At 41.9% G+C, this 133,979-nt stretch overlaps 9 protein-coding genes across 15 annotated transcripts; 2 read left to right on the forward strand and 7 right to left on the reverse strand.

Moving 5' to 3' along the window:
- The first annotated feature begins 1,919 nt into the window (after positions 1–1,919).
- On the forward strand, positions 1,920–4,395 carry LOC143330921 (thiol S-methyltransferase TMT1A-like). The gene is made up of 2 exons (XM_076747696.1): positions 1,920–2,476; positions 3,745–4,395. Exons 1-2 carry the CDS (start codon positions 1,982–1,984, stop codon positions 3,976–3,978), a joined length of 729 nt encoding a protein of 242 aa, XP_076603811.1. The 5' UTR covers positions 1,920–1,981; the 3' UTR covers positions 3,979–4,395.
- A 187-nt stretch (positions 4,396–4,582) lies between these two features.
- LOC143336723 (thiol S-methyltransferase TMT1A-like) lies at positions 4,583–6,063 on the forward strand. Its single transcript, XM_076757016.1, has 2 exons — positions 4,583–5,130; positions 5,712–6,063. The coding sequence occupies exons 1-2, from the start codon at positions 4,633–4,635 to the stop codon at positions 5,946–5,948; spliced, it is 735 nt and encodes a 244-aa protein (XP_076613131.1). The 5' UTR covers positions 4,583–4,632; the 3' UTR covers positions 5,949–6,063.
- Positions 6,038–13,161, reverse strand: atf1 (activating transcription factor 1). 2 transcript variants are annotated; one of them, XM_076756998.1, is made up of 8 exons: positions 12,977–13,161; positions 11,554–11,657; positions 10,809–10,931; positions 9,932–10,029; positions 9,708–9,841; positions 9,285–9,467; positions 8,408–8,561; positions 6,038–6,889 (listed from the first exon to the last, which is right to left on the reverse strand). In XM_076756998.1, the coding sequence occupies exons 2-8, from the start codon at positions 11,650–11,652 to the stop codon at positions 6,745–6,747; spliced, it is 936 nt and encodes a 311-aa protein (XP_076613113.1). In that variant the 5' UTR covers positions 11,653–11,657; positions 12,977–13,161; the 3' UTR covers positions 6,038–6,744. The 2 variants fall into 2 exon arrangements, with proteins under 2 accessions (XP_076613113.1, XP_076613121.1); XM_076757006.1 differs by lacking the exon at positions 11,554–11,657.
- Positions 13,162–14,167: 1,006 nt separating this feature from the next.
- dip2bb (disco-interacting protein 2 homolog Bb) lies at positions 14,168–53,301 on the reverse strand. Of its 4 annotated transcripts, XM_076757062.1 has the most exons (40): positions 53,025–53,290; positions 38,094–38,165; positions 37,014–37,166; positions 33,266–33,391; positions 32,858–33,181; positions 32,300–32,446; positions 32,090–32,107; positions 31,559–31,678; positions 30,395–30,592; positions 30,087–30,178; positions 29,311–29,421; positions 29,088–29,211; positions 28,724–28,833; positions 28,452–28,554; positions 28,296–28,360; positions 27,446–27,539; positions 27,243–27,362; positions 27,037–27,151; positions 26,043–26,182; positions 25,673–25,809; positions 25,477–25,557; positions 25,210–25,337; positions 24,832–24,946; positions 24,454–24,655; positions 23,716–23,828; positions 23,415–23,438; positions 22,846–22,926; positions 22,627–22,750; positions 22,380–22,501; positions 22,177–22,288; positions 21,235–21,344; positions 20,185–20,315; positions 19,902–20,070; positions 19,547–19,717; positions 19,387–19,448; positions 18,913–18,970; positions 18,733–18,807; positions 18,442–18,616; positions 18,083–18,206; positions 14,168–17,409 (listed from the first exon to the last, which is right to left on the reverse strand). In XM_076757062.1, the coding sequence occupies exons 1-40, from the start codon at positions 53,107–53,109 to the stop codon at positions 17,157–17,159; spliced, it is 4,884 nt and encodes a 1,627-aa protein (XP_076613177.1). In that variant the 5' UTR covers positions 53,110–53,290; the 3' UTR covers positions 14,168–17,156. The 4 variants fall into 4 exon arrangements, with proteins under 4 accessions (XP_076613177.1, XP_076613186.1, XP_076613197.1 ...); XM_076757071.1 differs by lacking the exon at positions 32,090–32,107 and having other exon boundaries at positions 53,025–53,301; XM_076757082.1 differs by lacking the exon at positions 23,415–23,438.
- Positions 53,302–55,112: 1,811 nt separating this feature from the next.
- atf7b (activating transcription factor 7b) lies at positions 55,113–62,217 on the reverse strand. 3 transcript variants are annotated; one of them, XM_076757112.1, is made up of 12 exons: positions 62,103–62,217; positions 60,889–60,950; positions 60,345–60,441; positions 60,119–60,246; positions 59,845–59,982; positions 59,523–59,680; positions 58,739–58,835; positions 58,477–58,596; positions 58,135–58,284; positions 57,357–57,545; positions 57,151–57,256; positions 55,113–57,002 (listed from the first exon to the last, which is right to left on the reverse strand). In XM_076757112.1, the coding sequence occupies exons 2-12, from the start codon at positions 60,934–60,936 to the stop codon at positions 56,767–56,769; spliced, it is 1,467 nt and encodes a 488-aa protein (XP_076613227.1). In that variant the 5' UTR covers positions 60,937–60,950; positions 62,103–62,217; the 3' UTR covers positions 55,113–56,766. The 3 variants fall into 3 exon arrangements, with proteins under 3 accessions (XP_076613227.1, XP_076613236.1, XP_076613218.1); XM_076757121.1 differs by having other exon boundaries at positions 55,113–57,029; positions 62,103–62,206; XM_076757103.1 differs by lacking the exon at positions 62,103–62,217 and having other exon boundaries at positions 59,857–59,982.
- A 491-nt stretch (positions 62,218–62,708) lies between these two features.
- On the reverse strand, positions 62,709–75,387 carry larp4ab (La ribonucleoprotein 4Ab). Its single transcript, XM_076757134.1, has 15 exons — positions 74,981–75,387; positions 73,069–73,207; positions 72,483–72,729; positions 71,301–71,437; positions 70,743–70,846; positions 69,790–69,900; positions 69,287–69,340; positions 68,227–68,439; positions 67,904–67,998; positions 66,765–66,983; positions 66,576–66,627; positions 66,244–66,408; positions 66,005–66,138; positions 65,740–65,914; positions 62,709–65,228 (listed from the first exon to the last, which is right to left on the reverse strand). The coding sequence occupies exons 1-15, from the start codon at positions 74,981–74,983 to the stop codon at positions 64,857–64,859; spliced, it is 2,220 nt and encodes a 739-aa protein (XP_076613249.1). The 5' UTR covers positions 74,984–75,387; the 3' UTR covers positions 62,709–64,856.
- Positions 75,388–76,397: 1,010 nt separating this feature from the next.
- On the reverse strand, positions 76,398–79,342 carry pfdn5 (prefoldin 5). Its single transcript, XM_076747641.1, has 6 exons — positions 79,227–79,342; positions 78,749–78,851; positions 78,450–78,481; positions 78,256–78,330; positions 78,028–78,133; positions 76,398–76,960 (listed from the first exon to the last, which is right to left on the reverse strand). Exons 1-6 carry the CDS (start codon positions 79,290–79,292, stop codon positions 76,875–76,877), a joined length of 468 nt encoding a protein of 155 aa, XP_076603756.1. The 5' UTR covers positions 79,293–79,342; the 3' UTR covers positions 76,398–76,874.
- Positions 79,343–80,326: 984 nt separating this feature from the next.
- espl1 (extra spindle pole bodies like 1, separase) lies at positions 80,327–93,308 on the reverse strand. The gene is made up of 32 exons (XM_076748164.1): positions 93,256–93,308; positions 93,034–93,122; positions 92,567–92,878; positions 91,678–92,430; positions 91,389–91,490; positions 91,153–91,264; positions 90,890–91,017; positions 90,567–90,760; positions 89,600–89,842; positions 89,299–89,443; positions 88,880–89,039; positions 88,544–88,683; positions 88,020–88,154; positions 87,816–87,932; positions 87,533–87,704; positions 87,305–87,433; positions 87,030–87,186; positions 86,652–86,761; positions 85,339–86,483; positions 84,824–85,241; positions 84,476–84,607; positions 84,035–84,248; positions 83,675–83,880; positions 83,373–83,500; positions 83,132–83,254; positions 82,877–83,026; positions 82,612–82,779; positions 81,991–82,095; positions 81,757–81,872; positions 81,555–81,638; positions 80,908–81,072; positions 80,327–80,628 (listed from the first exon to the last, which is right to left on the reverse strand). The coding sequence occupies exons 2-32, from the start codon at positions 93,112–93,114 to the stop codon at positions 80,427–80,429; spliced, it is 6,546 nt and encodes a 2,181-aa protein (XP_076604279.1). The 5' UTR covers positions 93,115–93,122; positions 93,256–93,308; the 3' UTR covers positions 80,327–80,426.
- A 4,372-nt stretch (positions 93,309–97,680) lies between these two features.
- pfkmb (phosphofructokinase, muscle b) lies at positions 97,681–106,924 on the reverse strand. The gene is made up of 23 exons (XM_076757158.1): positions 106,863–106,924; positions 105,803–105,907; positions 104,156–104,229; positions 103,710–103,787; positions 103,229–103,418; positions 102,061–102,226; positions 101,937–101,981; positions 101,259–101,367; positions 101,070–101,165; positions 100,886–100,978; positions 100,640–100,765; positions 100,379–100,443; positions 100,221–100,284; positions 99,967–100,113; positions 99,760–99,830; positions 99,510–99,597; positions 99,238–99,390; positions 98,983–99,147; positions 98,809–98,870; positions 98,615–98,726; positions 98,419–98,518; positions 98,205–98,310; positions 97,681–97,936 (listed from the first exon to the last, which is right to left on the reverse strand). The coding sequence occupies exons 1-23, from the start codon at positions 106,873–106,875 to the stop codon at positions 97,795–97,797; spliced, it is 2,370 nt and encodes a 789-aa protein (XP_076613273.1). The 5' UTR covers positions 106,876–106,924; the 3' UTR covers positions 97,681–97,794.
- Positions 106,925–133,979: the final 27,055 nt, after the last annotated feature.

Below are 133,979 nucleotides of genomic sequence, written 5' to 3' on the forward strand. Positions count from 1 at the left end.
GGCTACATTTATGCAGTAACATGGCTGAAATCGTTCTCAAGTCAAAGGCAAGGGGAACTCTACTAGTACTGTTTAGTGCTGATGAAGTATAAACAGTATCTGACATTGGATCAAGACATGCCTTAGGTTTCAAACCTTACTTTAATTGACACAGCTCACTCAGACAGACAGTACAGAGTTATATATGGGTCATTCAACAGACTGGGTGTCTAACTATACGCACATTTTTAGAGTGTTTCTGTTGTACCACAAAGGTCCTATAATGTGGGACAGGAGAAAGATTTGTACAGCAGAAAACACACACAGAGAGCTCCCATTCAGTAACTGAAAGAAATCTTTTTTTTTTTTTTTTTTTTTTTTTTTTGAAACAATGTGACCCTTTGTCTGAGGCATTCACCCTTCAAAACACAGAGCTGGAGGATTTTATAGTGGAAGTGTTTTGCATGTGACCCAACAATGTCTCTATCTGGTGGAAATTTGAAGTACTGCAGGTACAGGGAGCTGCAGGACATCAAATGGTTGGCATGCGTTTTCATTCATTCAGCCAGTTTCACTTCTTCTTTGTTTCAGGGAATTGTTGCCCTCAGTCGGGTCTCAAGCAAGTCAAACAGAACCTCAGGTGACTGACTCCAACAGGAAAGAACATTTGGCCCATCACTGTTTGGCCCATAAACACCTTTGCCTTTATGTCTAAGTTCAGGTGCATTAAATTGGATGAACTATATCTCAAAAGAGCCACAAGTCTCCCATGGTTAACCAAAAAAGGATGTGAAAGCACTCAAATACTGTATTATATGAAATAAATAACTATGGCTAATCTGTAATGTTTGCTTGCAATGACGAACACACCAGGAAGAAACAGCAAATTCTTGAACTTCGACCTTACCTCAATGTTTTGGTTTGGTTGGTTCAGTCTCACAGTCTTCATTTACCAAAGCAACAGAAATCAACTGTTTTCAGCTGTTTAAACAGAAAGTACAGTAGTTAGCAACTAACATTAACATTAGCTGGTGAAGGGGGTCAAATATTTAGCAAGCTTAAGACTTTCAGTGTTTTTACTTTACATAATGTATGTAGGCTACAACGGCAACACCACAAATTTAAAGAAAGAAAAACCCAAGAAAGAGAACTTGGACCTGCAACAGAAAGGAAGGGAGGAGGGGGGGACATGCTCCAGCATCCAGACCCCCAACAAAGACACAGACTTCACTGGCAGAGTCTTTTCAGTGGAATATGTGGAATATCTACATGTATTATATAGAGAAATGAATATACTTCAGCACTGGTTAACATCACGTTTTCAAACTGTAATTGCTCATCATTGATTATATAAAGCAAACTAAATTCAGACATTAAAATAATATATTCAGCCCATTAAAACTTGTCATCTATATGAATTATTTTAATGGAACTGAAAAAAATAAAAATAAAAATGTCAAACCTGGATTATGAAAATGGCTGAATATAATAACCTGTTATGTAACTGTGAAAGATACAGGATTCCTGTATTTCGATGCATTCACCTCATAAATGAGAACACACCGTTAAACTTATAGCAATCATCTTAAAACACAAAAATAATGTGTGTGTGTGTCCAGTAAGTTACTCATCGCCTGTATTGTTAGGATTGAACGCTGACCATTGCGGTTTTGCGGGTTTCTTAACGACTGATAAGCTGACATGAGTCACTTAGAGTTCGGTCAATTAGCTTAACATAAGTAGAATGGATATCTACGGTGACACCACTTGAACGTGTAAAAAGAGAACAGATTAGGATTGCACGGGGCATTTTTCGATTAATCATCTATTAGAGTCATGTCCAGGGCATGAGACATCACGATACCCTTTACACCTGTCGACCTTTACTTTGAATTTTTTGACGGACTTCCTGTTTGAGCTCGTTATATATTGGCTAGCTTAGTAGATTTAGCGGTTTATTTTAACGCTCAGCTGGGAGCCGCTCCGTACTGCGTCCGCAAAAATGACTCTCCTGATGCGATTTTGCGCTGTAGTCGTCCATGTGTTAGTTCTGCCTCTCCATTTCATTAAAGCGGTCGGTCTGTACCCAATGTACAAACGAATTTTCCCGTTTTGTTTAAATCGGATGTCTGCAAGGTACAACGCGAAAATGTGCGACAAGAAGAAGGAGCTGTTTCACAGCCTGCCAGAGTTCAACAAGCCCGGGGAGCAGCTCACACTTCTGGAGATCGGCTGCGGTACGGGCGCAAATTTCGAGTTTTATCCGCCCGGTTGCAGGGTGATCTGCACAGACCCGAACCCCCATTTTCAGAAATATCTGACGAAAAGCGTGGGCGACAATGGCCATCTCGTGTTTGAGAGATTTATGGTGGCATCGGGAGAGGACATGGGGTTAGTCCAGGACGAATCAGTAGACGTTGTTGTCTGTACCCTGGTGCTCTGCTCTGTCAACAACGTCCCGCAAACTCTGCGTGAGGTTCACCGCATCCTGAGACCAGTAAGTCGATAACTCCGAAACAGCTGTCCGTGATTGAGTCTCCTCTACAGATGAAAGCTGCACCTCTGAGAAACTTCACGATTAATCATTGACTTTTGGCAAAACAAACAAACAAAAAAAAGTCACTGATACACAGAAATACGTGTAGTTTTGATCTGAACAGCACACAAATTTGGAATATAAGTCCAAGAACATTGAACAGAAGTCTGACATAATATTATGTGGCAAAATATTATACAACAGGTAGATCAGCATCAACCGAAATAGAGTTGAAAGAATATATTGATTCGTTAGATGATTAATCAGTAACTACTTATAATTGAGCCTTTTTAAAAAAAAAAAAAAAAAAAAAAAAAAAAAAAATCAAAATTACGTGATTCCAGCCTCTTACATGGAAATACTTCTGCTTCTTTACTCCTCTGTGACAGAAAACTGAATATCTTTGGCTTATAGACAAAAGAGGACACTTGTGGAGGTCATCTTTGGGAAACACTCTTGATAGTTTTTATTTTTTTTTAGTTTGTTGACCAAACCACCAATTGATTTATCTAGAGTAGATCAACTGATAGTGAAAATATTAATCACTGACGTAAGCGTGTACATGTCAGTGATAAGACTCAAGAAAATTCCCTAATATATTAATGTCAGAGTGCAAGTCCAAAGTCCAAAGGGAACCATAAAATGTACCGCTCATGATCACGAGTTGTTCATTTATATTATGAACCCATATTTAAAAAAAAACAAAAAAACATCATTGGTATTAACCTCAAAAAATCCATTCTGCGCTCCAGTCTGACAATAAAAAATAAAATGGAACATCCTGAAAAGACAAATTGTATGTGTTTGTGTATGTTCCTTAGATGTCAGCTGTCTGTTAGCCTTTAATCCAGAAACATGAAATAAGTAACAGATGGTTTTCCTACTTTAATAGGAAGGTAATGACTAGAATTCATTTGCTTTAATGTGCAGAGCAGAGAAATAATCCCACTCGTGGACCAAAACAACATTCAAATTATTCCATCTTTAGACTTTTATTAATCACACGCTGCTGGACCTTTGACCTGTGAGCTAACATTAGATATCTGAAACAAGATGCCAGTCTTGTATGGTTTTGATGAAAATGAGTACCAGTTTCTAACATTGGCCTAAAGACAACTGTAAAATGTATTCATTACAAAACAAATGTGTGGAAAAAATAACCAACATGCACGAGGTGGAATGGGGTCATGCTGAAATTTACATGGTGCACATGTGTGTTTGCTTTGCAGGGTGGCGCCTTCTTCTTCCTGGAGCATGTTGTGGCGAACCCTTCAACTTGGGCATACTTCTTCCAGCACGTTCTCGAGCCTTTGTGGTACTACTTTGGCGATGGATGCAAGGCCACCCAGGAAACATGGAAGCATCTGGAGTCAGCTGGATTCTCCCAACTCAAATTGAGACACATCGAAGCACCGCTCTTCTTTGTGGTCAAACCGCACATCATAGGTTATGCTGTAAAATAGATTCTGTCTGCTTAAGCCTTGTAGTCACCCTGCCTCATAACCAGTGTGCGAATATACTGAACGAATCTTCTCAGTGATGATGATCAGTAATGATAGAGATAAAAACCACTCACTTTGATACTAATTTTATTTTTGTATTTGGGGAAAAAAAATGACCTGTCTTTGTGTTGGTGAAGACAAATTATTTTAATGCGCTGAAAAAAAAATCTTACAGGACACTAATTTTGCATGCAGTTTAAATATATCTCCGTGTTCATGTCACTTGCTGATAAATATAAATCAGAAGGATAGTACCACAGGGAGTCTGTCTAACAGTGTTTATTTTTACCTGTTATGACTGTTGTCACTGTTGTCAAACATACAGATTTTTGCCGTCGATGAACTGGTTGTGTGAGTGATTAAAGACTTTTAACCTGTTGCATGACTTTTCTTTCCTACTGAACGCGCACTGATAGGCTACAGACAGGGAAATGTAGAATTTGTGGGACTTAGAGCGCCACGTTGCCCACTCATGCGCGCTACAGTGCGCTTGCGCCATCGTGTGGTGGAGCACAGACACTCGCTCAGGTATTAAGAGCGTAATCCTTTGATCTTCTAAAATCTGTTTAAAGATGTGAAGAGGAAGAAGGGAAGAACACTTTGTCTCTCAGGAAAATGACGTCTTGTTTCATGAAACTATGCAGATTACTTTGTTTTGTGGTGACTTTACCCCTACAGCTGATGGAGGTCGTGGGTCTGTGCGGTCTGTACAAACGCTTGTTTCCCCTGCTTGCCTACAATATCACATTTTCATATAACGACAAAATGCACAAAACCAAGAGGGAGCTTTTCCGGAACGTGGTCAAATTTGCAAACGCTGACGGCACTCTCCGCCTGCTGGAGATCGGCTGCGGCAGCGGCGCAAACTTCAAGTTTTACCCGTACGGCTGCACGGTGATCTGCACTGACCCCAACCCGCACTTCCAGAAGTACCTGCGGAGGAGCATGGCCGCAAACACGCATTTGACTTACGGCGAGTTTATAGTCGTCTCTGGAGAGGACATGAAGGACGTGGAGGACGAGTCTGTGGACGTGGTTGTCTGCACCCTGGTTCTCTGCTCTGTCCGCAACGTGCTGCGGGTGCTGCAGGAGGTCCGCCGCATCCTCAAACCAGTGAGTCTCAGCGTGCTGCCTTCATGGGCTGCGGGACATTTTTTATTTGCGACTTCACGCACGTGAATGACCTACATGAGCGTGGCTGGGCTCACCTGTTAGGTGCTCTACACAAACCGGCGGAGGGGTGATGTACATAATTTGCATTACACCTGTAATTAACACATTTGCTCTCTGTCTTAGTTTTCATAAATGAAACCGTATTTGGCTGAGAATGGTCACTTGAAAACAAACCTAAAAAACACTGCTTTCCCCACACTGACATCAAGAAAGTCACATGTTTTCAGTTACTCACTTCATCTTGAAAACCAGTAATAGAATTTGATTAAACTGGAGAAAAAGCCATGCCCTTCCTCTCTGGTACTTTTCTACATCACACAAATGGGCCTGTTCAATGTTTGTGTTTACCTACAGGCCAAAATTTAACATCCTTTATTTGGGATGACAGCCAATTATTTTTTGTACACATTATACACCTTCAGAAGGTGATATTCCACATGAATTGCAAGCACGTACAATCATCAGTGAGTTCAGAGAGGTGAAGTCACATTTTGTGTGTTTCCGTTGGCTCCGTCTTCTAGGGTGGAGCCTTCTACTTTTTGGAACACGTTGTCTCAGATCCCTCCACCTGGACATACTTCCTCCAGCATGCACTTGAGCCACTGTGGTACTACCTTGGGGACGGATGCACAATTACCAGAGCGACATGGAAAGATCTGGAGGCCGCTGGTTTCTCTGAGCTTCACCTGAAACACATTGAGGCTCCAGAGCTGACTCTCATGATAAGACCACATATCATGGGCTATTCCATTAAATGACTGCAGAGGAGAACGGGCAGGTACACAGTGCTTTCACTCCCAGCCCAGACATGAGACCTGCTTAACAAAGATACACTAGCCACACTGCATTTATTGAATGAAAATATATTTATTTACTTACAGAATCAGCAACATTTCAATGTTTGTTCTTCTTCCCCACCCCTCCCAAGATGTACATAATAAATATTACCTGGACACTGTGCTTTTTTCCCTGATTGTCTAAGTAACTGCTGAGAAACAACCAAACAAACCACACTCAATGTCATGGTTTATGTTACCCTTTATATTCCATTGCACAAAAATAAGGAATGACAATTGTAACATCCCCTGATGGGAAATGAGGGGAATTGCTGGTTCACAAAATAAAAAGGAATTATGTCTGTGTAGTAATTATACAGTCAAAATTCTGCAGATGCTGTCAAAAGATTAAAAAAAAAATATCCAACAGTAACATTTTTAAAAACACAAGAAAAAAGGGGCACAATTAGAAACTGAGACTCAAAGTTAAAGCTCACAATTTCAACCCCCCCAGTATTAAAAATGTACACAACTATAAATGTTATAGCATTAGCAAATTTTTAAAAAACAGCAGGTGGAAAAATGGCCAATTTCATTTTTTATCTGTCCAGTACGTCTTACTGCCATCACAAGTCACTTTTATATCAAACAGTAAAAAACTGGAGGATCTCAGCGTGAAATGTTGCCTGAAGTGTTCCCAGAAACCCAGTTCATGTCCAAATGGCTGAGCTGTGCCACTCCCACATTATGTCTCAATCCTCAACCCTATTCAAACAGGTTATCCTGTTTTAACACAATAAAGGTCCTTTAATGTTTTCAGTTCTTCAATCAGCGTCTTGTTTTGGTTTTCAAGAACAGCTACGCGGTTTTCCAGGCATTTGACATATTCCTTCTTCTTCCGTCGACATTCACGGGCTGCCTCTCTGAAAGAGGGGAAAAACATGCTTTTAGTTCAGATGGGAGATTATGCAATGAGTGTTCCTACAGTACGTCAATGTACCTATTGCAAAACTGAATTACATATGCCCTGAGAAGGGACTTTCTCCATATCTCCGATCCCTTATCTGCCCAAGGCTACAGTTACACAGTGTTTCCTCTACATTCATTTAGGAGTGGCGGGTCGCCATTCCTAAATCCTAGCTGCCGCTCCTTCAAATTTCTTTCTTTTTTTTTTATTGTTGCAAATACACCACTGCCGCATGTCTCCAGCTTCACAGCAGAGTCAGACGTTAATTACTCGCGAGAGCACGACCTTGAAAGTGACATCACGCCAAGCACCCAGGCACCAGGTCAGAGAGTCAGAGGAGTGTCGTCTTGGAAAGTAGGGCAGCAACTTATCAGAGAAAAGGTAGACTTTAGCTTAAGATAACTCATAATAGATTTTACAAGTTAAATAGACATTCGCAAAATACTGAAGGCCAGCTAACGTTACGTAACATAATGGTAGCTTAAGTTAATTGGGCCGGTGCCAACTCAGTGTCGCTAACGTGAGTAAACTAATTGATGGCGTTAAGCTAATATCTACACGCCGTGATGTAACTGCTGACTGCATTTTCAGTTGAGCTTGTTGAAATATTTCTCTGAGAAAGACAGTTGATGAAGATGACGCTAGTCAGGTATCATTTACTGACTCATAAATGATGATGGTTAGGTAAAAAATTGTGTCCACACTTGTAATCAGATGTGACGTGAGTGTAAATTATCTAACGTTAATTTTTTATGTAATCGTATAAGACAAGTAACATTAGACAGGGAGGAGCAGTGGAACAAAGTGAAGGAGAGCAGAGTACAGCAGGGGGAGCAGAGTACAGCAGCCGAGTGAAGAAGCAGGAGAGCAGAGTGATGGTGCAGCCTCTGAGCCCGAGAGCTCTTCTATAAAAAAACAGAAAAATGAGTTGTTCTGAGCCTGGGTGCAAACTTTGCCACTGATTCTACAGCCCCATCAAGAAATTATTATTTATTGTTTTTATTTTTATTAAAAAAAATTATATATATATATATATAATTTATTTATTTATTTTTTACATTCAGTAAAATCTGCAGTCAAGTGTCATTTGTTTACGCCGCCACGGCTCCCCGGGGAACCTGCCCCCGCTGCTGAAAAACATCCTAGAGGAAACACTGATTATAAATGTAAAACATGTGCAAGCAACAAATGTGCTTTCCATCAATGATACTTCACTTTTTCATTTGGAAAAATTTGCCTGTTTCAGCACTCCAAAAAATCCCAGTAATAGAGGCACTATGTCGTCACAAAAGACTTTTTGACCATGCCCAGTCCGTTTCTCCTGCTGTCTTTCACTGACAATTTATGCTTACTTTATATATTTCCCATTGATAGTGTAACTGTGAGCAAATACTGTTTCCTTATCTTCATCCAGACTGTCTGTGAGATTTGACATTTTTTCACTATCCAAAACCCAGAAATAAACTTCATCTACCTGTTTTTGGCGAGCCTGATTTCCCTCTTCACTGTCGGATCGTCAGTCTTGGTCTGAGATAGTCCCACGGGAGAGGTCATAACTACAGTCTGAGGCAAAGAGCTGGACGTGGGAGCAGTGCGGATCTGGTATGTTTGCAGCTCTCCTCCTGCACCTGAGGGCAACACAACAGTCAAAACGTGACAAGAGGGTGCATCATGGCTGTGCCGCAAAGCATGTATCGCTTGAGAAATCTCACTTGTGAAACTTGGACAAAGGTTTGTCATTTGTTGATCATAAACACACATAACATTGAAGCCTATCAGGAGACATTTCACTTGGAAAACACCAGTGATTTTTAGATGAACATGCGTGACTCTGTCAGCAGCTCTGTGATGTTTTGTGAGAGTTTTTGAATCTTATTTCTACATTTCTCTACACTGAGAGGTTTTTAATAGCTGTGTGAATGTCCCATGAGTGGCAGTTACTACTCAGGACTTATAAAAACGCTGAAGCTTGGTTTTAATTACACTATTATCAAATCATCCTCTTAGAAGTGAGTGCTTTGAAGTGAACTGCAGTATCACTGTGTCCAAAACACTCTAGGAGCTGTGCTGAAGTGGGCAAGTTACTACAGGTTAGGAACTCATGACGAAATGAATTATGAGGTCCCGCTTGAAGGCTGATCGAGCACAGAGACACAACACAGCCGCTTACACCATGGCTCTGGATGGTTGACATGACAGCAGTGTTGTTCATCTGTCTCCATGCTTGCAAAGTAAACAGTAGAACTGACTCAATGCTATTCAGTACTCAGTGGAAAGTATTCTACCTGTGCACTTTGACAAAAATCTTAGAAATTCAGACACGTTTTTCTTAGGTGCCATGTTTTGCTCACCTTGTACAACAACCTGGTTGCTAGGCACCAGTATCTGCTGGCCGTCAGGCGTCTGAGCATACTGAAGGATGGCGGTGCTTTGCTGGGCTCCACCAGAGTTGCCCATGGTGACAGTCTGTAGACCCTGAATGCCTTCGGACCCTGGAGTCGCCAGCTGGATTGTGCCATTAGCGGATATAGTGACTAGAAAAATCAAATGTGGCATCAGAATTGGGTAAAGCACCAGTAAAAGTTTCAACTTGGCCCATTAGCAAGTATGGTTTCTGGGATGCAGCTGTCTGGTGAGCGTATCAACACAAAAGCATTTAGAAGGTAATCGTACACAACATCTGACAACAAATGTTCCATCTCAAAGGCCAGTGAAGCCCACTTAGGGGCCCACTCTTTTTTCATGCAACTACTATAGAAGGGAGAAGTTCATACTGTACTGGCCGCTGCTGGTCTGGTAGATTGGGGTTGTGGGTACTGTAACACCTGTCACTCCTGTGGATGCTGGGCTGTTGTCCTTTCCCTCAATGTGTGTCACTTCCTCAGATGAAAGTTCGTTTAGGATTTTTCTACAAGGTGAGAGAAGAAGGGTCACTTAAGTTAGTATTAATCTCACAAGACTGTTTTTGTGTCGTGTCTGTGCTTGCAGTTTTCTTTACCTGTATGAAGGCCGTCTTGCCAGTATTTCCCTGGTCTTTTGAGCTGTTACTTCACTGTCTGATGAGTCCTGTGAATCTTCGCTATCTGTACCCGGGGCCTTGACAGAGGGAGGTGGATTAATAACGTGCATGCGAGTCATGGTATGAAACAGCAATTTGTGAACAAAGGGTATAGCTTGGAATAAATGATTAGAGGTATGCAAACAGGCTGGGGGTAAAACAGATGAAAACACAAGATGATATGGCCCTGGAAGGAAATTTTGTCAATTCAAAAATTAAGTGCATCAAACTGGCTTACTCGGAGGAGAAATTTGAAAGGCTTTTTTAACTCCAAAATTAATTTTCTAAATTACCCGCACATTGCATCAGCAGCATATGTTCAACGGGCGTATAGAAAGACCACCTCCTCCCTAAAGCCTGTACAAGATGACAAAAAGTGTGCTGGAAAATCACCTAACAGTAGTTAATTCATTATCTATCCTTATTCCAGTCTTCCATTACATTCTGGGAGATGGTAATCAAAAAAAAAAGCAGCACATCACTTTGATCATCATCATCATCATCATCATCATCACCACCTAATTCTTTCATTCTGAAAATAGCACAAGAAGCAACACAAAAAATTACACTGTAAGATCTGGCACTATCTATACAGCTGTAGCCTACACTGAGATAGAGTTCAGATTTTAGATTCAAAGATTTGCTGAAAACAGAAGACTGAGGCTTGACCCAGAAATGACAAAAACTGATGTCAACCTCACGTACAGCTCTGACTGGTTACACAGTATATCCATCTACCACTTTTTTGAACTCAAAGTGGCAAATCTCACTGAATTAAGAGGAGTTTGCATGCTTGAAGAAAATCAGGTTGTCTCACCTGTGCAGTCTGCGCCTGAGGGGACTGGATGACTGAAGACTGTGCAGACTGGATCACTCCTTGAACCTGAAACTGACCTCCTGGCAGCTGCACAACAGCCACAGAAGAACCACCCAGTGACATCTAGACAAACACAAACACATGAATACAGTACATCTATCATGGCAACTGCTTTCAATTTGTGTGCATAAAAAAGTGAGCTGATAAGCACATTGAGATTTTGTTCAAATAAAAAAATAGGCTGCATAAAAGGGTCATCATTTCATCTGAATTACATAACATAAAACACCAATCTCTCTCTTAACTCCAGAGATGTCAAGCCATGGAGTTTTGGTTTTATGCACCTAGTATTAAGGTCTACCGCTGACGCTTCTGCAACCACTCTCATACAAAGAGACTGAGTGGAATATCACTTGCAGCACCTGGTTACTCTGGATAATCCACATTCCTCGCTGTGAACGGTTTTCATTATCTATAAACACTGTCTGTGATGGCTGTCAAGTTCTTCTTAAATATTAACATACGTCACAGCAGCAGTTTCAAACAATCCTGCTAAATATATAAATCCGATAATAGCTTCATTAATAAGCCAATCAAGACCTTAAAGTGTGCTTTCATCATGACGGTCAGAAACAAAACGGGCTTGTGGTATGAGCGGTGCAAGAGCTACTGTGGCAATATAGTATGGCAGTATTTATGAGATACTTCTACTGCTTATTTGGTGGCAGAGGGATCTATGAGTTACCTGTTGGGCTATCTGTGAGAACTGAGAGGTTGTGATGGTGGTGGGAATGACGGCGGCCTGTGACTCTGTGCCATTGCTGCCCTGCTGTATTTCTTCCATAGTAACTGGGAACACATAAACCAATATTAGTTTTGTAGTGGCTCTAAGGTAACACAACGCACCATCTGATATCTCTGTGTTAGTATTGTTTCTCCATCTAATTACATTGCTCCAGGACCATCACTGCAACCATCGAAACACACTGTTTGGATGTCAAATCAAACTCGGGGAAAAGACGCACATTAGAGAAGTTGGCCTTTCTAACACGTGATCAACGTTGTGAAAATGTCTATTTTGAGCCAAACCATGATCTTTTATTTCAAGTATCTAACATAACCAAGTAGTTTTATTGCCTAAACCTCACCAAACTGGGGCAGAAAATTGTAGATTCAAAAAAGTAATAGGTGAAAACTAAAAAGTCAACAATATCGCATTAAGTTACACACGAACACCAGCCTCCCTGCTGAAAGCCCTATGCTTGACCCATTCATCCATCATCCACCCTGTCCTGCTCCCTGTGCGGATTTTGTGGCTCTTTGGTCAGTTGCAGAAATGGTCCTGCAGCAACATTAATTATGATGTTGTCAGAAAAACAATAACACGCCGATATCACATTAGATTAAGTGTCTGTGGCGGGGCACCGCGCCCGCAACACGCTGCAGTTACCGCTGTCGCCAAGTTATTTGTTGAACTGATTAACAAAGCTTTCCGACATGTGTGCAACAGATCATATCAGAGCAGAGCAAATCAGTTTCTTCTAGTAGCTAACAGTTTCTGCTAAAGTTAAAAAGGTGAGTTTGAGCTAACTAAAGATCTACTTCCTCTTTGGTTCAGTCGTGTTAGCCAATGCAACTAACGTGAACATGGAGTTGCAGACCGTAGCTAGGCCCCACAGTCAATGCTGATAACTTTTTCCCCTCGTGATTTAAATAAATGCTAAATTTCACAAAGTGAGCGACTTCCTCTCAATGAAACGTCTGCCGCAGAAACGTGAAGTTATCTTTAAGTCATTAATGTTCCTGCTCGGATGTTCGACCTCACCAACATGACCACTGCTAGTTTACGGGAGCTAACATTGACTTTAACGGATGTTAACCAGTTTAAACCGTTAAAAACATCAGTTTCAGAGCTTCGCGCGGGCCAAGTCTCGTTGCTGTGGATCACACGATGGATGAGCTTTTGTCTCAATGAGCAAATATGTGTAACTCTGTCACTGGCACGCAAGTTACCGCGTCAATAGACGTCAGCGATACGAGGAGCCATTAAGCTAACTACACCTTCCCTTTTCGTAAAACGCCGAGGAGTTGACGAAGCAACAGCCGCCATTACCGTCACAGCGGAGCAGACGAGCACAAAAATTACCGCTCAGCCAGCCATAATTTACCTTTCCAAAGGCCGCGTAACTGCTCTTGTTCCCAACGTGGACTTCGTGAAATTCGTGTATATACTTTGTCGCGAGAAACACCTTGAAAAGTTACTTAGCAGCAATGGCTAACAGCTAAAAATACAAAGATGTCAGCTAAAAAAAAAAAATAGCTGACCACTTTTTTCCCAAAGGAAATGGGCGGTGCTGGTTGGCAAAGACGCATTACGTAATCGTTCCTGTCGGCTTTGTGATTGGTGAAAAGAGTTTGAGCAACTGGTAGATGCAGACACTGTGCAGAGAAAGCACTCTTATGTTTAATACACACAGCTCAATACTTTTGCTTTTACTACTTAAGGCTTGACTCAAGTATTCATTTAATGCTACTCTATACTTCAACACATTTTATTTTGAAATATTGTATTTTTTTACTCCACTGCAATAATTACTTTGACAATGAAGACAATTGACAATTTACCTTTAAATCATACAGTTACCTTATAAAACATGAGAGGTAATGTATCAAATTATTCAAGAGGTGAATGAAGCGCTTAAAATTGGCTAACTACACCATTGAAATGCTGCTTACATGGCAATGCATCAGTGATAATAATACAATAATATAACACTGACACATAATGTAATTACTTTCAACACTTTAATTTTTTCTGATAATACTTTAGTACTCTTTTGATAAGATGGCGCCTTCTTGTGTGTGCTTGTGATTAAATCCATTTTCTACAAGTTATGTGTTTGTTCAGCCAATCTTTGAACAAGGCATGATATTAGAACTGACGTTTCCCATTTTCCAGGTAGTGGTTGGTTCCCACTGATTTGTGTTTATCAACTAAAATGAATTTGCAGACATTTGAAACATCTGAAGCCCTGAAGTTGGGCCTCCCTCTTTTACTCCAACAGGAGAAGTGAACATCACATGAACCACCCAGTGTGCAGAGTCTGATCTTTTGGAGAAGCCCTCTCTATGCAGTCTGCCTGCAATGGGGTCAAAATTATTAGTCTGCCTATACTTTCAGATTTCTTCATTTGCCTAAATTAGTTGGATGACATTATTTCACAAAATATTGGCCCTTTCAGCAAGCCATCCAGTGTGTGTATGTGGGGATGCAAGTTGTGTAATAAGCCAAAGAGTATGCTATAGGGTCAGTTTTAATCACTGTTATATGGTTAACACATGAATATCAGGACACCAGGAATGATTAAATGCTTTTGTTTATTCTGTATTACTTTTACATAAAGTATAAAACAAAGTACAACAAACAAAAATAGAAAATAAATGAGAAAAATGGGAAGGGGTGTACCACCTTGATTTCCTAACTATATGAGTTGAAACATTAAAGAGTCATCAGTGGATCACACCCTCATGGAGCAGTTTAGAATTCACCAAATAATTAATATACAACATAGCAAGAGTGCATACACAAAATATCAATAGAACAACTCAAGAGAGATTAATGCAGTCTTAAGTACACTACTGGTTAAATTTCATCAGTCCTCTGTTCTTAGTTATTACAAAAATGTATTAGCATCATGTATATTTCACCAGACTGTGCAAGCTTTGAAATTAAATTGCACTGTCATTGGGATTGCATAGTGTGTAAGAGCAGAAACCAAAGGAAGCCCTCATAAACTTCCCAGCGAAGCAGGTAGATGGTTTATGGACACTGGTCGCCAGTAACCCCTCTTTTTGCTGATCAGGTTTGAAAGGTCTGCCTTAATTACAAGATTTGTTTTGACGAACATCTACATTTTATGGGTACTATTCACAGATTGCACCAAGGGACCACTTGGTCCATCCCTGTGTTATGAGTTTTGTTCCCTGAATATATAATTCCATACATGTATCTCCCCCGCTTGTGCCTCCAGATGAGATGTGCCTCGAGCTGATTCCTTCTTGTGCTTGGCTGAGTCATGCAAACATTCTGCTGCAAACGTAGGATGCAATGTTAAAGCTAAAATGAAGTGCTGTTAGTCTTTTTTTTTTAGGTGGACTTAAAACTGGGCAAAACCAAATGTCAAGCATTATATTTTTTTAAATTATTAACACATTTAATGTAACATGAAGTGGAGATAGTTAAGTCAGTCAGTCCACACAGCAGAGACCCACTGCAAGAACCTCCAGTGCAAAGTGCAGTAATTCAAAGCATCATATTCCTGTTTACCTTGAAAACATTAAACATCTTTCCAATATTGTGTATTTGGCATGGTGGAGTGTTATAATGGGACAATTGCAAAAGTCAAAAAATTAAAAAAAAAACAAACCTATTTACATTTGACATTAAGGGTTCATCACTGAAATACAGTATAATCCAGCACAAAGAACCTATAAATTATGGCAAGAAGCACAAGGAACGCACAAGATAGCAGGAAACCAAATACATTTTGCAGATACACCTTGATGCAAATATCTTTTTTTTTTTTTTTTTTTACCCTTTTCATTTTTATACATTGACTTTACCTGCCAATCAAGGATGTTTCAGATGTGGCTCAGCTTTGCAACTGCATTCACAAGTGCTTATAAATCCAGTGACTGAACACAGAAAATAATCCAGATACATGATGATTCGCCTCTATTGACTACAGTACCAACAACAATCCTGTTGGAGTTCAAAGTCATTCATTACGATGCTGCACAAAGACAAAACACAGTTCGAATGAACTTTAAGTGTGGAGAGGAAAAGGAATGGGAACACTTGCTCTATTATGCAATACAAAACTGAGAGGGGGCATGACTGTTAAGCAATACAAAGTACAATGGCAATGGATAGTAGATGAACAGTTGTGGACCTATCGTTTATGTTTTTACAAAATAACCTGGTAGCCTGAAAACAGTCATGATATTGGTTTAAGCCATGTCCTTACACCTGTTTTTTTTTTTTTTTTTTTCAGTGGCCGACAGGAAAAGCCCCTGGCATTAACAGTGATAGTCCTCCCAGCAAACTCTCCTCAAGCTCCTCAAGCAAGAATCCTCAGAATAATATATGCTCCTGAACTATTAGTTATAATGCCTCATTGTTATAATAAAATAGACAATTTTTGAGAAAGTGCAATGTTATGTAACAATAACATTGTTAACTAACAATGCTTTAAAGTTATTCATTATTACCCTCAATTATACAGCTAATATTCCACTTCAAAAGTACTGTCAAAACTGTTAAATCTTATTTACAATCTTCTTTCTGCTACTGTTATCATCTCCCAGCTGGGTTAACGATCCAGAAACCATTAACTGAGAGAGAGTCAAGCATTTATACATTTATACAATTAAAAATATCTATACAGTAACGTACAGTATCTAAAATACAACAGGCCTTTATAGGTACAGTACAGAATATGGCCTCTTTCAACTTTTATTTTGATCCCTTTGGACATCTGTCAGGGTCTGCACTAATAATCAAAAACAAAGGAGAAAAAACAGCCATTACTAACAGATTGATTGAAAATTAAGTAAGGAATGTATGGCTGAAGTTTTATAAGGCAGGAAATATATTGGGGGGAGGAAAGTTGTGAAAATCTATTTGGCTTCATTATTATGGGACAAAAAAGCTTTCTAAGTAATGTACAGAGACTGAGACTGGCTATTATTTTAATCGCTTGCTCTCTTCTGCCTTTTTTCTGCCTTCTTTTATTCATCCTTGTTAGAGATGCGCATGCACTTGTGTGCGTTTGTTTGAAAGCTGCATGTAAAAAGATTTCAAGTTGTTGATCTAAGTTGAGTGGCTCTTGGAATCTGTGTAAACACACAAGGGAAAGTGTTTTAAGAGGCTTGTGGTAGATAGGAAGGTAGGTAGAAGATGTGGTAGGTAGAAGATGGATTTTCACACAAGACATTAATAGAATTAACCTCAAAAGTGGTCATGTTGTATGTGTTGTTTCGCCCTTTTCCCAAAAAAGTGCAACAGGGGCCTTTTCCCCCTCTTTGCCATATGCAGAACATGTTGCTTCTGTCTCATTTGCAAAATTCTATCTAGAAAAAACAGTGAACAACTCCGAACATGGCAGGTCCAATCACAGACATGCAGTGGCCAAGATATGCTGGTGTCACACAGGGCTGGGTAGCAGTACATGTGATTCATGCTTTTCCTTTTCACCATCTGCCAGGGCCACAGTCGAATGCTGGGATGATGGCGCAGGAGCATCCAGACTGGATGATGGCTAAACAAGCCGAGACCACCACGACCCCTCACATGTTGTAAGCGACATAGATGGGATCCAGCTGGTCAGCGAGGAACGAGTCACGAAGGTGCATGCGTTGCTTCTCTCCTCTGGAGTTGATGGGTATAACCCCGGGGTCCACAATGACCACCACACCCACGATGAGGTGGTGCTCCTCCAAGACCACGTTGGTTATCAGAGGCACCAGGTCCAGCGCATCCTGCTCTGAACCACACAGCTCCGACACCACAACCAGCAGGTTGGTCCATGTAAATACAGCACTGTGAGGGAAAGGAACAGGGTGACTGAGAATACAGTACAAACCAATATGGAATACTCTGACATTTTGGTAAAAATTCCTCTTTGCTTTCTTGCTCAGAGTTAGATGATTGATAACACTCTCATGTTGGTATGCTAAATATGATGCTACCCCCAGCAGACAGTTAGCATAGCTCGCTTTAATCAAAACCAAAGTGACCAAGTGTCAAGTTGTGGTTAAAAAAACAAGATATAAGATGGAAATTAGTGCACTTTCCAGGTCCCAATACGTCTATTGTTTTGCCATCATACAGAGCCACACTAGCTGTTTCCCTACTTCCGGTCTTTGTACTAATTTAAGCTAACTGGCTGCTGGCTACAGCTTCATGGTAACAAACAGGTATGAGAGTGGTATCAATCTTCTCATATAACTCCAAGCAAGAAAGCAAATAAGGATAAATAGGTCAATTAAGAGAGGCCTGGTTCATGGTCATTGGATAAAAACAAGGCAGGGTATATGTTGTGATGTCAAAAATCTTGAATGACAGCTAACAAGAAAACTACAAACTAAACCTGGCACTCGGATAAAAACAAAACAGAATCTCTGTGCTTATGTCAGCAGAACAGATAAAACACTTCAATACAGTGTAACTAACAATATGTATGTAGGTACTTGTACATGAACATCATCCTCACCTCTCAGCAATACTGCGGTGAGCCCGGGACACTGAAGTCTCAATGTCGATTGGATGGTAGCGCAGCCCTCTTAGCTCCAAGGTCTCATCCAGTGAGCCCACCACAAAGAGGGCATCATGCCGATCTGAGCACAGAAATACAGGCAACATAATCCACCCGGAAAAGTATGCAGGCAAAGTAGAAGAAAAAGTGTGAGCACCTCCTTATGTGTGTGCTCAGCTCAGCTTACGTTTGAAGGTTTCATTTATTGTGTAATCATTTCTGTTTTAATATTTTTACAATCTACAATCTCTCTCATAATAAACTCATCAGGGCTGGCTAACTAAATCTAGACGTTAGCTCTGTCAGGATCTATTTACCTCCACTGGCATCCAGCAGCTCGGTCCTCTTCACAAAACCCAAGTATCCCGTCCTGGCCCATAAGGTCTGCGGGTCTCCAAAGCTGAGCTTGGTGTTGAAGTGGTTGGCCTGAAGACTCTCCTCTCCGTAGATGGTGTAGTAGCCACTGGCACTGTGAGGGCTGTTCACCCAGATCTAAGAGAGAGAAGCACTCACACCTCAAAGCTGGTTTTTACAGAGAAGAGCATTTTACCCCTAAGTTTGTCATGATACCAGCATGATGTCATCACAAAAGAAGAGCATCTGTTCACCTCTCCAAGATGAGAATCACCGAGGGGACCTCTGGTCTCTGGGTTTACGATTATCACCCGAACACCTGGCAGTATCTGTAGATTGAAAAAAAAGCATCACACACCGTCAACATGCACCACCTTACCTTCCTAATTTGTTAACTTAAGTGAAACCATGGGTGTACATATGTAGCATCTCACCTTGCCAGACTCCATTAGAGGAAGACTCTGAGGTGCTCCTCTCTCCACCAGCCTCACTCTGCAAAAGCCGCGCACATAAGCACACATAAACAATCATTCGTTAATTTTTTTTTCACATGAGGATTATCCATCTGAATGGATGAATGTGCTGTACTGCACATATCTACTTACACTGTTCAGGGTTTCTGGGTTCATGAGGTATAATGACTGAATGATGGAATATTATCAAATATCTTTCAAGTCTTTTGAATGCTGAATAGAAAAAAATCCCCACAAATTAAACCAATGAAATGAAACGTGAAAAAAGCACAATCTACAATCCACACAGGAGGTGCATCATTCCTCGCATCACATCAGTTAAGACCTAAACTCCAGATATAGTGTATACTGTGTACACCAGCAATTTTAATTTCCTCAAATTTTCAAAGCCCAGTTTATGACACACCCTGGTTCAACTGATCCACGTGTTCTTACCTGTCATGGCGGAGGGACTTCATGTCCACATAAACTGTACAGGGATCAGGACCAGTGGTGCCCTGTAACACACAAAGAACAGGTACATACAGGTGCAAATGGTTCTTATCTTGGGGTAAGTCAATATGTACCTACATGTGAAGCCAAATTAAACATGTACCTGCAGGCAGATGGCTAGGTTAACCCTTGAACCAAAAGCAGTGCTAACAGCTCTGGATGACAGCCCCACGTCCTTAAACAGCTTGGAGAATGAGTGTGTGAGGGCGAGGCGAGGGCGTTCTTCCGCTATCACCACGCAGCTCCGCACGCACGACAGGTTCACACCACGGGCCTAAAACACACCCACACAAAATGATAAAATCCTCAACAAATATTCTGCGTCTGTCATTCAGTGGTGGAATGAACATTTACTCAAACATATTTGAGGTATTTGTGCTATAGTACTTGTGTAAAGGATCTGAATACTTCCTCCACCACCTCTGACATTCATGATCCTCTCTATATGCAGCCCTCACCTTGAGCAGCTCAGTCTGAGTACCCAGTCCTTTGGTGCAGAGCTCCATAACAGAGTAAGAACAAAAGGTGTCTCTGATACGGTACTGACTGAGTGTGCTCAGCCAGAGGGACAAGCAGCTCTCCAACTCGAAGGGAGGAATCAGGATGGACTGGTGACCTGAGTAAACACTAAAAGACAAAACATGAAGGAAAAAACGCTGATGAATGGACGAGGAACAGCACAATAGAGACCAAAATGGTGGTGCATGGCATGTGCGTCTTGTAGGTGATGGTTTACGGTACCTTGCGAGGCACCACAAGACAAAGCCCAGACCACAGTAAGGATCAAGGCAGATGGCTATTTGGCGAGAGGAGTACAGCTCACACTGCAGCTTTATAGAGCGACAAAGTGCACTGACCGCCGCATGAGAGATCTGCAATTAAAAGGACGAATCATACAGTCAAAGGAAAGTATCATCAGACTTTCTGTCAACCAATCTTTGCCAAATTCTACTTTGTGATGTCTTTTACATCCTACAGTAGAATGCCTTTTACATTGCAACTATGGCTCATGCCAGCATTGCATTATATTTGCCTCAGTAAATATAATTAAGAAGAGACTATGATGGATGTCTCACTGTTTTGAAGATCAGAGCAGAATAGCAGGTTTATAAAGATGCCATTGACCTGATTCTGTTGCTCTGTGTGTCAGTTCACAAATTTCCCTTCACTCATTGTGGCATGGCAAAGGTCAATAGGCATGAGGTTGAGACAGGGGTAATTCCAGGCTGTAAAATAGATAATAAACTGGTCTCTCTATCACTCTTCGATGAGAACATTTCCTACTCCTGACACAATGATCACACCATGTGCTGATGTGATCATCACAATAACAAGGAGGTGGCTGAAGACATCTGCAATTCAAGTTCTGTTCATCACTTAAACCACCTCTCACAGGCCATGCAGCTGTGACATTTACATTCTTTAAACCTCCAATGATTGATTGACTGAAAATGACAGAATGAGAGCGTTGAGAGTGAACCACAACAGTAAAGTTGCAGCTGAACATTTAGACAACGAGCTGAAACTCATTATAAACTGCAAGGAGCTGCAGATTCAGGTGATAAATATCTGTAGCTTCATTACTACGAGTGATGTATCCTACATTGTCACATTGTTTTCATGTTGTTATTTGATACATTGTTACTATAAAAATATTGATTACAGCTGCTTTGAGGTGTCAAGGCCCAAAAATGAGAGGGATGGCATGTGCATACTTTATAGCATGTGGATACTGGATTGGGATTAAGAGCAAACAGAGTAATAATTGACAGTGAACCTCATCTGTCTCACCTTCACCCCAGTAAGCATGCCTGTAGTGGACACACTGAAGTCCAGATAAGCAATCATCTCTGCTGTGGGCGGCTTATAGATCTGTGGAGGTCGGCGGCGAGGAAGATCATCTGCACACAAGAACAGTGCATGTTTTTACAAAGAACAACCTAAACATTAAATTATACTGTCACATAATTACACAGCAAATATTAATTATAACCAGATTCATCTAATACTGTCAATTATTGCTGTCATATACTGGAACTAGAATCAGATATTATTTACTGGTCATGCAACTCATTCTCAACTCAGTCAGTAGGAAGAGCTTTACAGACCATAATACCCACAGAGATATAAAAAATAATATATATAGTAAAAGGAAAACAAAATACATTTACAGTATAGCTGCAAGCAACAACAAAAAGTGCACCAACCACTTATCTATCCACAAGTTCGTCTACCCACTGAGCAATTTTGGTAATAACTGGAGCGTTGCAGAGAAATGTCCCACTTCCTGTTTGTCTTAATGCTACAAACTTTGTCACAGCAAACAGTCCACAATAACTGACACAAGTGTTTCTGACAGAACTGTACACTTAATACACGACCACGACTTTACACTCACTACGATGACAACTACCCACAACTCATGAGCCTATTTCACTGTCTTGAATTTGACTCAAGAGAAAGTTAGCTACTGAAAACAATGCATGTGTTCTTCATTGAAGAGCAGTCATTTAAAATAAGTAAATAATGTCATGTGTAAATAATAAAATGAATGATGGCTGAATTCCATTTAGCTGCCTCAGGGTCATGGTGTTGGGCATGCTAGCACACTGTCACACGGCGATGGCTTACTGGGACACTTGAATATAACAGAGCCATCGTAAATTTTATTAGTAACACCTGTGATTTTACTACTATGACATGTTAAAGCATCCAAGTCTTTTATTATCTTACCTGTGTCAATGATTGTTGGCCAAGTTTTAATGTTCACTGAGGCAGCAGCCTCTTTGGAGCGCAGAGTCCTCATGAGATGTTGAGTGGTTAGGATACATGCAGCTTTACTGACCTGGTAACAAAACACAAGCATGACTCACCTGAATAGGAGAAGCTGCATCAAATTGTCAAAGATGAAATAAGTGGCAAAAACATATTCTTACATCAATAATCATGCGGACAGTAGGCAGCGTGGCTGCCAGGTTCTGAGGGTGTGGAGGTCTGACATTTACGGGAACACATCCAGCGTAGAGACAGCCATAAAAGGCAGCTATCAAATCAATGCCTGAGAGAAAGATGGAGGACAAAGGTGGAGCTAAACAAAACAGAGAAAACTATCCACATCTCACAATAATTAATCTCAATGGGGGTAATGCTAAATACAGACAGGAAGACAGCGGCAGAACCCACCGGGAGGGTAGAGCAGCACTACGTTCTCCCCAGTGTTGATGCTGCCTTTCTCCATGAGCGCTGCAGCTATCTTCTCTGCCCGCTTGTGAAGCTGCACGCAGGTCGCTGTGCTCACTGCTACACCCTGAAGGCCAGGAATAATGGAACAATTCACAGGTAACATTAATCTTGTGCATTCCAGTTAAACTGGCATTGGTGATGTATTTCTCAGTTTGGTACCTTGGCATTCAGAAGAACAAAGAGGACATGGTCTGGGTCTGTCTGCGCCCTCCAGTGTAGAGCCTCTGTCAAATATTGATGCTGAAATAAAAAGAAAAAATAATTAGAGGTAGGTACTGTACATATGATGCCGTGCTTCAATAATGTGTGCACATCATTACAAACACAACCATGGAGGACATATACAGGGAGGAGTTTTGTGCTGATGGAAGAACTTAATTTAATACACCTAAATAAAACGAGATAAAGTGGTGCTCAGAGACTGCATACCTCAGTACACAAGTATTTCTTGCCAACATGCAAACAATTTATACCGCACACTCTGAGCCAATCCAGCTCTTAAAGTAATGAACTACTACTTAGGAGGTGAAAGTCTGCAGTAAAAAACCGGGACAGCTAGCTAGGTGCTTATCTTGTAACACAGATAAAAAATGAAAACATGCACATTTTGCTCATGTCACATTTTAATACAAGCGCACAAACTAAAACCACAATACAATATAGATTAGAGCATGACAATAATAAACAGTGGTGTTGGGATGATGCAAGAGGGGGGCCATAATTCTTACCATCACAGTGGGCCACATACAGAGCTACATCCACAGAGAGACAAGAGCAGAAAGAGAGAAGATTCTTTTTTACATCTATAAAACTGAGCTGTGGCTGAGCCTGGGGCCATTGTTACACTGACAGTGGAGAGCCTTCAAACCTAACTATTTACCATTCTAGCACACTGTGGGCATTGGCTTCCTGTTGACTCTGAAGGACACGCATGTGGCTCTTTTGAAAACAGGAGTGTAGTTATACAGAGTTACATGCAGAGTTAGTGGCTGGTTAAAGTAAGTGAGTTACAGTTCACGGTCATAGTACCTTCCGGACAAGATCCTGGTCTTCGATCATGCCAAGGTCCCTGCCTGCAGCCTGGGCAATCCGCTTCCCTGCCACCAGGTTACCCACCATCACAGATGCAGGACCGACACCGACTGCAAGAGAAAAAAGTGTGTGAGAGGTGTGTGAGAGAGAGGTGACTGGAAGAAAGGTAATGCTTGCAATACATCATATTTTAGAAAACAACCCTCACAGGTTAAGTTTTATCCAAGGAGACCTGAATACCTGCCAGAAAACACAATTGGCTGTAATTCTAACCTGACAGAACAGTACAAATTCTGTGAATGCTGTGAAAAACACTGAGAGATCGACACACCCAGTAGTTCCGGTTAGAAGGATTTTAATGCATTAAAATCCTACAGTGCATCTCATTGGGCACTGGGATATGCATGTCTTGTTTGTGTTATGTGTCTGTTTATAGGTTGTTTTGTTTCTTTTGGTGAATATTTAGACAAGTGTATGATGTGCAAGTTGTTTTATGTCTGCTGAACTTTGCCACAGCCAAAGCCAACATGGCAGAAATATCACTTTCCCAAATTGTTATGTGTGCATTATGTAACACTCATAACTACGCTCCTGATTCACAAAACACTTCATACCCTGACAGACTCTTGCATGCCGGACAGCAGTTTCTCTCATTATTGTGGATATGGTCTGTCATTACTCGTCCCATTAGAAGAGAGTTCAATATACACTGGTTTACACATATGCGTCACCTACCGGGCTGCTTCTGGCGGGGCTTGGGCAGGTTGGTGACACACGTATGGGGACACATGAGGATGTTGCAGGGGTGTAGGTTACCATCTAAGAAGAACTGCTTGGTGTCAGAGATGTGGATGCCACCCAGCGGTGTTTTAGGTAAAGTGTTGGCCGGGACCAGAGCCAGACAGTAGAGGCCCACCTGATGGATGCTGTCAATAGCCTGCAGAGGAAAGCAAACATCAAGACACAGTTGGCTGGCTAGTAGTCGTGTGTTGTTGAAAAAACACTGACACCTGATTTAAAAAAAAAAAAACAAATACAGAGTACACATTGCAGCGTAGTAGTATTGACACAAAATGATTTCCACTTGAACCTTGTACATCGTTCCACTTTTACCTGAAGTACCCGGCTCATCCACTGGAAGCTGTCCTCCTCACTGGCATCTGGCCTCTGCTCCGCCACAATTACAACCCTCTCATCATAAAACACTGTGACTGAAAACACAGCGATCCTGAACCACGCAGAAACAGACACAAACATGTAAATTATTCTGAGTGTGTGGAAGGTATTTAAAATTTTAATGCCCACTGAAACAAGTTGCTTAAATACATCAACATTACATCCCGATCGTGCCTCATTGTGGACCTGATGTGCTTCCTTTGTACCACCAGATGTCAGCAGTGATGAATTAGTAGTCATACTTGACCTCAACAGAGGAGCGCATCATCTTTCTAAACATACTTTGTATTAGGAGGAATTTGGTGGTCTCCTCACCTCCCACGATACACGGTCTTGACTGGCTCCACGGCCAGAGCGGTGGCCACCAGGTCGTCAGCATTGTGTCTCCGCCCGCTTACCATCAGCAAACCCTCGATCTTCCCCACCACAAAGATCAGACTGCCCTGTACACAGCGGGGGATACACAGTGGGGTCATTATACTGTCAGTATACAGATCCATTCAAGACAGAGAGAGGAAGATGGTTTCCAGGAGGGCTCAAATTACCACAGATGGTGTACTGTAATGAAATAGTGCTACTTACTGGGCCAACAAACCCCAAGAGTCCTGACCGCACAAATGGAATCTCTCCAATGGGAACTCCATTAGCATTAACTGGTATCACCTGTACACAACGACAACCAGACAGAATATTTACCACGAAAAGAAATGAATTAGCTTTTTATTTCATGAGATTGGGCCAGCAAAGGCGGGCTGTGGGTGTAACTCTGCTTTCAAACCTCAAAGGTGTTTTTGGTGACTCCAGGCAGGCCATAGTACATGTTGCCCCCAGCACGGGAGTTCACTATTATCTCTCCTATCTCATCTGTTTTACACAACTGAGGAGGACCATCTGGCTTAACAATGCACATCAGAGCTGGAGACACAGGAAGGTAAGAGTTAGAAAAAATGAACTTCCTAACTTGAAAAGTATTTTACATTTATGGAGACATCTCGCTCATATGGAAGCCAAAGGTATACATGGCAGAAAAAAAAAATAAGATTCAGGAGGATTAAAGATTTTCGTGTCAGATTTTCCCACAAGAACCTCTCTGTCATTAGTTTTTCATGCTGTCCTCTTGACTCATTCATCTTTCCTTCTATCCTCACCTCCGGGCATGACATGTCCCACATCTTGCACAGTCAGGGCGGAGTTCTTGTCCTCGGTGTTGACCCTGATGACACCGTGGCTCAGGCCGCCCATGGAAAGAATAGCACGGGCAGGGAGCGGTGCGCCAGGGACTCCCGGTCTACACAGGAGAGAGTTTGATCAAACATGAACATTTCCAACTATCCCATCTGTTCTCACAGTTAGCCATCTGCCCACCCACCCATGTACACCGACACATCCGACAGACAACGGGCCCTATCTTAGACCTGGTGCAAGGCAGCACACAGTGCAGTACAAGTGTCATTGCTCGTTTCCAACTGATGCATTTGTCATTTTCACGCCCAGCGTCCATGTTTCATAAGTAGCAAATGTACTTGTGCCCATCTATGCACATGGGCGTGTTGGTCTTAAAATGAGGTGTGGTGCATTGCTATGCTGAGGTAGCAGAAAGCTATTGCACCATTGACTAACAAAAATCTGGTCTAAAGTAAATGGTGCAGTATTTTCTTCCATTTTAAAAGTTGCATTATTCAAATAGTAAGATCCTCTCTCGACTGCTTTCACCTCAGGGAGCTTTGGTGGATTAATGCTGCTCCTGTAGATGGACTGCTTGTGCACGAAGTGAAACCATTTCCTCAGCAGAAATCCATTCACTTCTCCAACTAATTAAATCTGCCATTTAAATAGCATCATGCCAGGTGCAGGTGAACCTGGCTTTTACAGGGAATGGGAGATGACACTGAGTGGTTTAATTTATGTTACACTTCAAAACACACCTATGATTAAGTAAGACACTAAATACAACCCTTGGCAGCCAGACTATGTGCCATTTAGCTGGCACAGATGAAGCTGTACATTTCTTGTGCCATGTACTTTGACCATGCACTTTAGATTGTTTAAATAAGGCAGTGGGGTTTCTGTGTTATTTTGTGCTTATCTATTTCATCCTATATTGTATAACGCAAGAAAAGGAAATATGGGTCAGTGACATACCTGCGTATAGCTACTGTCATGGCCTCAGGGGAGGTGGCACAGGGACAGATAACCTCAGGTTTCAGGCCATGAGACTGAAACACGTTCAGAAAGGCATCACAGGAAGACACCGACCCTGGACAGCAAGAGATGCAATGTATTACATCTAATTTTTGTCACTCAAAAAGACCAAGTTTCACAAAGGCGGTAGGTCATAGAGTACTCACAGGGGTTAGCACCATCAGCAACAATCAGCATACGTAATGAAGCCAGGCTGGTGTCTCTCTGGTCCCGATGAGCCATCATGGCCCAGTGTAGATCACGGCACTTCACCAAAGCTACACGAGCTGCGTGAGGATAAGAGTGACATGTTATACATTCAATTCTTTTATATGGCGTTTCTCAAGCTAAAGAGAGCAGTGTAATTTACCTTTATGGATATGAACCCTCTGGACCCAGGAGAGAGGACAAGCCTTCATCACTGCATAGGGAACACTGATAGTGTGTATCCTGTTCATCACAGCCTGGAAACAAACAACACCCGGTTAAGCAGCTAATACAATCTAATCATTTTTTCTCATTATGACAAAAAACTCAAAGACTCCTCTGCTTCCAACAGAGTCTGACAATTTATTGGCCCAATCGATAAAAGCTTAGCGCTTTATGTTTATTGTTCGATTATAAATGCTGCAAACTGTTCATGAATTCAATAACAGAAATGACTGAAATTACATCATGTGGGTAGGATAAACAAAAAACAAAAGGAAGCATCTCAATTCAAAGAATAAAAAAGAAAAAACCCAAAACTCATGATTAAAAGAAAAGGGAGCTTAGCTAGATTACATAATGTCAGCACAGTGGTAGATACCTGTATAATAAGAACAATGCCCTAACCCTAAAATAGCTCTTCAGAAAAAAAGCACAATACGACAGTCCCAATAAACAATGGGACTTTCATCTGTCTCTTATGGAATGAGGTTTTTATGATTGGGACGTTTGGTCAGTTAATCAGGTACTTGATGAGAACACCAAAATCCCCTTTTGTCTTCTGTTCTGTTCTAACTCGAATCATCTAAAACCATGAACCATGGAAGCATCACCAGGACGCAACAAAGCAAAGAACCTACAGTAGACACATGGATGACTTTGCAATTTATTGTCACATTGCTTAATGTGCAAGAGGAGACAATGAAGAGACTTTGTGAAATCCCTTTCTTGAACTTGCCATGTGCATTAAATCACAATCAAACCCACCCATGCATACGTCCACACACGCTTACCGTGAGAACTCCATGCCACAGGCCCATATCCTTTTTAAAGTCCAGGACATTCACTAAAGTTTCCCCTTAAAGTGGAGAAAGACACAAGACGTGAAACAACCCTGATGACGAACCTTGAAATGATAGACCATGACGACACTCTGGGTCTTTACTCACCCTCACAGTAGTTGCATGCCTGGGTCAGTGCTTGGCAGTGGGTCAACATGGCTACTTTTGACACAGCCACACCCACCACTGTGCCCTCTTTACTCGCCTTGTACTACAGAAAGGAAACATGAGAAGATCAATTTTCAATGTTGCCAAATTAAGTTGAAATTTTATTGTGATCCAAATATGTGCTAGGTAACAACCAGCTATACTATATAGCAGCAACTGGTTAAGTAACTGTGACCTGCAGCGGCTGACAGACCAGTAAGCAACTCTGTTACCTCTATGTACGCAGGGTCAGTGTTGGCGGTGGGGATGTGCGGCTGCCAGTCTTTGGAAGGCTTGGTCAGGTACTTTGAGTCTGTAACCACCCACTTTAGTCGGGGCCAGCCTATCAGAGAAAGGCATCAGCGAAAGCAAAGTCAGCCTACACTTTACTTAAAAATATCAAAAAGGGGAAATTCATCATCACCTCATCATTAAAAAACGGGGCAGAGTATGCTGTACTCTCCCTGCATAACAATTTTGTGCACAGTCTGAAGGTGACCTGAGATTTGGCCATTATAATGTTTTACTTTCAGCAATTTTTCATAAATGTCTAATCATTTGAATTAACTTCAGTAATGTCAGAAGGAGCTTACTGACCTTTAAACTGCATTATTTCCCCAGTGGGTGTCTTGGGTAAACCCTTCAGACAGATCTCACTGGTCAGAGCCAGACCAACACCACAGCTACCGAGCAGAAACCCCACCTGGCTGATACCTGCATCCTAAAACACACAAAACATTAGAACACATTTATAGCTCCACAGAAAAAAGCACACTTCTTCACTCATAAAATGCACATGTTGCTCTGTGGGTTTTCTTACCTTGCGGGACAGTGGTACTTCAATCGGTACAGGTATAACTTCAGCCAGGAGGCAGCCGTAGAAGGCTACCCAGAACATCCCCGGGTCACTGTTGGGGTAAACCAGTGCCACCTACAAACACATTAATCTTTATATTTATGACTGTTTTACATGAGACATGAAACAAGAGAAATATGTCTTTATGGACACTGGTAAACACTAGTTATAAAATGTTTTGTAATAATAGTTACAAGACTACAAGTCTACAGCCGTGCCAGCAGGTCTGTGAAGCTGTACTTATGTACTAATGTTAGCTAAATGCTAACATTAGCATAATAACATGCACAATCACAATGCTAACATGCTGTTGCATGTTTAGCAGGCATATTAACATGTTCACCATCCCAGTTTTGCACTTCAACATGCTAACATTTGCTAATTAGCACTAAACACAAGGAGCAACTATCATGGCAATTCTCATTGCTGAGATAAAAATGTCAAACTTCATTTCTTCATATAGTCAAATCCAGGATGATTTCTACCTTTCACTGATAAGTCAAACATCAGCAACCATAAATCACTCCAGAGCCACTTTGGGTTTAGTGTCTTACACAAAGGGCACATTAACAGTTAGAAATATACAGTTTTAAATCTAAGGACTGCAGCAGGACTTTGCTGCAAATATAGCCAAGTGTTGCATTCCTCTGTATTCAATGAATTTGTGAGGATGACACTACCCTTTTCTATATGTTTGTTGTGTGTCTTTCTGTCTCCTGTCAGTGTGTCAGCTCTCTCACCCGGTCTCCAGGTTTGAGGATTTGCTCATTCTTGTTGCCCAGCTTGTTCAGGAGAGTGTACGCCAGCTTCACGCTGCGGCTCCACAGCTTCCCTAACAGACAGAAGGTGGAGCGGGGAGGAGGGAGTTAGGAGTGCACATTATATGTCTTACCCCTGCCAAAAAATCTCATGTCACAGAGTTCACACATCTGTCTATTGTCTAGATGAACTCTTGAACTCGTAACTTCCAGCATTTGTATGTTACTGATTTAATTATACTCTGAACTTCTTTCCAGCCTTTCTGCACATCAGTAGTCTGGTGTCTTACCATAAGTCAGTGTGTAGAGCGGTTTGCCCGTGATGTCAAGAGCAGTGAGTGCGGGACTCTTTCCCTGAGTGGCCCCCCAACGGGCCAATGCTGCCTGCAAGGCTGGGGGCCAATTACTGACCACTCCCAAAGGCTCCCCTTTTACTGGGATGATCTGACGGCCCTCCGGCCTTGGGGTGTTGGGGTCTGGCTGGGGCACTGTGTGTGAGAGAGAGGAAACAGGAAACTTTTGGGTGTATTACAGGTAAAAGAGACTCATTATGGATGCCACCGGGATAAAAAGCAGTCCAGTCATTACTGCTGGTGTATACTGTAATTTGGTTTCACTGATTAAACCTCTTGATTGTTTTTTCCATCCATAATCTGTCTTCTTCTTCGCGATTTTAGTCGCCTAAATATGTAAAGAATGCATTTTAAATAGAATTTGTGCATTAGTGCAGATAAGCATTGCTCAAGCACAACGACTTTTACTGTACAGAAAAATTCTTATTCTAAATTGTAAGATTTTTTTAGATCAGATTTTTAGATCAGTTACAATTCATTACATTCATAAGAAAACATTTTGGGTTGCCAGGTTGTGAGAAATGCCTGGTTGAACATTCTTCTACTTACCTAGACCACAATCTACATGTTAACGAAAACAAAATAAATACTCTTTATTAATGACTTACTAAAATGTGTAACTCAAGAGTCGATGGCCTATTAGGGAGCTATTAATATTTAGTAATACCTTAACGTTATAACTGCTCTGTTTTCACAAAATGTAAACTTATTAATGGCTCATGACTAAACTATAAAGCATTGGTAAATGATTTATTAAGTACTAATGAAGCCATTAATTTCAATTTATAAATGGCAACTTATTAATGGCACTCAATACGTACGCTTTGAATACAGAGAAATCTGTAAATATGATGAATCTGTTCAAGTAATTCAAAAAACTGTTTTTTGGATTGATTCAAAGATGTAGTGTTTTAAAATAGCATCCTTTGAAAATGCAATATTGAAGTGGGCATGCAAACTGGGAGAAGAGGGAAAGTAAATAACTGGAATGTGTGTTTGTTTAACTTTGCCCAATAAATCTTAAGTTGAAAGAAATAGCATCTTTGTAATATTGTATATGATGTAGTACAGTTTAAGTGCGTGTTTCATAAAGCTGCAAACCTTCTACTATCTCCTCTGCATCGTCAGTGAAGAACTCGCTGAGCGGGGGCCTCTTGGGCCTCTTCAGGGTGTTGAGCAGCTGCTGGATCTTCGTCGACACTCTGCTGCTCACAGGAACTCCTACAAGCAGGATGAAGGTGGAGAGGGGCGGTGCCAAGACAAACATACAGTCAAACACGCAACGTGGCTCATCTGTAGCACTACACGTTCAAACCATCCAACAGTCTGCTGCTCTTCTTCCCATCACACGAGAGCTGGTATTTTTAATGAAGATTCAAAATTGAGAGAAATATCTTTTGGAATTGAAAAGCAGCAAACGTAGGTGGCAATAACACGAGGAAAACACAGTGAGAACTGGGGTAAAATATGTTTTTTCTTGGTTTGGGATCACACGTGAGGATTCATTCTGTGCGTGATGTTGTTTTCGTTGCATTTATTTCCATAATCATTCATTACAAACAGGAGGGAGAGTAAGGGTACAACAGCAGACACAGAAGGCTACGGACATTATACATTAAGGAGTTTCCTTACTCTGGATATTACCTCTTCCTATCAGCCAGTCAAATAAACATGTGACAGGGTAGAGAAAGATCAAGAAGAAAAAAGAAAGCAGTAAGGTCTGATTAATGATATTTTATAATGACACTTATATTGAAGAGAGAAGAGATTTGTGAGTGGAGTCAGACAGAGGCTCCCGCACAGACACGGGCAAGTAAAAGTGTTATTTGGTGTCGTCACTACCGTCTGCGGTCTCCATCATGCTCGAGCGGCTCTGCCCGCGGCTCATCCCTTGGACCGCAGTGTTGGATGGCAGGTCCACCCGCGGGCCCCTGGATGGAGGGGCCACAGCTGTCACATCTGGAGGGGGGGCGCTGTTCTCTGATGGAGCTGCAGGTGAAGCAAGGAAAGACAGTCTGAATGAAGCTTGTTTGTTGTTGTTGTTGTTGTTGTTGTTTGTAAGCAAATGTTTTCGATTTCAAGGTTATGTGTTGCTTATAGGCACTAAATGTGGGGGACTATGGTTAAGCTTTATATTTTGGATTTCTGTTTTGTATTTTGTGTACTGTTTATACTTGTTGCACATTCTCATATTTAGTACAAAATATATATATATATATAGCATAACTACCACAGCTAACACGGGGGTTCAGATAAAGCATGATGCTAATTCTATGGTTAAGGTTTTGTTAAAATCACACCAGAATATGTGGATGTTTCCAACAATAATTTGTCCATTTTGGTCAAACCTAATAAACCTAATAACAGTAGTGGTGTCACCAAATCAGTGAAGTGCCTCACCAATGTGACTGTGAGCCAGCATTTCGGTCACAGCTGCGGTGTGGGGACGCTCATGGTGCTGGTGCTGTGGTTGGTAGTGAGGCTGGTACAGAGGCTGGTACTGCGGCTTGTACTGGGGTTGAGGCTGAGGCTGGCTCTGAGGCTGAGGCTTGGCCTCTCCATGGGACAGGGTGGAGGAGGCTGAGGAGGAGGTGGAGGAGCCCTGAACGGTGCGGTTGATCCAAGAGTCTGGGCTCTGTAGGTTTGGATTGACCACAGGCGGAGGGCCGACCACTGATGACTGCCTGCGCACAGACGTCTCATCTTCAGAACCTGATGAGGAGTCTGAGAGAACACAGTATGAGTTATCCAACTCTGGATCCTCCAGGCTAAAGTCGGTCTGTAGGACTGTCCTTCTTACTCTCCTACCTGGTGGTGTGCGGGTTTCAATGGGAGATTGCACATAAGTGGAGCGTCGCTTGGTAGGCATGGGCAGTGCCATCTTCTCCTCTTTATGTTTAGCCAGGGCAGCCTGTACTGCCTCAGTATGGATATCTGCAAAGACAGAAAACAATACAGTTTGAGTTAGGAATCGCTAGGTGATCCCAGCAGCTCTGGATCTGATTCAAAGCAACGACACAATAAAAGAAACAACAGCTTTTTAAACTGACTCATCAAGAGGCCACTTGCCCACAACACACAATCACACTCTTTTGAGATTTTTGCATCTTTAGTTGTTTGTGTGATGTGACTCAGATTTAAACTGCTGAACAGTTTCTTTCTTTGTATATTGGCTCATTTGGTTACTTTAAAATTGCTCCCTTTCTCTAACTCCTGCTTTAATATTATTTCATTTTAATTGTTTAATTGTGATATGAGTCCTATAGATGAGTGGGTCCCAACCAAGGAGATCTCCCTCCAAAAGCCCCTGCTCCAAAATACAGTATGGAAGATCACAAACTAAGTTGCTGGTTCCTCAAGCAAAAGGCAGGATAAGACTCTTGCGTTCTTACAACGGTTCTAGAGGAACCTGGAAAAGTCCCTGCTGTCAATCAATGAATCAGTCCATAAAATAGTAAATAAATAGGTGACAGAAATAGCAGGAATAATAGTTAATTTCATAATGTGAACTATTTCTGCAATTTTTTTTGGTTTACTCAGTGGAAAAAATCAGGTCAGATTAATCTTGCAGGGCAAAATAAATATGACTGTCAGGAAATTAACTGGACAGAAAAGAAGAAAATTAAACATCTGCACAACATAATTGTTGATTTTTGTTAAAAAGATTATCAAAACTAAACAAACCGAGAGGGAAAAATCACTGCTTTGCTCTCAGCTAATACACACACTCAACCTGCAACAGCCTGAAGCAAAACATCACTTTTTTTAATGTTTGGTAACTACTGATTCATTCATTTCCACTAATGTTTGACAGCAACATTTTAGTCAGCAAGGCTTTGTTAAAGAAGAAACAACAGATTAAAATGTTAAGAAAAATTACAAATGAAGTCAAAAGAAAATCCTCAGAGGATGACTGTTTTCCCATGGAAACAGGAAACCACGATGGGAGTGAATTAGCCCACGCACATGCCTACACACATGTACATGGTAATAAATGCAGAGATACTTTCACTTGATGACACCCACAGGCGCATTAAACACGACCACGTGAACAGCCGCACATTCAGGCTACGTAACAAAGCGTGCTCAACAAAAGCCCACTCACTGACAAATCACATCTATTAACTCAGGGGATACAATTCCCATTCAAACATCAACGCATTCAAATAAATCAGGGAGCACAGCTCGTTACACAGCAGCAGTGGGGACCATAATTACATAACTGGCATTCTGCTGAACAGATTGCTCTGGGCTAAATCATCTTCTCTCATAATGTGCGTCCTCCACCCTCACACAGGGGCGTCTGGAGAGGCTGACTCCTTACACATGTCTGGGGGGATGAGGGCTGTCTCTGTGGCGATAAGCACAGTGAGGTGTTTGGAGGCCAGCGGGTTTTATACCAGGTCCAACAAACACGGAGATGTATGTGCGGGGGGCTTGAGGCCTTAAATTGGCATTTTCTTTCATACATGCTTTTTTGAATCATAGGAATCATTAATAAGAATGTACATGTGTAACTGAAGAGACAGCAGCCTCACAGAACCCAGTCAACGTTGTATTTTGTTGAAGGCAGTACACAGACAGGCTTTAAGAGGAGTAATAATTGAAGGAAGCTCGAGGAGATGAGAGGCAATTAAATTAAGGTTGTTCTGCACTTTCTCTGCACTCCATAAAATGATAAGTGCTTTAATTTCTTCCATTTCCCATTGCTGCAGTGTGTTGTCCTTTCTTCTTGTTATTTGTTTTTTAATGGCTCTCTTTGAAAACTCTGGATTTTCCATTTTTTAACCATGCTAGCAGCATTTTGTACTTTTGTATTTCTGGTTCGCAGAGGATGGATCTTATAGACTATGGTGAACTCTCCCTCACATCTCTAACATTTGACCATTAGGTCAAATTCGGAATTTGTCCGATTATTTGGTTTACGACCAAATGCGTGCAAAACTAATGAAATTCTCATCAATCACAGCTGTACTTATGTTGATGGTGCCAATGAACAAATGTTAGCATGCTAAAATGTTTAACCATATATACAGCTTGGGTGCCAAGCTCAGACTGTATACATGGTACACTTTAAATCTATTTAACATCAGTATGTTTGAACTGTCATCATGTCAGTGTTAGCATTTAGCTCAAATTGCCACTACGTCTAAGCACAGCCTGACAGAAAAAAATATAGTGTTCAAGTAGGTACACTGCCTTTTGATAAAAATACCACAATGCAATCCATCACCTCTGATAGGGGTGAACATTACCCAGCAGGTAGCTGAGGTGTAGGGGGTAAAGCTATATTCAGTCCATTTACCATTTACTATACTTGCAAAAATGATGATCATTCATGTCCGAAATCTCAATTTACTGCTCACTACACAGTGAACTACTGATTGTGTTAGTGAATGAGTGCGTAATGGAGGGGTATATGACAGTCTTCCTGCTCCCTTTGAAAACAGCCTAGTCGAAATGGTGCTGTATCAGGGCACAGTGTTACTCTTGAGCTGCACTATGCTGAGAACAGAGTAAGATGGATTGCACACTCTTAATATGGCAAAAGGCTCGTCATCCCACTTGTCCTTGGCTCTATGTTCTTTCGTCTCTTTAAGCCTGTCAGTCCTACAAAACTTTACTTGTATGCTGCACTGTTAAAGCCCGAGACAATGCTGTACCGCTTTCCCTCAGCCAATGCATTTCACACTCATTCCTCATCCATTTCTCAATATATATTGCACCAATCTCAATTTTTGCCTGTATTTTTCCAGCTCTAATCCTCTCTGTGCTGAATCCTCCTTCCCAATCTCCTTCTGAATCTTTCAATCAGATAAAAAATATCCTGTCACTGGCCAGATTTTCTATGACAACAACGCATTTTCAAACAACCGCCAGACTTCAGCCTAACAGACGGACTTTAGATGAGTCAGCCTGGTATTTAGCATGCTGGAGTGTGAGGGTGTTTCATCTAAAAGGGAAGGATTGTTGAAAAGGCAAGACGGAAGAGAGAATCAAGAAAACAGACAGCAGGGTGTGGGCCGGTCTAGAGAGAGGAAGCTTTTACACTATAAAATCCTCCTCACATGCTCCGTGCTCTTTCACCTCTACTCTACTGCTCTGTTTTTCTTCATCCTCGCCAGTGTCAGGTTTTCCCCTCCAGCTCAGTGCTCCCCTGTTCTCCTCACAGCCTCCTCACACATAGCCAGGCAGTGACATCACTCTGCTTTCACAGAGTGGGGGTCCCCAGCTGCAGGGCTCCACTGTCGTCTGTCTCTCTAAGCCCCACACACACACACACACACACACACACACACACACATGCATGCACGCACGCATATATGCACACACAAGCTCTTCTTTAATTGGTCCCTTTGAAACAGCACAGTGTCTGAGCTTGAAAACAGGCTGGCTCGACAAGTGAAGCTAATGTAGGCTAATCTGAGCGATGCAAAGTTAGAGGAAACTGTATATGTCCTTGGTGACTGGTGCATCAGAGGTGTTTTACCATGAAGATGAATGTAGTTTCTCCCCTGACATCAGAGGGTTTTGTTTTTAATGTTGGAGTCCTGACCTGATCTGTAGCGATCATCCCTGGTTCCTCCACTGCGATGTGTTCTGCGGGAGCGGCGGTCTCGGTATCGGGACGAGCTGGAAGGGGGAGGGGCATGGCTGGAGGAGGAACTGGGAGCGGGAGGCTGCGCGTCATTCTGACGGGGTGGCTCCACTGTCAAGTACATAAACAATAAAAACATGAGAAACTTGCTTATTATCTTGCATCTCAGATAGCGTAAGCTCAGCGCTGCCTCAACGGAAATAAAAATCTGAAATGATAAAGTGATCTGAAGAATGCTTTGATTTGAATTATTACGAAACTTTAACTGTAATTTAGGCTGTGCTGCACATGCATTTTTCTTTTTAACTTTCCTGTTACAGTTTGGAATATATTTTCTTTTTCTTTCCCATATTTACCTGAAGAACCAAAAGTGGTTTAATTAGCATATGGCAATATCACAATATCATATTCTATTACAATCTGTGCTTGTGCCTTGATAAATTTAATAGGCCTGCATATACACTCCAGCTACACAGCTCAGGGTGATGCAAACCAATCCCAATAGTCCGCAGCACTGCACTCAACTAGAAGATGAAATCTGCTGGTAGACTCATTTCACAGCCGCCAACAATTTGTCATCGTTTTCATTCCACCGTCAGTGTGATGTGGCAAGATTAGCAGAGAGCAGGTACCACAAGGAGGTCTGAATGTACAATACCAATGCCATTTACGGTACAGGAACAGCCATTTACAGAATTTCTAATCTGATTAACATTTCATTCAAATACTCTGCAATGCAGTGATGTTTTTTACATTTAGTGAGTCATTAAATACACCATTTCCATTTTGAAATAACCTTTTAGAAAAAGATACAATTTAAGTGACAGCAGCAGAGCACTGATTTTGTGTAACTGAATCGTGGCAATTAGACTGAACGTCAACCAAAATCAGTCATACCAGATAAAACTAACCACAGTTCTCTTTAAATACGTTTAAGCACAACAATTTCTTTTGTTTGTTTGAGCAGAGGTTACAACAACAGAGACAGGCGAGGCACATTTATGTTTACCCAGGAAAAAGGGAGTGATGAGTTTTTACCTGGAGTCTGGATGATGTATGGAGCCAGGAGTTTGGTCCTTTTCTTCTCATAGCCCTTCTGTGTAATGTCACCTGTAAAAGATCACAGAGAAAAGGGTGACTTGACTTACAGACTGGGCAAAGTCAAATCAACTTAGACAGGATTAGAATAAACTTCATTCACACTGTCAACAGCATTCAGCATTTTGGTGCCAGTCTTCTTTCATTCTGCATTACATAAGACATATCTGAATTTCTCTATCCTTGATAAAATGTGTAAAAAAAAAAAAACCCCATTAAAAAAAAACTTCATAGTTTGATAATAGACTGAACCCTTTTGGACTGATCTACATTCTCTGATATGTCTGACTGTGGTCTATAACCACCTGTTCAAACACAAGAATGGTGCTACAGCAGAAAGGAGAGAGATAGGTAAAGAAAAAAAAACTTTATTAAGGAGAAGATGGAAAGACAGATGGATGCACACAGTGTTGCAGTCATCTCCAGAGATAGCTGAGGGTGTCAAAGATGTGGCTCAGTTCCAGCCTCAAGTACGGCACGAAAGCACAAACAAAGCAGGACTAAATATGGAAACGTATGGAAGCGTGGGCAAGAGAAGGGATGATTCACCAACAGAAAACAGAGAGGCGTGAAAGCTGAGGGGAAGAAAGGTGGGAGACGCACAGAGATAAAACGGGACCGTCGAAAACACAGAGCAGGAAGTGACGGTGGAGTTAAGAAGAGAGGGATAGATGACAGAGGTGAGTGATGGTGCATCCGGAGGAATCTCGAGTCGAGCGGTACAAGAGCAGAATGTCCCTTGGACGCTGCCTCCAATCCCCCCTGCCGACAGCCCATCTGCATCTTCCTCCACCCCACCAGACACAACACAGGCCGACTGAGCTTTACGCTGGCCCTGAAGCCACGCAGTGACTCTGCCAAACTCCTCTGCGGGCAAAGCTGTCAGATTTTCAGACACGTACTAAAAATCCATCTGGAGAGCCTGCACTCACTTTTCTACTGTGTTGAGCAGTGATGATTCATTCAGTATGTTGGCCAATGGCTGCCCTAGCTGCTCTCAAACCTCAACTTGTCAAGTCAATTTTATTTCTATAGTCAAATATCACAAATAACAATTTGCCTCAAGGGGCTTTACAATCTGTACAACAGGCAACACATTCTGTCCTTAGACCCTCGACTCAAATGAGGAAAAGGCTCACACAAAAAACCCTCCTAACAGGGAAAACAGTGGAAGAAAACCCTGAAAGAGCAACAGAGGAGGGATCCCCTCTCCCAGGACAGACAGACATGCAATAGATGCCATGTGTACAGAACAGAGTCACAACAGAAAATCAGAGTATATACAATAATTATGATAAAATGATGACTGTAAAAAGTGAAGAAGATGAATCCAGGAAGACAACTGAGTCTTCATGATGAAGAATGTCTCAATGTTTTTATGCATGAGAATAAGGGAGTCCTGCATATAAAGTCAAAACGGAAAACTAAATAAGCCTGCCACTGTCTGTGTAATAACCCTATTGGCCAGTCTGACAGGTGATCTCATTGTGTGAACAGCAGCGACTCTTCAGTTGTACCATTTCCTGGAGCTCCCACAGTTAATCCCTGATTAAAAATTAGGCTGCTGAAACGCACACTGATGAAAGGCTGAAGATGCCACTGATGTCATCTCTTCCCAGTTACACCACAGAGGACAATAGAGATTAGATGAAGGCTTCCTGGCTTACTGACACAGGTGAACAACCAGTTCTGATAAAATGATCCTCTGTTCTCAGTTTGCTGGCAACACTGCAGCATTGCTGCAATGAAGTCTGATAAGGCAGGAAACTAAAGTGCTCAATCTCATCTTTGCAACTAACAGTGATAAGGAGTCCTTAAAGTGCTCAGAAAAATGAGAATTTTATCAGCACAAGTGCATGACAACTAGGCAAACTCCATCTGCAGAGGAAGATGTTGTGGTATGATCGAAAGCTAGAGAACGACTAATGGGCCTTGTGGTGTCAACTGCAGTGTTCAAGGTCAAGAATGAACTTTCAATCTTTATCGGAGATTAAACATAAAACTGAACACGCACAATATGTCTGCAATAATCTCTCATTGCACAACTACAGCGAGTGAAATATATGGCAAATTTGAACCAGTAATTCAGTCTGTAAACTGTGATGGAAGCCTTTTATTGGCTTGGAGTTTTTTTAAAAACCTGTATGACTGTTTTACCGATCATGTTTCTTACTCTGTCGTATCCCTTTTTTAGCAATGTAGTGCTCCTAGACTTTGGGAATTGAGTCAGTGAGTAGAATTTCATTGTTACTCATAGGAATGATGGTCAAAACTAGAATTATCCTTAAATATCTTGCTGCGGGCACCGGGTGTGTCCTCCACCATGCCTTCGGTGCCTGCTGCTCGAGGAGGGCCTTTCTGTGTGGAGTTTGCATGTTCTCCCCGTGTTCACCTGGGGTATCCTCCGTAAAAATATACCCCCACTAAAAACATGCAAGAAGATCACCACCTGACCAATGGTGACGCCGAAGATGGGTCCCCGGGCGCCGGTCTGGCTGCCCACCGCTCCTGGTCTGCCGCGGAGGAGGGACGACCAGGATGGGTTAAAGGCGGAAGTCAAATTTCACCTCGTGTGCCGTGCTCGCATGTGTGTGACAAATAAAGGGGAATGTCTCCCCCCGATTCTTCTTCTTCTTCTTCTTCTTAAATATGAACATGGATATTCAATATATCACCAGATGGCAAATACATGGCTTCAAAATAATCAAACTGATGTCCAATGCAAAGTACTGTAACTGTGTTACATGACTATCAATACACCAGACAAAACTCTTCACGCATCAAACAAAAAAACTTCATTTTGTGAGTTTTTAGAACAGTGTGCTTGGAATTAATCAAATGATAATGATATGCTCATTTCAAAGCCAATACACAGATCAAACTCTACACTTAAGCGCTGATTGATCATCTAAGTGTTAAATATAACACCTTCACATCTGTCAGTTGTTCAGCAACAACAACCCAGCAATATTTCAGCAAGTTGCACATCTACTCAGTTAAACCACCAGACTGCTGACACACTACAGACGAGCTGACAGATATGAGAGCGCTCATGTTTGGAGGATGATGCCTGAGAGCCCACTCCAACACAATATCTACTCTGGGACTGGCACTCTTTTTTTCTGAAGAAAATGGAAGAAAAGCAAACACTTCCATAAGTAATGCATGAACGGTACAGTTGGTCTCGCTCTGTCACATGATTTATTTTTAGCTCATGTGAACAGGCAGTTTCTCTGCAGAAAGACACGGAGAGAGCGAGAGAGAGAGAGAGAGAGAGAGAGAGAGAGAGAGAGAAAAGCAAGAGAGAGAGTACGAGAGAGAGTCAGTCATGGGGGAGGGGGCTGGCGTGGTATTAAAAGAAAAAAGTAATCACTCCTCCATCTGGATAATTTGAAATTCATCTGTTTTTTTAATGGTTGCATTTCCAGCGGCAGGCTCCAGCAGTGGAAGCTGAGGAGTTAAAACTCTTTAAAGGGCTGCATCCCATCAGTGTACTACATGTTGACAGAGCTGCATTATATCACACAGGAAATGAAATGCGGTGAAAGTGGCAAACTGGTACATGAGAAAAATGAGAGAATCTGTGATACCATCTGTTTTTTTGTTATTCAGTGTACTTGGAGCACCCTGAGCTGCATCTTGCCCATAAACCTTCTTCTTTTGCTGTCACTTCTTTTCAAACCTAAGCCGAGAATCTGTTCTTGTCTGCCCACAACTTGATCTCAAACAGTCAAAGGAATCTGTTTAAGAGGCAAAGCACAGCTCCGCTGAGGTGATTGGGGCCTCACTCGTTAACCCACTTTCTCATGGTGACCCACTCATGTCTGTCCTAATGGCGGAGGTCACAATCAAACCAGTTCAGCGACAAGCACAACAGTTGAGCTTTGCATGAAGCTGCCGCAGATCTCCTCTTTCATCTCCGTTTGACAATTGCACTGGTGAAGAAGACTCGTGCATTCACCTCAGAATGTATATGTTTTATTTCTCCACAATCTTGAGGGAGAAACATCAAAGCTGTGCCTTCTTTCAGTACCCGTACACTCCCGCACTGGCTAGCCTCGGATTATTTGAATTGCAGCGAGACTGCTCTCTCCTTCTACCCCACAGGCACTCCGTCTGAATAGTAATTAGCTCTCGACCTCTATTCTCTTTCCCTGCTTTTTCCTCTCCCTCATCACACTGAACTCAGTTGCTTTCTCAGGATAACTCTTTAGAAACACGTCAACACATGCTCACCCAAAATGATTAAACACATTCAAGTATTACAGCGACTTACAGCTGTTATCTGACGGAAAACAGATGATTTCAACAAGGTACTGTACTGTAACAGCGCCACATTAGGCTCTTAGTCAGAACGTCCTAATGTAGTATACCAATCCACTTAAAGTTCCTGAAAGCTCATCTCTGTTCATCAAAATTTTTCCATGAAAAAATCTCTTCATGGCTTAAAATGGCTTAGATTTCATTTTGCACCTTTGCCTTTATTTAGTATGTGTGGATCTATGAATATGCAAATAGTCCCCGCCTCTCCACGAACCCATCCGCCACTCACCTGCAGCTTGAGCATAACCGCTCACCTTTGACTCTGCTCATCAAACCCACAAACCTTTGCTTGTTTTCTGTTTTACTAGCTACTGTTACCAAGGGTAAAAACTTGATTTCCATTGAAGCAGGTCTTTAAAATCACTTCATCACTGTATGTATTGTGTAGCACATATTTTTCTCTATTTCTATCGTATTGTATTACCTTTTTATTTGTATCACTTTGAGCTGCTGGAGCTCCAATTTCCCTGAGGGGTCGTCCCAAAGGGATCAATGAAGTTCAATCTAAATCTCAATCCAAATCTAAATCTAGACTTGGTTATGTGACTATTGCAACAGGCATATGCGCAGAAAACATATTATGGTCCAGAATAAAGAATGACATATGGTCTCCCCTCTGTTTGGTACTGTGCCATCTCTGCATTTGTTGGTATGAGTTCAAGTGTGTTATTTCCAGGGGGGAGGGGGCTATTTGCTAAACCAGTCTTCCTGAGGTCTAAAGAGCTGTAGTACAAACACCCTACTGAAACCGTCCAGTCACCTCCTCTATACCAGCAGGCCAAGCCTCTAACCCTAACCTCAGCCAAAAGATGACCCACTCAGTGCGTCCACACTCTCTCTCACTCACACACACACACACACACACACACACACACACACACACACACACACACACACACACCATTGTGTAGCATATAGCTGACAAGCAGTTTGACAACTAAACTTAGGTATATGTATGCAATCATTTACATATGTGGCATGGCAGTGTCGTATGCGTGTGTATACTTGTTGTCTGTGAACGACCAAAAGTCTGAGCGGAGGAGTGCATGTTGATACAGGCATGAAAGTGTGTCAACAAGACACATGTTGGTATAGGTGTGACTGACATTTAGGGTGATTGTGCTACTGAAATGCAGATGAATGAGCACATTCCAAATGTATTAAATCTTTATTAACCACCCTAGGATGTTTGTTTTACTCTTATTTGCGTTTCAGTGGTTCTAACATTGGAAAAATCATCTTATTTCAGACAAGATTATACATATTCTGGATAAGATTGTTCCAGCTTTTTATTCAAGAGATAATATTCAAGCTGAGAGAAACATTCAACCCGAGACTAATGTTAATGGTTTCATCAGTGCATCAAATGGGAAAACATTTTTGGTGTCTTTAGCACCATTTTATATAAATTTTCTCAAGACATATGCCTCGGTATCTTAGAGCTCACCTGAAAGAGTTGTAAAGATACATTATTACAGTTTTTTTCAACTGCTTAAAGGTCCAGTGTGTAGGATTTTGGAGGATCTCCCGGCAGAAATGGAATAAAATTCATTAAATTATGAATCCTACTATGGCGAAGGGATGACCTGCCCTACTCTGCCTCTGATTGGCTAGTATTCGTTGCCTTGTGTTGGTTGTGTTGGTTAGGTTTAGGCAGGAGTGATGATTGGTTAGGGTAAAAATACCAAGATAAACCAACCAGAGGCAGAGTAGGACTGGTCACCCTTCGCCATATTGGGATTCGTAAATTTGCGAGCCGGTCCACCATGTTGCACCACCATTTTAGTAGCCAAGACAAACCAAACACGTGCTCTAGAGCGAGCCTTTTGCATTTTTTCTCGTTATTAGTAGCCAGTGGAGTTGAGGGTGAGGTGAGGGGTATTCAGATGGTTGCAGTTTGCAGCGTGACCACTAGATGCCACTAAATCCTATACACAGGACCTTAAAGCACACCTTCTTAAACACTGTTGCAGTTCAACAAGTTCCTCCAACACCTCCAAAAAAAAAAGATATGCATCATTATGATTGCTTAGGCCATGACAGTTCATGTCTAAGGAGCTGTGTCAATGTGACAAAGCATGATAAAATTGAGTTTCTTTATCTCACCGAGACTTACACATAATAACCCAGTAATAAAGTCATATGTCTTCTACAGCCAACTGAATAAACTCATACAAACAGGAGTTTCACCCGTCTACTCTCACGGCCAGTGTTCACCATTTTGGTCGATTCCATATTCTGCTGATGTGACAGTAACGTCAAACTGAAAATAAAAAAGTGAAAGATCCGAAAAAAAGTGTCTCAACAAATGCATGCAAATAAGCCATGCCGTGCATTATGGTCCATGAGGAGAAGCTATACATGTAAATAAAGTGAGTCAGACAATAAAACTGGTAGAACAGGCATTGGTGAGTGAATGAAGTGCTTTAAAAAAAAGCCTAAAGCCCTAACACAAAGAGGCACACGCGCGCGCGCGCACACACACACACACACACACACACACACACACACACACACTTTCTCTGCAGGTCTCAAGTGATTCTCTCCTTCTGGAACAGTAGGCAGGGTGTGGCCAACTCAGGTATCAGAGTGAATCATGTTTCACTCCACACGCTCATTAAACTCAACTCTGACAGGGAGTGATGACACCACACACACGCTCACACATGCACAGGCCCTTAAGGGCCAGTTTTAGTGATAAGGGGGGTTACAAGCAGACGACCAAAGGAGCGGGTTAACTGAAAAGAAGAAGTGACTCAGCCAGTGGCTCCCCTCTACATCTTTTCTTTCTCCTGTGCACAGCAGACATAGTGAAAGAGGAGGGCGTGGCTGACACACCTGACACACTACACCTCACACACACTCTTCAACACGAATGAATATAGTAACAGGCTACATAACACCAACGAGAGCATGACCTCCTGTGGGATTTATACACTGGTATCAGACACTGTGAGTATGATGTAAACCAAGTGATGCGGACGTGTCTGATGCAAGATCTATACCCAGTGGACTTTATTTGCTTGTTTGCTTTTTCCTTTTCTATCAACAAAAAATACCAAGTACTTGATATTATTGTCCGTTCTTGTTTCTGGTCCGAGGTGTCAGGTAGGTAGGGTGGGTTAGGGTGTGTGGATGGAGAATGCCTGTTGTGGCGGCTGAGGTGAGAACAGCGGGTCCTTCGAGGGTCATGGTTCATAAAAGTGGCTTCAACACAGGACCTGAGAGGCCAGCTAAACCTGCACCTCCACCTCAAATGAGACAGTCACAGAGGCCAAGACAAGAGTGGGTCCGCCTCATTAACTCAGAGACATAACATTTCCAAGTTCACCACCATAGTCAAAGTCTACAGAACGACTTGTGATGTTTCACCTCACTATGTGACAGACATCTGGAAAATATTGGACCACATTTTAGTAAATATATGAATCCACATAACTTCAATCTATTTCCACAATAAAAATTACAGCAGTGCTTATACCTGACGTTCATTATTTTCATCCTTCATGGGATTTTATCATCAATAAAATAAACTACCTAAGCTGAAAACACAACACAGACACATATCTATGGCTGAATGAGGATCGCTTGGATGCCTTCACCTGCACACTATGCATTATGGGACACTGATGGCTGGCTTGGAGCAGCCTTTGGAATAGCGAGGCTTGTCTACAAGTTATGATGGGGTGGCAGAAACCTCATGTTTCCTCTGTAATGGTTTTAACAGCTTAGCAGAGCGTGCGATTGTCTACTGTATGTGTGGCTCCAACATATGGCCGACCTAATCTGGAAAGGGTTTATGGAAAATTCACAAAGTAAAAGGGGGGGCGGCAGGGCATGGGGGCACCACACGGGCCGTGTCCATAGCAACCAGGCCCGTGTGGTGCTGCACGAGGGAACATGAGATTTAAAATCATGGTGATGATACAGGCCGGCATGATGCATTAAATGCATGTGCAAGCATCCAGAGATAAACTCCATTTTTAGAATCAAGCTGTTTTTCATTTATTCATTGTAGTGTTGAACTTGAGAAAGAATTAAGCAACAAATCCAAGATGCAAAATTATTTCATTTTCTCATACTCACATGTGAGGTTGCAGTTCTTCTCTCATTGTTAATAGAATATATTGTATCTGGATTTTGGACTGTTAGTCAGTCAACCTTTCACTGTTTTTTAACATTTCATCGACATGATGTATTTAAACATTAATGATAATCATTACTTGCGACCCTTGTCCATTTGCACAACCACAGGCCCACAAGCCAAATACTGATACAAGTGAGCTCTGTTTGTTGACAGAAAGTAGAAACTAACACGTAAGCTGGAAAGAAACTAAATGGCAGTGCACTCACTGGTCTGCAGCCTGCAGAGTCTGAAGCACGTGCTGCAGACAGCTACTTCCACTTGGCACTTTTTAATAATTCAATGAACAGCACAGTGACCTGACCACTACTTACGCTTCCCCCTCCACCACTGTCATTTCTTTGAGATGTGTTACTTTTAGTTAGAAGCTGCAGAAGCAAGAGAACAAATAGATCAGAGGGAGGCTCTAATAGCCAGAAGGTTTACTGAAGCGCAACTTTAAAGCCAGTAGAGGTTGAGAGCCCACCTGCAGTTCACTGTGGACTTGAAAGTGAGATGGTTCAGCTGCCCAGTTGACAATGTGTGTCTGGTTGGAGGTGTGCGCTTGGGTCTCATCTAAATTATTCAGTCCTTTTTGAACACAAGGCTTCAGAGCATCATGTGTTTATGTGTGTGGGGGTCTGTGTGCATGGTGAAATTAGATACAAAGGGTGTTATATAATAAATAAAAAAAAAAAGAAAAGAAAAGAGGATCCTGTTGTTGTTTGGTGACATGGTGGCACAAGAGTCCCCATTTTTGTGATGTAAAAACAAGTCTGTGGCCTGAAGCAGTGGCTGGAGATCAGAGTACAGCTCCTCCGCAACAGTTAATAAGCTTTTAAATAAATAGGCTAAATCAGCTTCCTTCCTGTCCCTGTCATTGCTGAGTGTACACACACATGCACGAATAATTGCAAGAGTAAGCATGGCGACACAGAAGTGCGCGCACACACAGGCAGTGTTTTCCAGCCCACCAGCCCTGAAGCATAAATGTGGGGATATTTTGCATTTTTCTTTCTGCCAACAAATCCCATGAAAAGACCAAAAGCAGGCATGAACTGATCCTACTAACAAGTATTGTCTGTGTATCCAAAGATCTGAGCCACGTCATGTCACTGGGTGACTTCGTTATGACATGAGCACTGTAGTTCATTATCCACATGGACTACAAATGACAATTATTTGTTATAAAACCTAAGAAGACACATTTCAATTTTTTAAGGGTTTTCTAGTCTAAAACCCAAAGATATTCAGTTTACTATATGACAGAAAAGCATCAAACCTCACATTTCAGAAGCTAAAACCTGCTAATTTTTGGTATTGTTGGTATTAGTTGTACAATAATTTTCTGTTCATCAACTGATCGACTGACTGACCAAATGTGTCAGCAGCAGATCCCACATATACCTTCCAGCTGCCATAAATATGCACTGGTGCATAAATTGCATATTAATCCATAGCTGAAAATATACCCCAACAAATGTACTATTTTTGAGTAATGTTTAAAGTGCCCTGTTGTTTCAGGAAATAAAAAAGAAACAATATATTTGTGAACCATTTCTAAAATCAAAGCCTTAGGAATGAATGGGCTTAGTGCTGCAGACAAGGTAATGAAGCTGAAAGACTAATGCATTGGTGGTTTTGGCCTTTTCGTGAAATTGTTGTCAATAAGCAAAGCACTGAATGAACGGCAGCCTTATCCTTCAAGGATGCAAAGACTTCAATAATACAGCAGTAAATCAACAGCAGGAAAACTACAATACTACAGCAGTAGGGGGAAACAGGCAATGGTGGTGTCAGGGTGGGTGGGAGAGAGAGAGAGATCCCCAGCAGCGGTCCTGGCCCTGTGTGACTCACAGGCTAAATGAGCCAGGCGTGTTGCCCCCTGATGCTCTGTGACCTAGATTGAGAGACGCAGGCAGGACCGTAATCTCTCATTCCTCTCCCTCTCTCTCTCAGTATGGAACAGGCTGTCGAGATGAAAACCTGCCTCTCCTCCGCAGCATCGCAGACAGACAGTGGGATGGACGCTAGTCTCTAGAAAATCCACACATGCACTTATCAGCCCGGACAGTTACTACAACAGGGAGCAAGAGAGCAATCAAATTAAGGAATACAGAAGACTGTGCATTCTGTGCTTTACGAGACATGTGATAAATTTACAGTCACACACAAGTACATAATGGGACCGCGCAGATGGCATGCATCCTAGGTTATGAGTGGGGTTGTGTATCATTTGAAATGCATCGATGCTTGTGCTGACATGACATCTGAGTTTCATGTTTTTAGCCATGCTAGCGGCATTGCTCTAGGGATAGCAATGACGGTCTGTTGGTCGGCCTGTCTGCTGACTATGCTGTTGGATGGACTGCCTTGAAATTTGGTAAAGACACTCATGTTCCCCTCAGGATGAAATGTAGTGACTTTGTTGATCCTCTGAATTGTTCTCCAGCGCCACCATCGGGTCAAAATGTAAAGGTGACCACTACTGTGCTCTCTGACCAAATATCTGCAAAATGAATGGCATTCTCATCAGCCTCAACTGTCTTTTGTGTTTTGTGCTAATTTGCTAATGCTAACACACTAAACTGTGACAGCAAACGTGGTAAAAATTATACCTGCTAAACATCAGCATTTTCATGAAAGCATCACTGTGCCTATGTACAGCCTCACAGAGCTGCTAGCATGGCTGTAGACACTTACGCCGCATTCCAGTACCCATACTATCATACTATTTAGTATTTAGATTCAGCAAGTCGCAATACACAGTGTGTCAAATGCAGGATGATAAAAATACAGTATGGAAGCCAGCATGCCTCAGATGTATGACTGACTGAGTCGCTGAGAGCAGGGTTGGTACAAAGTCTTGACACCCATTCCAAACTGCATATTTTTCCTTTTCACTTTTTACTTCAGTGTGTACTGAAAGTACAAAGAAAAAGCAAGTGATTTGGAACACAGCCGTTGTCTTAGTAGGGATTCAGACCGAAAACAGTAGTGTGTCACACATTGTGTTTAAAGGCTTATCAAACCCCAAAACACTGCACAATGGTTTGTAATACACAGACAGCAAGACGCTATTTTCCATTCAACGAAAGAAGCCAAACTTCTCAAACATTAAATGCTGTCTGAACACAGGCAGCCATAAAATAATTTCACCAGAATAAAATCCAATCTAAAGTTGGCAAGAGTCAGCTCAGCTCAGCAGTATGTGATCAAAGAATACGTAAAAAAAAAGACTATGAATCTGACCTTGATGCAAACTCTTGGTACGTGACAGTTTTTGATTCTCTGTGTGACAGACACATTTCTGAGATTGATGCCATGCACTGCCTGTCCTCGTGTATGAACATCATCTGCACAAAGCAAATCATCTCTGGCCACTCACATAAACAACATCGACACCGGAGCTGCAGACACTACGATGCCCGCATGCTCACAAGCTGAGCAGCTTAAACAGTTGTGGTTCAGTGCTCTAAATTCCAGTCCGGCTCAATCACCAAGACTTTGATCCCCTCAATGGCTTTCTTTGTGTCCTTACAGTCACAGAGGTTAAAGTAGGTGGGGTCGCTCTCTTTCTCTCATTCACACACACTGCAGCCCACAACTACTGCTGTGAAAAAAGTGCTGATGCATATTTTCTCCTGTTTGTTGCTAGGGGAGTTGCATGTATCAGGACAACAATAGGGCGATTGTTGCCACGTAAAAGATATCCATGAGAACATTTAAGACTCATTGGGCAGCCAGCTGCCGCTCGCCTTGTACCGTCAGTGTTCTGCAAGCTGAGTGCCGTTGAGCAGACGGCGAAGGCACTTCATTGCACTTGGATACAGGAAGGAGGCATCTGGATAGCACCGAGAGTTTTTATCAGCACGAGAGCAGACTCTGGACTTAAGTTACAGATGATAGGGCCATCGTCCACTGAGCCCAGGTCCCCAGCAGAGGCTCAGTCACTCTGGGGGTGTCGCCTTACCAATCACTCACACTTCAGCATTAAAACACTAGAGCCATCACAGGTGGCTCTGACCGGACTGCTGATTGTTCTGCCAACACACAAGTTTGGCTGCTCCAGTCAGATCTTCTGACCAGAGAAAGGTAGCAGCTGTTTCCAAGCTGTCACACAGCAGAACACTGAAGAACGAGAACAGACGAGGAGGAGACTCAAGTCACGTGACTTCAACTCAATCCTGACTGGAGTTCATTTTATTACCATGAGACCTGATAGAGATATACGAAGAGAATTGCTCAAGGCTTGACTTGAATTTGACGAGAGCTGTCTCATTTACTTTAATTTAGCAAAAACTACCAGCGTGTTGAATCGATTAGTCGATCAACAGGAAAATAGTCAACAAATTTAACAATCAACTATCACTATCATATGACAGTACTGAAATAATAAACACGCCAGCTTAATCAACCTGTTACTAGACTTGACAACTAGTTTTAGAATCGTTTAAGTTCTTTATCAAACATTTCAGCAAAACATTCGATATTTTGAATTTCTCAATAATGTGAGAATTTGAACTGCTACAGCAGGTCACATTTCATCGACAAAACAAGCTATTTCAAGATGTGACCTTCAGAGATTCAAACCGGTCTTTTTCAACATTTTATTCAGCAATGATTGACAGATGAATTGATAAAAGAAATAATAAGTTATAACTGTAATATCCAGTCACTACTGGATAAATACTAAATATTAATATTCAGCCGATAAGGTGCATCCACTTGTTTTATTCCAGTTGCATAATTGCCAGGAGACTGTTTAAACATTCTGATCTCATCTGATATTTTCACTAAAGACTTGACTCAAAACTTGCAATTCAACATTTGGAACTTGAGGAAAGTTGACTGAAGCCATTTCAAAATCAAAAGCTCACTATTAGGGCTCCACGGCATTTACATTAAGCACAGTTACAAAGCCGAACAAAACAAGGGCCTTTGCAATCATACCACAGTGCTCAAACAAAAATCCCTACCAGGTTAATTAATTTCTATACCTGCCTTGTATCCCTTTCTAACACACCAGTTAATTGTTGTAGGATAATATATCTGTTACTAATTTACAATTACTGTATTCCAGGGCATACTGTACACTTGATTACACAGTGATTTCCCATCATCCATTGTTTCTCACTCATGTTAAGTGAGTTGAACACAGAATGAACATGCCAGCCTCCAAATACGCAGCCTCATTATCACACAGTTAATTGGTATCTATTATTAACCAGAACACACACTCAACTCTCCAGCAGCTCAGGTCAAAGCACAGCACAGCTGCACTCTGCGACACCCTGTGAATTTGACCAAACTGGAACATGTGACTGAGAAAATCACTGAGATCCATAGTCAGCTGTGCAGGAAAGACTGTCATCTAGTTTGTCTATTCAGATCTTCAAACACATTTGTTGCCTTTTCGTGAATGACAGAAAACTTTACTTGACACTGACTCTGTTACTATCACTAAAATGAGTAAAGCAGGCTGAACAAGTGCGCGGTCATGATGCTTTTCTCATGTGATGTGAAGTTTCACCTGACCTCCCCTTTGTGGGCAGCACAGTCTCAGGTATCTGTGTGTGCGTCTGTGGTGCAAGAGGGACCGAGTCATCATTAGTGGCCCATACATCCCCCTGCTTGGCTCTCCATGTGAAACATAACATTACTCATCCACCCCCAGGCACCTGAGAGCTGCACAGCACCAATCAAGCTGCTGCACTGTGATTCACAGTGTGAGGAGGAGACTTGCGTAACAGCCAGCACCATATTCCCATTTCCCACAGTCATTCTTATAAAACAAACAACCCTCCTATATCTGCTGCAGTTTCAGGGTTGAGACTCTGAGAGAACAGCAGCACAGCTGAGTGTTGGAGGGGCCACAGCATCATTTAATGTCCACTGATGTCTGAGGCTGTACACACACACACACACACACACACACACACACACACACACACAAGGCCTCCGGGATGTCAAACTTGACCCATTTTCCTCCTCACAGAAGTGTATATGCTTCTATATCTGTGATGATGAGCAATGTGTGACATGTTTGCAGTCAGATAAGATGGATCAAAACAAGAAAATGGAGGGGAGGAAGGACTAAAACATGCAAAATCAGGAACAAAAACACACATTTCTTCATAGCATGTGTCGCAATCTATGCAAAGGAATGCCTCTGTGAACAATACAAGCAGCAGTGCTACTTGATAGAGAGATGACTGCTTGAAAAGGAGGTCAGTGTGTTTTCATCATTTCTTGTAGTCGTGCTCAGATACACTGCAGCAGCCCTGAGTCTCACCCAGCTGACACAAGGCGCTCCATTTGTGGCTGATTCCACATAAACACGCTCAGGAGCCATACTTAACTTGGCGTTTGCGTCCATTACCGTCGCAGCTCAAACTATTAAACCCGCTGTATGGAAAGCTTACCTTCGGATAGCTCCAGATCCAACTCCGCCAGCTGGTCCCTGACCTCTTTAGGCAGAGCCGACAGATCAACGCCGCGGTCGGCCATCGTCGGGAGCACAGCAGCCTGCGGGATGTTTGCGATATCTCGGATGACAGCGGGCACAGTCCAGCATGAAGCTAAGAAATAAAATCAAGATGTAGTAGCGGTGGTGGTGTTTACTCCATCTTCGCGACTCCCCGACACCGCCATGACTGTGGGAGATGGGAACAACTCGCCAGAGGAGTCTGTCAGTCACATGACCGGGGCTGATGGTAATTGCGGTGACAGGATAGTGGGATACAGCAGACTCCCTGCTCCCTCTACTGTTGTGTTTTTACAGCTGAGCGGAGAAAAAGCTCTCCAGATCCAACTCACCTGCCGCCTCGCCCCGAGTGGCTGGCGCTGGTGCAGGAAGCACTCAATACAAGTAGTCTAAAGACAAAACACAAAATCAAGTAAAAATCGCGAATTCAAAATGTTATTTAAGCACAGCAATATTAACAGTAAAATGTGCTTACAGTATCAAAAGTAAAAATAGTCAGAGTGGCTCCTCTATCAGTGTTATACTATTATTAAATATTATGCTATTGTTTTTATTACTAACGATGACATGCTCGAGATTGTCAGTGTAGCTAACGTTAGCTAACTCACTATGTGGTAAAGTAAAATGGACAGTATTTCCACATGAAATGATAAGTATAAAATAACACTAAAGTGGAAATATTCAGCAAAAACACAAGTATGTCAGATTTTAAATGCAGTCGCTGAGTAGACGTGTTTAATTACTTTCCGCCAGCAGAAACAATTTGTAAATTAACGTCTGACTTCCAGGAAAATAATTAGCCTCCCTCTCTGAAAACTCCTTAAGGTCATTTATAACAATTATTGCTGCTATCCTAGGCGTATTTTCAGTACCTTCAAAGAATCATTAAAGCATTTGGGTGAAAAATATTCCTCTGCTGCACAGTTAAAGATTTTGAACCCATTTCAAGTTGGCTACTGTTACCTGACCGAACAAAGATGGCGGCCTGAAGTAACTTGTGCGATGACCTGTTCCATTAATTTATGTTGGTGTTTAGGTACATCATTGGCTGTTGTGCTGTATGTTTATATCAAGTTTTGTGTTCATATTTTTAGGAAACAGGTTAAAAATATTTTTGTCCAGGTGGTTAGAGGAGTTTAAAATCTGCAATAACTGAATTTTTGACCACAAGGAGGCAGAGACGAGCTGTAAGCACAACAGTGGCGTTTTATCAGCTCTTCAGTTAGATATAGAAAACTTACCAGCATAATGAATACATCCAGCAAGACAGCATTAGCATGTATTTAGATTTGTGTTTCTGGCCATCTAATATTCATGCATTTTCTGTCCTGTTTACACTATTCAGCAACTCCTGAGGGAAACACCTTTCTCTTTCACTACTAAAAGCTCTACTATGTTGACCAGGTATTCATTAACTTCGTCTGTTTGCTGGTCAGGGTGGGAAGTCAGTGTATGTTGGATTATGTTGGATTCAGAGCTTTTTTTTTTTTTTTTTTTTTTTTTTTTTTTAAACAGCTGCCTGCTTTGGCCAAAAAAAATGACACTAGGAAAGCAGTGAGACTGAACCAACACAGTAAAGTTCGTTGGAACAAAACAGTTAGCTGAGAGACACTAAAACGCATCCCAGAGCTGAAAGGAACTGCAGAGTTGCTATTAATTCTTGAAGTTCATCACTGTTAGTAACCCATCTCACAGTGCACAAGCCAGTGCATTCCTAATTGCCACTCCCAAGCCCAGATCGATGGGACGGGCTACGTCAGGAACGACCTAGTGTAAAAAGCTGATGCCAAATCAAGTATGGATCATAAAATCTGATTTACACACTGTGAATTGGGCAAGCTCCAGTTTGCCAGGGAGATGGAAATATGACCTGCCGTGGCAAACCCTAATGGAAATCAGCCATGGGAAAAAGATCCAGAACAATCTTCTGGGTTTTTCAAAGATCACTAGAGTTTTATATATATATATATATACACACACACACACATACATATATATGTAATGGTAATTCAAGAGAGGCATAAAGTAGGGGTTTCTTTTTCATTAATTTATTTTATTATTTGCCCGAGACAACTTATTCATTAGTTGAGACTATACACAAGTAATTTTTCCCATCTTGAGGCCTGAGTATTTGACAAACTCACTCCATACAGGAATCTTCTAGACATTTTTTTCGCGTGGTTCAACCTCTGTTAAACATGTAAAAGACATCTATCCTCTTAAAATAAAGGGACATACTATCACACAATGGGAAAAACCCTAACATTACCACAGAGAAAAACAAACATCTTAAAACAATGACATTATATAAAAAAAAAAGAGTGACAAGGGAAAAAACAACATGATAGTCTTGGAAGTACAATGCAGTATAAAATAATTTGCATTTCAAAACTTACATTTCAAAAGAAGCACCTTGCACAAATCTGAACTCTACTTCATGATACAAGACTAGGACAACTGTAATCCTCTACAGATGTGCACTAATCACCAATCTCATTCATTCAAGAACACTCATCTTCACATTTTCTCGTCACCTCATAACTTATGCTTTCAACTGAAATAGACCAAACCCCTCTCAGCAGCTGGACTATACGTGTCAGCTAAATGCAAGAACATTGATATTTAATAGAAAAATATATTGCACTACTCTTTCCTCAACTGAAATGCCAGGGTAAATTATTTAAAATTATGTCTGATTATCATTTAAAGGCCTTCTAAAGCTAACCATTTCAAGTGTATTACATTAGGGCTGAGGATGGAATCCTTACATAAAAAGGACAATTTATGTATCAATAATTTCATGTTATAAAATAGAAGAAAAGCAAATCAATAAACAGTGATAGTACAATGAAGCACAAACAAACAGTGGTATTCTTCAGCCTTGAGTAATCCATGCAGTCAATAGGATTTGATACATACACGACTTATGTAATGACATCCATTCCAAATGGCTTAGAAAGGGTGGTAAAAAAGTCAGGCACACACTCACAGGGTAAACTGTGTACACATCTACAATTTGGTTTGTTATGCACTTGGCTGACTAAACCATCATGTGTATTTAAGGAGAACTGACTGGAAACCAAAGGACAGGTTGAAAAGTAAACAAAGAGCATTAGAACCTCTTTCCAGGCTGCCTTTTACTGCAATCTGCCAGCCAGCCAATCTCTCACCATACTTTCACTGCATCAGCAAAACATGATGTTAACGACCAGTATTAGGCATAAAATGATTTTCCTACAACTGAAAAATACAAGAAAAATTGTCAGCCTGGAAAGCAACCAACCTCATCACAGCCAGTGTGTGGGGACAAAGTTGGACTGAAGCTGCATTTTTAAGTGAGATGAAAAATAATGATACACGATTTTGACATTTCCATTCATACTTGTTGCCCCAATCTTAACTGTCATAAATGAACAAGAAATGACCCCAAACCCTGCAGAGTGAGTGTCCGATGTGTTATTCATATTTACATACAGAGTGACGAAGCTTCTCTGAATAGGGAGCCTGCTGGGACTGGAGGGTTGACGGAGGCACTGTGCCATGTCTTTGTGTGATTATCATTGGCTGTGAGGGGAGGAGAGTATCTTAGTCTGGGGTGGGGGTCCCTCTTTTCAAACACTTTGCATCAGTCCGGCCTCCAAATGCCACTCGAGTTTGTACTGGCTACCCGCGTCAGCACATCATCTTGAAGCTGACTGTGACTGCGTTGCCATGACAATCCCTCCCGGCTGGCCCGATCCCATGCCGGCCAAGACTGACATAGCCACTGCCTCTGCAGCGCGGACGCTCAGTCCGTTGATGGTGGCCCCTGGACTGGAGGCCGAGGCGGGTGGTGACGGCCCTTGCTGGATAACTGCCGCCGGGGAGCCGATGGATTCAGTTGAAGTGTCCCTCGAGGTTTCCTCTCCTCCTGCAGCTAGAGACAGAGACAGATACATTCACCCTTAGAGAGGTGAGCGAGTAAAAAGAATACATTAGATGGATGAGATGACGGATGGATCCTGACAAAAGAAGTGATAAAAAGCAGGAAGCTCATCGGTCAGTTCTTGACCTGAAATGCTTACCTAAGAAAGCTGCCTTCTTCTGCATAACGGTGACAGGGCAATCTTTGTGGGCCAGAAGGAGCTGCTTCAGCTGTGCCACCTCATTCCTCAGTAGAGTAACTTCATTCTGATGGCAACACAAAACACATGCAATCATTCCCAACATGCCCCGTCTTGTCATATTATCAGAGTTCCTGATACAAGTGACAGCGAAATGGAAAATTCACCGTCAGGGAGACATTCATGTTGGCAAGATCATCAGCCTTCTTCTCCAGAGAGTTAACCCAAAGCTTTCGTTTTTGCCTGCAGCGGGAGGCAGCGGCACGGTTTCGCTCCAGAAAACGCTGCCTTCTCTCGTCGGGGTCCATCTCTGTAGCCCGCCGCCGCCGGCCTCCTGTTGGCTGAGCGGGGGACACCTGGAGAACGAGAAGGGGGAACTTTTAGGCTACATGCATGTCCTGAGTGCATGTCCATGTTGAATTACAGAAACATCTGGTCACAAAGAGGAAGATTTGAAATGTGCTTTTCCTCAAAATGCATAAGCATCACATAATGTTCAGTGTTTCAGAGTATATTTGTGTTGGCTCAGAAACAGTGTTGCGCAAAGAAGCACACATCATGATCATACACCGTCGTTCTCTATGAACACCTTTGTTGGTGGTACCATTAACACATTTGTGGGTGAAATTTATGCTTGAAACAAAGACCAATGAAGAACCCAAGTGAATCCAAAAATGTATTTTAAGATAGTGATGCTAACATAGTACAGAAAATAATGACTTGCAAACACACAGAGCAGTCCAGTGATTGTTGCTGTCTGCAGTATATGCTCAATATGTTCCAAACACTCCTCGTTTAAACTAAGGGTTCAGTGTGTGATGAGTGTTTACTTTAGGGGCCTGTGTCATTGTCGTATACATTCATGTCAATCAAAGGTTTCCCTACACTGTCGGCTCATGTGTCTTGTTCTGGATAGGACCTGCATGTAAGCAGGATGTGCGTTACCTGGGGTTGGGCAGGTGATGGTGCGTCAGAGTTTTGTGACGGTTGCTGGCTTTGTTCCTGCCGCTGGGGGACAGCAGGGATGGATCCTGCACCCCCACCAGCCCCATCTTGTGCTGCTGTGCCCTGATGAGTTAGAGCTGCTTTCAGCCGCTACAAAGACGCACAGACAACCCTCCATGTAGGTCATTTAAGGTTAAGCTCACAAAAAGAGCTATAAAAAAATGTTTTATTGCATGTCATAGAACACATTTAGTGTGCAAATACTTTGTTTATGTAAGTGAACACACTGTTTTTCACAGGCAGAATGCTACAAAATGAAGCCGATATGACTGATGATCTCACCAGCTTGGTCTCCGAGTGCAGACTATACCCAGACGGGGACGATGACCCACTGCTGGCCCCGCCAACTGGAGGTCCTGGAATCCCAGGGATGTTAGGCACTGAGTTCGCTGGCCTTGCAAGCTCCACATCATAACAAATACCGACAGACACAGAGCGAGAGATCGAGAAAGAGAGAAAGAGTGAGATGGGATATGGTAAATAAAAAACAGTTTGAAAAGCATCATTTGTTACATTTGTTTTCCAAGTTTTTAAAATGGCTTACAGATATAACTGAGGTTATCTGCAAAGGACTGGGCAGGAGAGGGACTGTCTGCCCATTGGGGAGGTGCCTCACCAGTGGATAAGAGCTTGTTGGGGAGCTGTTGACGAAAATCAGATATTTATTCATATTTGTTAATGCCTGTTTCTCTGTTCTGTGCCCATTGGCAAAATACAGTCTGAGAGACAGGTTGATTTAAGTAATTAATTTTGCCAATGGACATTCTCTCTCCGCAAGTGCTAGTTCCTAACCCCTCAAGTCCCAATGAAACAGCAGTTAGGGAACAACATTTGCAGGCAAGGCATCACTTTAAGAGGGATTTGATTTGATCACTCAAAAGGAGGCATGACTTAGCAAGTCTTCTACTGAGACTTGCTAAGTCATGCAGAAACAGAGAGCTGTAATGGACTGTTAGCCTCCACCCACACCTGTCCCACCTGTGTTGTTTGATCAAGAAGCAGAGGATAATGGAGAAATAAATAAATTACACCTCTGTCATACAGCTTTGCAATGATGCCTGTCAAACAGCAGCCTCAGCCACTGTGGGATACAGTATTCATGAAGTAATCATGGCCTACAGAAGAATCTCTCCACTTAATCGGAGCTACATTTCCTCACCAAGCTTCATGGCCGGTGTTAATGAGTTCTTTGCTTGGTAGTTGGAGAGGTGAATTCATTTTTTGAACATTTTCTCGGCCACTACTTCAAATGTCTGATGTTTTGCAAATACCAGCCTCAGCCAACAAACATCAAGAGATGCAAACAAAAGGTAACTACTGTAGTTTACCCAAGCTGTCTGTTGGAAGGCGGAGCTTGTGTGATGACAGACGTTGGAGATGGCAGAGTTGGGTGAAGTGAGTCATTACTCAGGTGAAGGGGAAGAGAACCTGGACGCACGATGGTTGGAGTGGGGGCAGAGCTTGCCACAGGCTTTGTGAGAATATCCTGTTGACAAATTGAACAATATAATTTATTTTCCATTCATGAATGTATTTTGTCTGCATAAACAGGAAACTAGTTGTTGGTGTTCACGTGGCATCAGTCTTACAAGCAAATCTGTAAACCAGCTCACTGACCCCACAGAAGCAGTTTGTGGTAATGCACTGTACCTTGCCTATCACCCTTGAGTCTCTACTGTCATCTGACATGCTGGAAGAGGAATCTGGACTTCCGGGAGAAGAAGAATCAACTTGTAAAGGACCCTCATTCTCATTTTTAACTTCAGATGGTGTTTGTAAAGGTGCAGCCTTAGAGCAGAGAAGAAAAGGTGAATATAGCTTTTTGGATCATCTAAAATAATAACACAGTAATATAATATTTATCTGATAATTTGTGGAAACAGTGTGCCATTTGTTCAATGCATACATTCATTCTTTTTCTCACCGGGTGTTTTGTCCTTTGCTCGTCTTCATGTGCTTTACAAAACTCTTGTTCAAAGGAGCTGGCCAACTCATTGAATAGCCCAACCTCCTCACAGTTCTTCAGAAAACGTGTGGGTGTTGGGGTCTGGTCTGGAATAAATAATTAAATGTTTGGGTTATTTTACAGGACAGAAATATCTCCTTTCCAACATAGAGCACAATACTTCAGTCAATGTTAATGTGATTACCTGCAATGATAACAGAGTCTGTTCTGGCAGGACCGAACTTTAATGTCATTTCATGCTTGTGTTTGTGGACTGACAGGTGGTCTTCATTTGTGAATCTCTGCAAAAAGCAACACAGCAGATAAGAAAAATATAGTAGTTTAGTGTTGAAGTAAAGAATATTAAGTGTAGCATCAGTGTGTCTAATATACTGCTGACAAATGAAAAAGAATTAATCAAAAATCACTCAATTATAGATAATGTGACATGAATAATAACACCTGTGTTATTACGTGTGTACAGGTGTCAGCAGAGAGGTAGGGTACTATAAAAGCAGTCTCATTTGTGCTTGATCATTGTCTAAGTATTTTGCCATTTGTACAGTACTGTAACTGTAAAGTTGGCTGTAAGTCAAATTGCAGTGAGCCCTTGTAATAATAAGAAAGAGGGATAAATCTATGAACAAGGATTTGTTTCAGATTTCTGAGCTAGGTGATAAGAGATGACAAAAAAAAAAAATAGAACATTACGTAAAATGCATATGAATTAATGCATTGAGAAATCATACCTGCCCACATCCAGGGGCAGTGCATACAAAAGGTCGATCATCCCCCATCTCAGATGAATGTTCTGCAACAGAGAGCAAAAACAGAGCAACTTGATATTGGCTATTCATTTATATATATGGAGGCAATCAAAGAGCTGATGCTGAAGTTACCAAGACACTATATTTTAATGGTAGTGCTTGAATGCTGCTGCTATATATATATACGTGTGTGTGTGTGTGTGTGTGTGTGTGTGTATTTCAATGGTGTGACTCTTTTATGCAAACTGTACTGGCTTTAAACCATTCACAACGATTACCCAGAGGCAACTGGTTGACCAGAAAGTATTCAGACATCAATATCTCTTATTTAGGCTTATTTGTTTGGGTTTAACTTAGGTGCATGACATGAATGCCATGCACCTGTTGAGAACGGTGAATAGGGGTCTGGTTAGCGCCATTATTGCATGTGCTCACCTGCCACCTAGAACATAGAAAAACATGGTGACACATTTGACGGCGACAACTGGTTAGGAGGTAAATACCCCGAAGGCTGTCGGCCTGTTTGGAGCATTTGCATCGGGGTCGGTCGAGGACTAACTGTTAGCGTTAAATGGGAAGGATGAGGCAGCAGAGCCAGAGCATGCTACCATGCAACCTACTCTACGATGTCATCAAATTAGTGGCGCTAGCTGGCTATCACTGTCGAGGTCGTTCGGCTATGTAGCTAGCTAGGTGGCTGAGGTTTTGGACTGTGGATAGGTTAACCTAAACAGTCAATTATTTGGCTAACTCACTTTATGAGGCATGGGCCTTAAGCTAGCATAACCTTATCGCTAACCAAGCCAAAACATGTTATTTCCAAAACCTGACAGCCGTGTCATTATAACAAACGTGGAAGCAAACATCATGGAAACTGATTACAGTTAACAGACGCTCGGGCACACCTCACTGAAACACTGAACATTTTAGCGTCGCTACCAATCACAACATAGCTAGCTAAGCTAATGCTAACTGCTACGAAGCTTCGTATAGCCTACCTTGTTTAGTTCACACTAATAGGTCCGCCAAGTTAGTAGCCAACATCTACGTTAGCACGCTAATGCTAAAGTTAGCTGCGCTCATAAACTAAGCTACGGTCGAATGGAAACATCACATGCGTCATAAACACAGACTGGTTAGATTTCGCCACAACATCACATTTTACGTTAAACGATCCGAAATGTGACTAAACTCACCCGACGTTTAAAGAGCGTCTTCACTACCCCCTCCCTGCTCCGGACAGTGCTGCTGTGCTGCTGCCTGGCCGTTGTTGACACTCTGACACTTCCATTTGCAAAACACCGCGAGAGCTTGAACTTAGCACATTGTTACGTAACAGGCTTGAAAGGATGGGGGGGGGGGGGGGGGTCAAATGCAATGATGCTTAAAGTAATTTTTAAATGTCCTCTTATTTTTGCGCTAATGTGCTACATTTCATATTTACATAAATTATATTCTGTTGTGTTAGTGTCACACATCAGTGAAATCTCCTGAACACACCCACTGGAGAATCTAAGACATAGTACGTAAGTTACATAATGTTTAGGGTTATTTCCAGATGGTTACATGGCAGATGACATGTAAAATCCGTTAGTAAATCCTTTCTAGTGCTAATATATTGACACTGCCTATGTCTGTCACTGTCCTGACTAGAACAAAGGCCAAGTTTAAATAGAAGAACATCAACAGGTCACACATTTGAGTGACTGATGTATTCACATTCGCTGTATACAAAACTGCACAATTACTGTATCAGGTGCATTAACATGATCTTGAACAAACCTACACAAGGTATACACCACAACTCTTTAAAAATAAATCTTTATTTTCATACATCAGGTTCAGCAATAAAATATTCACTTCATAAACCAGTGTGTACTTGGCTGAAAATTGCAATCCCATTGATTGTGAGCATCATAAGCAGGATTCTGATATAAGACTGAAACTACATTGACAAGCTAACAAAATAAACTGTATCATACACACATACTGGACAAACAAGCATGCACGCACACATAATGCTCCACTCCCACCAGCACCAGCCTTGCAGCTGCACCTATATTAAACTGAGATATACGCTGAACAGGATCTAGTGTCTCTGCGTGTCATTAATTGATCATGTTGGATTTTGATGACTAACTAACCAGCCTTGTTCAGTGTGACAAATATATGAGCTCAAATTCTTGCACTCTTTATACTGAACTGAAACACTGTTAAGGCACTGCAGGTTTGGTTTGAGACAATAATTCCAAATAGCCTGAAGCAACCTTTTTCGTCTACACAAGTCAAACACAGTCATACACATATTAATATACATACACAGGAAATGATTGTGATCTGATTATAAAAACAAAATACTGCACAATGCAGTTAATTCCCTACACGTCTAGGGCTTGCAACACTTATCTACGGAGAAATGTTTTATCCCCTAATCCTGACAATCTGTAATTCTTGATCTTCACCCATCTGTTGTTCATTTCCATTTGCAACACCACAGACTATTCAGATGAAATGACAATACAAAATTGAAACACATTTAAGGACAAACAGCATTTCTGTGCAACACCTTTCCATTTCTTACTTCTGTAATGATTCAAATCCTTGAGATCAAAAGATGCATTTCAGTTCACACCACTACAGGTACAGGCATCTTCTACTCATTGTTGAGTGGTTATATAAATCAATGTCCAATTCAGCTGTCAATAAACAAGGATCTTCTCTCACATTAGTCCACACACCAATTCAAATACTAAAGAACCACTGAATACCATGAAAAGAAAAAACATATCACGAGCAGAAAGTTAAACTTGTCTACAGCAGGAAAACAAGTACGTTAAAAACCCAAATCAAAAATAAATCTGCATATACACACAAAAGAAAGCTACTACATATGGACATTTACAAAATCAAGCTCATAAGTGGTTTTATGCCACAAGGAATACATTCATCGAAAGACGTATGTATCTAGTCAAAACAGACGCTGCAGGCGACCAGTGTCGTCAAATGAAGTTGAGACACTAGCAAAGGCTTCAACTATCATATAGTTTCAGCTATTTCTATTGCAGTTGAAAATCCAATTTCTGCTCTCGAGGTTCCTCAGATCATCTGATATGCTTTAGCAATTCACATACAAATAATATTCATTAATGAGATAGATGATTTTTGCAACATCTACGATCCCAGTCTAAAAACTTCCCTGAAACTGAAAATTTTAACTGGCGAGTGAGTTCAATGAGACCAAAAGCCAGAAATGAAACCTACAACAACAAAAGGATCTACTCAAGTACACGTTTCATTTCAAATGACACACAAACAACTACTGGCAAAACACTGAACGATTACAATCATTATGAGACGCTACGTTCTGCATACATGCAACTTAGTATTCATCAGCATCATTTGTAGAGCAAGACTCATAATCCAAGTCAAAATCCAAACCTTCTGTAGTGAATCACACACTCGCTGTTTCTATTATTCTGCCACGGATTCGACATCTTCCATTTCATAAGTAGTCATATATCCTCGATTTCAACAAAAAACATATTCAATAAAAGAGCTCAAGATGAATCATATGACAGCAATAACCAGCCAGATAGAAGCCAAATAGACATTACTGTCATTTTGGTTGTTGACAAAATTTGCTTATTATGATTATGAAAGTAATAAGATCCCTCTTTCTCCTTCTCACGCTCTCAAACACATACATAAATGTACAAACACGCTACAGATTTTTTGATAACATCATGGTGATATTTCTTTAAGTATGTTTTACTTAAAAGGGATATCTACTTAGTCTTTCCAAAAAATTTCAGCAACAATGTTAAGAGATTATGTGACAAAATTTGTCAAATGAATATATTCATCTGTCTATTTACATATATTATATATTTACATATATTTAGTTTTCCTCTGCTTTAGTTCATGTTTTCCTTTTGTTTCCTTTATATGAGTTATTTTGGTGACCTTGGGGGAATGTTCTGCTCTTTGCCACTGCGTCTGGCTCCCCGCTGTGGGGAAAATGGTTTGCCAGTATTCACGCCTCGCTGATGCTCTCGAATTTTCAGCCCTGCACCTCCAAATTTAACCTGGCCATTTGCCCCTCTGAAGGAGCGTAATGGTTGACGAGGAGGCCGGTTGTCTCCGGATTTCTCTGGTTTGTCTGTAGTGCGCTTGGAGTTGGGCCGTGGCTCCTCAACCCTGTTGACCTTGAGCTCTTGCAGGGGTTGGCTGGGCGACGAGGCAGGAGGGGAGGGCGGCTGTGCTGGTGGCGGGTCTTTGGCCAGCCTCTGGCACACCTCTGCATAACTCAGCTTCCTTGACGCCTGGTTAGAGAATAATGAGTGGCAAGTAAAAATCAAGATGAAAATAATCAAAAAAAAAAGAAAAAAAAGAAAAGAAAAGCACAACATGTCTAATAAACACATAGGCTAAGCTCACTTGAAGACTACATGATCAAAAATACTAAATACTCCACCATTAACACACTGACCATTAACATCAATGGCAGAGATTATGCAGCAGTTTCTTTTGATGTTTTTAAATATTTGACCTGTTTTTTGCCTCTACAACACATTTGGAATCCATTGAAACTGCTCTGAATCCCAGCTGACCACAGCTGTCATCCTCCAAAAATGTCACAAGCTACAAACTTTTCCAAGCCAGAGGACAATGTGCATATTTGACACTTGGAAGATAGATTTTACATGGAATATCATACAAGTTTCATATCAATACTTCAGTGGCTCTTAGTAATTTGCTCTGAATCCACAGGGAGCTATAAGCTGATATTGCTGTGAGATAATGTGGCACTCCAGATGAGAAGGCTGGTCTTACCAGCTCTGAAGTTGGAGATGGGGGAGATGAGGAAGGGGCTTCTGTAGAAACAGCCTCGCTACAGGTGGAAGGGGCCTGTTCAGAGGCTGCTTGGGTGGTGGCGTGTGTGGACGAGGGCACTGTTCCCTTTGGAATTGGAGGTTCAGCTTTATCCTCTCCCTTTACTGGAGACACACTAAATTGACATAAAAAGTAAAAGTTAAGCCAGTTTCCATAATGACCTTCTTATTTGCTGACATTTTTATTAGCCTTAAGTAAACTTTACCTTGAGACTGGTTGTGCCACTGTGTGCCCTGTCACAGGAGCACGTTTAGCAGCCGGAGTCAGAGAATCCGGTCTGCTCACAGCATCTTCTGAGATGTTTGTGTGTTGAGCCTTGCTGACCTCTTGGCTCACAGACTGAAATAATCAAGGATTTAAAATAATGAATGAATGTATAATTGTACCGTAAATGCTGCTTACAGGAGTATCCAGAGTAGAAGTTAAAGACGACAAGATATCTACCTTGTTGGCCACTTTAAGGCCACGCACAACATCAGAAAGGCGCATCTCTGGCGTAGTTTCTCCCTGTATATTGACCACAGATCCCGGCAATGGAGGAAAATTGGAAGCTGCCAGGTCAAACTTTGGTGGAGGTGGTACCTTAGCCTCCATCACAGTGACAGGCCTCTGTAATTTTCATGATATTTTAAGTCAAAGCGTAAGATAAACACTAAGAGAAGCTTATCACAAGTATGCTACTCTAACAGACTTTTTGATGAGGAGATACCCTCATGAACTCCTTGGACTGTAGAAGAAAATGGAGGTGGGGGGTGTAAAAGAGGAAAAGTTCTGACCGTGGTATGTTCATCTTCTCTTTTCCTCCTCATGCCTCTGTGGCTTCCTTTCCTACAATGAAGACAGGTCCTTCACATCAGAAAATTATTCACAGCAAAGAACACATGCATAAATGTGCATTAGCCTGTCACACTTGCTTGTAAATCTTCATCTTCATAGTTTTAATAAGCAGGTTAATGTTCACTCACCTGCCCCGTCCAGCCAAGCTCACATATCCATTTGGTGAAGAGTCTTTAAAGCTGAAGGAGGGCAGAGAGACTGTCGCTGAAGTGGTGCCGGTCGGCGTCACTGATGTCTGGAGGGGCTGTGGACTCAAGGGACCAGACAGGCCATCCATCAGGGTCCCCAGAACCAAAGAGGAAGAAGAGAGCACGTCCCCAGAGAGAGGGTGACCCTTAACATGGTTTCTGGGCACACAAAGAGCACACATTTCTTACTACTGAATGTCAGCTCTGCTGTGAAATTTAAACAATATGAGAGGGTAAACACAGTACAAGGCTGTGATGGTGGTATGGAAAGACAAACAGTTTGACCAGGATTAGCAGCTCACTGTTGCTTTTTTATGCCTCTAAAAAGCGACACAGGTCACAGTTAACTGTGATTGTACCTATTCCGTTTCTAAATTTCATACATCCCAAACTAGAAAGGTACACAAGTAATCTCAACTGCAAATTTGCTTTGTGTTTTTCTTGAATGGAAAATTATCTGTCGACATAATTCTTCCAAACCTGAACCAAATTCAAACAAACAAAGAATATCTAAACCTGCAAAACTTAAGCGATATCTAAACCTGCAAAACTCAAACATCTTAAATGTGTTTATGAGGTCGATTTCAGTGTTTTTTCACTTCAATGGCTTTATATGTGCTCAATATAACGGCAAGAACATTTGTTTCTTCTTAGTGATACAAATAACGTCCTCATATGTGTGGTGTTATTCTGCAAATTAGGCAGAAGCTGTGAGAGGGAAGAGTCAATTTAATATCCCACAAAAGGGCTCCAAATGTTAAATAAATTTCGACAAAGATAGCTCATTAAAGGCTTTCTGCCATTTATCTAGCATCAGTGTATGCACAGTATGCCTGTAGAGGTTTCTCAGAGACTGGCAATCATCAGTCAAGTTTTAGCTTAGCTAACTGGCATCAAGCAGACCAGTGACAGTTGTTGCAGTCTGTCTCACAGCGATGTATATTTAAATTTCTAAGGAAGTGCATCTCAGGCTCTGACACAGGATATGCAGATTTAACAGAGAAGTACAAATCAGGCTTTGAACTGGACAGCATCACTATGAATGAGAACGTTATCATGTCATCATGATTTGCACCTACTGGTTCCTGCTCATGTGTCGATGGGTGTTTCGGTTTCCTTCGTAGTTCCCAGGACTGCTGTAACCACTCATGAATCCACCATTTGGGAAAGGTGCCTGGATATCACAGCAGAAGTAGGAATTTACATTATACAGCTCCATAAAAATGTGAACTACACACTTGTATACGGACTGAAGCTGAGAATATTAACTGCATCAGGCACTGCTGTGACCACCTTGACAGTCAAATTATGATGGTGTCAAACCTACATTCTTCTGATCAAAAAGAACGTAAGCATTTCTATTCTTTAAGAGACGCTGTGAACAATGCATTGAGGTTCTCACCAGTGGGGTTTCAAAGTAAGGCATGAGCGAAGGGTTCCAGGAAGGCGACACCACAGGGTACACAGGGTACTGCTGCTGAGGGCTGTACACCTGCTGCATGTAGACTGGAGAGCCATACTGAGCCTGTGGTTGGACATGCTGACTGTACATGCTTGAGTCCACGCTGCGGAAGCTGTTCTTACCAAAGAATGTGTTAATGGCCTTAATACGGGCCTGGGGAGGGGGAGGGAAAGAAAGAAGAGAATCAGGAACGTTTGCTAGGAGTGAAGCTTTGACACCTCCACTATGACGAGTAGTGCTATCGCTCTATCTATTGTCCTTTAGTCCCCTCAGATCTCATAATTCCACGGTCATTAGGCCATAAAACACTGCACCGACTAGGGGAAAGAAATGGGGAAAGAAATGGGGAAGGAAATGGGGGGGGGGGGGGGGGGGGGCAAAGGAAGATGGGGATGGTAGAGTACAGGGACAGCGCAGACGCAGAGACACAACAGACTGACAGAGAACTACAGATGAAAAGTTCCTCCTAGCCAGCCACAGTGCCTATGGGTCCTTCCAAGCGCGATACTGATCATCACAGGGGTTTTGACAGAACATTGCATCATAGCCTCATTTGTTTTATCAGGGGAAAAAAGGAGGGGAAGGTCAAATCAAAGTCCAGCTAAAAAAAGGATGTTTTAGAAACCTGGAATGTTAAAGGTAAATGTCACAGTTTGATAAGAACGGCAATCAAACTGTCTGGAGATATAGGTGTATGGCAGTTCTGACAAACACATTCTTGCTTATCAAGTCTCTATACACACAAATCCCAAGGTCACTCCAGAGGCTACGGCTTAGCCAAACACTGTAAGGAGCACTGTAGAGAGTAGTGACGTGGCAGCTGACAACACAACTAGTCTTGTGTAACATGAGGCTTGCTGGGTTCCATAATACTGTCTAAATTAGAACCAATAAGAAGGAGTGATCCAGCCTGAGATAAAAACTTAACATAGCAGCATACCAAGTAGTCAGTGACTAATAAAGTCAATTACTGGTTTAGCATTTCAGTGACAAAACTCACCATGATTGGCTTCCCCTGGAACATTTTCACTTCCTCTCTTAGATATCTGAAAGCCTGAAAACAACCAAATATTCACAATACTGCAAAATACATGTTTTTCCCTTTCAAATGTAAAAACCTCCCCTGACCCCTCAATCCCAGACCACTACCGTCATGTTCAGAGTATCTAACTGTAAACTTGTCACTTGCACACATTAAGATAGAGTTGCTGTAATAAGTCACACAATTTATTGATAGCGTTTCCCCTTTAAATATTGCATTCAACAGTGAACAGGCCATTGTAATCACAAATGATCCATAGAGGTCACATCTGGTTTAAAACAATAACGGAATCATAGCAAGTGACAGTAGTAGTTATACTGTAAATTTTCAATGTTAAGAGAATATATGGCATGCTAATGTAAAATAAGCAGTCTTCTAAAAATGTGACTGTATTTTAACTTCAGGTTCATACAGCAAATTGGTCAAAAATAAGCCTTGTGGTTATTAATGTGGAGACTTACCTGTTGTGCATCCATATCGGACTGAAATGTTATGTACCAGTTGCTGTTGTGTGCAAACTCAGCACTTAACACTTTTGGGCAGTTTTCACTCTTAAAAAGAGCCTCCACTTCCTGTGAAACAGATGCAAGGCACTCATTAAGCATTTCTGCCTCCAACACTGAACTCATAGAAAATCTCTCGGGCTGGCCCCTACAAGTCGATGATTTGAGTCATCAGTTGAGAAGACCCCAAGTCAACTCACCATTTGTCTGTTAAATCAATGCACTTTTCTTTTGTTTTTTTAGCTGCAATGTTGTACACAGAGCAATGCAGGAGCAACAGCATGGCAGGCTGTAAACTTTACAAACCGAGTCTCAAAATGACCACAAACCACTAAACTAACTGTGATGGAAATAAAGAAGGGTGATAGACATGGAGGGCAGACTGATGCCGGACAGTGTGAGGCAGGGCAGCGCCACTCCATCTGGCACGCTTTGCTCTGATTATGACTGTCAGTGAAATCAGTCAACCACTTTCTGCCATCCACTATGATAGACACTTTTACTCTCTGTGTGGAAATCTGATATTTTCACATCACAGATGACGAAAGAAAGGAAAACTCAAGTCTCAGAGTTTAAACATGAGACTCGTGTAGGGTGGTTAAGTGTAGTGCTGAGAAAAAAAAAGGAATAGTCGAATCTCTTTATTGAACCACCAAAATTCCCTAAATATCTCCCCACCCTGAAGGCTCTGTGATAACGAGCTGTGAGCAACAAATTACAACAAATGAATCCACAAAGTTTTAACATCAGAATGCAGCAAGGCAGGTACTGTGTCGCTGTCTATTACCAACCTGTCAGCAGCTTTGTTTAATCATGGTGTAAGCAAGCACAATGCAGTACCTCGACTGTACAGTGAGACGGGTGGGTGTTGTGGCAGACTGTGCTTAGTATGCAGTATGGAACTTCCTTACCTCAACCGGTGTAGTCTCTGCCACCTCTCTCAGAATAATGATGCAGCGACTATGGTTTGGCCGAACCTTCTCTCCAGTTTCATCAACTTGTACTGTGGGAGAGGCTGTAACAAGGACACAACCTGCATATAAGTGGTTTCATCATGTGGAAGAAACTTGGTGGCCCCTAACACAGTTACATACAGTAGTGTGATGCTGGGGAATAGACCCTTGTCTCTCTCTGGAATACATCTGCAGCATTTAATTTTCAGTGTCTCAGTGTCCTTATCAACACAACCAAACCCTTTTCAGGAGAACTATTCTAAAAAACATGCATAGCAAACAGTGATTGACTGGTAAGCTATGAGCTTACCAGCTCAGCTATGAGCTATATAAGCTCACCTGGGGAGATCCTTCATTGAAGATATGAATTGTTGTTCACACAAAACTCATTCCACATATGTTACAAGATGTATTTAAGTTTTACATGCACCATATAACACTTCATGTGGATTCAGACTATAAACTAAAATGTCAGAGAATTTCACACAAATACAGAGAGAACGGCAGTACTGGTACCTCGCAGTACATCCAGAATGAGGTCCATGTCCGTGGTAAGGGCTTTGATGTCCTCCATGCATGCAATGGTCCAGATGGGAACAAATTGGTCACTGTCCATCTGGGATATCAGGTACAGGTCCTTAGACAGGTTCTCTCTGCAAACACCCATAACATTGGACTGAAAACAGCAGTTAAAATGTCTTTGCTCTATACTTTTCCTACCAAGTTAAAGAAATAATTTTGAAGATCTTATATCTCACAACATTAGAACATCTGACAAAAAACAAGATTAGAATCAATTCTTCTATTCATCATACATGAACTGCTTCAGACCTTTATGGTAAACCACTGTAACATGTGTAAGGGTGTGCTAATTCATCCTGCTGCCAATCAGTGTGGTAGGGGGTGAGAGATTCAAAGAGCTAATTCGGTACCTTGAGCCCGAGTAGGGTTATGCCATCAAGCTACTATGACAAAACACATTGAAAAACACTTTAAGGAGAAGGATGAGCTAAAAGTCAAGCTAGCCAGGGCAGACAAGCTAGCTTTGACCACCAACTGCTAGACAGCTCTCACAAATGAAAGCTACATCACAACTACCTGTCACTTCATCAGTGCCTACTGGGAGCAGGGTTTCCATTACCCGATAATTAGCATTCTTTTTACAAAGAAAATCAGATGAAGTCCAACATAATTCAGTCTCTCCAGCCATGATTTTTGATGAAAGTAATTGCAGAGCGAGAAGTGAAATTATTTCAGCTCTGCGTGCCTTTTCCCCACGCCGCTCCTCTTATCCATGCCCTCTCTCTTACTCCTCTCCTGATTTCAGTGAATTAAGGGTGTATTGATTGTTTGAACAGTGGAAAGACAAACAAAAAAAAAGGGTTTTGGCAGTTTTATTTTCTGCTGGGTTTGAAAGAAATGTGTTTTACAATGACAAAAAGACGATATAGCAGCTGCCTCTATTTGGCCAAAAAGAATCTTTCAATCAGAAAGGTCTATCTCTGCAGGGATCTTTCCATAATGTTGTCAGACACTCAGAATAACAATCTGACGGCGTCAGTGGCAAAAGCAAGCACTTTCAGAAGACACCAGCAAACACCTGCATTGCACTGCTCTTGCTAAAAACTGGACCAGTTTCAAAAATTATTATCTTCATTGTAATTGTGGTTTTTAAAGAAGGATTTCAATACTACTCACCTAGAAAAGCAGAACTCAAGCTGTTTCTTCAAATGGTCTCTTAGGCTCTCCTCAGACATCGGTTGTTCCTTAGAAACATCACAGTCTACGGTTGACTCACATTGTGGATCAAAGACTAAATAGCTCAAGTCAGGGTGGTCAATGCCATTCATAATGCTCTCTGTGGGTACAACGGCATAGTCAGCAGCACTGTCAGGATATTCAGCATCGTATCCTTTTCCCCCTGAAGAGGGAACGTCTACGTTACCTAAGATAGAGGAGGCAAGCACAAAATGGTTGTGAAATAACTGTCTGGTTTAGACATCTAATACTCTAAACAAGCTTTGTCATCCTTCATCTTTGCTGCGCAACTCTGACAACACAGTTACAATGATTTCCTCAAATGACACGCCTATCTGTAATCATCTTGCCATTGCTAAAACACTCTACATGCCTATACGTGTCATTCTCTATCACCACACTTTAGTGCCGTACTAGTATAGAAGAAACAGCAGTTTTGTCTACATTAATGATGAATTTAGGTGAAGACAGAGATAAACTGAAGTTAGAAAACATTTTCTGCATGCAGAGCTGAATAAGCTGATACCGTCAGTCATCTCAGGGGCAGTAGGATAGGTCAACGGCCAAGGAGAATCCTCCGTCCCCTCTGGAATGTTATTCTGATGGGCAGGGATCGCTTGCCACACTTTAGCGTTGGGGTTCAGGCCCGCTCCTTTTGTGGTAACCTGCATGGGTATAAGAATACACTGTGAGCTACAGATAATAGTTTAGGGTGCACACCTTACAGTAAGTAACGGTATTAGTTAGAGCAGGAAAGCAGTGTTTTGATACGATGAGATTTTTAAAAAGATTTTTTTTTAGTTTCCAAAGGTGGAGATTTAGAGAGTAGACTGGCAGAGTTGTGGAGGGAGAACAATTTTCTGTTGATACTTTTAAAGTGTTGTGTGTGAAATTTCCAGGTGGTGTGGTGTATAAACTAGTAGGCAAATACAGTATCTTTGCAAGAGCATGATCCTACGACAATAACCAACCGATCAAATACACAAGCCTCTTGAGAATCGCTGCTTATGTGCATGCTTTCCAGATGGCAGGTAATGTTGAAAATTGAAACTCCTGACTTCAAAACAAGATTGTTTGTTTGTTTGTTTGTTTTTACATCAGTCACTCAACAAAAACTCTCTCTCTCTCTCTCATATATATAGACTCTATAAAGCCAGACAGGAAATCTGGGCACCTTCAGTATGCAATACCAAGTAATTACAGTTATTTTTACATGTTGCAAGCCATTCACACATCCTTTTAAGTGATAATACTCAACATCATACCTCAAAATAACTGCATAAAGCCCCGCACAACATTCAGAACTCCATTAGACTAACGGAGTGAGTCATATCATAGTCAAACCAGTCAATGAAGCTAGTTTATCTGGAGTCCTCTAATCCACTTTTCTGTCTTAGGCCTCAGCTCAACACTCCCAAACAAACCGTGAGTTTGGGTTGTCATTGGCTTCCTTATCGCTCTCGCCCCGCCTCTCAAACGGTCACATGTAACCATACATGGCGCAAATCCACCTCTGAGCTTCAGCGTGACTTCAACAAGGCATTTTGACCTGTCATCCACTTCAATACCTCGAGTGTGCCTCAATATCAGCATATGAAAATGAATCTCACAACCTTTCACACCGTCCTGTCTGGTGATATACAGTATATGCTTACAATTCAGTGGCTCTGGTTGTATAGTGAAGCAGAGAGGTCGGGCGATCGGGAAGAAAAGAGCACATGGTGCCAACGTGCCCGTGCAACTTAAAATAGGCGACGACATTCGTTCCTCTTTGAGCTCGATCACACGGTGCTGATTATGGACATATGGCGTTTGTGGTGAATTGATAAGTCGTCCTCACATTAATCTTTTAAAACTGACGACTGCGTGGTTTGTCTTACCGCCATGACCTTTATCATGGAACTCTTTGATAGCCATTTAGCTACAGTTGTGTAACAGCTAACATCTAAGACAAATCACGTGCAGTAACGTTGGTTGCTACACATGGAACGTAGGGAGATTAAATTAAACGTTTAATGCAAATTGTAATGGAGCGAAACGTCACAGTATTCCCCAATTCAACATGTTCTTTAACGCGTGTTAGTAGATGAAGATTGTTTAATGTTTCGACGTCTGCCATATTTTGACTAGTGACACCTTACATACCTGCATTTGGCTAACTAGCTTAAGTTTACTAGCAGACCAGTCAGAACCGGCCTTTCTTTACACTCTTAACCCTAAGCTAAATTGTTTGACAGTGACTCATTAAGTGTCCATGTAAATAATAACAGCCATGGTTAAGAACGTGAGCGCTGATTAAAAGTAAAGCTTAAAGTTAACTTGGTGCGAGAGCGTAAAGCTTGTTTGGTCAAGCTTCACACAGCACGAAACGGAATGAAAGACTCAAACAGGTTGTCGCATGTTAGCTAACATGCCCCCTACCCAGGCCCGAAACTCACCATGCTGCCTTGATCCTCGTCCTCTTCTGCGGTCCTCTTAAACTCCGGGAGATTTAAATGCCTTGTCGGTTTAATTCTCCCGAGCAGACTTTAACTCTTGACAATTACTGACCGCGGTTATTTCGTGTGGACCGTCGTCGCTTTCTCCACTTAACCACCGTCTCCCCGGTAACGCTGTTCAAACGGCCGAAATGCTCCAGTCCCAACGGTGCGTCCGCGCGCACCACAACTTTAAAAGCCTCTGTTTTACAACCGTAACGACGCTTTCGCTGTTTTCAGTCAACGGGGTTTCCCATTTGTTTAAATATATTCAACTGCTCAATTCCTCATCCTGCAGTTCAGCCTCGAGGCGCCACTCATCCAGCCTGTCACAGCTGCGTCCTCTGTCTGCCACCGTCCGTCCCAACAGGCTGCACTCCGCCTCCACCTCCAGCTCCAGCTACCTCCCCGGCAACATCAGTGCTAACAGCGCAGCGTAGCAACAACCGAAAGCGACAACCGAAGCGACAGTCCGGCATCAGGAGGACAGACTTGCCGTTAGCTTATAGTGACGATGTGGGACACGATACTAGTTGTTGCTCTGTGTGATTTATGTTTCACGGATCAGTCAGTATTGGTGGCTGCACACTGGTCGGTGTCATTCCCAGGCTGAGTGGAGAAGACTTCACCCCAGACAAACTTAGGAACTGATATGGCCGAAATTCAATCTTGCGTCAGCAAGACTTGCATCAGAGCTCTCAAGTCCACTACCGAGAACATTTTGAACTGTTGCCCCTTTAAACTCTATGTTCCATTCCTATTTAAAGAGTTTGATGTTCCGCCAATCAGAAGGCTCACGTGAAACTGAAACGTATGAATCGTGTTTCAACGTTGCGCCAGATTTCTCAGAACCGCACGTCAGATATTGTGGGATGTTACAGGACGTACATCGCTGACAAAATAGTGTTATTGTAAAAAATACGCGGATTTCTTTACAGTTAAAAAAGCAGAATCGTTCAGGGCTGATAAAGTACCATGTCTATAAACTGTAGTCACAGGATTATAATAAATATAGGTTCATCAATTTAAGACCGTTTAAGCATTTCAAAAAACATCACTGCTGGAGAATGGAATCAAGTCCTGCCTAAAGATGTGTGAAAGTTTGATTTCAGTCTTGCGCTGAAGTGGCTTGAACCTGTTGTGGGTATATGTTGATAGAAACAGTTGTTGGACTGTAACTATGTTTGTGTTGGAATTGATTTGCACAGGGTCTTTTACACACCAAATACTATTCTACTATGCAGCACACTGTCACTTCTGCCTTACAGACACAGGTTATTTCACCTGTGGCTGTTCGGATCTCTCGTCTAGTCTGTGTCAATGTGTACAGTCTTGATGGAATCCAGTGATCTTATGTAATAGGATAACACTGTCCATCTTCAACCAGAGCAGCCTTTATTAGAAAGAGTAAAACCATGTGTGTGTGTGTATGTGCGTGCCCGTGCCCAGAGCCTTAAAATCTGTCTTGACAATGCAGTTCATTTATATTCACAAATATGTTTACAATATGTTGGACCTAATCTAATACTTAAAAAAAAGATTTTGGCAGTGGACTTCAGTGATGAATACACAGCAATGAAACAAACTTAAATGTTCCTTGAATGCACAGCGACCTCTTTAATTTTACAAACTAATTAGACACCCAATTCAGTTTATTTAAAATTGACCAATTACACAGTTGTTTTACCATTACAACAGTCTACTTACAATTTATTGTGATAAGGTTAGTGGACCAAAAAAAAAAAAAAAAAAAAAACTTCAGTATTTTAACATGACCCCTTTACATTAGTGGAGGGCATTTTCTTGTCTTAAACATTCCCTGTCCAGTCATGAAGAGTTCAAACAGACGTTCTCATTAAGCTTTAGCGGTCCCAACCATCTGTGACGACTGCTGGCTCTGTTGTAGCTGCTGAATCTTCATGTTCATTACTTCAATCACAGCTGCAAGACAGAACACAGTGTATAAAAAAAGAAGCAGTTGTGTAATATGCTCTGAACTACAAACGGTGAGGTTATTGACTGCCTGTGAAATAGTGTCATCATTATTAAATACAGAATATTTTCCACTCTAAACTTAAAAGCTGGAGTTGGTAACGTTGGAGAAATCAGCAAGCGTAAGCTGGATTTCCAAAGTATTAAAGTGAAAAATCCCATGCCTTCTCTTCTGTACTGCCTGACGGCTGCTTAAGTGATGAGAGGACTAGTTCTTTTATTAAACACATAAAACTCTGTTCAATGCCACAATCATATAAACACAAGCAAAATGGCTGTCACAAATGAACCATTGAGTCTGACTCGACGACCCAGCCTGGCAGTTACCGCTCACTTCTGTGCGTGTGTGCTTTGTGCTACTGGGTTAGCTCCTGCATGAGAGTCTGTCGGCTCAGGGGGAGTGTTCTGTGCTACGAGCACATTGAATTATTATCATTGCTAACCATATCCAACAACCTCATGTCTCATTCACCTGTAAGAAAACACCTAACATTACAATAATGTAGAAAACAAACATGACCTTCAATATCTAGCAGAAAACTTGACTGTAAAAAAGGTTAACAACACTGAAGAATTTTGTGGAAGTACTCCTGTTACTGCTCTGATCTTGCATATTTACATGCAAACTGACTTGATCTGTACTGTGGGACACTGTCCTAGAAACCGAAGTGACTATGTACAGAAAGGGCTACAATTCCTGCACCGTTTAGCCAATTTGGATGCAAACACTTAAAGTTAAATATTATAAGAAACTCAGTATTGTTGTACTTTCAAATCCAGTGTAGGGCCAAAATAAATGTGCCACTGTCCAACTACAAACCCCTAAAATAAGTTCAAAGGTTAGTATTTAAATCTTTTAAAACTTCAAGGATTTCCCTTGTTATATCCAATATATTAGTAAAAAGATATGGGGTGAACTGTAGCATCAAAATATATGAATTTTGATTTAGCAAAATATGATGATAATGAAAGAATTGGGAAACAGAGACACAGTATCTAAATGTAGGTGGGCTCACCTTGTTTCATGGCATGTTTCTCCTGTAGGGTTGGCTGAATTTTCTCTATCTGCTTTGTGATGAACTCTATTTTACGTTTGAAGAATGCTTTTGAGTCTCCCACATTCTGCAGAGACAATATATGAGAGACCAACATGAAGCATCAACAAAGAATGTTCTACATCATTTATGCAAAACATTTGTAAATGATTGAATTATTTATGGACTTTCAAATTCAAATGTATTTGCCTTTTCTACATAGTATCCTGTGCCCACATCCACTAGAACATTTTCCACGTCGTTTAATGATCCAGGGACGTACATCTGGGAAGGAGGACTATCAAGGAGAAGTATGTACATCTCAAGAGACACATCATTTAAAGCACATCACACAAATCAACAGAACATGAAGGGCTGGTCGTTTCACAGTAAAGGAAGGATACAGAGCTGGTAAGTGGCACAAGCAATTCTTTTCCTGCATGGGAGATGAGAGAAAGGGGAAAAAAATGAACAAATAATCAACTTCAGAGGCAGATTCACCGATAGGGTGGCTGCAGAAATTGCAAACATTGCTTCTTAATGTATATTTTGGGCATGATTTTGTGCAACACATTGATGAACAGCGAGAAGAGAGAAAATTGTAAATAACTGATAAGATGAAAACTTTTATAAAAGTCCACCATTTCAACATATAGAAGAGGGGAGCTTTATTTATCAAAGGAAGAACCAAATGTTTACTCACCTTTGTTGTTCTTGTTCAGGACGTTCAAACTATCTTTTGCTTCAACATACTTGGTCTGAACAACTTTGAGCTGACTTATTGAGGACGTCAAGAACTCAATCTCCTGCGAAGCATTAAAACACACAAAACAACAAAGAGATCAAATCCACTGCATACAAAACCCCATCCGTCAGCTGTGTGAGTCCAACAAAAACGTGGTCGTTAGCTCACAGGCACTGACAGACCATGAGAATAACAAAGTGTGTCCACACCAAACATTTCAAAGCATTTTTTTAATCTTGTCGAAATGCGTGAAACGATATTGGGATGCAAACATGTTACACGCCGGGTGACTGGATATTTAGCTAACTAACGTTTGTACCGTTAGCATCGGATGTGCTGGCTAGCTGCTCCACCCTCCCGTTCTCATCCAGATTATTGGCCTCACAAAATCAAAGAACACCGTCACAACACGAATATACCAAACTTTCACTCGTACCTGATCTAGTTGGGTTTTCAGTCCCTCTAACTGAGGCAGGGAGAGGTCTGTCAGATTCACCGCCATGTTGGAGCCGCGATGCCAAATGTCCTCGAGGAATAGTGTTTCCGGGTCATGAAGATGGGCGGGGTCTGAAACAGCGCCCCCTGTGGAAAAGACACGAGATGCACCTGCTCCGTGGACGGAGTCAGTTCCATGTTTCTGGCGTGCTCATCCGTTTCATGTTTTAACTAAAATGCACGTCAACTGCTGCAGGTATTTTTGTCTTATCGATGTTCTAAACAATATCAACATTTTCTCACTTTGAATGTACGTTAGTCATCTGAAATACACATACATGCACAAAGGTCACGTTATATGGAAGTTCAGGGCTCAAGATATGAAGCCATTTTCCATTTGCGCATGCACGTTTCTGAAGTTCACCACCACCAACAATGAGATTAAAATCTAAACTTTTTGTGTAAACTAATGATTCATCTGTTACGCTGTACATCAAAATCTAAGTCTGTCATAATTGCATTTTCATTTTAAACAGCAAAACAAATTGAGTCTTTATATGGGATTATATGAGAGTGACAGCTATTTTGTATTTTATACATTCTGTACTTTCAACTGAAACTTGAAATATTAATTTATCTTATATTAATACAGATGTCCTTCCTGCCCCTCAGTTGTTGTGCTTTGGGGCCCTCGTTTCTGATCTGCTCATTTAAATTGGCCGAAAAGCACCTTCTAATTACATTACACTCTGCACATTAATCTCCATATACCATTCACATCCAAAAGAATAGAAAGCCACAAAAAGAACGAGCTCTGAATCAAATACTTCTAGAGATTACTCTATACACGTTAACATGTGAGAAAATTCTTTCAACATTAATATCTGTAGAATTACAGCTAGTTTTTAGCTGTAATTAGAATACATCACAAGAAAAGATATTATCTTAAGAACAAGCTCTGCACATGTAAATACTGACATCATTTTTCAGGCTTTTCTTGGCAAAAATGTGACAAATTCCAAAGTCATTTCCATAGTGCAGACACTGATTGTATGTGAGAAAACTTTTATTCAAAATTGTTGTTCAATCAACACATGAAAAGTCCATTTAAAAACATCATAAAATTAGCAAGATATTCAAAATAATTTATGCTATGGCAACACTGGTTTAGAAATACAAGAGCTCTGGCTGATCAGCCCGCCTACTGCAGGTGGACTGGTAAGCCATAGACCACAGGTGCAGCTCCGATGAGGTGTTTCAGGTATGTGGCTTGACGTGATGGGCCCATAAAATCCAGGAGTGGCGCTCCAGACCCAGCGGACAGCCAGGACTCCAACAAGGCTTGAGTGAAGCGATCAATATCCCGGTCTGTCACGTTCCACAGGTTCCCCAAAATAAAGGGGCTAAGGAGGAAAAAAATAGCAGTCATGACAGGAGAACAAGTAAATGATGCCTAGAGTGTTCAATGAAATTATGACTATTCCACATTATAATCCATTAATATTCCTCGTTTTCTACAGAAAGACAGATTGGAGGTAGCAATCTTATTTTCTGCAAACCAGCCAAAAATACTGATTTGATGATATCCTTTCACACAGCTCCTGTTCAGAGCAGTTTAAACCTGGTCCAAGCAAAACGTCACTGAAGAAAGGAAAGAAGACAGTAAAGACAGATAACCTCACCATCCTGCTATGAGGTAGCTGAGGATGATGCCTTGTCCTTCCTGATCCCCGCGCACTGCCAGAGCGGCACTGCTGCACCCAAATAGCAGAGAGGCCGCTCTCATTGGTTGTTTTAGGACCACCTGGCTGTCGAGGAATCGTGCGCCTGCACCGTGACCCACGTAACTAAAGTGCCCGGGGGTGAGAGAGACACAGAGAGAGGGGATATAAAGCAAAACAGATTATCAATTAAAAAATGATTTGATAAATACAAAAATAGAGTTTGTTAGAGGTTATCCCCTTCAGTATACTTTACAATATCTATAGAAAGACTTCTGTGTGACTTCTGTCAAGACTTTGAACAGATAAGGATCTGATGTCGGGCTGCAGCTAACAATTTCATTCGCTAATTTCATTAGCTACTATTTTGTCAAATAAACAATGAATTGCTCTGTAGCTTGTCTGAAAATAGTGAAGTGTCCATCATAAATTTCTGAAGTCCCAGATTACATCTTCAAAACCTGTTGCATGCTGCTGATGAGCTTCTCAAATAATTATTGTTTCAGCTCTAATCTGTTACAAACTTCAGTGGATTTTGAATGACCTTTTCCTTTTCAGCATCCAGCATCTTCGCCCTATCAGGATACTTAGGATCATCACAAACTCACATGTATAGATCCTTGGTCGCAACAGCTTCTTCCAGCTGACCTGAGTCAGGAGCAACTCCACACACACCCTCCCAATCCAGTTTCCTTTCATGAGAACAGCAATGTAGTAAATGGAAAGAAAACAGTGGCGACAGGAAGACACACAGATAAGTCAAATTGTGCTTTTTTTTTTTTTTTAAACAGTCACGAGTATTGGTCTCACCCGCTGAACCATTCTTTGAATCGCTCTTGAGAGTTTCCTAAATTGGCATCAGGGTCCAGCACATAAAACGCCTGCTTCATATCCACACCTTGCTTCAGGATGGACCGAGAGTCAGTCTAAAAGAGAAGAATTAAATACTATCCATAACCATCACTGAACTTAAGTGTCAGCAAGTAATTTCCATCTGCATCACAGGATATATTCTCATGTCTCAGCAATGGAGTTTAATCCCACCTCTTTCTGAATGTTCAGTCCGATTAGTGAGTGCAGGGAAGGCATCCGACTAACAGAGCGAGATCTTAAAATGGAGATGCTCTCCCACGGCAGCTTCTGAAGGTACTGCAAAGGAAGCAGGACAGAAGGTGATACTTGTACATATTAGCATTGCCCTACCTCTGAAAGGGCGTGTTATAACAGTGCTTTGGAGGTTTTTCTCTCTAATAAAGCCCTTCAATGTACAAGCCTGATTCCAAAAAAGCCGTGACGCTGTGTAAAACTTCAATGAAAATAAAATGCAGTCATTTACAAACTTACTATAATCAATTACAACTTATACAAAGTGTTCCTGAGCCTATGTCGTAATGTCCTTTATCCAAACATGTGTTCACAAAGTGGTGAACCTCGCTCCATCCTCCCTTATGAACAACTGAGCCTTTCCAGGATGCTCCTTTCATACCCAATCATGACACTATCACCTGTTACCAATGAACCTGTTTACCCGTGAAATATTCCAAACATAAATAAAACATTTAGTTTTATTTACGTTTTCCACAGCATCCAGACTTTTCTGGAAACAGGATTGTAAAAACCAGACCAAAGGAAAATCCAGTGTTTAACAGGGATGATGAAGCCAACCTTGTCCAGGATGAGAACCACGTGGCCTTGGGGCTTGTCTGTGTCAGCGAGCCGTGACACAGCTGTATGGAGAAGCTGGTCACACTCCACGTCCCACTGTGGAGAAACTCCCAAAGCAAATCTCTGAAGGTCTTCTTGGGAGAGCACAGGAGAGGCAGACAGCACAGCCTGAAACACAAGTCAGAAGTATTAGTGGTGTTGGTTTTCTGTTCCTTTTCCAGCTGCTTTTGAGACAAAGACAGAAAAAAAGAAAAACCACACACACCTTCAACATCTCCTCACTGACTGTCACTCCCTTTGCAGACAAGAGCTTGCATAGGTGCTTGGCCTGTTTGGAGAGCTCAGGATCCAGTGAAAGGGGTAGAAGTAAGCTGCTCCAGCATCCCAGCAACCCCTCCATCTCCTTCAAAAGACGCTGAAAGAAAGATGGAAGGTTTTAACAACTTTAAAGTGAATAATGCGGTCAGTGTGAAGCCCTCTGGGACTCCACAGTGGTATTTTGGTTTTCTTCATCACTTACCTCGACTCGAGAGTCGAGCGCCCTGCGGCCCTCCCACCACTTGGCTTTCTCCGACACACTGCTCACAACCTTCTGTTCCACCTGAATAGTATCTATCTCCTGCACCAGCCAACTAATGGGATGCTAGGTAACACAGAAAGACAAAGACAGCATGACGAGATTTTAAAGTGACGAAGCATTTACACGATAATTGTCTGGACTCAGACTGCAGCTACCTTTCTATAGAACTTACTGTCCTCACCTGCTGTTCAGAGGTGGGGATGTGAACAGTGATCGGGGCAGATCCCCTCTCAAGACGAGACAGTATGATGCTGTCACCCATCTCACCAGGTTTTACTCCAACCACAGATATCACACACACCGTCACCCCTATACAGGACAAAGATAGATAAACAGAGAGAAGAAGGATCAGGAAAAGGATCCATTAAGTATAGTGAGAGTAGAAAAGGGATTGACACACTAGAAGTTTGGCAAATGAACAATCAAAACTTTTCAAAACATTTCCATGGAATCAAATCTGAAAATGTGCATCGATCATTTTACCTTGAGGAAGGTGTTGAATTTGTTGGGTAAACTCTTGACAGTGGCTCTCGGGGAAAGTCGAGGGGTCAGCAGTTGTGAAGGAGAAGATGTTCTCCAACTGCGACAACACCTGTCCAGTAGAGTTCTTGGACTCACTCGGACGGAGATCGTCCAGACTCAGAGCATCCAGCTTGTCCGCTAGCTCACTGGACGTCTTTGTCAGCTTTCTGTTAGAACGGCACATCAAAGCAAAGAGAGTGTTCAACAATGTTAGAACACAAGTTGTAAGACAGTCAATATCTAAAAAAATATGTTAAGCCTAGAGCTATCTGATGTTGATCATGCCTCGATGCTGCACATACATACAACACATGCACTTACTTAAGACAACTGGCTAAATGCCTGATGGTGCGGTGGCGACTTGTGATGCCCAAGGACTGGACATGCAGCATTGCTGTAGTTAATGGGTCCTGCTGTCCCGTGGTCAAAGCCAGAAGAGCACAGACGGTTGTGTAGATGGTAGGGGAGGGAAAGTGCTGAAGAGCCAACCAGGCTGAACGGAGCAATGGCTGAATATCTTCCAAAGAAAGATTTTCTGAGGGGAAAAAAAGACAAATTACAGATGCAACTTTCACATTTTCCTCCTTGTGTAGTCTGGGATGCATTATATCATTTTCTTGCAGAACATTTTAAATATGTCTCTTCTGGAATACCTTTATCACAGACAACATACTATCAGCTTAAGAGTCACACTGCTACGAAAGAACACGAGAGAAAGTATTACTGCAGACCATCTGAGACTGCAGCAGCTTCAAGCCTCACCTGGCCTGGTGTCTGAATGAGAGAGGTGGGCTTGTGGACCTTCTGCCTGATGACTTCTGTTGCTGAGTATGGACAAGTTGTTGCTCTCCCAATCGCAGCACATGTCCCTCCGCAACACCTCAAAATCTGTGTCTGGAGAGTCAAGAAAGACATTAGATGTCCGTGGTACCACTGTTGTACCAGCTATATGGAAGTTCTTGTTTAGGGCGATGAACAGCTAAAAATAGCCAACGTTAATCACCAAACAACAAAAAGGAAGTTAAAATAGGAGTCATCATCAACTACAACACAGAGCAATAGAGCAGTACTCCATACATTATAACAAACACATAATGATAGTCTACATACCAATATCTTTACTTGAAGCAGGATTGTCTTCAGCCTCAGTGTCTGATGTCCTAAGCTGCTCAATGCTAATGTCCAGAACTTCAGTGGTTTCCTCCTCAATGGCCCTCATTTTGTCTGGCTCCTCCATTGAATCGGCCTCTGCCCTGGACAGTTCCCTTTTGGTTCTTCCTCTTCTTGTTGAGGCCAACCGACAGCCCAAAGTGTCGTCGTCCTCAGAGGAGGTGGTCTGAGGCAGTGCAGTGCTCTTCTTACCTCTAGCCTGCCTCCTGGCTGGGACCTTCTCCACAGGTGGATCTGAGGCTGTTTTACTGTTTTGGGCAGCTCTTCTTGTGGTGGTTCGCTTTTTAGGCACATCTGTTTTTTCTTTGGGCTCTGCCTGGGTTTTGGCTTCTGTGTCACTCTCATCGCTAAAATCCACCTGTAATGACATATTAAAGAGGAAGACATTTTTCAGAAAAACACAGGAAGCAACATATTTTTTGGTAATAATAAAACAATCCTGATTAGATGCCTGCCTTGAAACGTGATTTCTTTGTGCGTCTGGGGGCAGCAGGCACAGCTCGGGCTTTGTCTTGAGCTGGTGACAATTCTTCATATACATGAAACTGAAACTTAGAAGCAGTCCTCGATGCTTTCTGCACTGAGGCAGGAGCTTTCACCTTTTGAACAGGAGTGAAGGCTAACGTGGGTACCACTGTGTTAAAGTCAAAAGAGCCAAGTTCCCGAGTGGAGGGCTTTGACTTAGCCATCACTGGTGTCATGGGAACCAGCCCCTTTGCTTTGGTTGAGGAGCTTGTCACTTGATTCTTGGGCTTGACAGCCCTGACCTTCTTTGCCTCCTTTGTTTTGTCAGGGATATCTGTGTTTTTAATGGACTCTTTAGGCTTCTTGAGCGAGGACGAGGGAGGCGCGCTTTTCTGTTTTGATTTCAGCTCTGTGTCCGCTTTTGGTGGATTCCAAGTCCAAACATTTGAGAAGAGCTCCTCTGGGGTGCAGCCCTTTTTGGCTGCCAAGGTAATGAATGATATTATGGCTTGGGTTGCCAACAGGCCTGCTCTCACAGGTCTTAGCACAGGAGAGGGTGTGGAGTCAGCAAATGCTAAGCCAGCCTCCAGTACTTTCCATATATCATAGACCTTGTTGTGCTTTGGTTCCAGCCCAGACAGGGCCATGCGAAGGTACACACGACCCACAACGTCTTGCATCAGGGAAGGTTTAGAGAAGCCTTTGGCAGGGCCACAGGGCGGGAAGAGTTTCGCCAATTTTGCCCCAAGTTTGGCAGAAACACTCTTACAGCGGGCTAATGTTGCCCATTGTAGTTTCAAACTGACTCTGGCTTCATTGGGATCCATCTTGAGAACCAGATCAGCCTGTGTAGCTGCCCAGCGAGCAGTGGCCCGGCCCAGACAAGGCTCAGAGCAGCAGGGACACTGGCAGTCAGGTTCATGTGCCAGAGAGGAGAGCCAGCGGCGAGGCTGGGCTTTGAGAGGCGGGGAGCTGGCCAGATCACTCACTACAGGTTCTTTTGCAATCCACCTGGTGCTCAGGATACTCTTAGAATCATCCTCCAAGATAGGAAGGGGAGACTGAGATTTCTGTGCTGGACGACCTTTCCGAGGTTTGATTTTCACCTCCGCCTTATGCACCTGATGAGAAAAATCTGAGGAAAAGAAATTAAAAGTCTATTTAGTAGCTCAAGGAAACTGACATATCAATGCAATATCACTGCCTTACATCAATTTTTGGGTAGAACGTATTTGGAAAGCCAAACAATAGTGAATCACGGTCCAGTCCTGTTTGAACCGGTGGAGCCGTGTGTTTAACAAACCTGTGCAAAGCTCCAGAAGGTTTCTGACTTTGTCCAAATCAAATCCACTTTCCTCTCCGTCCCCCTGCATCAGCTCCAACTCAGCTTTCATCACCAACAGCTCGGCACATCTTAAAAAAAAAAGAAAACAAACGATGTTAATATTAGCTCTGAGCATACAGTATGTTGATCTGAGATATTGTGCTGTGTTCCAGGCCAATTACAAGTGCAGTATAAGTACAGTATTATTTAGCATGTACACATGTATTTTTTCTATGTATCTAAGCAGTTTTAATTAGGTACACATGCACAAAGTACCCTGTAAAATTAACTGCATTGCACAAATAAAACAAAAATATAGAGCACTATTTACATTTTAACCCAATATCATGCACTTACTGGCTGAGTGCTTGCAGCTTGATGGCCAGTTTGAGAGCTTCTAGGCATTGGAGCCTGGCGTCATTGATGGCCCCACAGCTGCTCCTCACAGCCACCATCTTAATAGAGCAGTTTAATAGCTCTGAGAGCAGCTGCCACTTCAGTAGCAGGTTATCTCCTGCTCATAGACCAGAGGGGGAGAGAATCAAAATGGAGGACAGCACTAAAACAAACCATCAATTAGGTATTAGCCGTTCTTCCACGTATGGTCAGTCCACATGTGTGGACAGACGTACCTTGGTTGATGAAGCGCATCTCTGAGTTGCTGTTATTGGTCCCATATAGGCCCCTCCCCACTAAAGTGACCAGTAGGCTGCAGAGTAGCTTCAGACTTTCATACAGGGCAGTGTCTGGACTTTTTATACCTGAGACACACAAACAGTTCTTAGCCCCACATTCTCACAATAAAAAATTCAAACAGGAAACCATCTGGTCACATTAAGTGTATCAAATGTTTAGCTAACCGTGCTGTATGATATGGCCCCGCTGGGCTTGTGGCAGTGCAGCCGTGTCCAAACTCAGATAGGAGCTGCAGGTCTGGAGGGTCCGAGCACGCAGCAGGTACCAGCTCTTTGACTGCCTCTGCTCATTCAATTCTTTAAGCACCTCACACAGATGAGGCACCCCACGATCCACCTGAGATTTGGTCAAACAGGAAAGGACAAATTTGATTAAAAAATAATTTAGTGCAGCAAAAAACAAGCAAACCCCAATAATATGAGAAATACAGTTAGGCATGTTACCTACCTGTCCTATGTTGTAGTAGTACTGTGCTTTCAACAGAATGGCCAGCATAGAGAGAGAAGAAGGACCCTCAGCAGTAGAACAGGAGGTGAGAAATGTTTCCGCTTGCTCTAGCTGGGCCTAAACAAGCAAAACAAAGTGAGACTGAGTACACGTAGTGAGGCATGGTGCAATTGCTATAAATAATTATTGCAAAATCTGTATCACCATAGCCAGTTCAGGTGTGCCCATATCCAAAAGTATGCTGGCTGATTGACAGAGGGAGCTGGCACATCCATGGGCATCAGCGAGTTGACGTGAAAGTCCGATCACGAGTTGGTAAGCTTCCAAAGCCTTTAGAGGCTGCATAAGAGAATGAAGAGATTTGATAAATACAGATACGGTAATTACCAATGTAAACACTAGCTCCAACACTAACACTCCAGGATACATCATAAAATACCACTTGTCACACCTAAGTTTTTCTTCCACACCAAAATGAAGTATTTCCAAAGTTTGATTATGCTTTAAACATTTTTTGTTTTTCATTGCTGTTATGTCATATGGAGAAAAATTAGTTGATTTAACATAAAAATTTCATTAACAAACCAAGACAAACTTATAATGCACATGTCAAATTCATTTAACTCTTCATGAACTGAAGGACATGGTTACTTATTTGATAGAAGAGATAAACTAAACACAACCAAGGGTGACTCCAGAATGAGTTTGACTAAAATCTATATTGTTACCTTTCCCATAAGTCTGAAGAGAGCTGCCATCACAGCAATGGAGCCACAGGTCTGTTTGGGGTGTCTGACAGAAGGCAGGACTGGACTCTGCAGAAGAGCAGACCACTCAGCCAGTGCTCTTTCCAAAGGCTGGCACAACTCTTAAAAAGGAGGAAAAATATTGTCTATATATCTGTCACAGAAACAGCAAGTGATGAACCATTACTTAGTTTGGATTAGATCCACCAATAGTACTTGGTGGGAAAGATGTAAAGCAACAGAGTGTGGTCTAAAATAGAGCCATCATATAATACAGGTGTCTCAGTAGGATGATTGATGAAATCAATCTGTTCTTACTGTTCTCTTCAGCCAGGCTGAAATGCAGGCCTTCATAGACCAGGATGTTGTCTTGTGTCTTGTGCTTGTCTTCATAGTCAAAATCATTGGTTCCTATGGGGTTGGCCACATTTCGTGATTGCTCCCGCAACTCTTGCTGTTTTTTATCTCTTTCAATGGCCTAGCCAAAAAAACAAAAGCATCATTAGTTAATGACACTTGGTCAGAGTACTAAACCAAGACTTAATTCCAGATAATCGCTGATCTGATCTAATATCAATTCTGAAAGCAGTTCAGCAAGAAAAATCTTAAAACGACAAATACTGTCATTAACACATTTCAGTTTCACATATTCTCTGAAGTCTGACACTTTCATTACAATAATATTGAATGAAATAAAAATATGCACATGCTATCCAGACAGATCCAATGGAGCTCACCTCCTGAAGAGTCTTCTCAAGAGTGCAGATATAGAGCCAAAGTAAAGCATGGGCCTTGTCATCCTTCAGTCTGTCCGCATTCTCTGGAGTTTCTGGTTCTTCTTCAAGGAGCCGTAAAGCTTCTTGGGTAAAATCAACAGCTGTGCTGTGTGGTTACAAATGAACACAATGAACAGCGAGACAGCAGGCTGCTGCCCATGTTTGTCCAGCGGTCCTCCAGTACAGCACAGAAAAACAGTGTATTTGTACCTATTAAGGAAAACCACTCATTAGAAGTGATAACGTAAATAAAAGCTCCTACCAGTCAGTCTGTTCGCTGAAATCCTGGTAACACACAATTTGGGCCATCTCACAGAGGTAGACAGCACGGAGATGGGTGTAGGAGCTCTCCTCATGGCAGATGTCCAGCAGATCACAGAGAGTGTTATAACGCTCCTGGCCAGTATCTCCTGCCACCTCCTTATAGGCACGCAGCTCTTCCTCCAAGAGGCAAAGCATTACTTTCTCATCAGGGGCTTCCAGACCAAAACCATCATGTAATGTCCTGTTTCAGGATGGGACAGAACAAACCAACAGTTTTAACTTTCTTTTCCATTGATATCGCATTATTATAAATTATGTTCTCAGAGAACTTAAATGTTGTCACAAATAGGGACGCATGATACTGTATATATAGGGCCAATGAAGTATCTGCTGATAATGGGAAATGTATATTATGTATTATTCTAATAATGAAATTGAAGCTGATAAATTGAGACAATAATACAAAGCCAAGTTGCCTTCGTTGGCTAATCTAGCACAGCATCTACATACTCCAATACAGTAGGTGGCGGCATGCACCATTAAAACTGGTTTGTGATTCAGCAAACACGGCGTCACTGGTGTGGACGTTTTTCTACAGTTTCAGTTGAAGACAACATGATTGCAATTTGGAATACATGTTCTGCAAGGAAAAAGTCTTTGAGTTTTAACACAACCAATCTTGTTGAGCGATGTCAGTTTGATTTTATTAGGTCAGAGCTATGGAATATTAAATTATCCATCTTTGCTCACTCCATCTTAAACTTACTTACTCTCAGGTGTGCAGAAACTACAGGTTATGAAATTCTTTCTAAATGACAAAAATGTGAAATTATAAGTTATCTTATTGGTATAGGCCATGAGAAGCAGGTAATTATCGCTCTCAGTATCTGCCGAAAAAATATATGTTGTGTATCTCTAGTCAGTAACGACAAAAAAAAAGTCCCTTTATTAGAATTTGTCTGTACCTGAGACGGATGTCCTCCTCAGAGTTGCGGGCTGCATCAGCCTTCGTCTTCACCCATAACGAGACCGGTTCAGTCATATGAGTTGTGATTTTGTCCCCCAGAGCCTTCAGCCACAGAATCACCCAGTCCAGCGCTCGCTCCAGTTGTCCTGCCCGCCGAGACGTCTGCACAGCCAGCATGAAGGGTCGGCTCAACTAAGTAGTCAAAAGACATGATGATAATACAGATATATAATAAAACTTTAGTCTAAAGTCTAATAAGAAATATATACACATATGTATACGTATTAAGAAAACATGAAAGAAAACATTTAAAGAGCTTACCCTATCGACGGACAGAGACGTAGGACAGTTCTTGCATAGATCCCTGCAGAGAATCTCAACTAGCGTGAAGGCCTGGTCATAGAGATGCCGGTTGTACAGTCCACAAACTAAGTTGCTCACAGCAATCACTGCAACACACAGTAATCAAAAAAATGAAAAGAACAGCATAGTGAAATATTACATGTGTGTACACTGCAATTTAAGTAAGCATTTTAGCACCTCTTCAGTGACCTGACAATGCTAATATTCTAGACTGTAATCACCCGCTTTGTTGAGAAGGTTTTCACTCGACAGTTTACGCAGTTCAGTCATCATCAGTCCAGCTGTGGCCTGGCAGTACAGCAGCACTCTGTCCAGTGTGTCACTGTTCTCCAGCTAAGAACAGCAAATTGCAATCAGTTACAACAGAGGCAACATGTTGTAACAGTGCGATTCATCTGTCTTATTTTCAGTTTTTTGATCATCATCACGAAACAGGACGTTTCAGAAGCAGTCTCACCTGAGATGCCAGCATGCTCTCATAAGCAAATACGAAGCCTTGGTAAATACTGAAGCAAAGAACTTGTTGCAGTCTGCTGCCCTCAGCCTGGCATGTTGAATTCTATGAAGGAACAAAACCATGAGTCATCAATCTGTACAAATTCTCCTCAAGAAAATAAATTGATCTAGAAATGCTTTTTTGTGGGCAACTGAGAAAAATCCATGATTTCCCTGCTCTTTTTTTTCTAGCACACAAACAAACAAATAAGAACCAGTTTTTCTACACTATACTACCTCATTACACTCACCTTCTTTAGGATCTTGAATATTCGCTCTTGTTGTTCCTCGAGAAAAGAAAACCAAGCCAGGAGCACAGGTCCATTTAATCCCTTGCTATGACCACTTTCGACAGCCCACACCACCAGTCCACAACCTTCAACAACTGAGTGAGCTTCTTGGACCCCCAGGTCAGCTGAAAGAGACCTCAGGCCCCTGGCACACTCTGTCAAAGCCTGGCCACTCTCCCCACCAGCCTTCATTGTAGAATGAATTTTTACTGCCCATTTGGCAAGCACCACAGCTGTACACTGACAGTCACCACGGTCCATGATCTTGCTCTCAATTTCATTCAAGGAGGAGGAGGCTGGTTCATAGTGGCCGGCCTTACAAAGCACCTTCACTATAATCAGCACCATTTCCGAAAACACATATAAACCTGAAGTCTCAGCGGACTGCCTGGGCCCATCCTCCTCACAGACAGGACCACCAGTCCAACATCTATTGAAAAGTGTGTGCATTTCCTGCAAGAGGAAAGCAGCATCATCCTTGGTTATCGCTCCACAGCCACTCTCAAATTCAGTGATGGCATCCTCTGTGTATATTGGAGCTTTGGAGATAGAGGGAGCTGCATTTTCTGTGTCCAACAATAGGAGGAAGCTAAGAGCTTGCAGCTGGTAGTGGAGTTTGTCACGGGGAGTCACGATTTTCCTGCCTTTGGTGACAGATAGTCCGTTCCAGAGAACTGAGAAGCAGCTCCGTACAAGAACACAGTAGTCTTCAGCCTATGAAACACACAACAACGGTAAATCTGTTAATGCTGACACTCAAAAAGCAATCATTCAGTGGAGAGGTGGAATATACAACAAATGTATATAAACATAGATAGATAAATAGCGAGATGAATGCATAGATACATACCTTTTGGTCTGATTTAAGCCTGCTGTAAAGCAACCCAGCTACATGGCTGCATAGACTGTGAGCTTCTATGGAGCTTAGCTTCTTGACAATATGGAAAATGATCTTTTCCATGTACAGAGGACTGCTCTGAGCAGCAAGTGATGCAGAAAAATCATAGCCATGTAGGGAAAGCTCCACCAGCTGCACCAACTGACTGATATGGTCAAAGTCTGACGATCCAGCTCCAAGTTGATGGTTACAGGCTCTGATGATCCGGTCACACAGTGTGCGAAGTGAGCGTCCTTGAAGGTCTGGTCGACTCTTCACATAACTCTGCAAAAGATTTGTATAAGTTGCTGTAAAGTGTTTTGTATTTTCTACACACAACACGTCTAATTCAAACACAACAGATGGAGCTGGGGTCATTTGGAGGCAGTGTATTAATGTTACTTCGAAGTGCTTGAACCAGGTAAAGTGATTATGCCAACCTCGAGTTCTTGAAGTAAAAGCCCCGTCTCTGTCACAGAGGCAGTCCGCTTGATGTATTCGTCCACTTTCAAACACTTCATCTCGACAGCTGCAGAAAACACGATAGTTAGAGTAACACGTTAACTTTAACAGTAGCTCACGTAAGCTAACGTTAGCGACAACATGACGTTCAGCTAACGTTAACGTTTTGCTAACTTAACCGAGACTGAACTATGACTTACTTCAAGCAGGAGACCTTTGAATTGTAGGAACGATTATTTACAGCAGATAAAAGGCAGACTTGCCATCCATAATAACATAATTTAGCAGCGACACGGCAGCTGATAAACTTAAAAAGTTAAAGATTCAAATCCCCAACAATCATAGAAACCGCGCACTGTTTTTGAACAGTGTTCGCGAACCAATCCCACAACGGATCCGCTTTTACACGGAAATGCATTGAATTATGGGTATCGTAGTCTAACATGACTGAACCACGAACTCGCAGATGACTCACAGAAGTTCATTGTTTGTAAATTGTGAAAAACATTAACTGTTTTAACAGACTGTATGTCTATTCAATAAATAAATGTTCTAAGCATTAATGTGCATTTGTATTTGCTCAAACCATGACTACACAGAATATTTCCCAGAAACAAGTGGCATTTCCATACTATATAAAACAAGCCAATATGAATTAAATAGCTCGTATATTTGTCATGGTGAGGTAGATCAAGTGATATTGATACTTCTGAGAAGATTTAAGAAAACAAACAAACAAAAAAAGTAGTAAACTAATGATAGTGATAATAAGAAAGGGGTTTGGATTTGTAATTGGTGTGGAGTTATTTTGTTCCCCCTATAACATTCCTACCATACTTAACTAATATTCATTAGACTTTATGTAAAGTGTCTGCATCTGTACAGACAGATCATGATTTAATTGACCTGAATGCAAACTCGGAACCCACCAAATATTATATGACAACAATTTGGCCTCTTGGGGCAACAACCTATACTTCGCGGCTTCTGATGTTGGGCTACGACTTCCTTTTAAAGTATAATTAATCTGAGAATTATATATTTCGGAAAACAACTTGTGAGTACGACTTAAGTTAAAAATATTACACACTGACTGACACATTCGGTCCAACATGTATTCAAATTAGGGCTAAAACGGAAATGAGCAGGCTCGACCGGCGGAAGTCTCTCGTGCGCGAGCTCAATGAATCGAAGCGCTCATGCGCAGTAGTCATTATCCGGGTATTCATTTGCAGCGGGAAGTGGCTTTGTCGGTGTGGTGTGTATAGTATCCACTTGTGTTTATTCTTACATGGTGTGATTTTTTTTTTTTTTTGGAGACTTCAGAAAAGTAAATAATGGCACTGAGTACGTGGAAAAGGAAATATAATCTCCGAGACAGGGAAGAATGTACTCGGCGTGAAAGCGACAAGTCTGGGGACGAAATAACTGACGAAGAGAGTGAAATGTCGTCTGTTGACTCTGATGCAGAAGCGATGGCTCTAAAGGGAGGAGACATTATTATCAAGTAAGTATTTTGTTATATTATAACATTTCTATAAAATGCATATTTCGGTATAAATAAGCTTTATTTTGACATATGAGTACAATTTTGCAGATCGTGTTTCTGTTTAGCTCACCTGTTGTGGGGGAGGCGTGGGTGTGGACGTGCAAAGCTCATGTTGTGGGGACATACATCTGTTTACATGGTCACGCTGCGGGCACCCGCCTTCCTCTTGGGGACAAAACGAAGTCCCCCTCAAATAACCTATTGCAATTTTAGGGTGAAAACTTTCGGGTTAAGGTTCGTGTAAAGGTTAGGATTTGGCAAGTAGTAGTTATGTTTAGGGTACGTCGTACATGACATACGTTTAATTTTGTGAAATGTTTACATGTGAGGCAGCCAGCTGTATAAAGTAGAATGCAGAAAACATGTTAAAGTTTTGAATATTTTTGTAAATACTGTTATTGTTTTATTCCCACATTATAGGCAATTACCAGATTCAGATGAGGATTGGGAGCCAGATGCTCCCCCACCGAGAAAATGGTTACATAGAGTGAAGGAGGAAGACACATCAGAAGATCCCCCAACTCCCCAAAGAGGTTCTCCCAGCAGGAAAAGACCAAGAGGCAGAGGACGGGGGAGGGGGAGAGGGAGGGGGAGGGGGAGAGGTGGTGGTGGTGGCGGCGGCGGCGGCAGCGGTGGTGGCAGGAGCAGCAACAGTAGCAGTCAAGACGGTATGTCATCCAGCACATCTGGAGAGAGATGGAATGATGTGGATGATCCAGACATAACACCACCACAACCCATCTTCACACCCACGCACACACCCGGACCCCAGCTCTCACATACAGCTCCGTACACAACCCTACAGCTTTTCCAACTTTTTTTTACTAACTCTGTTTTACAGACAATAGCTCAGAACACCAATGACTTTGGCTCAACTCACCGCTCAACACCCTCAAACCCGTGGATTGATCTGACATTACAGGACATGTTTTCATTCATGTCCTTGGTCATCTACATGGGTGTAGTAAAATGCTCTGCATTTACTGATTACTGGCGAGGTGGTAAACTGTACAGCTTGCCATTCCCAAGACAGGTAATGACTGGTAAGAAGTTTCTCAGGATCTGCCAGTCGCTTCACCTCAGTAGCTCGGAGGTGGATGCTGCCAATGAGAAGAAAAGAGGCACAGCAGCCTTTGACCGTCTCTGCAAAATAAAGCCACTCTATGAGGAGATTAGGGCTGCCTGCAAAAGGAACTATCACCCTAGCCAGGAAATTGCCATTCATGAGCGCATGTTTGGTTCTAAAGCCAGTGCCAATCCGTGTACAAAAAATAAGCCTGTTTGCCAAGGATATAAACTCTTCGTTCTGGCGGACTCCAAGAATGGGTATACATGGGACTTTTTTGTCCATGATGGAAAGTTCCAGGGAAAAAGAGGCAAGGGGCTCAGTTATGAGTCGGTGATGGAGCTCACCAATGCACAGCTGCTGGGCACTGGCTACAAGCTCTTTGTTGACAGCTTTTACACAAGTCCCACCCTTTTCAGTGACCTCCTTGAAAAGAAGGTCTGGGCGTGTGGAATGACCACGAACAGAACAGGATTCCCTAAAACAAAAGTCAACAGTCTGGACATTAAATCACCCCGTGGCAGCATACGTTGGATCAGGGAAGACTCCCTTCTCTTTCTCCAGTGGCGAGACTCAAAGGATATCTTCATGTGTTCAACACTCCACACGGCCCATGGGGAGGACACGGTGCGAAGGGTTGTCAAAGGTGCAGATGGATATCTGACGTTAAAAGACATCCCAGTTCCACCAGCGGTGAAGGAGTACAACCAGTAAGTGCTATATATTCGACTATGTTTGATGCCCTTTGAAATGTAATACTTCGCTTATTTGATATATTTGTTTTGGCACATTTTTCTCATGGTTGTGTTTTTTCTGTCCATCCAGATGCATGGGTGGAGTGAACCTCTATGCCTTGATGGAGTACTATAAAGTCCTCCACAAGACCCGGAAGTGGTATAAGACATTCTTTTATCACTTCATGGACATCGCTATTGTGAATGCCTTCCTCCTCCACAAAGACATTACAAAAGCTAAGGGACAGGTACCTATGAACCAGAAGGCGTTCAGAGAGACCCTTGCAGAGGAGCTGGCAGAAGTGGGGTCTCACTCCACAGCCAGACCTGTACCATCTCCTGCTCCACACAATGCACATCACAGGCCAGTGCATATCAGTGGGAACAGCACCACTGGTCGGCTGAAGTGCAGACAGTGTCATGCAAAGACACCACTGAAGTGCTCCTCCTGTGACGTGCCTTTGTGCTTTATCCCCGGCCGTGACTGCTACAATGAATGGCATGTTGCCAATAACCTGTGAACGGTATCATTGTAGATTATGCAAATGTAAATAGTTTGCTGAGTTACTTTTTATATAAACTGCTTTTCCACAATAGCAGTTGTTTTGACTCTTTTATATGTACAAAGTTTAGTTTCAGGAAGGGGAAAAAGTTCTATGTTCATGCTTCAGTCACTCTGTGCCAGCAAAACTGAGAGAATCTGGTTATCAGATAAGATACCTGTTAGTGTCACCTTTTAATTAAAGCCAAAACTTATGTCCAAGGTTACCAAGTGTCGTTTGAAGACACACCTTTGGAAAAACATGTAAAATTTTAATTTTCTGTGGTATTGTTGTGAAATTTGAACTTGGACTTGGTAAGGCTTCATGCTGTGGTCCTGCTACCGTTTCCCAACTATTGTCATCTGCAAAAGAAAATATTCAGATGAAAATAAAAACCTTCTGCCTCAGTGTGTTCAAACTTCTGTTATTCAGTGCCAAGAACACAGATTTGGGCTGTTATGGAGAAAGCTCAAGAACAGCTTTCAATTTACTCTGTTTCAGGCAAACTTTATAGGAATGGCAGGAGATTGATTTAGATTTAGACTCTAGAGACAGATTGAACCCTCAGTTTTAAAGTGGTGTTCAGTGGCTGCAATGAGAAAATATATTCTGTGAATGGAGAGAGCCCTGAAATAGACTATATATATATAAATACCTTCAGTTTTTACCCCACAGCCTGGTGTAAAATTTGTCCGGAAGAATAATCACCTGTGTGACTTGCTGTGCATGTTTTGATAATTATCTTTATTTCTATTGCACTTTTCAGAGAGAGAGTTAACAAAGTGCTTTTCGCAGAAGACATTCAGGTCATGCCAGGTCATGATGAAAAGCATAATCACATGGAGAGGCTACTGTGAAATTAAGCCTCTCTTCTTGATGATGTGTTCCATCACAGTCTTTTCAGTGACATCCAGACTGATCTCGTATTTGGCCAGAATTTTCAGGATGGGTCTCAGCTTTAGCCACCACTGTATCTTTGGAATACGATGCCTGTGAAGGACAACATGTGTCAGTGCAAAGAAGCCAAATGTTTTATGTAAAATATCTCAATAAAATCTGGATTAAGTATTTTTCTTCACCACTAGGGGGCAGAATAACTCTATAGTAAACTTACAACAAGGGCCTTAAGCCTTACAGGTAGCATGTTTGCAAACAACTGCTTATGTACACACATAGCACAACCACAGCGATGTGAGTGAACACAAAACAATGCAAAAGAGAATAAGTGGGAAGAAAATAAATTGAAATGAAGTCTTACTCAAAGTCAGTTTGATCTTTAAGTTCTGCCAGAGGCTGGAAGACCAAAGATCTCTTCCTCATGCCCAGCACACAGGCACTATCTGGAGAGTTGGCAAAGATACGACCTGGAGGTTTGAGGATAAAAATTGAGTTAAACAGTAGCACAGGAAGCACGGGAGGCCATCACACAGCTGTATACAAGATGTTGTGTTTTTAATGAAGTTAGTCCTTACCGTGTCTGTAGCATTCCTTCAGCTTGTCGGTCAACCATAACACAGACTTGAGCCCCATCTTGGTGCCAAAATTCCTGTCAAATGGACTTGGTGTTCCACCCTAATAACAAAGGATATGTTTATGAAATTGAATTGGGTGGCAAATATAATGAGTCTGTGCACCATATACAGAATATGTGCATGTAGTGGCCCTGACCTGCTGCATATGTCCAAGTACATTCTTCCTGCAGTCAAACACACCCTTGCCCTCCTCTGTGTACAGGTTGAAGATAAAGTCTGTGGTGTAGTGGGCATTGCATTTCTCATTTCTGAAACAGGAGTATTGCATGAGATTTGAAGCCATATAAGCTGCAAGGTGTTGAAAGTTGATTCAGTTCAATTCCTACACACCTCAGAATCAGTCCTCTCTTCACTGTGGTCTTCATCTTCTCCACCAGATGGTCCACATTCATCTACAAACCAATCAGACCACTGAGTTTAAAAGTGTCCGTCCATTCATCCCTCACTGATGTATGTCGTTACATTACATTGCTTCCTCTATTTTGTGCATTCATAAGGACAGACCTCAAGGTGATGGATATTGAAAGGCTCCTCATAAATGTAAGCAGCATCAGCTCCGGAGGCCAAGCCAGCCATGGTTGCCAGGTAGCCGCAGTATCCTCCCATTGTCTCAACAATGAACACTCTTCTCTTGGTGCCAGCAGCAGATTGTTTGATTCTGTCGCACGTCTGCAAAGGAGAAAAAGAAGTAGAATATAATGAGTAAGATTTAGTTCTCAGATTATCTGGTCTTTGTTTTGCGTTCTGTTAGACGTTTACCATGGTTATAGTGTTAAGTGCAGTATCAGTGCCAACACTGAAGTCAGATCCAGGAACATTGTTGGAGACAGTAGCAGGAATAACGACAAGGGGAATACAAAGCTCCTCATACTTCTCTCTGGCCTGCACCAACTCCAGACCCCCAACAAATGCCTAGTGAAGACAGAAAGGTAGAATCCCAGTTAAACGTCAGTGACTGACTTCCACTGTCATTTACAAGCTTGGGTTTAGTGTTGTAAGACTTTTACAGCCTCTATATTTCAGCTGCTCACCTCAAAGCCTCCAATGATGATCATGGCATGAATGTTGAACTTAGTGATGCTCAGGCTGATCTCTTCCATGAACTCATGTGGCAGAGATCTTTAGAAAATGGAAAACACAGAATCGTAACTGATGACACCTGCCCAGTGTTCAAAAAGCACCACTACCATTGTTCATACAAGTCAATGTACACTTAACAAATAACAGTGAAACATCCACTGTACCAATCAACAGGGTGGAAATAGGGTGAAAATATCTCACCTCTTTGTGCCCAGCATGGAGCCCCCCTTTCCAGTCCATCCTGCCACTCCAGACCAACCAACAGGCTCGATCTGTGCGGGGACGAAGTGCATGCTCTATCATGCTCTTTCATATGTGTGGGCTTTGCATTAACACGGTAACACTGACTAATTGTAATGAAAGTAAATGCCATCTGGTTTTGTTTATGTGTGTGTAGCTAGAATTTACCATTCCATGAGCCAAGCCATCGAAGCCGTCATGCACTGCCAGCATCTGGTGGCCCTGGAGGAGCCCGATCCTGACAGCTGAGCGAACTGTTGCATTCATTCCAGCACACGGAGCTCCCACATTCAAAACGGCAATGTTGATGTTACTCTGGCATGGGCACATTCACAGAGATGTTTCTCACATTAAATACATTTTCCACTGGGGCGTGAGAGACAGTGAACGTACAGTAAGATGGTTAAAGTGTAGTTCCTGACCTTTTTATCTGGGATGTGCACATGAGCCAGCATTTTGTAAGTGTTCCAGTTGTTCTCAAAGCTCCTATTGTCAAAATGCAGCACAGATGCACAGACATTTGAAACTCAACACAACACTTGAGAATTTGAAATGGATAACACAAAGGTGCATGCCTCACTTTCCCCTGAGCTTCACTGCATCGTCAAACCTCCCTTCAGCCATGGCTGTGGTGACATCTTTAGTCTGATGTGAAAAAAGTCAAAGACACAAAAAGAAAACAGGGACTTTAATCAGAATATTATCATTTTTTATGTAAAATATCAAACATACAGCTTCTTGGTGCTCATTAACACTTGCTGTTGAAATCCTGTTGATTTGTTCATTTTGTACAGACTGAAGAGGGATGATTTGTTTTGCACATGGAAGAGGTTTTACTCACCACTTGCACACACTCCATGAGAGGCAGCCTGACAGCCATGTTTCCAGACAAGCTGACAACACATGCAGGCGTGTCTGGTGTGGCCTCCAGCAGAGCCATCACAGCTTCCACACCCATCCTGCTGGCCTGAAACATGACAATCCAAAAGCAGACACTTAGAGAAGCAGGTACACTTGTTTATTCCCATATTTAACAAGAAATAAGATTAACTGTTATAGGTTATGTATAGGGCAGTAGGCGTATTACCAGGATCCTGTCAAAGGCAGAAGGGGTTCCTCCTCTCTGTACATGGCCCAAGATGGTGGTGCGGGTGTCAAAGCCTAGTTTCTTTGATACCAGCTGGACAGAGAGATTATGATGTTGTGAGCAGTCTCCCTCATATGAATGTACACTATATGTGCTGGTATATTGAAGCTCTGTCATGACTGACCTGTTTGACGTCATCACATGTAATAGGTTTACCCTTGCGATCTATCGCTCCCTCTGCAACAATGATGATATTCAAACGGGAGCCACGGTGCCTTTGCTGAGGGGGGCAAAGAAAACCTTTGAGATCAACAAAGATGCTTTTTCTTTTCAAACCAGATTCAAATTACTCATTGTAGTACGAGAGGTTTACATCTGTCAGTCTTCTGCACAGGTGATCCTCCCATCCCTCATCTGGGGGCATCTCTGGGATGAACACCCAGTCAGCGCCACAGGCCAGAGCCGTCACCAAAGCCAGGTAACTGTCGGTATTAAGCTGGGTTGAGTGTGTTTATCAGAAAGTAAATCTACAAAGCTCATGTTTCATACCATACAATTGGCTTTTGTCATAGAATAAATTCTCATAAACTGTAAAAACATTGATCCCTTCACTCTTAGCGCCACCATCAGGTCACAGTTACTTTTATACCTGTGCAGTATTTTGGTTTATAATACCAAAACTAAAACCTTCAAAGCTAAGGACATTTTCATCAGCCTCTGCCAGACTTTGTGTTTAGTGCTAATTAGTAAAAGTTACAATCTATGTCCTAAACAAAGATGGGAACAGGGTAGACATTATAACCTGCTAACCAACATCATATTAGAACTGTCATTGTGAGCATGTTAGCATGCTGATGTTAGCATTTAGCACATGCACCACTGTGCCTCACAGAGCTGCTAGCCTGCCTGAAGAGTGTGTTCTTTACTTGAGATTTGAATGTAGTTAGGAGGGGTATGCAGTATATCATCCTTAGAAAATACTCTTTATGTCTATATTCAGCTATGTACCTGTAGATATTGTATATACACACACCACACAGGCTGTACTCACCCACAGTGCCTGCCCATTACTTCCAGGATGAAGGTCCTCTGGTGACTGCAGAATGACATGTTTCATGTCAAGAGGCTTACATGGCAGGTCTGTCCATCACATAAATGCATGAATAGTTAAATACCTCTGTGCTGTGGTGGTGATGGCATCCACTATCTCTATGATGCGATGCAGGGCAGAGTCTGTCCCAATGGTCATATCAGTGCCACAGAAGTCATTATCAATGGAACCCACCATACCAACGATATTGAGATGGGAGGAACCCTTGGCCTCATTTGCTGTGATCTGACCTGAGCACAGATTAAAATCACAGCACTCTCAGATCCAGGTAAAAAAATCCCTGCTCATATATTTAGAGGGTTTTTTCTGCATTTTTTCTGCCTTAGATGTAACTCTACATCCTTTGCCTTCATTTAGCATGCACAGATTTGTGAATATACAAATACTCCGTGTCTCTGTCTCCGCTGCTCGCCTGCAGCATGAAAATTCCTGCTCACCTTCGATTCTGCTCATCAAACATGCAAACCTCTTTCTACTGTACACTACACAGTGGCAAATGGTAATATAGGAGCAATTCAGCCATACATGTTTGAACTGGAAACCGATTCTGATGAGGAAGAGGGAGAAGAAGAGGAGCGAATTGTACAGGGTTGATGACAAGTCAGTGTATCAGAATGGTAATGTATATTATGTATCGCTCTCTAAAAGAAACGTAACAGTAATAAGTAACATGAACCTTTGGCTTGGCTGATATGGAAAGCCCCACACACCCTTCCAGTTGATGGGGTATGTGACATATGAAACCCTGGCTGTCTGAATCTGTGTTTTTGAGACTGAGTTTCAAGGCGGAAATGCTACGCTGTGGTGTTGACTGCTTATTTCGATCCTCATATGTCTTGAAGTATATAAAAACGCGCCCCATGGACATGTTAACAAAGTTAAAAACTTGGTTTTCATTAGAGGGGCTTTTAAATGTTCACATAGTGGCCGGGGCCTTGGGGCAACCTTTATTTCTAATTTCCCCTTTTCCCAAGTTATGCAAACTCAAAACTTCCTCCATGCTGTTTTGACCAATTCAGTATAATATGCATTTCCACAGCACTAATTCCATCAGAACAACAGAAACTCTCTGTTATTTCAGAATCTGCCACTATTTCAGTACCGGCTTTTATATGACAATTTCCAGTAGCCTACATCAAACAACTTGTACCATAACATCAGTACTGAAGATCAAATATGTGAAAGAGACATTTAATGTGAGGTTTTGTGAATTCTGGGATCATGCCTCTCACCAGCTTTGACCAGGTCTGCTAGCAGCTCACGCCACTCTGTTCTGAACTGGTTGGCACCCGTCAGACTGCCATCACCTCCAATCACACAGAGGTTGGTGATGCCAAGTTTGACTAAGTTGCAAGCGGCCTTGGTGCGTCCCTCCTTGGTGCGGAAATCCTGACAGCGAGCGCTACCGATCACAGTCCCACCCTGATGTCAGGCGAGGGAGGAAGGGTTGCAATACCAAACAAGAATCAGAAGGAGGCAGATAAGGAAAAGGGATAGGATTATCTGAAACCCAAGCACTCATGTCTAAAGTCCTTTTAGTCTTGCTATTTCATGAACCTTGGCATTTAAATCACCATTTGACCTACAGAACTGCACTGTAGATGCGAAAGAGTTGCTAGAGTTACACAGATCAGTCACCCCACTTACTGTGACCAGCTGATCACAAGTTAAAAACATGTGCAGATGCGTTTGCATCCTCGTGCTTGTTCTCACCAGCTGTAGCATCATTGACACACTCTCCCACGTAGCAGGGCGAATATGGTCTCCTCCATCTACCAGACCCTGGTAACCCTGTCAGCAAACAATAACGCAACACAATGTCACCTCCTTGAAAAGGGTCATTGCTGGGGAAAAGCTTCAGGGTTAATGATAGAGGCATATTTTGACTCTGGCATGTTGTGTGTTGGGGTTCGCTGATTATTTATAGCTAAGGTTGATCTTGTGAATTAGACCATGGAATATTGCTGGAATTATTAGCAAATGAGCACATCATGTAATCAATTGATCATTTAAGTCATGCCAAGTCACGTAAAAGGGGTATCTCAGATATGAGCATTCCTAATTAAGAATTAATGGTGGGCACTTTTCCTAAATGTTTATGTTTTTGTTTTGACATTGTACAGATTAAATGATTACAAAAATTCAAAAGTTGTATTTACCTCATGGACGAAGAACACCTTGGCTCCAGTGTAAAGTCCCACTCGAACTGTGGCCCTCACAGCTGCATTCATACCTGTAGGCACAGTGTGTGTGTGTGTGTGTGTGTGTGCGTGCGTGCGTGCGTGCGTGCGTGCGTGCGTGCGTGCGTGCGTGCGTGCGTGCGTGTGTGTGTGTGTGTGTGTGTGCATGTTAGCCCTTATAATTATACAGGAAACCTGTGCTGCTCACTCACACGTGGAGAGGATTTTAGAATGATACAACAATAATTAATGGTGGGATATGCTGATAATACTTCCCAGCCTCCAATTTGCTTGATGACATGGAGCATGGATGTGTTTTCATAGTATTAGCATTTCTTTTTTCAGTCTTTATATTAACCTGTTGCTGCAGCTGCTGAACACCAGAACAAAAACACAAGCTTAAGATGAACGGAGATAATAACAAATGGTAAAAATAATAATAATAATAAAACAATAATATGGTGCCATTTTATCTGACTGTAATTTCATTGCTAATGACACCTAAATTGTCAGTGATGGTGGCAAGCTTGTATCGGAGGAAAGGCAACTGGACCTCTGCCTGCACTCACAACACTCAGGGTTGCTTAAAGGACAAGGAGCGGATAGATTAGCTTCAAGAGTTCCAAGAGCATCTCCACTTACAGCGTAAAAAGACGAGGAGAGGAGAGGAGAGAAAAGAAGACTAGGGCGGCCCTCTCGCTCCACCTCTCCACTTTTCAAACACGACAGAAAGGTCATGCCTCTAAAATTAGCTCTCATAACAGATACACTGTTAGCAAGAGAGGAGGAAGGAACAGAGATAAGAAACTAAAGGATATTCAGATGACTAAAAAGGTAAGGCTGTAATGAGGATGGTGTACTCTGGAGAGTGAAAAAGGAGACGGGTGAGGATTAGCAAGCTGTGCAGTTTGCATTTACACACTTTGCATCTCTGTGTTGAGATGGGTTGAAAAACAAACAGACAGATAGCTCACTGTCTCACCCGCTGACGCCACAGGGTTGTGTGGGGTCACTGACACACTTCCAAAAGGTCGCAGTGGAGATACTCCTCATCACGTTAAAGGTCACGGGAAAGTCTGTCTCACCCTGTCGTTCTAGCAGCTTTAGGTAAAGGAATTTGTGTTGCCCTTTTCACTATGTTAGCTCGATCAGATAGATAAGCTGCGTTGCAATAGAGAAGTCATCAAAGTATCATTATTAGTGATAAGAAAAAGTTTGAGCAGTCAAATTTAACATATAAAGGAGGTAAGGGGAGTAGATTTTTATTTATCAAAAAGCAGCGTTATTCTAGTACCTATATAGCTACCCAATACTTAAAAAGGGTTTGAAACTGTTGTAATGTAGAAAAAGCAAAATATACACCTAACTGTGGAGATCTAGGGAGGCTACAGTGCTTGTCTAAGACAACCAATCACTATTAAATAGCATAGGCAGATAGGAGGATTCTGATTCACTTCACATCTTAAACACTTCATCATTTGTTATCAAACACTGCTGTGGAGTTCCTATGTAATAACTTCCCACACACCAGATCCTCACAACCACCTGCTGGGGCAAACAAACAGCAGACATGCCCTGTCTTGGCACTCCACGCTCACATACCACCCTCGAATACCCTCCACTTACCCTGGGCATCGCCTCCCGAGGTCAGCACGGCGATGGCCCGACCCACTCCCATCTTGGTGGGGTCAGTGGGAGCCGTTTGTGCCATGGTGCTGGAGCTGAAGATGGCTGAGGGAAAGAGGCCTTGAGTGTGAAAATCCTTGCCGCCCTGCTGTGCTGTGTGGAGCACCACTCAGCTCTAACTCAGCCTGCCTGTTATGGAAAGTAATAGCAGTTGCAAAAGTGCACAGCTTAACTATCCTCTTGGCAGGCACTGAGGCACACATTTAGATGTGTGTGCACCCACCCACCGACACACACACACACACACACACACACACACACACACACACACACACACACACTCACTCACTCACTCACTCACTCACTCACTCACACACACACACACACACACTCACACACACACACACACACACACACACACACACGTACAGAGTGCCTATTAAAAGTATTCAAGCCCCCTCATCTCCTACCCTCTTTGTAACCTTTCATATGTTATTGTTTTATAGCATTTAATCACAGTTAATCACATACACAAATATGAGTATGTGGAAATCAAATTCCAACATCTGGACAATTTTTCCCAATTCAAGACTCATGGGTACACTCTGGTCACAGACTGCAGGGCATCAATACTGCTGTTTTTAATCTGTCCCTGTTTCGCTGATAAGCTTTACAAAGTTTGGGGCCTTTGTCTTCTAGCTGTTAGCTTTCGGATGCTTTAGATGCAGTTTTTAAAACACAGAAGCACTTTTCATACCTTGATTGCATACAGTTACTCTCCAAACAGAGATGCCAAATGGTGGTGGTTTGTGTATGTGTGTACTGTATGTATTGTCTGTGTAGTCTATGTGAAATGTGTGTGTGTATGTGTGTTGACATGTATTACTCACATCTTGGTGACATAAATCTGTTTGCTTGTAATAGATACTTGCTTTTTGGCATCACTGTGTTCTGTTAGGGTTGTTTGGAGTTCATCTACAGTACCATATTATTATTATTGTTTTATGAGAGACACTCCACACATTCAAACTGATAGTGAGAGATAGTCCTTTAATCCTACCAGCATCTCCCATGTGATCATGGCCCGAGGACGTCTTGCTCTCACATTCAAATGCTGAGAGGTCATCGCCACCTGAGGAGGGAGAACCATAACACGTGCGATCAGGCCTCAGTAGTACTGTCCATATTAAATGATTACACCTCTCATATCTCACTAAAGATTACAAGGCAGCACCTCACTTAAAAGACAGACCTTTTCTACAAACACAACAGGCTCCAGCATTATTACTCAGCATTTTCTCTTGCATCTCGCTATTGACGGCATTTGTGATCACCATGTAACAGCCTCTATCTGTTGTTATCATGTCTTTTTCTATGAGTTGCAGCTGTTCCTGGTTACTAGGAACACTTGAGAAAAGGCACATAAATATATTTTGCACAACTTCATTTATTAAAAAAAGTCTCCTCTGAATTTAGGAAGTCAGATGTGTCCAGGTCAATAAAGACTGATATCTTATTTCTCACATGTAGCTAAAACTGGTGCACATAAACAAGACCTCTGGGTATTATAAATAGATGGCTCCCACTCACAAAGCAAACAATTCACCCAATTTGTACTTGCTTGTAATTTCTTAGTGGAAGTAATTTCTGTGTGGAGGAAAGTTCAACCCCCAGAGGCCCCATGACGCAACTGTCAGTTACTTTGCCTTTTTAATTGACTCCTCTTCCACAAACAGACACTTTATATCTTGGTAGGCCACTATTCATGTCTGGAATTATGAATCAGATGAGTAATTAGATACAGCACAGAACTACATCTAAATGTGGGTATGGGCTCGTGTGTGTGTCTGGAGGGTTTTGTGACTATTAAGCTATTTGTTCACTTCCAAATGAAGCTGATTTAATCTAAGTTCCCACAATACAGAAATGATTACTTTATCTGCTGTCATTTTAGATATTGTAATGCTAAAATCAACCAAGTTCACCACTACATATCATCAAAGCACAATGTGGGTCTGCTAATTATTGATAGAGACGTCTAATTAAAGATGAAAAACAAACCGATGTGTGGGAGTGGGAGGCCTGTCTGTTGCAGGCAGCTTGCTGGTGTTGTCTTTAAATAGATACAAGATGTCACATCTATAAATCACACAGGAACCCCTCCCCTTTTGTTCCACCATTACTGTGAAAATGCACAGTCATCCCTAAAGCTAAACATGTCAATACAAGTCACGCATGTGTTTTTAAAGGCTGGTGAATTTATGTGAGAAGTTACCAGAAAAAAAAAAAAAAAAAGAGACAAATCAAAAGTTTCCATAAGCAGTGCTCAGGAAAATGCGATTTGTTCCCTCTATCACAGAAGCACTCAAATATAATAAATATACAGACTGAAATGACAGAATAGAATCATAAACACACAAATATCCATGCAGTATGCGTACCTTGACCTTTCTTTCTGAGCCAGAAGAGCAGACAGGCCAGCAGTGTGACAGAGAGGAGCCACTGGACTGAGAGGACGCCCGGGTACCACATCCTCACTGCACCTCTCCTCCATTCTGCCTTTGAGCTGTATTAATAGCTTTGATATCACTACTTCATTGTGGACTAATGACCTTCATCGTTAAAGCATGACCCACCAGTGTCCGTAATAATCACAGTATAATGAGGGACGTGCTGACGAAAAATAAAAGGAGCATCTTCAAATATTGACGATTTTGGCTAAATAGTACCATGTCTAACATTATTTTATTTGACATTATTTTATTTATGTATCACCATATAATAAAACTATGTCACTACTATATTACTATTTTTGTGCTTTTATATATTTATGTATTCCATTAAATCATAGTATTCTTTAATTTCCATTACATATACTTCATAGTTCACTTTTATTACTGTATAGTGTGTGCACATTATATATACTGCACAAATACTGTTGTATAACATTGTATACTTTGTTATATTATTGCATATAATGTAGTATGTATATGTAGTTCACACATCCTGGCTGCTGAAGATGCACAACAGTCTAAGATATTATAATGTACATATTGTAATGTATATGGATTAGATTTTATCTTAGCTATTTTAAATATAATGCAACCACGTAACAAACTACCCACCCTAAAAATCCCAAGCATGAATCAAGACTTTGCTGGTTTTAAAACCTTATATTATCAGCTTCATAGCAGTTGTATTTGTGTAAAGTTAGTTTATATTTGGTGGTCTGTGTATTTTTCCCTTATACACCACAGTATGACATATTAAGACTTCCTATGAAAGTTCATTAACATATGACGCAGAGAAGTCTAATGAAGTAATATTAAATTGACAGATTTTGTTGGAAAATGCGGTAAACTCCAATACTGTATGTCTTCATGTACACTATACATGACAGTATAGCTGTGTGGGGTGATATTGGGTCAGAGTTTTTTTAAAATCACTGCTGACTGACATCGCAGCCACTCAGCAGACAGCGAGCTATGTAGCAATGTGGCTGTGACACAGGAGCAATGTTCATGCCAGAGCAGGTTGAGATTACAGTAGTGAAACACAGGCAGCCAAACAATGTGAGGACACACACACACGTACACACGCTTATACTTTATCTATTTGTGAGGGCTCTCATTGACATAATGCATGCCTGAATCCTTAATCTTAACCATTATAACAGTATGCCCCAACCCAGCACTAAAATTAAACCCAATTCTAATCCTCTAACCGCTCTGTCTACGACTGGTCCAATACAAGAGCACACATACATAAACCCAAACAAGCACATATATTATGATAGTTTAAAGGGCTTTAAATGAAAGGATTTGTTATCAGTGAGATTCATCAGCTCCTGTCATCTGTGAAGGTCCTGACACCACTGCTTCCACCGTGCTTCCCCAGCAGCAAAATGACCTCTAAAGTAGAAACATCACTGTGGACAAAAGCAGCTAGTCATAAACACACATCTCAGGAGGTGTTAGTTTACTGGCTCTTTGTGCGCCATCCTTCCAACACTGTGCACCCCCCGATGGGTCAAGCGATGTGTAACCCTCTCTTGAGGCAAACCCCGATCAATAGCACCATTTCCAGGTAATCCCCCCCTCCTGTCTTCCCAGACAGTATTAACACTCGCACAGCCTGTAATAAACCATATGGATCAATACAACATCCGTTCAACACAAAACACTTCCACCTCAGCTAATGTGGTGAGATGTGGACTGGATATTGTTACAGTCTTAACCTTCACCATCTCCAGTCATGTGAAATGTGTAATAAGTAATGAGATCATGATGTGCAAAAGAGAATGGGATCGTTGCAGTAGATAATGACACATGGTATGCCAACACAGTTCTCAGTGATTACATACATGTAATTCAAATTTACATTAAAACACTGCTTGGCCATTAGAAATATGACGCTGCATATTTAACGTTACAAAACCTTTCTCTAATGCCCTCTACTCTTCTGTCTTTCTCTTTTAAGCTACAAAACAATCTGCTGCAAGTATTATCAAGTGATGATAACTTACTTGCCAAGTGTTTATGTTTTTTTCCACATACTGGAATTTAGAATCACATACTGAAGCTGTGTGAAGATAGTTGTGATGATCTTGGCCACTTTAACAAGCAGTGAAACAGAATGAACGCACTGGGGCGTCCTGGCACCTGAATTCAGTTTAGGACATTTGTTTTAGAGCTGAATTATTACATTAATCAATGAGTCAATTCAACAAAAAAAGAGAGAATATGTTGTAAGTTTGATATTTGATAAATTGTAATGTTTATAAGCAGGTTTTGGCTGATAATCTCAAATTAAAATATAAAGTAAATATTGATATTACAGGGTCAATAATTAAGTTGAAGTCTTTTCTGACTTGGCATTACTCTCACAAGATTGAAACAGAACAGAACTTGCAGCAAAGAGTCTTTTAGTGTCAGTATTTGTGCTGAAAAACGTGTCTGAACTCAGTCAGCCAACAGGTGGCAGCAGCATCTGATCTTTCTCACGGCTGTGTTTATTGGGCTTGGAGAAGCACATGCAAAGTCTTGGCCTAATAAATCATGCACTGAAAGTGTCAGTGCAAATTTTGTTAGATTTTATTGCAGTTTAATCATCTCAATGAATGTTTTAATAGGCTGATATTTCAGAGAGAGAATGGCAATGCAGTGATAAATTGTGTGGGGTGAGCCGGCCCCCCAGTCTTACCTCTCCCCCTCTCTCGCCTTTTTCACTGCAGAGAATCACTAATGTAGACCTGCACAGCTATTTGTCCACTTATTGGTGCAGGGGAGTCTTTTGTTATGTACTCAGAGTATCCATATTCATTTTAGAACAAACAGATTAATCTGTAATTGGCCCGCAAGGCAATAAGATGCTGCTGGTCCAGCGTTTTTGCACCGATAATACCCAAACTTTTCCCATTTTCCATTCTGCATTTTCTCTTTGTTTGGTTTTCCTCCTCTTTCTTCCAAAGGCCTTTTATGAATTCATCAGGTTGGATCACCAGGCTCCACCTTACTCTCAGGCCTCCCACACCATTTAACATGCCTTTAACCCTCCTCTCTCTAAGGATTGCCCTATTTCTCTATTTGTCATCCCCTATCCCTCTTTCCCATTATGTACATATCTTAATCGGCCCATTTTCCTTCTCGCCTCCTTTTCATCCATTCCCTGTTTTTTTCTCGAGCTCTTCCTCTGACCTTCAGTTCCCTGGCTTCATTACTCTCCTCAATTTATGTATTTCTTCCATGTATTCCTGACAATAAGGTGGTAATGGAATGCAAAATCAACATGGCCGTGACATTTTGGACACCAGTCCTCCCCCCTCAGGCTCTGTCTCACATATACTGTTGTCCTCTGCCAGCATGGATGTATGATGTGTGGTATGACTCTTCTAATAAGGACATGGATGAGAGAATGGAAGAGGCTGGGGGCTGTAATTAAAGACCGAAGGGTCTCTGCGAATAAGTAGGGAGGGAGGAGAGGTAAAACGGCTATCTGCTGCTGGAACAATAAATCAACCTGCTCCTTTAGCCGCCCTCAACACAATATCACAATACAGCATTCAGCCCCCCTCTTTGCAAAAGCAATTCCGTCATGTCTTGTTAGCTCATTCGTCTTCATCAGCACCAGTGGGAGGTTCAGACCCCCCCCCCCCCAGCTTACCCCCCAGCTCACCTCGAGACCCCCCCTCCCCAATGCCAGGCGCCATTGCTCAAAAGCAGAACCAGCCTGTGCATCAGCATTGGCATGGGTGTCATATCACACACTCAACACACACTCAACACACAGTGCTGTGCAACAGCTGACGTGACAACAACAGTTAAACTAATCTTAGCTTGGCCATGCAGATCCAGGTCGCACAGTTATGTTATTAATGAACACATGGTTAACACACACACACACACAGTGCACTAATGGCATTCAGGGCCAATTAAGGGATGACTAATTAATGAGACATTTCCTATAAGGCTTATTGATATGTTAATTTGTAGTCATATAAATCACAGTCTTAATTGTACTGTCTTCAGATAATAAGATTTTTATTACATATAATTAGGAATTGTTAAGCCAGCTGAATTGAACCAAGAACTATTGTTTGGTTTTTGAGGGAGTAACGTTAACACATGACAATATTAAACATTTTTTGTATCTAGGGATAAATGTGATCAATTTCAATTTTTTTCCTTTTTTGCTGAGCTCTCTTTATGGACCTTTTTTAATCTCACCACCATAATCTTTTCCTTTAATGCATTACACTTTTTGTCTTTTCTTATTTGTACAAATAACTAAACTTAACTACTGAATGTGAAGCACACCTCTGCAGTTCCCCTCAGATTTCGGTGGTTCCCAGTGCGAACAGAATGTTTGTGCTGCTGGGTTTTGGTGTTTTGGTTCAAGTGCGCTCAACAGCAGCTGTCAAAGGAGGGGAGGGAAGCAAACTGGGAACTTTCCCATCACATGTTTGCATCTTAAACCACGGCAGCTGCCCTGAAGCTACAGGTTTGATACGAGGATCGTGTGGACAGTAACTAAAGGGTGACAGGTGTGTGTCAGCATGTACGCACGCTAACAGTACTGTATCTTTGATCAGACAAGATTTAATTTATTAGGACATCATTTTACTATAACAGCCAGTTGAGTCAGATTTAATACAATTTTGAAGCCATGGCTTAAAGCTCCCTGAAACCTAAGAGTTTAGATGTTGTAAAACATTTTTAGATTTAGACAGGAATTCAGACATGAAATGACATGGGATGTAACTAAGTACATTTATTCAAATACTGTACTTAAGTACAGCTACTTAATACTTTACTTGAGTATTTGCATGTTATGATACTTTATAGTTCCTCACCACTGCAATTATAGGGAAATTACTTTTACTCCACAATATTAATGTCACAGTTATAGTAATTTGTTACTTTTCAAATAAAGATTTTACGAAGAAAACATATAATCAGTTTGTGAAACAAAATGTGTGTTGCTATAGATTAAACTACACAACAGTATGTGAAGTTGTTAAAATTCGCTTCGTCTTGACAACACTGCAATGCTGCTTGTGTGTTAATTAATAGGTTCTAATATTCTACAAATATTTTTATAAGAAGCAAAAGTCTTTACTTTTGATGACGATTTCAAGTAAAATGCTTCTTCCACCACTGCATTTCACCTTAGTTCAACGGCATCTTTTACACTGCTGTAATTTACAGCAAGATATACTGTTAAGTTAAGTGTAGTTTTAATGCTAAACCCAAACTGCATTTTTTCAAAGCTGAGTCTCTTGTATTAGGTTGGGATTTTTTTCCTTGCCTTACACGACAGGGTCACACAGTTCAGCCATTACTTTGTCTGCACAGTTGCAGAATATGGTGTGAGTTCCAACCTGGCTGCCATAAACAGAGGGGTTTGATCTGAATGCTATGTCATTAGCAGTTTGGTGGCGATGGAGAATAATAATGCAGATAAACAATGGATGTGTCTGTTCCCACACAACAAAGGGAGGCGAGCTGAGATATCCTCACTGCTTTGCTCTTTTGCCACCGGCTATAAAACATTCGAATGCCTGGAAATGTTTGTCTTACTCGATAAAACAACAGGAGGCATGTATAAATGAAACGGGCTGCTGAGCTGAATCTCACCTGACTGCCTTTAATGACTGTTCAGTCATTAGGACGTTAATCAAATGAGCCTAATTCAGCTACATTAAGCAGATATTTTACATCAGATCGTTTTTATACTTCACATGTGTAACTAATGAAAATAATCAATATTTCGATAGTTTTTACAGAATTTTTAAAGAGGCTGAATATCAACAAGCCCCAGTAATGAGCCCCAATATTATTCTTTTTAATCAACTACAGATTTTCATTTGAGTGGCTCTGATGTTTAAGAATGCTAAGCGTACTGATGATGTGTATTAACACGCAAACTTAGCAACTGTCTATCAATGCTTTCCCCTGTCACAACGCAGCCCAGACACTTGATTGACAGCTGTCAATGCAGCTGATGAGAGCTGACTGAGGGGGTCAGTCATGGTACCAGAGGGCCGCCCGTGTCATCGGAGAGGGACGGGTTGAGAGGGGGATGGATATAGACAAGGTCTGCCATGGTCCACTGGGTTCTCCTCTGCCACACCCTGGAGGGACAGGCTAGTCAGAGGGTGAGAGAGGTACAGACAGAGAGAGAGAGAGAGAGAGAGAGAGAGAGAGAAAATAAGAAGCCCCCTGGCTTACTACATGTAAGTTGGTTGACAAGCAACCTCCTCATTTGACAGCAGACAGTCACAGCTATAGAGATGCATGAATGTAGAGCACGGCATAAGAATGATCAGACTTAAATGCCTCTAAAATATCTGTCTGCCCATTAGTCTGATGGGCAGAAGATGGAGACGGGGGAAGAGGATGATAAGAAGAGACAAATACATTAAGTAATAAGTTAGGAGGAGAATGCGCCTCACGTCCCAGCTCTCGCCAGCTGGATACAAACGAGTAAAAGAAAGGGAGAGAAATGAAAGGAGACATGGGACGAAAGAAAAGCTAAATGGCTAGAGGGAGGCATACAAGTGTGCTTTTTAAAATAAGACTGTATATTTTGGTCCCCGTCTCTGTGGAGGTGAGAGGAAGGGAGACGAGAGAGGAGAAAGGGTTTATAATGCAGCGGGAGAAAGTGTCAAAAACAGACAGCTACATAGACAAAAGCAGGATGCTGAAAGTGTTCACCTTTTAAAGATAAGGGGGGAGGATGGGGGGCCAGACAGACAGTCAGAGAAAAGACCGCTGGTGTTGACAGAGGCTATTAACAGTCGGACGATACGCTGAAAGACTAAAAAGAGAAATGGAAGGATCAGGCTGTATTCATAATGAAGATGGAGAGTGACAAAGAGGAGCTGAAGTGCAAAGAGAGGCGAGGAAACGTAATGGAGGAGAGGTAGCCAAGCTTTGGTCCTTTGGTCCATGTTAACCCAACATGGCTGCTGGTCACACATACGGGGATACACACACACACACACACACACACACACACACACACACACACACACACAGAATCATTCCTCTTGCAGACTGTCTGATCCTCTCTCCTCGGGGAGGTGTTAGTCTGGAGGAATCTAAGGGGCTTCGTTTGGACACCAAAGTGAGGGGAGTAATAATTCTCTCTCTCTTTCTCTCTCCCCCCTGGTAGTCAACACAGACGCACCCACTCAGCCAAAACACACACACTCACACACACACACACACACACACACACACACACACACACACACACACACACACACACGCACACACACACACACGCACACACACACACACACACACGGCCACCCACAGGAAGAGGTGACTGTAACACTCAGTGCAGCACAGGTGAGTGTGTAACAGTGAGTGTTGTTATCATGGTGGTCAGCTCTCACATCAGATCCAGCCCAAATCCCTCTGCTCTTGACAGTAACCCAGAATTGACGAACAACACTGCCACTGCTAACAGAGGACACGATTAGAGGTCAGTAACAAACAGGTAAAAAAAAACAGCATTTAAGTATTGATTTTCCTCTGTAAGTGTAAACGCAATCCATAGAACGTGCTGGCATCTGTAAACAATATAACGTTGTTACAGATATTTGTTTTTGGCTAAATAAAATATATGCCGTTCTTCAAATTTAGAGAAAGAGCAAGCCATGCTGAAAGAGACACACATCTAATTAATGATTATACATCTATTCTGTGCCATGAAAGCACCAAAAGATGCATTATTAAACAGAACTATGGGAAAAATGAAACTATGGGTGGAGAATTAATGATATACAGCAAGAAATGACTCTCACCTGTGCAGCTGAACTGCTTTTAACAAGGCATATTATTTGTCTATCACAGTAGCCTACACACTACTTCTGCATCACACCGGCAAGTAGACACAGTATTCTTTATACAAAGAAAGGAATAACTTAATGTTTTACATTTGCCAAATTAACAAGTGGGAACAGCTGATTAAGAATTTGTTGCAGACAGTTTCACAAAGTTTAGAAAGTTTCCCCTAACTTAGCCACTCACAAAACTTTGTGATTATTGAAGGGAGTCTGGAGTTGATTTGCAACCACTGCAAATTCCTCACTTGCAGGTTTTGGTCTGGAGGACAGAGATCTGATCTCAATGAGGATCACAAGAATGCATTAAAAATGCCAGGTGTAAATGGAAAGGCTAGATACAGATCCAGATCCAGATCCCACTTTAAAACCAGGTTTAAATGGATGTAAGTCTACAGCCATGCTAGCGGCACTGTGAAGGCCCTACTATAGCTAACCTCAGCATGCTAATAAGCTCAAAATGACAATGCTAAAGTCAAAGAACTGTGAAGGATTTGTGCTCTTGAATTTCATAAGATGACAAGAAGTAGAAGATTCTCAGAATCAGCTCATGCCATGTGGGAAACGTGACACAACGTGAAAAAAATATGACAAAAAGTGAGCATTTTGTTAAGAGGAGCGTTATCAGCACAACATTCAGACTATGTCATACAATTTGAGAGACACAAGTACACACGGATCAACAGCAAATATCAGGGAGGGAGGTAAGAGGCAAAACTTTTTTCACGATCGACATCAGAGATGATGAAATCCTTTGGAAGTGTTAGTCCCACTGAATGATATCAATATCTGCATCATGTCTTTGTATTAAGATTTAAGAAGACAGAGAAAGAGTAGAATTTTTGACTCAGATTCACCTCATGTACTATCTTTGCCTCACATCTCTCCCTCTGCACTCCCTCTGGAGAGGCTTTTGGCTCGCTCTTATGGATGTCCTGCTGAACGTCGATTACAGACCACATCCTGTAATCTCCTGATGGTTAAAATACCGTCTGGAAGAATGAGTTAAATTGCAGAGGAGCACAGTGAAGATTTCCCTGTGATCTTAAACTCTATATGGGGCTACAAGCAATATATGTATGTGTATGTATACGAATCCCAATACACGATATACACAATATACAAGAATGCTAACATGCTGATGTAAAGCCTAACATTTATTCTACTCACCAAATTAGTTTAGCGTGTTAGCATGCTAAACATTTCCTAATTAGCAAGAAAGACAAAGTAGTAGCGGATGGAAATGCCAATAGTTTTACAGTGGTAATAGAGGAAAAGTCCGGGGATCATCAGAGGTAGAAAGATGAATTGTGTCTGTTCAAAACTTCATGGCAATCCATCCAATGGTTGTTGGGATATTTCCCTCTGCACTAAAGTGGGCGACTGACCGACCGTCGAGTCATGTCCCCAGCAAGCATATAAATGAAATCAGACAATGAAGTTGCAACATACAGAAGTGAGAGACCCAGTCAATAATTAAATGAAAGGAAAACATGTCTCATTCCCAGTCCAATGAGGAAATCCCATCTACCTTTTAATCAACTGAGCATAGAGCACGGGCTCATTGGATGTCTTCTCCACAACTGCAACAAATCCAATGTTCAAATCTAAAGATTTATTTTCCATTGCCCCAAATAATGCTGGAGGTTGAGATCACGCCCACCATACTAACTGAAACCACTTGCCATTTCAGATCTGTGTCTATTCAACACGGTTCAGGAGTCAAAGGGGCTGCCACCAGGACTTTCATTAAAACGGGTGAAAGTTCAGGGATATTTGTAACATGTTGTTCGTTAAAAAAGGACATTTTTGAAAAGGATGTCAATAAAAAGGTAAATCCAAACACAGTTGACATGAGCAGATAAAACGCTGCAGGGTTGAGTCTGGGAAAAAAGGAGTAGTAGAAACTGAGAAAATTGTGTGTGTGTGTGTGTGTGTGTGTGTGTGTGTGTGTGTGTGTGTGTGTCTGGATCAATATCAAACAGTGCTGTGATACCATATTCAGCCTGGAGGCCTATCAGAGAGAATGTCAACACTCTCTGGTGAGATGACCCTACCAACCATCTACACCAAACACACACACACACACACGCACACGCACACACACACACACACACACACACACACACACAGAGTCCCTGCGTCACCTTTTTCCCAATTCATTATTAACAAGCTCGCTGGGCCTCATTAGCAGCAGGCCACACAATGCTGCTTCCACAAACAAAACAAAACGCTCCACAACAGTAATTGCCTTCTTCCTCCATGTCCCCGCCTCCAAGCCTCCTTCTTCAGCTGACACCTGCTGTGGAGAAGTTTAACAGGAGACAAATCGACACATACACTGACTAGAGATGCCTCTTTAGGGCCACTCCGTCTTTCTGTCTTTACAATGTTGTTATTTCTTTCTTTAGTTAGTCCGATAATGACTTTAAAACAATTACAACCAATTCAATCATGGTCTTGAATAATAGCTTTTTTTTTGTGGATGTAAACACACAGACTCAGTCTCCTGGAATCTGCCACATCTGTCACCACTCATTCTTATAAGTTCACTTGTGCTCTCGTACGTCTCCATTTCTGCCTCTACTTTAAACTCTACACTTTTCCTTGCTCTCTAAGTCTTCCCCTGCGCCGCCCTTAACAAAAAAAAAAGCTTAAAAGGGATAAAATAAAACATAAAGTTAGAAAAAGAGAAAACAGGAAAACGGGGGGTGAGCGAGAGACAGCAGGAGGAACAACAAAAATAGGTAAAATAGACAGAAGGGATGCTCCACTGCTTGGCTGACACACGTGGGGTCTCTGCAGACTGAGAGGAAGGCTAGGAAAGGAAGGGAAAGAGAGAAAGAGAGCTGTGTGGTGCGGTGAGCAGCATCCAACCCCCTCCTCCCTCACTTCAAGCCTCTGTCTCCCTCCACCCCGACTGTGGAACTGTATGCTTGGCTTCTCCTGGTTTCTTTAGCATTCCTCCCCATCCTCTTCCAAAGCCTGGGAGAGGAGCGAGGCAGACAGCAGGGCTTGTCATAGTCACAGGCCGAGGTCCAGGCAGTGTGTGTGTGTGTGTGTGTGTCTGTATGTGTGTATATGCACGTGGGGTAGGAGCATATGAACCTGTACTGTATGTGAATGTGTTTAAACGTTTGCATTTGTATGGCCATGGTTAATGTGCCAATTAGCCTATGCATGCCTTCATGACGGCAGATCCCTCTGATATTACATAATCATTTGTAAGGTAAGGAATGTCAAATATTACAGGTTTTATTACAGTTTTCATAATTGGCCAAACTGACTGACCAAAACTAAGGTCAGCTTAGTGTAAGTTATGTGTGTTTTGTGATATGTGAATTGCTGCTGCAATTTCTCTTCAATACAATCAATAAAGTACTCTATTTATCTACTGATCTATATCTATACAATCACAGCTGAGCATTTACATAAGGTGTCTTGTACAAACTGCTGTGTGAATATATAACTTTGTGAGTGACTAATGAATGTGTATGAAACGACCCTGTCTCCTGGAAATGTATGTATTACTAATTTGCTACAGCAAAGTCCTTTAGGGACAGACATGATGCCGTTATCAGCATAATGAGAAAATGTTCCTACAGACGGTATCTGCTAAATGTTTACTGAGAACATATTTAATTTGTGCATGATTCATGTTTTTTATGGTTGGGTTTAAGCGCTCAGGGCACTTGGTTGCGGTTCGGGAAAGACTGGTTAGCCTTTGAAAAAATCTTAAAAGTGACTTCAGGCACAAAAAGCACATGTCACCTTTACTGATGTGTAACATAAACCACAGTGTACAAAAAGTAACACTTCCTTTATTGAAAAAACATAATCCAGGCAATTGTGTTTTTCTCAAAAGGCATTTGGAAAAAAAAATAGAAGTATATCAATGTAATTTCTATAGGAAACAGGTTTGGTATAAAAATGTAAATATGTGTGTACATGCTTGTGAGTGTGCACTCATCCACGTGGACATGTCCATGAATGTGTGTACCTCAGTGTGTGTGCCATTATGTAAAAACTACAGTGTGTGTGTGTGTGTGTGTGTGTGTGTGTGTGTGTGTGTGTGTGTATGCACGGCCTGTCAATGTGAATGAACAGGAGATCTTAGCTGGCCGACAGTATTGGCAGAAAGACCCCTGTGACTTGTGGAAGCTTAAAAACTCACACCAGGGACTTCGGCTGGATGCACACATCCTTCTCTCCAATATCTATAAATTATTCACCAAGGCTCGACTGATGGGACAGAGATCCTAATGAGAAAAATGTTGCAGGGAGACACTCAGCCGTATCGTGTGTAAATAGGCACCGTGTCATTACATATGTAGAGGGTGTGTGCTCGAATGTACGTGTTCGGGTGCGGGTGTGCGAGTTGTGTACAGAGAAACTAATTAGCATCAGTGCCGCTGGACAAGAGGAATGATTATGTCTCTCAGAGTAATTAAGTCATGGTGATATAGAATAAATTCACTCATATCTTTTAAAACTTGCAGTCTTTAACAGTGTAGATCCTGCTGATGCATAAGAGCCAACATACTTTCCCTTTCTTTCTGTTGCTCTCTCTCTCTCTCTCTCTCTCTTTATATATATATATAAACTACTGTTTTCATGCTAACTCTTAGCTTCCAAGAATGAGATGAGAAGATTGATATTAATCTCATGCGCGCTAAGTGCAAACTGGGAGTCAGGACGTGGTTAGCCTACCAAGCATAAAGCTAGATTGGAGGCAGGGGGAAAGAGCTAGAATGGCTCTCTCCAAACTTCAAAAATATGCCTCCCAACATCTCTAAAGCTCAGTAATTAACAGTCTGTCTGTCATTTAGTTAACCCGTGTAAGAAAAAGTGTAGTTTTAGGGTGTTTTAAGTGGTGTGTAATTATTTTTGGTCAATAACAGATGGGCCTAGAGACGCTGCAGTGCATTATAACTTAAACCTGTGCCACAACAGGAGACTCTGCACTTAAGTACTGTTAATCATCAAGAAGCCAAGCTAGCTGCCTCCAGTGTATATGAGTTAAACACATCCAGACTCCAGCATTGGATTTTTCCAAGTCTGTCTTGATAGAATAGGCTACTCATTTGCCATGTTTATGTAGAGTTACAGTTCACTGTAATCATTCCTCTTGCCCACGCTGGCTGTAAAGAGATCCCGCTCTAATGCAAGAGCGGATGGGTTTTCATACTAACCAGACTTTAGAAGATAGCCACTTGACATGTCACGGTTTGAAAAAAATCCAAATTTCTCTGTAACACACAAACATGAAATGTGTGTCATCTCGGTCGCAGACAGAAAGCATGTTTTCCAAATCGTCAGACTTTTGTTTTTAATGCAACCTCTTGGCTGCCAGCAGTTCTGCAGTGGGGCACGGCAAAGCAAACAGACAGAGGAGCAGATGACACAAATGCATCGAAGTTTCTAGCTCCTTTACCTGTCGACTTTCTCCTTCTCCTCCGAACAACCCCACACACCTCTCGCTGTCTCTCTCTCTGTTACCTTGGAGTCTGGCCGTCATGCTCCTGTGGCTCCACTCTAAAGGTTACGCTGTGTACCCACCGTCACTGCCTGTCACTCCCCCACCAACACACACACACACACACAGACACACACGCTCCATCAGTCCCAAGCCCTCTCAACGATATACTGCCCATACAATCGCCAACCTACCTACAGTTTGCCTTTGCAAAGAGGACATTGTGGTGAACAGAGTTGGAAAACCTGGACAGGTTATAGGTTAACAGCTCTGGCCGTAGAGGAGGTGGAGTTTGTGAGTGTATTAAGAGCGTAAGACAGACACAGTGTACAGAGAGACAGAAGGAATGTGCACATACAGATTTGAGAGTGTACTTGTGTGTGCATGTCCATCTGCAGTCTGCTGGCCTTGGCACATGGAATTAAAATGCTGCTCACTTGACAGAAATCAACGGGGTCCACAGAGGCCTCATCCCCCCCCCCCCCTCCCTCTTCAGACATTACTCCCTCCTTTCGTTCTCAAAGATGAATCCTCTGCAAAATGAGCTGAAGGGAGTGTCTGGTGAGTAAAAAAGGGGTAAGACAAGCAGTGCATTAGGCGCCATTACGACCCTGTTAGTGTTTATTCATTTCTCCTGAAGATTCTTCTTCATTGCAGAGTGTTGTATACTTGACTGCTACTTGCTGGGCAGAATGGGAAGAACAAGTGTCACACATTGCTATGGAGGCGTTAAATGGACAAACCATTGATTTTTTAGACGTACTAGTGGCTCTAAGGGATGGCAATCAGGGACGGGGCTTGCGGACAGGCAAACCAGGCAGTTGCTTGGAGCCCCTGGCCACTAGGGGGGCCCCAGCCACTTATTTACAACAACGATTATTGATAGGCCTGGGCTTTCAGGGACCTCTGTTGGTCCCTGGACCTCACTTTGAGAACCACTAATCTATTCTTTCAGTATTCATCTCAAATGTCCCGGAAATTGTACATTTATGTGTGCAAAAACCAAATTTTTGCCTTGTGCACGGGTGGGGTGGGGGCCCCAGGGATTTCTTGCTTGGAGCACCAAGAGACCCTAGCAACACCACTGATGGCAATGTCGGTCTGTCAGTCCACTGCTTTGGTTCAGACTTAAATATCTCTACACCTATTAGACGGATTGCCATTAATTCTGTACAGACACAGTCCTGAGAAGAAAATTCCAGATTTTTCACTTTGTCTGACGTTTCCTCTAGCACTAAAATGAGGTTGACATTTGTTTCTTTGAGTGAAATGTTTCAACAATTATTTGCTTCCAAAACAACAAAACACTAGGAGAACTACCTCCAACTCACAGTACATTTGCAGTGAAGTAATACAACAAAATGCCGGTGAATTTGGTTCCTTCCAATCGTCAGATAGGCCTTAACCTTCTCCCAGGTCAATGTTCATCTCTTGGAAAGCCATTAAAGTGGACATTTATAATTTGTCTTGATTTAACGGTTGTATACTGCAGAATCTTAAGAAAAGCAGTATGCAGTACATATCGCATTCTGTGTCTGCTGATAGTATGTAGTTGGAATAGAGTATTAGTCTTGTTGCAGAATGCAGCATTCTGTCTTGATATCAACTAAACCTTCTTTATGTATGAGCAGCATCAGTAAACTGCCTGCTAATAATTCATAAAAGAAGAGGAACAGCTTTGTCGTATTTTAGAAACTTCCTCTGCATCTTCTCACAGTCTTGCCTTCACTGGTTCATTTCAGCAGGGAATATTATACATATATTCAGAAACTGTGGCAGACAGAAAAAATAAGAAGAGGAAACGCTCCTTCCAGAGAACAATGCATCCATCTGAATCTGAATACAGATTCCAGTATCTGTACACATATTTCACAAATACACACACCCGCACACACAGTTTGAAACATCTATTGCTTTATTACTCAGTGAGTGATATTTTGAACGGGGCGTAAAGAAACTAATCTGATCTCAGTCCTCACACATACACACACACGTCTTGGATGAAATGCCTGACTTTCTTGAAAATTGTATACTGTAGTATCACAACTGCTCCCTCGGATATCTGTGAAGTTCTCTGTTGTTGAAACACTAAACATTGTTTATTCATTTTTCTGTCTCTCCTCTCTTCCTCTCATCCCTCTACCCCCTTCTGTCTTTCCTTCATTCTTTCTCTCTGTGGGCCATCCGTGGTGCGTTCAAGCGCTCTGATGACATGCACCGCTGCGTTCTCAACATCTTGTCTCGTCACGGCAATTACACACACACTCACACACTCACAGACACACACACACATTTAACATTTAACATACTCAGTACACTGGAAATGTGGTTCCAGAGTGTCTTTTATATTGAACAATATGGTATACTCTTTGTAGTCACATCACTCATACAAAAAATACCTTTTCTGGTGATTCAGAATGGGAAAAATTCTTTATATCTCGGTTGAATCAACCCTTCCTATCCAAGAAAAGACAGTCACACACTGCCTTGCACTGCAGCAAAACAGATGAATTCAGGATTGAGAGACTGAGGGAGTGAGCAGGTGGTCTGAGAGGTCAGGCCAGGGACCAGTCACTGACCCCCCTCCATACTACCGTGAAAGGATAAGGGTTAATTAACAGCAGACTTTAATCGCCTCTGATGAATGATTCATAGCTTCCTGGTCTATAGTCAGTATTTAAAACACATGGACGGAGCCAGAGCAGTAATGAATTATTCAGGTCCTATGGTACCCAGCGCCACATTTCACTCACACTGAGCAAAGACAGAGCTGTATTTCAGCCTGTGAGCATCTAGCTAGCCTGTTGATAAAGAGCAAACAATTGATGTATTGCAATGTTGCATTACATATCAAAATCTGAAGAACGCAGAGAGAGGGGTTAAAGAGATAATGACTATGGCAATTTCCTGAAATGAAGCCATTGTGATGCACAGTCATTATTCAGCAAAAGAGAAGAAGACAAAGAGAGATGCTAGAGGCAGAGAGAAATGTTGGAAGACTGCCTCTGAGAAAGATAGATGAACAGAAAAAGAGAGAGGGAGTAAGTTTGGCCTGGTGAGATTTACTGTCTTATCTGTGAATGCAGCAAATAATAAGTCACCAGCTAAGCGTCTTCCATATATTCTTAAAATCCATGGCTGTCTTGTCACTGCTTTTTCTACACATCATTCAACCCCCTGTTCACTCCTTAGATAAACTGTGCTTCAGCCCACTGAAAGATAGAAGTCTTCAGTGAAAGTGCGGGCTTTATTCGAAGGCATGATAAGGTACAACACTGACCAAGAAGTCCGAGAATTAAAAAACAAGAGTAGGTCAAAACCTGGTGTATGGCTGGGCCATGAATGTCAAGGACCGAAGTGGGGACTGTCTGCGCCTTTTCATTTTGAAAGAGCAGCAGCCAGTGGAGAAATTCCAACACTCAGCTGACCAATGGTGCAACGTCATCAAAGTTTTAAGTTTGAAAGGCTGGTCCTACCCTGCTGTGGCCCAGCCAAAAACATGGGACAGTGATGCAGAATAAAGAGTCAAGATTAAAGGGACAGTTCACCCTAAATCAAAAAACATTTTTCCTCTTGCCTGTGGTGCTATTTACTCAATTAGATTTTTGGTGTACCCAACTACACCCACCAACTGTATCCCCCTTGTCTGACATTGCTAACTTGTTGAGATGAGTCTATAGCTAACTGATACTGTTAGCTAAAGAGACACCCCAACTGAGGAGGAGACCATTAATGTTTCCATCCCACTCTGTCATGAGCCTCTCGTCCATGAGTAGGATGGTTAAGACTCTGAGTCTGGGGACTAGTGGCGTTGTTAGGCTTGACGTCCAAGGCTGCAGCCCTGAATGTTTTATTAATAGCCCCGGAAAAACAGGAATAATAAAAAAAACAGCCCTAACCTATTCATCTGTCAGTTCAATCATGCATTAAAGCCCTCAAAAATAATTTGATATTGTTGATCAAAAACACAAGAACTTTTTGCGTCTCCTGTGTGTCATTCAAGCAGCAGATCTGGTGCTAGCTGACTGATTCACTAAGGCAAGACTTGAAGGCTATGGATATAAGAAGCTTTTTCAAAAAGAAAGAGGATGAAGGTTACGAGGTGCAGGCGAGGCGAGAGGAGGTGGAGGAAGAGTCATCTCCTGTTGATGTAGCAGCAGACGAGTCAGGACGTGAGAGCGGCACTGCCTCATCTACGAGCTCCGACTGGCACAGACTTAACATCATTCGTCACAGCTGAAAAGGAGCAATTGTCACACAATAGAGGCAGAGGTTGTGAGACCAGAGTTGGTCAGTTTTCAAAACTGAACAAAGCACTGGCATCATACAATCGAGCATATGACTGCTCCATCAATGTTTCGCTCTCTTTTTCTTAGAGTTTGACTCCTGCTGCTGAAAAAATTGGATTTCATGTTGTAAAAGCCAGTCTACACACGTGACCGCAACAACAATTTACAATGTAAATCTGAAAAAAATGCAGTAATACTCCAAAACAAATCATACGTCTTGTCTGTAGTAGAGGGTGAGAATGACAGAAACGATCAGAAACACTGCTCCATAATCAGATCCATGGGGCCGCCCCCCCGATAAAACAATTTCTACCAAAAATGACAGATACCTGTAAGAAAATCTTTGTTCAGAGAGATACAGGTTGTCAGGAAAGAGGAAACAGACAGGAATATCTGGAAAACTGAGGCAAATAACCAACGTAAATGAACCAGAAGAAAGGTAACGCTGCCTTGGTACTACATGTATATATGCCAGGGCTAATGAGTAATAGAGGGCAGAGGTACAAGCCGGTTACTAATCAGATTATGGGCAAGGGCAGAAAACTCAAGGAAAGTGATTAGTGGAGAAATGAGGGATGGCAGAGTCTGTGAAATTCTGCAGCACACACGGAAACGGGGAAAACAGACAGAGTCTGACGCTGAGGAGGGAAGAGAGCACTAATAGATGAGCCATGACGGCTTTTATGTACATTGTACATAGAAATTAAAGTGAAACTAGACGTCTGGTCACCTGCCGAGACATGACATGATAATGGTGTCACAAATAGACTCGTTACTCCTTTACTTTTCTGAGAATGAGAACATTTTACTTCTCATTTATCTAAGAAATCCATCCAAATGTGGTTTCTGTCTTGTTCTACTCTGCTACACATCCTGATTGTCCAGGTTTGCAGAGTCTTCAGGTGTCTTTCCTCTCTCATAGCCCCAGTGAGTATTCAATGAAGACCTGACATGTGTTTGTCCAGCTTTTTCAATAATGTATCAATCAGTCCATTAAACAAGCCTCAACAAAACATCATCTACTGTAAATGCACCATTACGCAGTTGATAATAATATGTGATGAGCGGCTGGTGTTATCCACTGATCATCTGAAAAAATCAATAACCAGTCATGAACTCACAGGAACCATTCATCCCTAAAGTTCTGACACGAGGAAGCCCAATTAAGCTGAGAGCACTGAAAAGAAAGATGCTTCTTTGCAAGAAAATCTGAATAACTAAGGCTCCAGCTATTTGATCATTTCCTGCACAATTGTGGCCCGAGTTTAGGTTTGCCAACCCGCCCAAACACAGGCTAAGTGAAACGTCGTTAACCACAAGATAAAAACAAATGAGGCCACTGCACTTGCGGTTTGTGGGGAGAAAAAAGGAAAGAAAGTGAGCGCTTGCGGTGAAGCTTTGAAAGAGAGAGAACGGGTGAGACTGTGTGGGAGGGAAATAGAAATAGTGAGCGATGGAGGGGGGGGATTTGTTACTGTGATTGTGTCTGGAGCACTTGTTTACCCAACAGTGAAGACAGGTAGAAGCTTCAGGTTAAGGACACATGCGAAAAGATCAGTGTGAGAGAGACAGATTAGGAGATTTTCTCAGTTAGAAGGCAAATGGAGGAAGATGGATGCTTCAGTATATAATGTGGATTCTTATCTATAGGAATAAAACACACAAACGCATTGTACTGGAGAATATGTCTACACGTCGACACGACCGCTGTGATTTGGTTGAAAACTTTGTCCCTGGCTGAGCTTACAATCATTTGAGCTGACCTGTTTTAAAAAGGTTCCTAACTACACATGCTAAAACTAACAGATCTGTGGGAAAAAGTCAGTGTCCTGACTCAATGATGGTACACCACAGCATAGTCCCTGTATTACAGAATTAGATAAGTGAAAATATTATTGAAATGTTATGTTTTTCAAACAATACTTGCTAGAGAAAAACTTGCAAACAAGCAATAGATATGTCAGGTTAGTTATATTTTCCACTTCTACAAGAAAAACACTTTTACACTTCTACGAGAGAAAAGGCTTTGAGGACGAGGGCTAACCATTGAGACTGGAAAATGTAATTGCCTCAAATAACAAGTTCGGCTGGAGTTGCTGGAGTGTAAAATTACCCAAACCAAGTAAGGAGCAGGAAAGAGACACTCGTCTATTGTTACTCTAGTGACATCATGGCTCCCATGTAGTCGACGCTATTGTCCTGAACAGATATTTTCTTTTAATGTAACCTGTAACCCCCCAATATAATGAAGTCAGTGAATGATACGCTGCTGTGGGTTACTATAATATACTTGCAACTACAGTTTGTAAATACTTTTTATTGTGCAGTCTCGGATGGCAATGTAGCATCTTCTATAATGATGTCCATGACAAATAAAGATTGATTTGATTTGAAGTAAGCTGGTATAGCTAATAAACTTGTATATTTCTTATATTGTGAGTATGTAAGCTAGCCACACATGCTTATGTCAGCATTTTACATACAAGCAGACGAACACCGTTTCATCCAGGGGTGGGGAACACCCGGCCTCCTAGCTGTATGCAGCCAGCAAGGCCACTGGTGTAAGTTATTTTATTTCCTGTGAGAAACCGTTCAATAAAAGATGATAAGACAAACTTGTCTTCATATTAGTTAATAATGAATTAAAAGAGGTTTACAGAGCAATCAAGTTTCAGCTGAAAGGACAGAGCTCATACGTGATATTAGAGGTCTGATGCTGAACGAGGATCAGACTGCTGCTTTTATCTTGTCATGTACAGAATGCTACGTACAGTTTGTTGTCTCAGACAGGAAACAGGTTGTGAATATAGCAGAAACAGCGCAATGGAAAGAAACACAAAGTTAAGGTCATACATAGAGCAAAATATACAGCTACAAACAGCTACAAACATGCTAAACTGGATGAGCTGCGAGGACAAATGCCTTTGGACAAACGTAATGCTCTTTGGTGGAGTTTGGGAGTCCAGCAAGCAGCTTTCACAAGACCACATCCTGACACAGACTGTGTTCTGCAGCTTTGTGATGAGCGAGCTGACAGCTAAGAAGCCGAAATCTCATTCAGAAGGAGAATTTGTAAAGGACTGCCTTGTTTGTACTGTTTGAGCTGCTACCACCACAAAGTTAATTGTTCCAGAGTGTCAGTTTATTTTGAATAATTCACAGAGATGAAGGAAAACCTGACATGGAAACTCAGTGATAGCACGTGTCTGTGTGATGTGGCCTTGATGGTGGACATTATCAAGTATCTCTCAGAGCTGAACCTCAAGCTGCAGCTTCTCAGTTCTCTGCTTTCAAATGTGAAACCAGAGCAACTGCAACTGGAAAGAGGAAACAGTGTGCATTTTCCTACATTCAGTGAATAAATTCATGCCCTGTAAAGTTGTGAATTTTTATACTACTCCCTTGTTTCTTAGTTTTAAATGTATAAATTATGCTACATGCAGTACTGCAGTTGTCTTAGTATAGTTGAAGTAAGCCCCAGAAACATAATTTTTTTGTTATGTTTTACTGTAGATATAATCACACAAAACCTCCAAAGAAAAATTGTGTGCACGCGAGTGTGTGTGTGTGTGTGTGTGTGTGTGTGTGTGTGTGTGTGTGTGTGTGTATTAGAGAGCATTGTCCAGTATATCAGACAGCCCCTGTCATGTTCATGTCGCAGCAGCAGGGTATAGGAGGTGTTCTTGTCTCTGAGTGATGCGATGGCATGAACAGCATGGTTTAAGAGCTAAAAGAAGGTCATCGATGTCTCGCTTCACTATCTCTCCCTCCTTTTCTCTCCTCTCTCTGTTGCCCCTGTCATCCCTACTGGATGATCCCTCGCTCTCTCTTCCACCCCGGCTGTCTTTCTGTCCTTCGTCACGGGTTGCTGTGTTCCATTTCTTTTTTCTTTTTTTTCCCCCTGCATCCTGCTCCGTGTTGAACTCCACTCCTCTGGACTGATTTTATTTGTGCTAGATTCACAGTCCATGGAAAGAAGTATTTGTAAACGGTGACAGTAAGAACTGTGAGATATCTACAATGCAGAGAAAGACAAGGGTCCCAGACCAGTCCAGGTTTGTCGCTAAGTCCCTGGGAATAAGACAGGAGACAAGTTACTGGACAGAGTGGCCAGATCCATCTCCTGTCATCACTTAGAGAGGCTGTGACCTCTGAGCAGCGAGAGGATTACAACTGCTAAATTATTCACAATCTTTTTTTTTTAGCAGGGATGTAAGAGTGTGTGTTGGTGTCTGGGCAATTTGATGGGTTTAAATGAACTGTTGACTGTTTTCACACTCACTATCTTCAGCGACAGAAGGCAGCATCACCTGACAGGCTGTTGCAAATGAATATCAGATTAAATCCCACCATATCGCCTCTGGCCATCTTATTACAAATATCTATATCCATGTACTGGATGTTCTGCAGTGCATGGTTGGGGGTGCAGTTGGCTTATCTGAAATGGCGTGGGAAGTCAATGTCCTGTACACGAATGTGACACTGTAAACAAGATGAAGAGTCTTGAGCCAGAGCAACTCCGTGAGGCTGTACTCGGGCCCACTGGTGCTTTGAGCTAAATGCTAAAGCTAGCATGGAAATATGTTCACAATGACAATGCTAATATGCAGATGTTAAGCAGGTATGATGTTTATCGTGTTTGTAATCTTAGCATCTTTTGCATGTTAGCATGCGGAATACTTAATTAGCACTACTACAGTCATTACTGTGTGATCACTGGCATACAACAAGGCCTACAATACAAGAATGACTTTCATAATTATCAGGTACTATTTAATCATCTTTTATTTTGTACTAATTTAGGCACAATTTCAAAGACAGAAATTAAAAAATGACATAGAAGCAAAGCAACCAGATCAGAATATTAGGCTTCATGCATCTCTTACACGAATTTCAGAAACCGTAGAGAATTGAGATCACCAGATCTATTTTGGGGTTTGAGCTGACGTGACAGTGTGTGTAAATCTAATGCTCTTCTGCAGCAACTGAGAAGTCCTGGATATTTTCTCAACTGAAAACTAAAACTTGTGTTACTTACCAAACATGAAAATCAAATGAGTTGACAGCACAAAAGTGACTTTTGTTTGTATGAAAATGTTGCAGTATTACTTTTACATGACATTTCCAATGTTGTTTCATATCTACTCCAGACACGTGTATGTGTCTCATTCACCCCGTGTGGTCTCGCTCTGTGTTTCCCGTGTTGGTGCGATTGAGAACACAGATTTCCTGGCGTACACAGCAGGTTGTTGGGACAGACAAGAGCTTTAATTAATGTTCAGTGTGGGGTGGAGGATTTGTGACACCGTTGCTCATTAGGGATCCAGTAGCTACTTTTGATCCACAAGTAATGAACTGTACGGTACTCTTACTCATTTCATTCAACTTCATAATCTGTCACTGATACTGTACTGGAACTGCTAATTTTCACACACTGTGTTTGTCATGCTTGCAAATCTAGCACCATAAAACAACAAACTTGTGACAGCTTATACAGTCACAAACATAACTGAAGGAGAGGGAAGTAAAGAGATGACTTTTAAATAAGCTGTTTTTCAGTATTTCTTTAATTTTGTCAAGCAGCCATAAGTCGGTGGCAAAATATCTAATTACAGAGTACCAATACGGATATGAATTGGAGTGATAAATCATTATTTACCGATGTGAGAGGGCTTACTTAACCTTGGCGTGCTGGCAGAATTAAAATGTGGATTTCAGGGGGAAAATCCACTCAGTATGCTGACCATGCCGTGGAAGGAGAGCAAGACACAAGTGCGAGAGGGGGAAAAAAAGGAGTGCAAGAGCTGAAGATGGAGATGCACGGAAAAAACGTCAGGAAAGGGAACAGGTGCAAAGCACAGAACAACACACAGAAAGACAGCAAATTGAGAGACGAGTGTTGTGCAGAGAATCTTTGGAGAAGTAAGTCAGGAGGAGATAAAGGGATGAGATGGAATCAGCAGCCGGGAGGTAAGGGACAGGTAGAGGAGGGCTAGTGTGGTTTGGAGCGGAGGAGGTGGGAGAGAGGAGGAGAGGGGAGGGGTGGGTGGATGTGGAGAGCACAAGACAGATGACAAATTGTGATTAATAGATGGGGTCCGGGGCAGCAGTGTGGAGCGCAACTCATTAATAGAGAGAATTAGAGAGGCTGTGCAACTCAATCTGCACACTGTCACTCGCAATCAAGGACCATAATCAGATCTGCACACAGAGAGAGGTAGATGTCCGAGAGGAGGGGGGCTTCATGCACACACACACACACACAGACACACACACACACACACACTTTTTTCCCCCGACACTTAGGAGGAACGTCCACAGGAGCATTCGATCCCATGGCCTAAACTATCCTGAACACTTAACCCCGACCAAAACCCAATCATAATTCTGCTCTTAACCTTAAACTGAACTCGTAACACTAAAGTGGCACTTTAAGGCGGTGAGGAAGTGAGGATTTTCCAAAAAGTCATCCAAACCACAAAAATGACAAAAAAGGTTGTCGACAAAGCAATCGCAACACAGGGACCGTTCAGTAGCAGCTCTGGAGCTTTCAACTGTACCTTGTTCTGTCAACTGCTTCGAAGGTCGAGAATTAATGTTCAATCCTTCTCAGCCGATGTGGACAAGAAGTACCTGAAGTGCTCAGAAAAATGGAAATTTGAACATCTACAATTCCAAGACAGCTGGGAAAACTTCCCCTTCCCCTGAACCTGGTGGTGTGACTGTTTTGTCAACTACGGTCAACAACAATTGGGTGATTTCAGTCTACAAATCAGCTGCATGAGCATTGTCTGATTTTTATTCATTTGAAGGGGATGTAATGGCATCCAGCTGTTTACTTGCTTTAAGCATTGATGGAGTGAGTCTAGGGGACAATAGTCACTTGGTGAAAGAGTTCACTAAATCTGAGTGTCTGCTGTGATGAGCAGCATTATTGTCATTTGTGATTTGACCTAGAGGCAACACGTACAGGTTGGATCATATCAGCCCAAGAATGGACGCCTGCAGGACTCCACACGTCATGCTCAGATCATCACCCCTGCCTCTGAGATACGATCTGAACCAGCTGAGGACTGTGTCAGATAATCCCACCCACATATGTCGTCTGTGAAGAAGTATTTTCTGAAAAGGTATCAAAGATGAAGCAGCAACAAAACTGACATTTTGCCTGAATCAGTACTCGTACAGCTTTATCAGCAGGAATGGGATGTAAAGTCTCAGAGTGACATGCTCAACCATCCGACCTCCATCCAACAGTCCCTCTGAACATGGCATTCATTTTATACTGGACACAGGCCAATTAATTCACAAGGTATATGGGAATCCAGGCAACAATGAGGAAGTGATGCAGTGGTCGGTCAGTTTAGGTGCTGTGGATAAAGATCATTATTGTAGTTTCTACGTCTCCTCTTTTGTATATTTCCTGCTTCCAAAACGACAGAACAAACATGCGCGGCACAAAGTCACAGAAATTCTTGGAGAACGTCATAGATCACTTATTTGAAAAATCTTTGCTGACCTCGGCTGCACTGGATCTTCATCGTAAGAGGGTTTGAAGTGTTATAAAGTAATTTTACTTCTACCCTTTTCCTGGCACACGGGACTTTTAATTTGCACAGGCACAGCAGGTCCTTGTTAGGTACATGTAAAAATAGGTTGGATTTGAAGAAATGACTCCTGGTAAGGACAGTCTCACCACCCCATGCAGAAAAATTAAAATCATATAACCACATGAAACAATCCGATTTTCCTGTATACACTGCCAATGTGATGCTATGACCCCTACATTTCCATTATCCTCACTGGCTCTCCCTTCCCCTTCCTCCTCGCTCGCTCTCTGACCTGTGAGATTGCAGGTCAGGTTAAGCTCTTTCCACAGCCACTTACTTGGCTTGTATTTGTGACTTGCTGTGTCGATGGCACCTCCACCTTGAATGAGCTGGTTAATACCATGGTAACCTCTCTGATCACATGCTGACTCTCTGCTCATGCCCTGATTGGTTTTACTGATTGTCCTAAACAGAGTGACTGTCCTGCTGGTAAATCACCCCTGTCCAGCCT

This window comes from Chaetodon auriga, chromosome 2 (assembly GCF_051107435.1).
Source record: "Chaetodon auriga isolate fChaAug3 chromosome 2, fChaAug3.hap1, whole genome shotgun sequence".
Classification (NCBI taxonomy): Eukaryota; Metazoa; Chordata; class Actinopteri; order Chaetodontiformes; family Chaetodontidae; genus Chaetodon; species Chaetodon auriga.

Coding starts and splice junctions, on each gene's coding strand:
- LOC143330921 (XM_076747696.1), top strand. CDS start 1,982: ATGACTCTCCTGATGCGATTTTGCGCTGTAGTCGTCCATGTGTTAGTT. Junction 2,477..3,744: donor TTCACCGCATCCTGAGACCA/GTAAGTCGATAA, acceptor TTTGCTTTGCAG/GGTGGCGCCTTCTTCTTCCT.
- pfdn5 (XM_076747641.1), bottom strand. CDS start 79,292: ATGGCGGTGAATCTGACAGACCTCTCCCTGCCTCAGTTAGAGGGACTG. Junction 78,331..78,449: donor TTGTGCCACTTACCAGCTCT/GTATCCTTCCTT, acceptor CCTCCTTCCCAG/ATGTACGTCCCTGGATCATT. Junction 78,134..78,255: donor CAGGATACTATGTAGAAAAG/GCAAATACATTT, acceptor TTGTCTCTGCAG/AATGTGGGAGACTCAAAAGC.
- atf1 (XM_076756998.1), bottom strand. CDS start 11,652: ATGGAAGAAATACAGCAGGGCAGCAATGGCACAGAGTCACAGGCCGCC. Junction 10,030..10,808: donor CTCAGGCGCAGACTGCACAG/GTGAGACAACCT, acceptor CCCTCTGTCAAG/GCCCCGGGTACAGATAGCGA. Junction 9,468..9,707: donor GACCAGCAGCGGCCAGTACA/GTATGAACTTCT, acceptor TGATTTTTCTAG/TCACTATATCCGCTAATGGC.
- atf7b (XM_076757112.1), bottom strand. CDS start 60,936: ATGGGGGATGATCGACCTTTTGTATGCACTGCCCCTGGATGTGGGCAG. Junction 59,681..59,844: donor ACTCAAGGGTGATAGGCAAG/GTACAGTGCATT, acceptor ATTTGTCAACAG/GATATTCTCACAAAGCCTGT. Junction 58,285..58,476: donor TGCACTCGGAGACCAAGCTG/GTGAGATCATCA, acceptor GCGTCTTTGTAG/CGGCTGAAAGCAGCTCTAAC.
- pfkmb (XM_076757158.1), bottom strand. Junction 100,444..100,639: donor TCATGGAGTGTGTGCAAGTG/GTGAGTAAAACC, acceptor TTTTCACATCAG/ACTAAAGATGTCACCACAGC. Junction 99,598..99,759: donor TCCATGCTGGGCACAAAGAG/GTGAGATATTTT, acceptor CATTTTCTAAAG/ATCTCTGCCACATGAGTTCA.
- larp4ab (XM_076757134.1), bottom strand. Junction 66,409..66,575: donor GAGAAGATGAACATACCACG/GTCAGAACTTTT, acceptor TGAAAATTACAG/AGGCCTGTCACTGTGATGGA. Junction 65,915..66,004: donor GTGGCACAACCAGTCTCAAG/GTAAAGTTTACT, acceptor ATGTCAATTTAG/TGTGTCTCCAGTAAAGGGAG.
- dip2bb (XM_076757062.1), bottom strand. CDS start 53,109: ATGGCCGACCGCGGCGTTGATCTGTCGGCTCTGCCTAAAGAGGTCAGG. Junction 23,439..23,715: donor ACCAGGATCTTGTCCGGAAG/GTACTATGACCG, acceptor CTGTGGATGTAG/CTCTGTATGTGGCCCACTGT. Junction 22,502..22,626: donor AGTGCTGCTCTACCCTCCCG/GTGGGTTCTGCC, acceptor TCTTTCTCTCAG/GCATTGATTTGATAGCTGCC.
- LOC143336723 (XM_076757016.1), top strand. CDS start 4,633: ATGACGTCTTGTTTCATGAAACTATGCAGATTACTTTGTTTTGTGGTG. Junction 5,131..5,711: donor TCCGCCGCATCCTCAAACCA/GTGAGTCTCAGC, acceptor TCCGTCTTCTAG/GGTGGAGCCTTCTACTTTTT.
- espl1 (XM_076748164.1), bottom strand. CDS start 93,114: ATGAAGTGTTTGAAAGTGGACGAATACATCAAGCGGACTGCCTCTGTG. Junction 92,431..92,566: donor GGCTTAAATCAGACCAAAAG/GTATGTATCTAT, acceptor TGTGTTTCATAG/GCTGAAGACTACTGTGTTCT. Junction 89,040..89,298: donor TTGAGAAGACTCTTCAGGAG/GTGAGCTCCATT, acceptor TTTTTTGGCTAG/GCCATTGAAAGAGATAAAAA.